This window comes from Dryobates pubescens, chromosome 12, assembly GCF_014839835.1.
Source record: "Dryobates pubescens isolate bDryPub1 chromosome 12, bDryPub1.pri, whole genome shotgun sequence".
NCBI lineage: Eukaryota > Metazoa > Chordata > Aves > Piciformes > Picidae > Dryobates > Dryobates pubescens.
This window is the reverse complement of record NC_071623.1, coordinates 16,516,844-16,630,785: the sequence shown is the minus strand read 5'-3', so window position 1 is coordinate 16,630,785 and position 113,942 is coordinate 16,516,844. Positions and strand designations below refer to the sequence as shown.

Here is a 113,942-nt window from a genome sequence, read left to right as displayed (position 1 = left end):
TGTAACTTAAATTGTAAGAGAACGTGTTAACAAATGTTTCTTTTCCTGATGAAAGCCCTTTTTTGTCTTGTTTTTGTAAAATGTTTATTAACATACTAAAATCAACTTTGTTTCCTTGTTTTCTGTGAATCACGGTGAGAATTGGTTAATAATGTCAGTGAGGTCCTGAATATATATCTCTGCTTGCAATACTTTGAAGCCACATGTTGAAAGCACTTTTAAAATGAAGATACTGTAAATATTAACAGTGAGTCTGGCCCTCCTTGGACCTGCCCCATCAGCAGTCCGTGTCCTTCTTACTTTGAGGGTTCCAGACCTGGACACAGTACTCCAGGTGAGGTCTGACCAGAGCAGAGCAAAGTGACAGAATCGCCTCTCTGGATCTGCTGGGCACGCATCTTTTGATGCAGCCCAGGATGCAATTTGCCTTCTGTGCTGCACGCTCACAGTGCCTGCTCATGTCCAGCTTCTCATCCGTCAGCAGCCCCAAGCCCTTTTCGGGAGGGCTGCTTCCTATCATCTCGTCTCCGAGTCTGTATTGAGAGCGAGGACTGTCTGGCCGAAGGACTTATTTCCGTTCTCGTTCTGCTTTTTCCCCCACTGCTCTTCCTACTACGGGACGAGGTTAGAGAGGGCCGGACCAAAAGCCAGCAGGCCCCAGCGGCGTTGTTGCCCCTCCTTGCCCGCAGGGGGCGCCCTCAAGGGCACGGCTGCCCCGCGGCGCTGCGCGGCACGCCCCCAGCGGCACTCCTCCCTGCGCTCCCGCCGCCATGCTGGCCTGCAGCGGTCCGGTCCTGCGCGCTGCGCTGCGCCAGGCAGCTCCCCGCGGCCTCGCCTCCTTCCACTGCTCCGCTCGGCGCTGCCGGCCCGCCCGTGTCGCTGTGGTGAGTAGCGGCCGCGTCGGGCCGCGCCGGTAAAGAGGCCTTGGCGGCCCGCGGGCTCGTGGGGGCGGGGAATCGCCGCTGCTCCAAGAAGAAAGGTTGGGTTTGCTGCCTGGCTGTTCCCGGTCACCCTTAGCCCCGAGCCTCCACAGCTGGCTCAGCTCCAGCCATGGGGTGGGTTCGGCGTGGCTTCGGGCCCAGGAAAGGCTCGCCTGTGGCGACGGCAGCTGGAGAACCTTGGAAGAAGCTGAAACTGGGAAGGTAAAGCTGTTTAGAATTGAGTAGCTTGGGAAGATGCCGGAGCAGGAAACACGTAAAAATTGGCCTCCGTGTAGCTGTCGGTGGCCCGGCGTTAAGGGGAGCTGAACTTGGAATGCTTTGCGGTGTGTCTGGGGGAGGTACTGGCAGCGTGGAGGTGTGGTTTAAGGCGGCAGGCAGCTAAACGCCGCACGGCCGCACGCGTACTCCCCCCACAGTGGGACGGGGTCAAAAAAAGAGTAACCTTTATGGTCTGAGATAAAGACAGCTTAATAAAAAGGGGGGGGGGGGGGGGGAGAGAAAAATAATATTAGCAACAACAATAATAGAATATAGAAAAGAAGTGATGCACAATGCAGTCGCTCACCACCTGCTGACTGATGCCAGGCCAGTCAAGCAGTGGCCCCCAGCCAGCTTTCCCCCTAGCTGGTATACTGAGTGTGATGTCATATGGTATGGAATATCCCTTTGGCCAGTTTATTTCAGCTGTCCTGGCTGTTCTGTCTCCCAGCTTGCTCACCGGTGAGGTGGTGTGAGAAGCTGAAAAGTTAGGGTAGACACCACTTAGCAACAACTACATGTCAGTGTGTTACCAAACATCCTAGATCCATTCTTATCCTAGATCCAAACCACAGCACTGTACCATCTATTAGGAGGAAAATTAACTCCATCCCAGCCAAAACCAGTTCAACAGGAAATTATTTAAACTGGATTACACCCTTCTGCATGAAGGAGGTAGAGCATGCTAACAATATAAAAGAAAGGAGATGAAGGAGTTATAGTTTGCCAAAGGAAAATTTAGGCTGTTGGTAGTCTTGCAAATGGATACACAGTTTTGGAGCTCAGTGGGCAGTGTTTGAATGTCAAGTTTTGTGTAGCCTTGACAACATAAAATGTAAAGAAATAAGGCCTAAACTGCATGAAGTAGTCTGGGGCAGAGCTGGTTTGGGAATGGGCAGAATGGCAGTTCAAATGTCTGAAAGATAACATACTAGGAATGCTGTCTTTTTAGCAAAGGAGAGCTTTTTGTATTGTGGTGGTGGTGAGGGTAGTGACGGAAGTTTCTGATAATGGTAAGCAGACACATCTGTCACCAAGCAGGTATTGAAATAACAGAAGAGGACTGTGGCTTAGTGCTTTGGTTTGACTGAGTTTCAATATTTTTGAAGTGTGGCTTCCAGAAGATAACTTTTAGCACATTTGCTTGCAGGTCTAGTCAGTCTTAATTAAATGAAAGACAAAACAGTTGGAAAGTAGAAGGCAGCTTGTATTTATCAGAGCAGCAAAACCGTAGTTGAGATTATCACAGAGGAACATTCCTGGATCTTACTCATTTGTTGAAGTGATGGTAGGATGTCGTGCCTGTTGTGGTGGCTTTAGGGCAGGCTGTTGTGATCTGAAAGCTGCTTCAAGTCCAACATTTCTGACGAGGTTCCAGTTGTGAACTTTCTGTTTGTGCTTCTGTGATGAAAAATTTTCCACCTTCTAAAAATGGAGATAAAATCAGGAGGGAAAAGGCTAAAGTTAATAAGTAGACTTTCTTTAACTTGATGTTTTCTTTTCAAACAAACAAGCAAAGAGACCCTGCATAAGTTCATGTATATAGTCCCAGGAACTAGATAATCCTTTCAATAGTTTTGTTTTGCTTCTGTAATTGCCCCTTTTTTTTGAGGGGGGGGGAAGGGGAAAGAGGGGGGAAGGGATTAAAATGTTTGGTTGGTTGGTTTCTCATCTACTTTGTGAAAGACCCTCCCCCCATATAAAGATAGCTAATTGCTTTGTGCTTTTTATTCTCCAGTGTGTATAAACAAACTGAAAGTATTATTATCCTGGTAATAGGGAAAAGTATGGCTAATATTGCATAATTGGATTAAAAGTGATTTAGCTGTTGATCTGTGATATGGGTCTTCAGACATACAGCAGCAGGTAAAATAGTTTATCCTCAGTGCTGCCTCAAAGCACACTTCTGTCCCACTTCTGATTGATGGGAAGGTACTTCCCATGAATATAGGCACTTCATAAACAGATGTATGACACTCAGAATAACCCATTCAGTGCACAGCAAAACCATACCTAAGGGTATCATGTCAGTTTATTAATTCTGAGGGCTAAAGGCACAAGCCAGTAAGTAAATATTAGTTATTTCATAGCACTGTCTGTGATGATGGGTAACTATAAATAGGAAATGTTGGTTCTGCAGTATGTCAGATGACACCACCAGTGCAAATAGAATGATATTGTCTGGCTTAGTAAAGAGTTTGTCGCCAAGTTGGTTTTATAGCAGGACTGGAGGGAGGTTTGTTGCTTGATTTATTTTTTTAATTAATATTTTATTTTAATCTTAAAAGGTTTGTGAAAGATCCTGTAGGAAGTTTTGTATCACCTGAGGTATTCTCTTGATTTCCCTACTACAGGTCCTGTCTGGTTGTGGTGTCTATGATGGCACAGAAATCCATGAGGCCTCAGCGTAAGTTGTTTTGTGAAACTGCAGGCTCAAGAAAAGAGTCTCCTTTACATTACAGCAGTCTGTTGAAATCAGTTCTGTTTTCTCTGGCCATCAATATTGCCCCAAAAGATGTATGTTGAAGCTTAACAGCTTTCACACTGTGTAATTGGAAGCTCAGGCCATGATCTTGGGTACTTGGTGGCTGTATTGCAGAACGCGGTGCAGTATGTCTGGTACCAGAGCAGCAAGTTTGAGAGAGGCTTTTTCTTCAGAAACAGAAATTCAGAGTTCCAGGATTGATCTCCAGAGAGTTAAGGAGAGACATGAGGAGGAACACGCAGTGAGGGTGACAAAGCACTGTAACAGGCTACCCGGGGTGGGTCTGGATGCGTTCCTGTGCAGACTACCCTAGGTGATCCTGCGTGCGAGGGGGCTTGGACTCCATGATCTCTGGAGGTCTCTTCCAGCCTCTAACATTCTGAGATTCTGTGAATTCATTTCATAATCACCAATCTAGCACTAGAATTGTTAATACTCAAGTTGAATTGTTAACTCTTGGTATTAATTGCAAAGGGATATTTTATTTACACCTGGATTAAAAGGATACATAGGTATGGTAATTGTGAGAATTCCTGCATAACACCTAGGGACTTGCAACAAGTTCCTAATTGCCTGCATAAGAGCACTGAACAAAGCAAGTCCTCTGTTTCTTCCCTAACCCTGCCTGTAAATTGACTTTCTGTTTTGCACCTTGGTGTTACATGCAGGGATTTTGCTGCTACGTGCTCACTATGTTTGGCAGCTTGTGTGTTTTTCTTTCAAAATCAAGTGGTGGAATACTTGTAGCAAGACTTAGGGACCAGATGAATCCTCTCTTCTAAGTTTTTCAGTACATTTAAACTCTCTGTTTGTAGCATACTGGTACACCTTAGTCGTGGGGGAGCTGAGGTTCAGATGTATGCTCCAGATGTTCCTCAGATGCATGTCATCGACCACAGTAAAGGACAACCAGCTGAAGCTGAGTCAAGGTAAAGTCTGTGTTTAATATGTTTTCTGTGACTGCTGACTCGTTCTCTTAGGTATTCTTCAGACACAGCAGCCTGTAACTGCACTTACAGCACTTTTCTGACTGTCTTTAGTGGCTTTGTGCTAGCTGGCATTTTGACTTGAGAAAAAATACTCAAATTTTCTGCATTTGATTCTGTACAGTCTCTTAGCTCCTGTTTTTCCCAGTGGTAGTGGTGTTACAGAACATCAGCAGCTTCTGTTCTTGGTTCCTCTTTTCCTTTCCTTTGCCAAAACTTTCTTGATGCTCTTCTGTGTGCAAACACTTTATGCATCTCATTGGTTTTTTTCTGATTCTTCAAGGAATGTATTAGTGGAATCTGCAAGGATTGCTCGTGGTAAAATTTCAAGCCTGGCTAAACTTACTACAACAGACCATGATGCTGTGATATTCCCTGGTGGATTTGGAGCTGCTAAAAATTTGTGAGTGCAAACTAAACCACTAAATTCACTAGCTACTATTCATCATTAACTGTATTTGATACAATAAAATCAGGAAGCACAAATGGCCTTATTGACTACGTATGTGAAAAACCTATTTAATAAGTAACGCTCTCTTCAAAGTGCTTTGAGTTAAGTTGTGCTATTCAGGATGGTTTCCAGCCACGTTGTCATGTTTTACATTTTCTGAACACTGCTGGTGAGAATTCTGGAGTTTAGATAATGCACCAGAAGTCCTTTTCCCCCCACCTTTATGGTGATTCTTTTTTTGGGCCTGACTGAGGGAAGTGAAGCTAAAACGTCAGTAGTTTTTCTGTTTCTGTGTCTTCGTGTCTGCCCATCAAAAAGCCCCCTCTTGCCTTAGGGGGGCTTTTTCCCTAGCTAAAAACAAATTTAAAACCCCCCGAAACCTTACATTTTTGTTGGCTTCGAGAAACCCAAATGTTACTTCCCTTTTCTTCTTAGGTATTTTTCTTTGTTGAAAACATTGTGCCTCTTCTCAGCAATCCTAGAAAGCTGATTTTATAATTCTTATTTCTAGATGTTTGTACCAAGTAAGGAACTTTCTGCCATACCTAAACCTTAAGAAGTGAGTTGTGGCTGAAAACATTGATGGTCAGCTGCAGGCTTTTTCACTCACCTTGCAGAAGCTATTAAGTTTGTGATGACCCTCGAGAGCCAGTCTCAGAGCAGATAGGCAGCTCTATTTGTGGGTTTATACTGAGGTGTGTATAAAGTTTCTTGTTGTGACAGATCCACCTTTGCTGTTGATGGGAAAGATTGCAAGGTGAACAAAGAAGTTGAACGTGTCTTGAAAGATTTCCACAAAGCAGGGAAACCTATTGGGTATGTATGGTAGTGGGAGGGGCATTGGGTGGATAGTGTGAGCATGGCGACAGTGTATGTTCTGTTGTAATGTGGGACCAGAAAAAGCATCTTCTCTTTTCTATCAGTTGTAGCTGAGGGGTTTTTTAATGTGTTTTTTGAGATGTATGTCTGGGTAGGTGTTTGTCAGGGAGGCTAAGAAGATGCTGAGTGTAGCTTGCCTTGTGATTTTGGCTTTGTAAGACCGTGTCCATTTGAATCCTCAAGGATGACCATGTTATGAAAGAATGCAATTGGAGAATCACTCTTATTGTTCCTTTTGTTGCAGTCTTTGCTGCATTTCACCAGTGTTGGCAGCAAAGGTTCTCTCTGGTGCTGAAGTAACTGTGGGCCATGAAGAAGAGGAAGGTGGCAAGTGGCCTTATGCTGGGACTGCTGGAGCCATTAAAGAGCTGGGAGGAAAGCACTGTGTGAAAGAAGTGACTATATCCTTTGCTGTTAATTTCCATCTTGAGAGGGAGTTTGGCAGTGTGTCATTGCAGTAATGAGTGCATGCAGGATCTGTGCTTGTCCACTTACAGTTAGTGGGAATATACAGTGTGGAGTTTAAAGTCCTTTTCAGCTGTTGCCATAGAACTACCTTGGACACCTGTTAATGCAGTAAATGTTGAGGGAATTTGCACATAAAACTGACATGAACTGACTTGTTGAGATTTTTTGTTTATTTCTTTCTTTCCTCATAGGCTAATATTGTAGTCAGAGAATGCTTAAAGACATTTTATCCCAGTCAGTAAATTTCATAGGTTTTCTGGTGTTTCTGAGCATTCCCACAGACTGCTCTTGCAGTCTGAGTTTGTTTCTGGTGAAAAAAACAGCTTCTGGTCTCTTGGGTTGTAGGTTCCAGCTGTCTGTGCAGTGCAATATATTTGGAGGTGCTTTTTTTACAGGCTAGTGGTCTTGTGAGGTTTTGTCAGTGATGGTTTATTGATCTTGAAGGTCTTTTCCAGCCTAAATGATTCTGTGATTGTGCAGACAGCCTCTGCAAGTTGAGACGTAGGCCATGTTTTCCTTGACTCCCTTTTACGAAGCTCATGTGGATACAAAAAACAAGGTGGTGACCACCCCTGCCTTTATGTGTGAAACAGAATTACACAAAATCTTTGATGGCATTGGAGCCATGGTGAAGAATGTGCTAAAATTAACTGGCAAATGAAGAAAACCAGATCATCTTTAAATGTAGGGTTTAGTATCAAATACAGTATGGACCAATGGAAACGTTTTCATCTGCTTGTCCTGTTCACACTCTAGTGAATGCTGAAACGAAGCTGACTGATTCCCAGCCATGGGGTTTTCTGAGAGGGGCCTGCAGAGAGAAGGCCTTACAAGTCGAGTGGCCTGAGACACAGAGCATTGTCTGGAGCTTTTTCAGCTGGAGAAGGCTGTGCTGACTCTGAAACCAGCCCTGCTGATGTACCAGTGTCAAACCACTTCTGTGGATGCAAAAAAAGAGACTAAAGGCCCTTCAAGAAGCTGATAGCAGAGTGTTACAGGGGTATAGTGGATGCAGTGGCAGTATCTTAAGTAGATGAAGAATGGAAGTTGAGAGGAATTAGCGTGTGGTTCATTTCTGTGCTCAGGCCTGTATTTGTGAACTAAAAACCAGGGTCAGCTGTCAAGGGAATCTTTGACGTACTAAATTAGCTTGCTATTAATATAAAGATTAATGTTTTGTTTTTTCCTGTTTTCACAAGGGAGCCATTCTCAATATTGATCAGCAGCAGGACACATCTCTACTGTCACAACACTAGCACTTGGAAAAATTTATCCATTGGCCTATTATAACTAAAGAAGTCTTTAAATGAGGGAGAAAATATCCGCTGCTGGGACGCACATTTCGTAAGGATAATATCCATGTCAAAGTAGTTGCATGACTGGCAGTGGGTGGAAAAAACAGTCTCAAGTTAGCCTTGCTTCCCCTGCTTTAGGATAATAAAGCTTTCTCCAAAGAAATGTTACTGAATGTCTGGAATAATGATGCATAAATAAATTAATTTCTGCCTTTATCTCGCCCTTGTCACTTCAGTTTTGTTTCACAGCTGAATCCGATAAATTAACACTGGTTGGTACATGCTGGCAGTTACTCAGCTTTTCAATTCTCTTAGCATCTGAGACATTTTTTCTAGATAGAATCTAGCAATGTCTCCTTCCCCTCTTCCAAGTTGTCAGCTTTCTGTTTAGCAGGAGGTAACATTTCTGGAATTAAAGCAAACAGACATCCCTTTCTTTGTATTAAAGTTCCTTTTATATGACAGACATGCTGAAGGGAACCTGTATTTTTAAGGGAGAATTGTGTGTTTCCTAAATGAAATCTACAAGCCTTAGGTTGAGTTGGAGTATGGTAAATACTGTCTGTGGCTGAAGACTTGCTAGGGATGTGGAATTACATTTCTTATATCAGGGGGAAAAAAACAAGGAATGAAGCTTGAATAGTGAGTGGTGGGCATTCTCATCTTGTTCAGTTGGTGTTCACAGAATAATGGGGTTTGCTTCAGGAGCCTTTTAGTACCTCACCTTTTTGTCACTAAAATCTTGTTAGGATTTAGAAGATCTGAATTTGTAGTTCAAAGATGGCACTGTTTTCTTGGAGCATTTCATAGCAATCTCCTGCAGATCACAAACTCCAGCATGGGTACAGAGATATCGGAGACCAGATCATGGTAGCAGGCCTGGTTTGCAAAGTGGATTTTGGACATACTCTGAAACTTTATTGCTTGTGGTGAAATTCTTTAGGAAATTGTCAGTATTAAGTTGGTAAGAAAGAGAATTTAAGATACTGACTCTAATTCATTGCAAATAAAGCCTTTCCTTCATAAGCTTTGCTTATACATAAGTGGATGTTTTTAATACCAGTTTTATACAGAGTATGGGAGGTACTTGTTCATATATTTTAAATTGTGTTTCTTTCCTACAGCTGCAGGAGTTTTAAAAGAAATATTGAAATCCCTGGAGGGGAGGAAGGAGAGCTGCTGCCTGTGTTAACAGTACCTTCCTCTCCTGTAAGAGTAATCTGAATTGAGCTCTGCTCTTCCTATCAGGGTCTGTGAATTAGGTCTCTCCTTTCACCACAGCAGGTTGTATCTGTATTTTTGCTTTCTCCTATCTGCAGTTCCTTGTAAGTGCAGCTGTAGTGGCATAAAGCTTTCTTAGATTCTAAACCTTCTGAACCTTAGATGCCCTGATGAAAACCATGACTTTTGGGGAGTGGAAATTGGTATTATCATGCAGTAAACAGGTGTTGCAAGTTGGTTTGGAATCATCCAGATGTTGCCTCTTTTGACATTCTTTGTTGAGTCCAAATACTCAAATAATGAAGGCTACTCATAATCTACTGTGTACCTTTCTAAGCAGATGCAGTGGTGCATCCCTGACCTGGAGGCTTCCAGGTTGGATTATCACAGTAGCACAGGCTTACAGTCAAGGACACAGATTCAGCAATATTCTGAAGTGATGGTCAGTCAAACAGTCACTGTTTGAGGGCTGTGAGTTGTTAGGAGAGGAATTAAGGAACCAGCTCCTCCTCAGTGCCTGAAATGGTTTTCAAGGGAGTACAAAAAACAAGCTGCCAGCATGGTGTTGTCAGTACTGGAAGCTTGGCCATTTAGTGAAGATGGCTCAAACAAGGGAAATCAAAGACATAATTTTATTCTCAGAAATAATCAGATTTTAGAGCATCTTCTTACCCTTCTTTTTTTCTGTCATTGGAAGATAACATTTTCAAGGGAGAAGTTTTCACGCACCAAAATGGCCTTTTTTTAATCCCCTTCATTCTCTTTAATTTCACAGTGATGTGCTGAGTACAAACCTTTGCTAGATACTTTGTTGGGTTTGGTTTTGTCTTTGTGGGGGAGGGTTTTGTTTTGTTTAATAGAGTACCTTTTCAATTTGGCAGCAGATGCAACACTGTCATTTTAGCCTTCAGCCAGTGTAAATTTGCAGGGAAATTCCGCGTGCATTTAGAGATTCATTTGTCTGCCAAGCTGGGTTTTTCCTTTCCTTCCATAGGGCTGTTTGGAGCTGCTGAGGGATTTGGTAGTTTCAGTCAAGTGGACAGAAATTTATGATTCATATGTTTTGTTAAATGCTATGAGAAATAAGAAGTGAAAGTTCTTCAAGCCTCCACAAGGAGGCATGCAGTATCCAGCCTATGGATCCTGTGGCTTTTCTTCAGAAAGCATCTAAGAACTTTGTCTTACTGAGAGGGAATGGTAAATAAATGCTCCTCCTGCACTCTGGTGGTTGTCTAGTGATGTGCTGGGGTTGACCTACGTGATGTGGGGAGGGGTTCTCACCCTGCCCGCCCCATTTTGCCCTCACTGATACTTGCACACACACACACACAAAATTCACAAAGTGTTTTTCTGCAGATTGTTGCAGTGTTCACAGATTGACAGTGGTGCTTTTTTCTTCTAAAGGCAGAAACGAGAGCTGGGGATGGAGGTGCAGTTTTAGTTGTAACCATTCTGTTTGTGGCTACAACAGGGACAGGTTTGGGGTAAATGAGATGTCAGCAGGGGGCATGGACGTGATGATCTTTGAGGTCTCTTCCAACCTTGGTGATTCTGTGTGACTAGAGGAAATGATTTCAAGCTGAACTAAGGGAGGTTGAAGCTGGATACTAGGAAATATTTATTCACAGAGATGGTTATCAAACACTGGAATGGTTTGCCCAGGGCAGTGGTAGAGCCACTGTCCCTGGAGGTGTTTAAGCAGCATCAGGACTTGGTGCTTAGGGGTGTGGTTTAGTGTTACCCTTCAGTGCTGGGTCGAGGGTTGGACTGGTTGATCTTTGAAGTCTCTTCCAACCACATGTTTTAAGTCTGTGACTTTTTGCTTTGTTCTGTTGTTGTTTTGTTAAAAATTAATCATAACAGCCAAGGTGACCTAAACCCAAGGTTTGTAGGGGGAAATACTACTGGAAGGAAGCATACTATTTCTTGAAGGGTCTGTGTGTTTGCACGCTAACGGTATCTTATGTGTGTGTATACATACCTTGATTTTATTTAGTATTTTTTTCTCTGAATAGGAGTTCAGCAAATTCCCCATATGCAAATAATTGATAGTTGCCTGCATTCCAGGGCTTGAGTCTTTTGTTTAAGATGTTTTTTAACTCTTTTGCATGGCTTGCTTATTGTACGGGTCAGCCTTAGCTCTCGGAAGAATTAAGGAACTGATATTTGGTTATCTTTTCCAAGGTGATTTCAGTGGTGGTCAGAATCTCTGTGGAAACAGATAGAGAGGGGAAGAGAAGAAAGTACACTTGGTCAACCCCAGGAGCTGAAATAGAAGTTGCAATGAGGATTGCATTACCCCAGCAACATTATTTCATGGTGCATATTTTGGAATAATCACCTTCCATGCTTATTTAGAGTATTTTTTGCTACCCTATGTTCAGCTGCTGAGCATCACACTATGTGAATGACTCCTTTAGGCTTAGCTGAAATAAAGGTGAAATTCTCCATCAGATATATTACATTCATTTCTTGCTGATGATCTATATGGACCATTTCTCACACAGCATATGGAATTGAAAGGAGCTCAGCAGAAAGCATTAACCTGTTAAACTGACCACACTGTAAACTTAGATAAGCTACAGGATGAGCTTGTGCTCTTGCACAAGAGAAAGAAGTAGAGATTCCTCCTTAAATATGTGAATTGTTACTGTGGTCCTCCGTTTTCAAAGTTACCCTACCAGTGTGCACTTGCAGCCCAGAAAGCCAATTGTATTCTGGGCTGCATCAAAAGAAGCGTGGCCAGCAGGTCAAGGGAGGTGATTCTCCCCCTCTACTCCACTCTGGTGAGACCCCACCTGGAGTACTGTGTCCAGTTCTGGAGCCTCTCTTACGAGAAGGATCTGTAGTGTGTCCAGAAAAGGGCCACGAGGATGACCAGAGGACTGGAGCACCTCTCCTATGGAGACAGACTGAGGAAGTTAGGGCTGTTCAGTCTGGAGAAAAGAAGGCTCTGAGGAGACCTTATTGTGGCTTTCCAGTATCTGAAGGCCTACAAGAAAGGCCTACAAGAAGGACATTTTAGGGTGTCAGGTAATGATTGGACTAGGGGGAAGGGAACAAAAATAGAAATGGGTAGATTCAGATTGGATGTTAGGAAGAAATTCTTCACCATGAGGGTGATGAGACCCTGAAACAGGTTGCCCAAGGAGGTGGTGGAAGCCTCATCCCTGGAGGTTTATAAGGCCAGGCTGGATGTGGCTCTGAGCAACCTGCTGTAGTGTGAGGTGTCCCTGCCTATGGCAGGGGATTTGGAACTGGATGATCTTTGAGGTCCCTTTCAACCCTAGCAATTCTATGATTCTAAAACACAGGAAGTATCTGCTGCTCATGTTCTGCACATTAAGTGAACTTTAAGATGTATGCTTGTGCTGGATTATCAACCAGGCCAAGGGAGTAAAAAATCAGTCTGCTAGTCATTCAAACCTTCCTTTGCAGTCTTCCAGGGAAATGGGATCATGGTTGTGTATTACCACTGGAAAATTCCATTAGCTACAAGTCTGGAAAATTATATATATATATATATATATTAAACAGGGATGTTTAGACATCCCAAGTGCTGCTGCAAATCTGAGGCAAAAAAAATAGGGTTGTAAGCAACATTCAGAAGTCTTCTTCACCTCACCCTTCATTCCTCCTACCTTCATCTGCTCATGTGCCTACTATGATTCGTGCCAGTTTACACAGGCAGGAGGAATGACTTCTGACGGGGAGAGAAGCAGGTGACTGAGGGAATTGGGTATTCCTCACAGGCACCAACCAGCACAGTGCCCACTCTTCATTGTACAGCTGTCCCCATTCCACAGCAGCTAGGCCTTGTTCTGTCCCTGCATGCTTCCATAAAGGTATTTAAATAATTCTTTACTTGCTTGCTCAGGACATTTTTGCAGCTGTATAGTCACACTTGCTGGTGGAGGTTCTCCTGTTGTTCATGTGCCTCAACATCTTTTGAAAAGTGGAAGACTGCTTAAGTGAATGTCACATGTTTTAGAAGTCCTTGAGATTGAGGGCAAGCTGCTCAGACTTTTGGGACTCACAGACCTGTACAACTTCCACCTTCTGGACTTTCTAATTGGGGGAGGGAGCCTAGGTAGCTGTAGGAGCAACTGGGATACAAATGAAGACCTCTTAGAGACCAAGCAACTGCTCTCATCATTTTGGGTTTTTTTTAGAAAGTTTTTATTTTTAATCCACTTTTGTTTTGAAAAATACATGGAATCTGAGACAAACATTTGGAGGGTAAGACACAAAAAGACAATAACAATTCTCATATTCAACACTTCCTGTGCAGTGGGAGCCCCGCTGTCACACTAAGCTGCTCTGTACTCAGGGCAGCGTAAGTACCAATGGAGCTTCATTGCAGCAGCAGTGCAGGCTGTACATGGGGTTTTGTCTCTCCTTCCTTCCCCTGGGAAAGGACCCTTTGCTAAGGAAGTCAAAGTTAACTATCTCCTTTACCTCAGTGGATACCACATGAAGCTCTTTTTTATTCCCTTCCCTTCCTTGCATAAAGCATCCTTTCTTTCCTTTGGAAAGAGTGGAATTGTTCCAAACCAAAATGTCTTTATGTGTGTCCTTGTGAGTCACTTCCCTTTGCTTGAGGGCTCAGCCAGGAGTGCTTTGCAGTCACCACTGTTCACCATCCTGGGTGATGTAGTTCTCCAGGCACTTCTCAGTTCTGTAACAGAGTGATTGCAGCAGCTCTGGCCTGAAGCAAAACTTCTGCACTTTCTTGATATTGTTGGTGTACAGGATCCTTTCCATCTTAGTTCTACACAAGACGTCTATGCTACATGGATGAACATTGCCAGAACTAAATTCATTTAATGTGCTTAGGTATCAGTTACAATTATTGTCACCAGTTACTAATTATTTATTCTTCCACAGGTACCATTTTAAAGACATGACCTTACCACAGTAGCAATTTCTTGTTGCACAGTTCTAGCTTCAGAGGCCAGCTTTTGCACAAGGATCACATTGACCTTGCTGTGTTTCTGACAAAACCAGAAAATGCTTAATTCAGCCTTCTGACACTTGTGGCTTGCTTAGAAGTGGATTTTGTAATAATACATCACTTCCTTCCTTTATACTGCTGTGTTATGAACTTCCATCATCTTTCCCAGTCAGCTTCACCCTTCCACTGAAGAAATACTACATTTCTTTTGGAAAAAAACAGTTGTTACTTGCAGCTTGTGACGCTGAAGTGCGAAAACGGAAACTAAAGTTCCGCAGAGCTCAGGTTTCACAAGGCTTCTGCCCTTACATTTCACAGAATGCAAGCATCTTCCTACTTTCAGTTTTCATCTGACACAGAGAGCAGTTACCCTTTCTTCTCCTTTCAGTTCTCTTGAAGGGCAGCAAATGAGACTGAAGGCAAAAGATCTCAGTAAGGTCAACTATAATGTGACCTTTTTAATGAGTCTTTTACCCTATCATTAAAGCTAACTCACAAAATCCAAAATAAGATGGGGGTACCAGCATTGCTAAAAGCTGGGCTCTAAGAAACAACTGAAAAGCAGACTTGCCTCCTCTGTGTTTTGCTGCCTTTAGTTTTGTGGAACACCAAAATGTGGGACATAAATACCTAGTGCCGGCTCTGCATTCAGTTAATGGTCTTTCACATGACTCCGGAGCAGTTGACACGCTCTACAGAGCTGTTTCTGCCTAGCAAGGTCCTCTGGCGAGGAGAACTTCCCAATGAAAAGTTTGACTTCCTCAGTTAAAAGTGCCAAACCCCCAGTGTGACAAGAAGGTGGAAAGAGAGAAGCATGGCCAGACATGGCACTTCTGCAGAGCTTCTGGAGGAAATCTTACTGTGTTCTGAAAAACATTAAAAGAGAAAGTCAACATGTAACTGGTGGCTTCACAACTGTATTTGAAGTCTGTGTGAAATACTTTACGTGGACACATTGATGGATGATTATAGAATCATGTGGACTGTGGCTCATTTCCAAAATTCTCCTTTGTTTTCCTTTGGGGGGTGTGTGCCAGTCTCAAGGTACTATTATAAATAATGTTTTCTCCTTCATAGAAAAGAGAGACACTGAGCAGCAGTGAATGCAATTTCCTTTTGTAATAACCCTTATAGAACATCTAAAAGAGTATTAAATACATTATCATTCTACCTGCTCAGGGCCTAAGGTAGGCATTGTGATTGATAGCCCATGAATAATGCACATGAGTAGTAAAATTTTAGGCCACAGATGCTTAGGTGGCCTTGTCTCAGAAGCTACTTGCAACCCATGCTGGATGTAGTATGCAGTTAAAAAAAGATTTTGGACCTCTGAATTAAACAGCAGAGAAATTTTTCCTCTGAGGTCCAACTTCTTCTCTGGGAAGAAGGACAGCACTGGGCAACCTGGTGTAGTGGAAGGTGTCCCTGCACATGGCAGGGGCGTCGGAACTAGATGAGCTTTAAGGTGCCGTCCAACCCAAACCATTCTAGGAATCTAGGAATGTCAGGGTGTATACTGTTGTCTATATCAATTCCTACACTGTTCCTCTTGCTATGTTAACATCTTCCAGTGTGTTGCTGTGGTTAATTTTTTGCTAGTAGGGGTGCTTCCTCCTCCTCTTTCTAGAAGGAGTACTAATGGGTAACGAGCAACATCAGATACTGCTTTGAAGTAATTATAGCAAGGCTCCTGACCTCTTGTGACCTCTTCCGTGCCTAAGCACTTTCATTTTCCTCAGAAAAAGCATAAAATGAGTTTTCATTGAGACAGATAAGAAGTCTCACATGAAAGCCAAAGTGACAGAAAATGTAGGCTCTTTGAAAAAATTAGGGAAAAAAAATCAATCCAGCAAGTAAACAGAAATGAAGCAGAAGTGAAACAGATCAAACCTGTTTCTGTTGATATAAAAATAACAGATATCTGCTGATGTGGTTATGATGACACCAAAGCATGATAACTTTCTGCTTACAGTGTCTTTGTTCTCAGCAGGCCATTTAAATATTTTAAGTCCCTTCCAAATACTGATTACAAAACTGATTTTCTTACTCCCTGTCTTCAGAAATTGATGAAAATAGATATAGAAAATTTAAAGATAAAGGAACTGTGTCTGATGATTTTCTTTAAAAGAAGCTGATGAGAATAGGAATTATTTTTCCTTCCCCCCCAGGGAATTTCTGTTTCAAACTCCATGTTTTTGTTTTTCCTTCCCAAAATCCAGGAATCCAATACATCAGTACCTTCAGGTGTCTAAAGTGTGTGATTCAGTTTGCTCTCCTATAGCAAAGCTGAAATGCTCCACTTTGTCCCGGTCATGTGGGGGTTTCTGTGGGTTTTGTTTGGTTGGTTTTGGCTTTGTTTGGTTGTTTGGGGTTTTTGTTTGGATTCTTTGGTGGTATTAGGTTTTGGTTTTTTTTTTCCCCAATGAAACTAAATTTTCATACTAAGTTTATATTAAGGAAAACTTGTCAGAAAATTGTCAGTAGTCATCTGAGTCAGGCATATACACAAGTGACTCCTTTAAACACAATCTACTTACCATTTGGTTTTGAGAAACTTCCACTGCTACTGCATTAAAAAGATTGACCCTTACTCATTTCTAATTTTTTTTTTCCCATGGAAGGAAGCTAGAGATATTCTGGCTCCTGTTCTACCTGGTTTTATAATGTGCTAATGTGGTGCTGTGTCACTGAACACACATGATTCCACCTTGAATTAAAGCCCAAGGTTTTTTTTTCACAATCCAACTAGAGCAGAAATGTTAGGTAGGTCTAAAACTGGTATTTCCTGCAATTTTTCCAGTTGTTTCTAACTCATGAAGTACAGAGCTGATTTTTTTTTTCCTCTGTGGTCATAAGGTAAGCCACTGGAACATTTCTCTTCCTTATTTTCTATTTGACTTTATTGCTGTAACGTTGTATTGTGGCTGAATTTATTATGTTACTTGAAATGCAATTAATGTAATGGGCTTGCAATTGCACTGACTAAAATACAGATTGCAGCTATGGATTTTTACCTGACAAAACATGACAGGTTTGACACCAGTTTAAGATTTTGTGGAGCTAATAAGAATAATTTAGCTTGGAAGCAGGATTTTTATGGAAGAATTCACTGATGATTACATGTCAGAGCTGGACAGCCTTTCTGTATTTCATTCACTCCATAAATGTTTATAAATTACCCTAATGCAGTTACTTCACTGTAATGATTAAACCTGGACAATACTTTAGCATTACCTTTTCCCAGAAGACCTTATGTGGAGTCATAAATCATGTATTTCTATAATACTTGTTATGTCATTTACCAAAAAAGACCCCCTCAAAGCTCTTCATCTGGTAGTTCATTTATACCAAGGTAATTTATAAAGGCCTTAGCTCCTAGAACCTAATTACTTCTGTGTTGCTTGGGTTCTGTTGGTTTATGTGATAATCATAAGGGTGAGTAGCTTTATGGTCTAGTGACTGCTGGCACCTCAGTACTGTTTCTGCAGTCTAGGTTTGTATTAGTGGTGGAGCTACTTTTCTCTTTCTGGGACAGCTGTATTTTGCTACACTTAGTAAGAAAGAACAAGAACCATTAAGCCTATTGGACTTTTCTCTATGCATTGTGTTTTATCAATCTTGCAAATTCAAATTAAAGCACTGGAATAGCACTTAGACACATTGAATAAGTTAAGTGGTATTGCCTTACCAGAAAGGAGAGGAGTCTTCTTGGCGCTAGATGGACCTGGAAAAAATACACCACAATAATTAAAGTTATTTGTTCGAGGCTAGAACAGGAAAATAGTATCCATAAGTCATCAGAGGGTTAGTACTTTGTTGGTTGGCTTTGCTAAGAAAGAATACACTAGTCAAATAACTTGGAAGTTTAAATGTGATCACGGAATTAAGTCAGGATAAAAGACACCCTACTGCTCTCAAAAATCAGGTTATGAAAACATTCTGGTTCTGCATTTTCAAAACACTTTCTCTTCATTTTTGAAAACTGCAAAACATTTCACTTTGAAATTTTCTGAACACACTACTTCACTTTACATTTAAAAGATGTTTTTCGCTTGAGAATGGTGTGCTTTACAACAAAGATATTAAAGGGTTTGTATTCCTCTAAAACAATTATCTATTTTAAGCCGAATTAGATGCGTGTGGTTAACCATAATGAAAATTTCCAGCTGCTTTATTCAAGTATGACACCTTAAACACCTATGTTTTGTTTTGAGGTGTATTCTCTCCTTTTAAATTGCTTTTCAAGTTAGTCAGCCTGTCAAAACCCAGTGCTGGCCATGCTTGTAGGCAGTTCAAATGTGTTAGCTCAGCTGTTTCTCATTACTCAAGCATACATTATGGTCTTGCTCATTTTCCTAAGGAAGAAAAATAGTAATTCTTATTGCATGTGTCCAGCCTTGCCATCATATCTATAGCTTCCATCTGCAAGGGAAAAAGTAAATAGCAGTTGTCTGTCTTTCATCTGAAAGGGTGTATGGCCCAGACTTTGGATCCAATTGCCAGAAATTAAACAGACCCAAGTGCAAACTAAAATAAGCTCTCATTCGTCTGAGACAAGGTAGATCGAGGACAATACAAACCCCCAAATAACCAAATGCTTGGAATTAGGGAGGCCTCATTATTCATTAATGTCTCATGTGAAGAGGAGGAAAAGTCAGGCAGCTTGCCTTCAGGAGTCCTGCTGCTGCTAAGAATATGCGGTGCTGAAGCTTAACTCAGATCAATCTCTTTTTTCCCCCTTCTCACGCTTCCAACAAAAGGAAGGAACATAGTGAAAATGAGTAAAGATTTGCTTAAAAACTGAGCTCATCCCAGTCAATGGCTGTATACAGCTTGTCAGCAAGAAATGCTATCCTCCAGTCCCTTCCTCTGAACTACAAAAAAATCTTACCTGATACAATTAGTTTAACTTTAGATTTCTGTGTTGTGTTGGGATGATCCCCAGTCTGTTTGTAGATGCAGGTATATGTAGCTGTGTCCAGTAACTGGACATTGGAAAGCTTCAAGGAAAAGTTGCCATGCTTAATCTGGTCCAAAAAAAGACTTGTTCTGCCATGGTAACGTTTGTTCTGGAACGCTGGCAAATCCTGCCCACTGTGAAAAAAGTGCACCACGAGAGAGTCTATCTGCCAGTAGAGCCTTGAGTTGGAAGGGTTCAGCTCCCCAGGAGAGGTGGTGGTGCAAGGCAAGATGACAGTGTCTCCAACAGATGCATTGCATGTTTTGTCTGGTTGACCTAGAATAAAGAACAAGTAACTCTCAGTGTGCAGCAGAGCTAGGGAGAAGACAGGTTTCCTATACTTTGGCTTTATCATGTCATTATTGACTCTTTTCCTCCTTCTTCTGCCTGTGCCCTCCTGTTCCCAGCCAGGCAGAAGGCATTATGTGCTATGCCAGTACCAAGGGCCATGTATAGTTGGTGCCCAGGTGCAGCTGGACAGATATTATTGTGTGCAAGCTGCCTTTGTTGGTATGGGTGCTTCTTGAACCTGTCTCCATAGCTGGTGATTTTACTCTGAGCTTCTGGGAATCCTAGTTTTTGAAAACAAATGACTGATTTGATTTTAATTGATTGGTCACTTCATAAGAGGAAAAGGGGATGCAGAGAAGTGAAGATGGGCAGACACAATTAAGCAAGTTTTGGTTTTGTTGAAGTCTGGCTGAAAGAAAGGAGAAGTGTGAAAAGGGTGTTATATCAGCACAGAAAAGTCCTGAATGAGTTTCCAAAATCAAATTGCTCACTTGTCAGATTGTGGCTCCCAATTTGTAAATAGTGTGCTAGAGTCCTCTATCTCCCATCCCCTATGGCATCTTGCAGAGGGTATGAGAGAACAGAGGGTGTTTTCTGCAGGTCAGGCTTGGTGCACTCTTGCTAATACCTGTCCTGTGGCCTCTCATATTTTTTAGTATCTTTATTCTTCCAGTACCCTAGAAAGAAGGTCTGTCATTCCTACTTTAGGTAAATAACTTTTCTAAAGCCTTGAGGAGACATATTTCATACAGGTGGCCTGGACATCAGGCAGAAATATTACCAACTTTACAAACCAGGGTGAGGGTAGCCTGCTGGTGAGCAGACAGGGTAGGAAGCCGAATCATAGAATTGTTAGGGTTGGGAGGGACCTCAAGGATCATCCAGTTCCAAGCCCCCTGCCATGGGCAGGGACACCTCACACTAGAACAGGTTGCTCACAGCCACATCCAGCCTGGCCTTAAAAATCTCCAGGGATGGGGATTCTACCACCTCCCTGGGCCACCTGTTCTAGTGTCTCACCACCCTCATGGTGGAGGACTTCTTCTTAACATCCAATCTGAATCTACCCATTTCTATTTTTTTTTCCATTCCCCCCTATTCCTATCATTACCTGACACCCTAAAAAGTCCCTCACTTATGCACCCTGTTTATTTAGTAACTTTGTTAATAATTATTTTTATAAATTCTTCCAGGTTAGTTGGAATTATACTAAAATTTGCACAAATAAGGGAGTCTGCCACTATTGTGTAGGACAACTCCTGTGGCATTGGGGAAGGCTGGGTTGCATGCAGCTATAACGCAGAGACAACTAGGTATTTCCAGCACAGAATGTGGGCTTAAATTAACACTTTGACCAAACCTGTTTTATAAAATGGTTTTATAAATTAAAATGCAAATTAATTAATTTGGATGGAAAACTCATTCCCAGCAGGAAGCACAATAAAAGCAGCACAATTCTGCAATTGTGCCAAGAAGAAAAGCTAAGATTCACTGTGAAACAGCTCAAAATTCTTTGAAGCATAAGGAGTAAGCAAGCGGATTCAGTATCAAAGTAAATGTTCTTGGTCAGAGTGTGGTCATTCCTGTGTTCTAACCCTGCATATACTGGGGTGAAGACCAGAATGACTCCCAGGTGCCCCTTGATTTCACTGACATCAGCCAGAGCTCAGCTTGTTACATGCTTGGGCCTCTGTTTCCATGTTGATCCCTGTCTGTTTTGAGGCTTGCTTGTGTCATGTTCTGTCTGTCCAGACAGACATAAAAGCAGAAGGAAAAGTATAATTCAGAAAGCTAGATCACCGAGCCAAGTGTGTGTCTTTGATTATAGCTCTTACCACCAAACATCTGCTTTCCTTAGATTTTCAGATTTTTTTCAGCTGAAAATCTAAGTTCATTTTTGTCCAACAATGTAAACATTTAGCTGGAAAAATGTCCCACATATCCCCAGTGTTATCTCTGGTTGTCAGTGCTTCCCTTACTGCATGGAGAGCTCAACCATTTTCAGACCATATCAGTCACTGACCAAAGTTTTGCTTCTCAAGGGGAATCTGAATTAAACCAGTATTCAAATAGGGCTCATATTTTCTTTACAGCAAAGCTTAGCCTCCACTGCACCATACCCTTACTGAAAAACAGTTTTGTGCTTCTCCAAGGCATATCGCATAAGAGGGCAGTAAAACATAATTAAAGACCCTTTCAAAACGATTTGCACTTCAATTTCCTGACTTCATTGAAATCCTTGAGAAGTCTACAATTAACTCAGTTCTGGAACTGCATTTAAATTCCCCAAGGAGACTGCCTCAGCCCTGCAATTAATGATGTACCCAGGCCTTGAAGGGCTGCCCACAGGCTGAGGAAGGCCTGGAGGGGAGGGAAGAGCCTGAGGCCCAGCCCTGAGCTGTTCGGGCCTAGGGAGACGAGCAAGGCTGCGCTCAGAGGAGTCTCTCTGAGGCAAGGCCATGTCTGAAAGCAGACTGTGGTTATGGCTGACTGTGGTTAGCAAACCACAACAGGGAGATGAGTGTGCCTGAGGCTGCTGCAGGTGTTTTACAAGCCCTGGAAAGAAAAAATGAGCTTCCAGAAAAGCTTTCTGGTGGGAGGGCCCTGTCCCCAGGATGCCATTAAGAGTGGGAGTGCTCACGACGTGCAGTGTGGCACATGGATGAAGGAAAGATGATCCTGAAATCAAGAGAATTTGTAACTCTCTTCAGAAAAACAGACAATAAGTATTTGCTTATTGAGCAAAAGAGGGAGAAAGGGTATTGGTCTTATATCCTTATAACCTCCAAATTGGTTTTAGAAGTTCATCTTTTGCCTTTCTGGTACTTTATTCTTTTTCTGAAGACCCAGCATAACTGAGCCTATCATAAACATTCCTTTCCTGCATGTTACAAATGCAGGTTACAAAGAATGACTCTATAAGCACCCATGGGGTCCAACCCACTCTGCCCACACTGCTTTCAGCTGGTAAAACTGTGGCATCAGGAAGCAAAAAGGAGGCATTCCTGAAGTTGCCTGGGACAAGAACAGGTGACTGAAATCTGGCTGTAATGAGTTATTTAACAAAGCCTACAGGTGCATGAGCTCTTTTGTGGATGGGAAGAACTGACTTTTGGGGACAAGCCAAACAGGTGTCCTTATAGAAGCCAGTTTGAGAACACAAAAGTTACAATGAAGTAGTGGTGATGCTCTCTTAAGCGTCTTACTGAGGCTGTTGATGCACCAGGAGGTGTGGAGGCAGATTTCTGGCCAGAAAACTGGAGCGGTCATGCAGTGAGCAGTGGGGATGGTGGCAGCTGTTCCTGGGGCATACAAAACAAGGCAAGTAGTGCTTTTCAGATCTTCCTAGTAAGCTTTGTATTTGGAAGGTGCAATTCTCTACCTTGGAAAAGTGTGTGGTGACACATAGCTTTAACTTGTGGTTTTAAGACTGAAATGTAAAATGAAATTATTTTATTTTGTGAAATTTACTTTTTAATTGTGTGGTTTAAATATTATCCAAATGCTTAAGGCTATTAAGGTGCAATTGAGCATGCTAACTTAACCATCTCTAAGAGTCCTATAATGAGAAAACTGCTGCTTCAGTACCCAAAGTGTAGTGAAAGGAAGTCATGAAGACTGGGCTTTTTTGTTTCTTCCTCCATTCCTGCCTTGATGATGATCTAGGGTAATCATCTTTGTTTATTAATTGTGTGTTGCTTGTACTGGAGGAATCTGAGATGCCAGTAGGTGATTTAGAGTTTATGACTTGTGGAAAAGGGCCTGGAAGTGGAAAGCTTTTGAATGTGTTTCTTAAGTTCAGTCTGGTGATATTAGCACAGTTCTCATGCTAGATAAAGTAGTCTAATAGTAGAGGTTAAGTAGAAAAATTATTGTGTTAAAAACAAGGCAACAAGGAATTTCTCGTGTTTCTGGGTACTTATGATCTCAAACTGAAATGTATTACCATGACAAGGTACAGCTGCGTGATTCTTCAGAGGTTTGTGTCTCCCCTACATGCAAAAGTATTCTGGGGGGGTTAGAGGGGCTATTTGAAATCCCATCTCCTTGCTCAGAAGCACCAAACTTGAATTCCCTTATTTCAGTGAGGAGGAAAAGGGACTATCCTTTGATAGTCACTTAGATGGCTCCACATGCTTGCAGGTGCACTTATATTGACAATAGGCTTTTCACGCTGTTGTGTGAAGGTATGTGAGAATTTTCCCTAAAAACATCAGTTGTGCTTCCAGAAGAGAGATGGAGACTAGTTCAAAATGAAGTGTAACCTCCTGAACCACCACACCTGGTAAATGCAAGGCACTTCTAGGAAAGCAGAGGAGTCTTGACCAAACACAGAGGTCTTAATATTGCTGGATGGGGTAAGAAAATTGCAAGGAGTTGCCTCTTACAGCTTGTAGAACACTCCCTCACCAACAGGTACTAGTGTATCTCTTTCACAGGGAAGATTATATCTAATCCATATAATGCCAGAAAAGCAACTTTGCTAGAAGTTGGCTGAGCATTTGCAAAGATTCGGGGAGAGAAGTCTCTGCTGGGCTCAAGTCCTTTCACTTAACTGCGAGCCCAGCACCGCAATGAGTTTAGATAAAAAAGCAGATGCAAGGTAGTTGGGAGTTGTAAAAGACGAGATTCCAAATCATCCTTAACATTATGGAGACATTAAAGATATTTTATCCTGCCCACGTCCTTAAAATGTAGATCAAGAATTATGGGCATGAAACATCGCAACCTCGAAACCACATCTGTTGGATATAGAGGTTTATCTGAAGGTCGTCATCTGTTACTGCAAACCTTCGACTATGATGAAATATATTCAAAGCACAGCATGTAATTGTTTTGTTTTGCACCAAGATTCGTAGTTTGCAGTTTGTGTATTCACATACAAGTATTTCCACAAACTCCTAGGTGTGTATTATAGCATATTTACCTCTGGGTAGAGATGAAAACAGTGAGCAGGCAACCATCCAGAGAGCAGACTCCCTAATAAAGTGAGAGAGAAATACCAAATACTTTGTTAGAATGCTAGAGCAGAGATCAAAGACCTTTTCTCTGGCACAATTTAGGTTCTGTTACATAATTCTTTCATGAAGCTGGATGGGTTGGAAGCCCTGTCTTGTTTTGTCATTAAAGTCTTGGTGTGGTTTGCATCTTCTGCCTGTAGATAGGAGGTTTCTCAATGGTGGTAATAGCATGGGGCTTCAGTCATAATCACCAGACCCATACTTCCTGCTTGCATTGTCACATGGACAAAGTAAGTTAATTGTGTATGTGTAGTCATAGTTTGTTCTTAAGGTTTTCTATTAGTAAGTAAATGAAATTCCCTCCAAAATTCATCACAGGAAGAACATAGCTCACCATTTCATTTTTGTGCCTTCCTAGCCTTTAGAAATCCCTCCCTGTTGCAAGCTTCATCAGGTGCTCCAGCTGCTACTTCTGCCTCTGCAAAAGGAAAAGAGTGAGAGGCTCTTAATTTTTATTGCCATAGGCACTTCTCCAGAAGGGGATAGTTTATTTACAAGTACTTAATTTTGCTCTGGTTCAGTCTGTTTTCTTTTACTCTGTGTATCACTGTATTCACTCTGTGTATGTAATACAGGGAGTGTATACAAGTGTGTATTTACACTCTGAATGCACTCTTACAGTACACAGAGTGTGTTTATTTTCATGTGTAGGGTGGATATGTGTCACCAGCCATGCACCGACTAGTCTTGAGCTTTCAAGCATGTGAAGGGATTCTTCTCCTATAGACAACTGGGGATCAAAGGTGGTGGTGAAATGTAATGGGTATTGTATTTATTAAGGGGTGTAAACGCTACCTGTCAGAATACCAAATACCACCCAAGCTGCATATCTACCCACAACATGCAAGCACACCTAAGAAGCCTATAAGTAAAACTGTGTAAAAGAGGTTCTTGTTTGAAGAGGCTGTTAAATCTGGTACTTGGGGTGGGGAAGAGCCAGAGTTGGAAGAAGAATGCAGATGTGGGGCTTCCTCTCCCTGTCCTCATACTATCTCATAGCTTAAGGAATACAAATATCTGACTGACTGTTCCTCCCTGATGGGTTCCAGAGATAATGCTGATGGTGAAAGTAGTGGTTTATTCAAAGTACACTTTCTGCTGAGGCAGCTGTGTCTTGGGAAGGTACTGGAGTTGTTCTCCTGCCTGTTGCTCCTGGTGCTTTCTGAGGTGAGCATGAGCCAAAAGTTGGATTTCCTTTTCTCCCTCTTTCCTCATGGCCAAGTCTTGGTTACGCTTCAGTGACATGGTGCAATTTAACTTCCATCTTTGTCATCTTTGACATTAAAACCAGTGCATCCTGCATCTTTTTCATGAACTTCTGTTGTTGCCTCCTTCACTGTTGCAAAAGTTACTGTTTCAAGAAAGGATGTAAATTTATGCAAAATGAACTTATTTTCCAGACATTTCTTTCCTACCTGCCTTTGTAAAAGAAACAGGCCACCTTTGAGGCCAGATGCCTAGCTAGTTCTCTGTGGTGTCCCATGGAGTCCCATGGAGCTTATCTTCCCTCTCAGTTTTGTACTTATGTTTTACTACACTTAAGGCTGTTGTGCAAAAAGGCCAGAAGCTTATCCTGTGCTCTGGCCTGGTACTGGGGCAAGAATGAAATGGATCTAGAGAAACGAGGACTCCATGCTGTTAGGCAGCAGCAAGGTCATTTACCAGGCTGAAGAAGGGCAGCCTAGCAGCTGTGCCCACTCTCTCTGTAGGTAAAGGGGATCCTTACAACATCTCCTATGCAGAAAGAACTAAAAATTTGGTAGGTGTGGCCAAGTGTGTAAAGGTGCAATAGCAGCAGACAGGAATAACCCAAAAGTCAGAGCTCCTAGAAGTTCGTTTTTCTCAAGACTCACTCGTGTTCTAACAGTTTTGATTCTGACTCAAGAACTACATGAAGGCGGTTGTTCCAGCTCAGCCAGCTTGTCTGTGATTCCAGCTTTGGTTGGTTTACTCCCACAGTCCCTGCAGGGCTTCTGGCTCTCAAAAACGCCTCTGCAAAAATCTTGGATCAGGGTGGAAGTGGGATCAGATACACCAAATTGCATCTGAATTTGAATGCATCTGAATTTGAATGTTCAGCTCTCTTGTCATCAGCCTGCTTTTATTACTTTCCTGCCCAAGCTTCAGCTTGTTCATAAAGCAGGAGGCAAGGCAGGCCTTGTTTCAAGAAGCACTGTCTTAACTGCAGGAGTGCTTCAGACAGGTTTAGCTGGAGCAGCTGACCCTTAATTTCATTTAATCCCATGCTGTTTAGTTGAAATAACATTTCTTTCTGGATTGAGCTGATTCTGGAACAAAATGTTTACAAGGAGCCTCCAAAAGAATTGTTCTAGTTATGCTGAAGATGAGATTGATTCCTATCTGTGTAATTCATCGGGTGCAAGATGTTTCAGTCACCACATGGATCAGCATTAAAAAATAATTAGTTTCTATTTGATGTCTCACATATGGACTCAATAATCTCTGGAGGTCCCTTCCAACTTCTAACATTCTGTGGTTATTTATACTTTCTTTTTTTTTTTTTTCTCATTTTAAAGCAGTGGTTTGAATAAAATGGAAGTTTAGGAAATGAACAATGTGGGTTTATTTATTTCTTATTTTTTTATTTAAAAGTTGATCCCTCTTAATCTGGCAGCAGAGTTGAGGACTTTTCTTCAAAGGCTAAAACAACAAACTGAATAAGGCTTTGCAAAGAGGAATCGCTTCCTGAGTAATTAATACTAACAAATTAACAAAGTAACCTACTTGAAATAACTAAAATGTGATGTAATAAAAGTTCATGATTAAGTTACAAAACTTTGAACCTCTTGGCAGTGTCTGTCATCCAGCTGTTGTCTCACGTGAACCTGTTTATTGGACACCTTAACTCAGACTTCAATAAAATTAATCAAGCAGGGAAGTAACCAGATTTTCCCAGTGCCTGTAGAATAGCAGGTCTGTGTCCCAAAGTAAGTTGAGTCAAATTGTCTCTTTCCAGCCCAAGGTGGGCTGAGATGAAAGAGGGTCTAAATGCTACTGTTGAAGGCTTTATTCTCTTGGATCACTAGAACTCTCTGGTTATGTTCTGAAAATGATATTTTTTTTCCATAAATGCTCTGTTAACCCTGGAAAATAGTGTGGTTGCAGTATACTAAAGGCATTCTCCTGTGAACAGCTCTGCTAGTCAGGACAGCTGGGGTGGCAGGAAGAGAAAATGCCATGGGTGGAGATGCTGTGCATGAGCCAGGGGCCCGTGTTGTGCGCTGATTTGGTGTGTGGTTAAGGTTTTTTGCAGAGGGGGGTGGTTTTTGTTTGCTTGCTTGTTTGTGGATTATTTTGTGGATGGGTTTTGTGGGGGTGGTTGTTTGCTTGGTCACGGGTTTTGTTGTTGGGGTTGGTTTGTTTGTTTTTTCCTTTTTTTGCTCTATTGCCATAAACCTCTCTCATAACTTCTGTGGCAACTGTTTGGCTATCAGGAGTGGCACAGCTGGAGTGCGACCCAGCTGTTCATACAGTGGGCGGCAGTTTTGGTGGCTGAGTGGACCAGGTTATGGTACCAGAAAAACCAGCTAGTTCCGGTCATCAGGCAGCAATGTCTTGTGGCCAGTGTGCACCTGTACAGTTTCACTGCAAAGAATGATCAGTTTGGGATCTAGTCCAGAAAAGACTTGGGAACTGAAAATCTAGAGAAAGATCGTGAGAGGCTGTTATGGGACAATGGACAAAAGTTAGATGTGGGCCAGGGTAGGGAGAGAGATGCTGAGGCTGGCCCTGATGAGATTAAAGCTTTTACAGGGAGGAGGTACCCCTGTGGTGACCACCAAGCTTGACACTGTTTTAAAGGTTATTGTGAACTAAGTGGATATGACAGTTTGGATGTTATAATGAAGGGATTGATTTCCTTAGCTCTTCCACTTGATTTGCCAACCTCCAGTACTGTCTAAGGCAAGTTAATGAAGCTGAGCACCGCATAAATGGTGATACAAGCTGGAACAGGCTCCAGCTGGAGAAGACACCAGTAATTCTGATATGAGTAGATGAATGAAGGCCATTGTCAAGAAGGAAACTGCTCATGCACCTGGCAAAGCTTTGTGCCTTAGTCATCAGTAGCTTCTTCAAGAGCTTCTTCAAGTGTGTGTGGAGTTTTGTGCGTTTTGCTTGTTTGGTTTTTGAGGGTGATTTTTACTTCTTGGAGCTGTGGTTTGGATTTGTTTGGGGTTTTTTTTGGTAGGGGTGATTTTGTGGAGGTTTTGGGTTTGTTGGTTGGTTGGTTGGTTGGGTTTTGATTTTTTTTTTAGGGGGGTTGTGTTTTGGGGTTTTGGTTGCTTTGGGTTTTGTGTCTTTTTTCCCCCCCCTCCTCCTTCCCTTAATTGTATGTCTTTGGCTTTTGAGAACAGATTTATGCAAGCAAAGTTTTGTTACTGATGCTTGTAGGAGTATGGGGGTACCTTTATCCCTGACTTAATCAAATCCTGTGAGTGCCCTGAGCAGAGGAATGTGGCCTTACTATTCCTTACCCACATTTTTTGTTATTCCTTTAAATGCTCTCCACTCAGGTTACCACAAAGTCCTTCTAGCTTTAGTTAAAAGCTAATAGGTCTTAGGAAGCTAATGACTGAAGCAAGTAGAAATGACTCTCTGGCTTCTTAGAGAAAGTTATGATGTCACTGTTTGCATTGAAACTGGGTGATCACTTCTGATCTTATCTGAAAGCAACCTGCGAACAAAACAAGGCATCATTTAGAGAGCTGTCCTGTATTAGTTCAAGGAAAGGTATTTGAGAGATGTGAACGAGGGACATGCTGGCACGCATTGAAAAATGACATTGGATTTGTATTTTAGGGGTTTAGATTTTGAAGTAACACTAATTTAAAGGCACTTTTCTAGGGATTTGTGGGCAGTGGCAGGTAGCATTTCTGTAGCTAGCTGCTGTGTGATTTTTTCCATCTCCGCTCAAGGCAGTGGGAAGATGTGTCCTTTACCTCCCTGGGGACTATCTAGATCTTCAGTGCTGTGGTGGCAGATTAGTCTTAGACTGAGATCTTTATCTTCAGGTTATCAAGCTTCATGCACTTGTAAGGGCAGCTGGTCTGTTTTTCATGTTTGTTTTAGCTGTTTGAAACTCTCTGAACTTGTTCTTATCTGCTGTGCACTGGAGTGTTGTGTACTCTGTGCTCCTTCTCTTCCCTCCCTCTGCTCTGTTCACTCTACCTGTGAAGGTAGTGTATGGTGGGTGGAGTGCTGCCTTTGGACTGGCTTGTGTTTCACAGTGCTGCAGTAATTCTCCATTGCCCATTTAAGGCTTACTGTGGACTGCAGTCGGGTTCTGAGGATTGAAAGTGTGTCATCAAATTCATATCTAACCTGAAAAGTTATCCCTGCTCAGGGATAAAGAATGAATGAGTGATGGTGTATGGCTTGCTTCCGGTGAAAAGCTGTACCCCATGCCTAGTACTGCAGCAGGAAGTTATGAACCCTTCCCTGGTTTTGAAAAAGTAGTTTTGGTAAGAAGGATTTTATCCATGTGTATAGAAATCAGATGTGTGTGGTAAATAAACTACAGTTTATATCTGATCAGATTTTCCCGGATTCAAATACACAAACATCTTCCTCAAAGGTCTGGAGGAAAACATCAAACCTCTGAATGTGTTTAGACAAGAAGAGAGTTTGTGTGTGTTAGCAGCTTCTGAGGAAATTAGACTTTATACTTGGCTTCAGAATAACCTTTCTAAATAGCTCTTAGACTAAACTAAAGTTGTTTCTGGCTTTGTGAAGGGTTTAGGTGGATCAGGGGACTGATGTTAAATGTAGCATGTTTCATTTCAGCTTTTGGGAGGAAGGAAGCAAAGGATGCTGCAGACTTGTGGGTCTTTAGTGGTTTCATGTTATTTTTGGTCTGATTCATTTCTCACAGTCAAGGTCCATGCCATCTGCATTTCCAGCTACCATTTTTGAGGAATTTCATATCTGTCATCTCCTTGATTCCCTTGGATGAGGGTCAATCCAGGTACTAGAAGGATGTCTGTATAACAGATTCTAGAGGGACATTGTGTCATAGCTGCCTGTGAGGTCTCTGTTGGACTGTTCAGCATGGCAACAGTCTGTAATACATTTTCTGTAGGTGGGCTGTTATCCTATTATCTTAAAATGTGTGTTATCTTCTCTGCAACAGCACTTTTGTGCTAGATTTAGCAAGTTTTCAGGAAACTGCCACTGCTCTATTGAATGGCAGGGCGATGCCTTTCACTTCTTTGCTTTCAGTCAGGAAACCTCTTGAACTAGAAATTTCTGCCCTCCATGTTCCCAGCCCCACTTATCCCTGACTTGTTTATCATAAGGCCTGGATTTCTGAGTGCTGCAGTGTGGATGCTGTCAGAGTGGAAGTTCAGGAACCACAACCTAAGAAACATATGATGTAACCCACACACTTCCAGTCCTTGTGCTTACTGGGAGAGACTTGCTCCCTGTGATTAGTGCTGTTGTGTGGTCTCATGCTCTTTTGTGACACTTCTGAAGAGAGCCCAAAAAGTTGTTGTTCCTTTTTGTATTGTCTTTCTGACAACTTCCCCCACAGTTCCTCTTTCTCTCAATTCCCTTTTGCTTTTCTGAGAGTTTCCACTGCTCTTTATCTGCCAGTTCCAACAAAATGTTTTTTCCTCTTTTGATGAATAACTTCTTAAGAACAAAGAGATGGTCTTTCAAGACATTGGAGTTATATGAAAAAAAAACAAACCCATAGGTGTGGGGGGTTTGTTTGTTTGTTTTAAACTGTAAAGAAGTATCTCATGAGTAACAATGCAGAAGGAAGGAAAACTTCCTTCAACTGAATCAATACAATTTACTTTTCCCCCCTGACTTTTGAATCAATATAATGTATTTTTTTTCTGACTTTGGAGGTAGTAGTAGTCTCTGGGTGATGTTTTGTTTAACCTGTGAAGACAGAGGTACTGTAAAGCAAAATGTTAACATAGAAACAAGAACTTTAATTTTTCATTCTTCACCTTTGGAATTGGTTTTCTCCCCTCTGCTCAAACTGAGCCTTAAATCAGTGGTATTACCTGATTCTGGGACACTCTATTAAACAACCAAACAGCTAAACTGATGCTTAGATTTGCATGTATGAGGAGTCCTGGAGACTTACGTTAACTGTTGTCAGCAAAAATGTGTTCGATTAATACAACATTGACCGTTACTGGTATTTCTAAAGTGGATGATCTGAAGCTAGTTGTCTAAATGAGACCTGGGTTTGAAGAGAGAGGTGATCCAGTTTAGGCTACTAGTATTGCTTTGGAGTAGAGAGCTCATCTTATTCCATGAAGATGGCTTTCAGTTGGTGTTAACTTTTTAGAAGCTATGGCAATAAGTCTTGTTAGCCTTGAGTTTCATGCTGGTCATAAGCTGAAGAGAAATTTTCTAGGCTGTATTGGAGTATGAGGCAAGATGAGTGAAGTTATTTTGCTGCCCTTCCCCTGACCCTCCTAACTACCTAAACATCCTGGGTTTTTTTATTTTTAGTTCCTTTATCTAATATATCAAGTGCTATGAATCCCTGTATATAGCTCCTCATAAACCAGATAGAGGCAAAAGAACAATCAATTGGAATACATTGACGTACTTGCGTACAGTGGGTGTGGTTGATGGGCATTTCTCCTTGCCCTTCTATGTCTGTATTTCCCTCCCACTGTAGTTGTAATTTGCTTTACAGGGTTTTGTGCTTCCTGGTTTAGAGAGTCACCATGCAAAGCAATTCTTTCTCATCTAATGCTGCTGTTAATATGTTACCTGTGAAAGCATCTCTACACTGAAATGTCTACACCAAGATGAAATTTTTGCAAAGAGTTTGCAGCTCCAGCATTCAATAGGCTAAGCTCCTCAACTTGTATCTACATTGGAAACTACATGATGACTTGAACCCTTCCTTTGTAAGTAAGCTCTGACAGAAGGATAAGGACTCCTTGGTACATGCACAGCTACAGCTGTGCAGAGCTGGTTCAAGCTTCTTGAAAAAGCAGGCTAAAGAGGCTACTGCTGCTGGCAACTGTGAGAAGTACAGAGCAGGCCTAGTGGCTGACAGAGACAGATGGCATGGGTGCTGCCTTCTGCTATGGAGGGATGGGTGTTGCAGGAGCAGCAGCTGCTTTGTGCTTCCCAGCTCAAGTCAACTACTGGCCCTTTGGTTCAGCAGAGCTCTTGGTGATTTAAGCCAGAGCATGTTTTGCCTGCATTTCAAGCTGGGTGTGCTGTCCTGCAAATGGTGAAGCAGGCATATGGTCTGACCTTGGCTCTCTGCATAGTACCTAGGTTATCTCAACACTCTTTGATTTGTTGCACTGCCTACAAAGGAAACATATTCATGAGATTTTATCTTTGTTCTTCATCCTATCTGTGCGGAGTCTTGAAAGAGTTGAAGTGCCATGAAACTTAGGGAGGGGTTCCTGAACACACAATAAGAACAGTATTGAGCTATTTATATTGTAACACTCTCCATTTTTACAAATGTGTGTTTTCTAATCAGCCAGCAGTTATCTTTCACACCAAGCCAGGTTTATAAAACCCCCTTGGAAAAGGTCATCAGTTCAAAAAAGGAAAGAGGAAAATTCCCTCCCTCTTGAAACTTCAGATTTTTATAGTGGATAAAGGCTGGTCATAAGGAAGAGGGAGAAAGGGAAATTCTGGAGGACTTTCCTAGGAAGCAGAAGGGAAACTGTTTCAGGCTCAAGAAACTGCTTTGAGCTGATGGAATTGTCAATAAAACGACTTTCATTTAATGCCTTGTCTAGAAGGAAGTATAACACACCAATGCCAGAGAATTTCCATTCCCCAAAATTACTTTTCAGCTCAATTCTGTGAGAACAGGGAAAATCCTGGCTTACAGACGTTTATTTTTGCTGGCAACTGTTGCCACCAACAGGCTCAAGGATGACCAGTTGTTTTTCTGCATTGTGAGCCCTCTTCTCTTAGCTATTTTTAATTTCTATATTGCAGAAAGCACCTTTTTGCAAGACAAGACAATCTTAGTAGAGTTGTGTATATGTAACACTAAGATTCAGTATTTCATTAGTTTCTGTCTCAGACCTATTGCTATTCAATACACCCTCTCTGACTTGTGACCCTGCAATCACTTGGACCCTTATTTTTCTAACAGGTGAGAAATGGAAGATGGATGCAGGCCAAAAACTAGTTATTATTGTCCATTAGGAGCAGGTATTAAGTATTCATTTATGAAGTGGTGAGCTTCACAGGTAAATGAGACTAATTAGTAGCCAGTACTGTTGCAGTTGCTGCATTGGTACAAGAAACACTGGAAAGAGTGGGTCTGAAAATGCAAGCTCAGGATGCCAGGGTGAGAGGAGAAGAACAAACAGGTTAATTAAGGTTGGTATAAGTTGCCTTGGCTCTTCCCCAGAAAATGATGTTAACTGATGACTGACCAAGCCCCTGCCAGACACCTTGCTGAGGGTTTGTATATCTAGAAGACAAACTCCATGGCAATGGCTTCCCTGAGTGAAACCACCTAAGTTGCATCCTCTATTTTCCTAAGCTACAAAATGCAATTATGTTAATCATAAAGATTTTATAGCCCTTGAACAAATCCTGGGACCAATCAAAGGTTAACTTGCTGATATTTGAGCTACTGAATCAAAAGGAGCATGAGATTGGCCTTTCTAGAAACATTGCTCTGTTAAAGCAAAAGTGAAGGTGCCTGGGTTTTATTTGTGGTTTTTCTTTTAATTGTTGCAAACAGATGTGCAGCTGCAGTTTGTGAGAACTTTTTGAGGAGGCAAGATCTGTTCATAGAACAGCATTCCTTTGCAGCACATACTCGGTATCATCTGTCTTCTAGCAAAGTAACTCTGATACTCCTGCATGTATTTGGTAGCACCTTCTGTTATGCAAGAAAAAAATATAGTCAGATAATTGTAATTAATGTGAACAGCTAAGAAATGGAAGAGCTATCCCCTTCTCCAGGAGTTCACTGTGGCCTTCTCCATAGCTACCCAGCACGAAGTACTCATGCAATACTTTGTACTAGTAAAAAGATGAAAGTTCTGGTGATTCAAGAACTCTTGGACCAATGACAAAACCAAGGCTGACAGCTGCCAAATATTGCAGGCTTAAACCTCCCCCTATCCCCCAATGGAACTGCTTTCCCAACTCCTGCCTTTTGAAAATATTGACAAAGCTAAAGCCTACACAGTTGCTGGCTTCTCTTCAAAGTAGTGAGCTTGGGGTTTGAAAGCAAAGCAAGCAACTACTTTCTTGAAAGCTGTCATCTTCATAGGGTACAACTGATCTCTTCTTTCCCCCTTTTTCTTCATAGAAGATGTGGCTACAGTGCAATGTAAGCCTGGCCAGTATCTGAGATACCTGTTGTATCACTCAATACAGTTTCCTGTTGTTATTGCTGTAGATAAACTCAAATAGACTTGTATGATCCTGTGGGAGACTTCCGATGTGGGCAAGAGCTGCAGAGGGCAAATCTCATATTTGTCTTAAACACACACACACAAAAAAAAAAAGGACAAAGAGACTAGGAAGTCCAACTAATGTTACTACAACAACAGTACAGGTTGCTTGAAGAACAGAGTTACCAGCACTCAAGTTGGAAATACTTTGCATTCGATGTTGCATTCCCTAGTAGAATGCCTGTGCAAAGGGGAAGACAAACTGTTCTGAAACTGCTGTAAGAAAAGTACACAGAAGTGCATGGGATAGGCAAATGGATTCTGACACGGAGTTTCTGATGTCTCCTGCTGTTAATCATTTTGCTCTCTAACAAAAATTCTCTGGACTCTTGCAAGAGATGACTTTCCAGGGCTCTCTTGGTGTTTTGTCTTTTCTTTTGCTTTGAGAAGAGTGCAAACAGAATCTCCTCCTCTCACACACCCCCACCCCACCCCTTCTTATTTTGGACAGACCTGTAAAAGACCTACAGGTAATGTTGGGGAGCAGAGGGAGGAAATTGGCAGATGCTTTTCTTGACCACTTAAGGTTTACTTTTCTCAAGAAACCAGGCTGTGAGCTGTTAACTGCAGTTTCATACTGATCTTTCTGGACCAAGAATAGAAAGGATAGGCTGGTCTTTGGATCAAAAGTTGCTATTTTTTTCCAAGTGGTCTTTATTTTGGTTTTCTAAGGCTGTACATTTTGGTGATCAATGGAGCTCTGGTAGGAGACTCTCATTTCCTTAAAGGAAGCTTACTTCAACTGTAGCCATATAACCCCTTCACCAGTTACTGTGTTTAACAACAAAGAGCATAACACTTGTCATCTGAAAGTAGGACTCAGCTGGAAGGAAGCTGGAGATCTAGTATCTGAAAGCAATTAGGTGGTGCCAAGTTTATTAATGCCACCAGATGTCTTGTGTTGTAATAGCATCTCATGGTCGCTTGGTAATGGACAGTAGTATCATGAGGAGGTTTGTCTGGAACATCACTTTAGATATGACTCTAGGCCTGAAGTAGTTTAGCAAGGAGCCACTGGATCAACTTTGTACACCTCTACCATAAAGGCAACTTACTTGCTAGGAAGACTACACCCAGACGAGGAGAGCAACGTGTGGGAAACTGTTGTCACCTCTTTTCTGTAATCAAGAGCTCATCAGACTTAACCTTTCTTAGTGTCAGATGTGCTGAACAGGATTTTTATACATCTATGCTGTGGTAAGTAACAACTTGAAAAGAAAGAGGACCACCTTGTGCAAATCCACAAGTGTTCATGCTGTGAAAGATCAGCCTGACCTCTCTGTAGTTCCACACTGTCAGTGTAGGAAACCCCCTGTGAAAGTTTGGGTGAACTTAGTTGAAAATACATTGTAAAACTAGCCCAAAACTGGAAGTTGAGAGTGAAATGCACACCCCAAATAAGGCTTGCAGATTCAGCAGTGCATTACATTAACCTGTAGCCTTGTGTCTAGGTCTCACTTTTCTCTGTTGAGGACATAAACTTTGTGAATGGATTACATGATCAGCCTCACAGATGATAGGTAGAGTCAAACGTGTTTGCAATCAGTGAAGTGGTGTAGAGTGAAATCATCTCAGATTTTGTAGGGATTTAGTCCTGAGTGATGAGTCTCTGAACTGAGACGCTGGTTCTGCAAATAATGAACAAGCACAGGAAGCAGCTGCCTGGGGCACTGGTCTGCAAAGAGCAGTTAGAATCTGAGGAAGCAGCAGCCTCCAAGGTGGAAGAATTAGCAGCTGTGCTTTGAGGATACAGTGGCAGAAGATGGAGATGACAGCTCTACAATCTTTATCCCTTCCCATCTCTTACTCTTTCCCTTTGCTGTAGTGTAGTTCCCTTTCCCCTTTCTGTAGTGGCAGAAGGGACTGAATCCTTTCTTTTCTATAACAGCAACAATTAGCTTCACTTGTGCTGTTGAGAAATCTGAACAGCTGAAGCACTCTTGTGACACTTCTGCTCCCCTCACGCACACTTATCTCCCTTGTATACATGTTCTTTCCCTTTCACTGACTAACACGTGTGAAATACTGCGTCTCACACCAGGGCCTTTTCCCTAGGCTGATCCAGGCCCAACAGAATAGAATAAACCAGGTTGGAAGAGACCTTCGAGATCATCATGTCCAACCTATCATCCAACACCATCTAATCAACTAAATCAACTAAACCATCACCAAGCACCCCATCAAGTCTCTTTTTAAACACCTCCAGTGATGGTGACTCTACCACCTCCCCAGGCAGCTTCTTCTGCTGGTTGTGATCTAGTAGCTCTGGACAGCTGGGGCTACTGTTTTGTTTTTTACTGCTCTTCTATACAACAGCAGGTGTCAGTGGCACATCTGGTTTGGCATCCTTCAAGCTCTTGGCTGGAGTTGTGTGGAAGTGATGCAGTATAAAATGGGTGAGTGTGCCATGTTGTTCCAAAAAATATTACAAATCAAGATGCGAGTGGAAATCTCTGAGAATATCACCTCACAACTCTGCATCTTTGGATATCTTATTCAAGAATAACATAATTTGAGAGGCCACCCCTAACTGAGCACATTGGTATGACTGTGTGGCTGCAGGCCAGCCTTCTCAAATATTTCTCTGTCCACATATCCTAGAGAAAACTCTCTGATTGTCACTGCTTTAATGATCTCTTAAGGTGCATACCCAAATCTGAGGCAGAGACAAGATCTTAGCTTTCTGTCATATCATATGCATTCTGAGGAGACCCAGACTCTACAACTACCTGAAGGGGCAGATTCTTACCCCATCTTGTCATCTTGTGACAAGATGAGAGGGCATGACCTGAAGCTGTCCCAGGGGAGTTTTAGGTTGGATGTTAGGAAGCACTTCCTCACGGAAAGGGAATTAGACACTGCAATGTACTGCCTAGGGAGGTGGTGGAGTTGCCATCCTTGGAGGTGTTTAAGGAAAGACTGGATGTGGCACTTAGTGATGTGGTCTGGTCAGTGTGGTGGTGTTAGGTCATAGGCTGGACTTGATCTCAGAGGACTATTCCAGCCTCAATAATTCTGTGATTGTATACACCAGTGAAACAGCTCTGCTTTCATAAGTGAGAGCATGACATGTAAAATACCAGCTGAAGCAATTGTGTTTCTATGTATGTGGGAGGTCATTGTTTGTCTTTGGGTTTCTCTAACTGAAACCTCCTGTTATACTTGTTTAAAACCTACTTTATTTATTTCTTGCAGCAGATCCATTTATAAGCATAGGCCAAACTCTTAAAGTAGTACTCTTAAAGGAGTATTTACCCATGTGTAAAGTGTAGAGATAGGACCAACCATGTCTTGGTAGGTTCTTTGGCACCTTGTGGATATCTTGTTAGGATTAAAGAATTGCCCAGTCTTTCATGTCTCAAAGTACTTAAGAGTGTTTTTCTGATACAGACAAGCTTTCTTAAAACAGTAGTATTCAATGCACAGCTGTTACTGCTAGAGTAGAGAATTTTCTGCGTTGCCATTAGCTTCTAGGGAAGTAGACGCTTCTAGGGAGATAACTAACAAAGTTGTAGTCAGGAGGATTTTTGCCCTGCAGTGTTGTTGGCTTTTATTCTTGATAGAGGTAGCAACTGTGAGTCTTCCTACTGTTGCTGGCAAGAAATGTGCTCCCTTGGCCACAACTGGGCTACTTGAATCCACACCCTCTTGCCATTAGCACTTCATGAAAACATTTCTTGTGGAGATGGCCCAAGCCTGAGTTCTGAGTATTTGTGGTAATGTATGACAAGACTTGAGGCCTCAGAAATGACTAAGCTTGGCATCAAAACTATACAGAAACTTCCCTCCCCCATTTGTATTTGCTTACTAGTAAAAAGAGCTGGTGCATTCAATGAGAATGTAAACTGATTGATGTTTGTTAACAGGAATATGGAGATCACCTACTGCTTACCCAGCCTGCATCTTCTAATTTCCACTGGGGTTGGGACCTGCTGTGTAATCTACTGCATACGTAACTCTCATAGGAAAAGGGATATGCTGTCCTCAGCTAGAGAAGTGCAAAGTGCTAATTAATTAGATATGTCATTGTGCTTTACTTGCAGCTGCCAAACATCCTGAGGATTCATTATAATGCAAGCAAACAAAATATTTAGTTTTGCCCTATTAAGTGACATTAAACATTTTGGCTGCCCTTTGTGTGCACATGAGAATGTGTAATGGAGCATGCCTTTCTTTTCCTCCCCTTGTTGACACGTTAGTGGAGAGTTAACTAACAATTATTAGGTGTGATTGGTACTGCGCTTTAGCTGGTAACTGTTAAAATAGAGGCTTATGAGTTGAACACAACAGAGAAATCACTCATGGAAAACACTCAAGCTATGTAAACTATAAATGACCTATTTTTCAAGTACTTCCTCTGAAGCATAATCTGTGACAGAAGTTTTCTATGAAGAAATTCAAAGATCTTCTAGCCAGACCTGCTGTACAACTCTGATAGCTCTTTAGTTTGGTATTTTGCTTTTGGTGTGAGAATATTAAGGTTCTATCCAGACAGTAGTGCAGCCACATCCTGGTACTATAAAGGGATTTTATGTTCAGCAAGACGCTGCTGCATTCCTTGATTTTAATGGACCCTAATTGTGGCCTCAAGAGCTCTGGTTTCCTCAGACTATACATACTGGGTGGAAGATGATGCTCTAGGACAAATGAATACACTCTCTTCTGCTTCGTTGATCTGGAAGGAGCAAAGAAATGAGGGTGGAGGTAGCAAAATGAGTGTTATCTGAAAGGGATTTACATCTTTGTCACGGATGAAATGCTGACCCCTGACTCTCTAGCTTTGCAGTTTTTTCCCAGCCCATCTTTCAGAAGAGACTTTTCCCAGGGGAACCTCAAAGTTGTTGTTTATTTGTTTTGGTCGTTGTTATGGAGTTGTTTTTGTTGTTGTTGGGGGGGGGGAGGAGGGGGGCTGTGTTTTGGTTTTGTTGTTGTTTTTTTGTAATTATTTTCTTTTTTTCCCCTCCCTCGCTCCCAGCAGAGGCCTTGGAAAACACAAGAGATGCAGCACAACATGGGCACTTAAGAGCTGTCATTCCTGTTGATCTCAAAGGTCTTTTCCAACCTGGTCTGGTCTATTCTATTCTATTCTATTCTATTCTATTCTATCCTATCCTCTGAAATGCATGTTGCCATCTTTCTTGTTAGGCAAGATTCCTTTCTCTAAATGAGTAAATAAATGAAATCACACTGTAAAAAGAAATACAAATTTTACTGTAGGCGACACTGGAAGCTCTAAAAGCTTCTACTCTACATATCCTAACACAAAAGGGCCTCAAATTCCGCAAGTCATGCTCTGCTTTCAAAAATAATTTGGAGATAAAATCTGCAGTGCAGTGGCTGCAGGATGTGCAGGTGTCTGAGCTGGTTTTCAAGCTGCTGCTGTGCATTCTGGCAGCAGACAAGCAGTGCATGGCAGCGCAGGAGTCAGAGTGGGCAGCAGTTGGTGGTGCTGCAGCTGGCTGTGCAGTGTTTGGTGCAGGCTAGCCACACTCTAGCTGTAATTCTACCAGCTGCAAGGACAATTTAGTGTGCAGCCTGAATAGCCAGAAGCATTGCTGTGGGTGACTGAGTGAAGAGTGCTTGGGAGTGAATTAACCATGGAACGGTCCTTGCTGGATATGCAGTACAGCTGGAGAAGTGGTGACACTCCCTGTTGTCATCTCCTCTTTCTTCTTGGGTTTCACAAATGTTTCTGGGCATTCCCTTCCCTCCTCCCCCCCCTCCCCCCAGTGGATTTGGAAGTCCTAAATATGTATTTCTGATGGGTGGAGCGGAGGAATGTAACCGTAAGGCAGATTACTTCATCATCATAGCAGTTTAAGAGATATGTCCTTCTCTGGGTAGTACACTTGGGTAAGACAAAATGGTCATCTTCCGGGAGGAAGAGTTTATGGTAACTGCAAGGTAAGTGTGTTCTGGGTGCAGCTGAGTGTTGTTTGCACTGCTTGTTTATGGCAGTGGGGGTGGGTGGGAAATAATGCCAGCTCCTCCAAAGCTGGGTAGCTGGCACATGCTCAGTCTGCAAACAGACCAAATAGTCCGTTTGCATGCATGCAAGGGTGCAGAAGTCAAAATGCTTCGAATCCCTATAGGCCCTGTGCATCTATTCTTTATAAAGAACAACCAAGGTAAAGCTGGGCTGCCTCAGCAAAGAAAATGTAGGGAGTACTGGATGCTTTTTGTATTCCTGATATCAGAAGAATATGATCCTTTTCAGAAATTATGGCAAGAATCTTCTTGGCTTTAGCTCAGATAGCTCTAGCTGTGGTGACAGGTGATGTCACTCTGGCAAGATCACTGAGGAAGGAGCTGAACCAAGTTTACTTTTGCAATAAACTTCTGGTTTGGAACTTAAGCACATGGTAATGTAGAACATGGGGAAACTTGGATGTTAGGAAATGACATCTGTGAAGCCAGAGGGGAAGAGGTTATACTTCAAACACATTGAGTTGAGAAATACACTTGGACTCTACAACTAGCTAACTTTATTTGTAAATTAAAGTGGGGGGAGGGGAAAAAAGCCACAAACCCAAGCAAACAGCAGTCCTCTTCATCTCATTGTACCTAGTCTTTCCAGCAGACTTGCAAGGAAATTAAGTGAAATAAAATAATATAGACAAGTGTGCAAATAATAAGGAGGTGTGAGAAGAAAATACCTGTATGCAAACCCAAGTTATAGAAATAGTTTTTAGAAATGAAAAAAATCTTTAATGTTCTCTGGATGAATAATTTGCCTATTTTCTCTATCTCCCCCACTCCTATTAAAGCTGCACTTTTCAGCTACACCAAACAAAAGCTAAATTACACCAGTCACCAGCACTCCTTGTTTACAGAAGAATAGTGAATTTGGAGGGAATCTTTGGTAAACTACTGAAACTAAAATAGTTGAATCCTTGCAAATGACACTGAGTCCTGTGGTTTCATTCCCTGCAGGTGCTCTCTCCCAGGATGCTACTGTGTGCTCTTTACTGTTACACTCCCTTAATGCTGGCTGCTCAGTAGGTGGGCTTGGTGTCTGAGTATGTAGAACAATTCTGCTTTCTGGGCTAGATTGCTATATGGACCCTATAGTCATAGGTTTTGGTGTTGGTTCTTGATGCTTTTGCAGATCTGTGAAAATGACATTTTACTCCTCTTGAAATCTTGCTTGCTCATTGTCTTTCAAGTCCCCTGCTTGGAAGAGCACAGTTGAGCCACTTCCACTAAGAGCAAAGGGTCCAGAGGGTGTGATAAAACAAATCATATGTGAGCAGCATTTGCCAGTGTTTAAGCACAAGGCTGACAATGTGGTTTCAAGGCCTTCCCTCTTACACAAACCTGTTAGGAGATAGACAGTGAGACAGTAGCTGAATTGAAGTGGTATCTATGGCCAAAGCAACTGTTATGTTGTAACTAGTAAAGCTGGGATGGGTTAAGTTTTTCTCCTGTGCCCATGGGAATTTCTTTTCCTGTGGTTGTTTTAAAAGCAAAAATGAAAATCAAGTGGTAACCCACTGATGGGGCATTAAAAAAAGTAAACAAAAAAAAAAGTGCAGCTTTAACACAGTTGACTCTGGGATGTTAGCAAATCTTAGGTTAGAGTATGGTCACATCCCTTGTAAGAAGTTGCATAATTCAACACACACAAACTGACCATAATTTAACACGCACAAACTCAGGTCAAGTTTTCCATGCCTGAAAATTGTCTATCTTGGAGTTCTTGAGCTAGCTATATGTTTATTGTTCATAAACTCTTTGTGCTGGAGAGGCAAAGCTGTTCTGAGCAATCTGCATTCTTGGGGGCTAATAAGCAAAGGGAAACTGCTGTGGTTTAGTACTTGTATATATTCTAGTCCTTCAAGAACAGATTATATTTTCTCCAGTCTGTGCTTTCCTTTCTTAACTTTCTTTACTGCTCCTCTCTTACTCAGCAGACATCTTGAAACATAATGACTAAAGGATAGAAATTTTCTTCCTTCCTTATTGGGCACCTCCTTGAAGATGATGTCCTAGTACCAGAAATTCACTTTAATCTATTACAGATTAATTCAGCAACCAGCAGAGGGAAGGACTAGTAGAAAAGCCTGGTAGTTGAAATAGGGATTTAGAAAATACAGAGACAATGAGAAGGCAAGGTAAGAGAACAAATAAATCTGTAACTAGCTACAGCCATAAAATGGAGATTGCTTTTAGTCATGCTGAAGTGGCTGCCATTTTATTTGTTCAGTACTCTGTGAGAAGGAAGGAAAATGTAGGGAAAAATACCCTAATAATAATAAAAAAATATCCCACCCCCAAAAACCCTACTGTGAAAACCAACCTCTCTTTTCTTCCTGTCCCCAGCAATAAACCCAGCTGAGAAACTCAGTCCAGTGTGAGTTCTGGTATGCCTTTGCTATACATCATAGGTGATAAGATTGCCTTGGGCCAGGGCTGAGCAGCTGCGAATGCCCACACAGCTCTTTGCGATAGTTGTTGGAGCTCCTCTCCCAGACCAGGAGTGGCAGAGCCCATGAAGCCTGGTGGGAAGTTACAACTAGTATCTCTGCATCACCACAGGGAATTCATGCCAGTGCAAGACTGGACCAAGACAGCAGTAGTTCTCCAGACTCTGTTAACACAGGTACTTCTGCACCACGCCTCACTATGTGGTTAAGATGTGCCCAAAGGTGCTGAGATGCCATTTTAAAGACTTATGTGGAGACATGAACTAGAAATTAATGACTGGAAGCCTCTGAGTGCAGGTATATCTGCAGGGTATATGCATCCCTACATACTTCTGAAAACTCAGTGTTCAATGAGAGATTTCATAGAATCATAGAATTGTTAGGATTGGAAGGGACCTCAAGGATCATCTAGTTCCAATTCCCTTGCCATGGGCAGGGGCACCTTACACTAGATCAGGTTGCTCAGAGCCACATCCAGCCTGGCCTTCTACCACTTCCTTGGGCAACCTGTTCCAGTGTCTCACCACCCTCATGGTGAAGAACTTCCTAACATCCAATCTGAATCTACTCTCTACCCTCTATAGCTATGAGGTTTCACTGCTCACTCAGGATTCAGTTTTAGTCAACTGGTAAACTAATTCTGTCAAATTTAATCTACAGAAAGGTGAAATTATTCATCCTGAGTTGGCTCTTGAGGGGCTTGAGTTTCAAGCTCACACAGAAGTATGAGAAATTTGCCTTCATGCCATCAGTTGCTTTGTCCTTTTCCAGGATGATTCTCCTCCACTCTCCTAAGACCCCACATGGAGTATCATGTTCAGCTCTGAGGACCCCAGCATAGGAAGGACATGGACCTGTAGGAGCAAGTCCAGAGGACAGCCATGAAGATGATCATAGGGCTGAAGCACCTTCCCTATGAGGAGAGGCTGAGATTTGGGATTGTTTGGCCTGGAAAAAAAAGTCTCTGAGGAGACCTTATAGCAACCTTCCAGTATATAAAAGGGGCCTACAGAAAAGCTGGAGAATGACTTTTTACAAGGGCTTGTAGTGACAGGACAAGGGATAACCACTTTAAACTGAAAGACGGTAGATTTAGATTAGATGCAAAGAAGAAGCTCCTTACTGTGAGGGTGGTGAGACGCTGAAACAGGCTGCCCAGAGAGGATATGGATGCCCTATCCCTGGAGGTGTCCAAGGTCATTTGGAATGGGACTTTGAACAGCTTATTCTAATGGAAGGTGTCCGTGTCCATGAGAGGGGTGTTGAAATTGGATGATCTTTAAGACCTTTCCAACCCAAACCATTCTATGAAATACCCTGCTGTAGGGACTGGTATGTACATTGTGGCTGTGTGTGGGGTTTTTTTTATCTGACATAACCCTTCCATCAAAACTCAAAGGCAACAACTTAATCTGAAACCTATATCATAGACTCAAGAAGGTTGGAAAAGACCTCAAAGATCATCAAGTCCAACCTGTCACCCAAGACCTCATGACTACTAAACCATGGCACCAAGTGCCACATCCAATCCCCTGTTGAACACCTCCAGGGACGGTGACTCTATCACCTCCCTGGGCAGCCATTGTATGGGCAAGTGTATCTTGTTATCTTGTTTTCCAAAGTCCACATTCATTTGTAACAGAAAACATAGTGACTCATTACTTGGTCATATCCTTCTATGCAATTGCTTGCCTTACCTTCTCACTCATACTTGATTCCTTTGCTAGCTGCAAATGGTGACCTGGGGTTTAGTATAGAACTGACTTTGTGATTAAGTGTGTGTGCTGCTTAGTACAATGCAGCTCCTTTGTATAAGGAGCTGCTGATACAGGCTGTCAGTTTGTAAACAGTGACCATTCAGAACCTGAGAAGTTAAGCAAGGTTTCATTTTTTGGTGTGACTAGTAAGCTGAATGTTTTGTCTAAGCCTTTTCTCTTACTCAGTTGGCATGTGGAGGCACCGAGTGCATGTGTTTATTTTCAGCCTAGCGCCCGTTCTCAGCACTGCAACTCACCATTTGGTCATTTCTGTCAGCGTGTCAGTTTAAGGACAAAAGAAAAGCAAAAGGTTAAAGAGTAGAAATAAAGGCAAAACTGTACCTGGTGAGAAAATTAGTTGGAGGCGCCTTTTTGGGGCGTCGGGTGAAAGCTGCCTTTTGTTATACCGACAGCCTGAGCCTCACTTCTCGTTTTGCAGCCGAAGCGCTCCCCACCTGGCTGTGAGGGGTTACAGAGGAGTTACAGAGCTGAAACGTTCTAACCAGGAAACGCTTCAGCCGGTATTTTTTTTTCTCTCCAGCAAGCTGCCACTTACAATGAAGAAAACCGGCCAAACCAAACCCAGCTTTCTTTTTCATTTTCCCCATGTCCACATCTGAAGCAATTCTAAAAGACTTTAGGCAACAACTCGTAGCCCAGATACTGCAGTTTTAGCACTTTTTAGTATGAGATAGAAAACTTGGATCTCTCACTTACCTATGTGCAATCTCTGTTTCTTGTCTGAATGTGCTGAGATTCAAACACACTGCTGAGGAACTGCTGCCTTGAATGAGGAAATGCCGGTGCAGGGCAGGATGTGCAGCAATGACTCAGACAGCAAGGGCTGTGCTTCTTGGCTAGCTGAGGACTTGCTGGTGGTTCTCACTATACTGTGCTTGGTTGACTGAAGGACTTGCTGTCTACCACTTTACCAGTAGAAAAAAAGCTCAGGAACGTTTAATATTTCATCTCTTAACTTTTCCCAAACTTGAGCCATTTGTGATGATGCAATGTTCTGGTATTGCAGTCCTTTCCAGGAGAATAAAACATGTGCCTGTCAAGAAGCATTTCTTTGCATGAATGTGCCACTCACAGATGTTCAGAGCAAAGATTTTGGTAATGCTTCTGAAGTAACTCTTGTCTCTCAGCTTAAGCAGGCACTTGAAATTTTGCTTGGTTCTTTCCTTTAGGAAAAGTATAAAAGCAAAACCAAACAAAACCAAACAAACCCCACCCCACCTCCCCCCCCCCCCAACAAACCAAACCCAAACCAACCAATCAAAAACCCAAAACCCAAAATGCAAAAAAACCCCAAACTGAACCAATAACCACCACCACCAAAACCACAGAACAAAACCCCACAACTCCAACACATCTTTTTTCACAATTATTTGTAACTAACTTAGTTCATGTCCTATACACCTAAACACAGAAGCCACCACCATGCCTTTTCAAACTCTGCATTGTCAAAAACACCGTATCTTGCTTGCTGTGCAACCAAGAGCTGTTCTTTCCCTGGCTCTCTGCTTTTCATACACAGGTACTGAGCAATGTTTAGCTCTCAAGTTTTCAGCCAGTTGTGGCAGAAACCATTCTCCTTGAGAGACAATTCTCCTCGAGAATGGTTTCTCCTCCTCGTTTGCATCTTGCTGAGCCATTGCCTTGGTACTTGGCATGCTCTGCTATGTCATCTCACACAGGAATTTAACTTTTCTTTCTGTGGGCATTTGCTGCTATGGCTTTTGCTTCCCTGGGGTTTTGTTGCGTAATTGCACACATGTATCAGAAATGGAAAAATGTACTGGGTGGATTCTGTTTGGTTCCTGTCTTTACTAGCTTCTGGGTAGGCTCTCTTGCATCGAGTTGAATCCTCCCTTTGTCTATTTTATGAAGTGTGTGTGAATATGCTTATATAAATGTGCTGTTAGTGTTGAACTTCTCCTTACATACACATGCTATAAAAAGCATACCCATTGATTTAAAAGAGTTAGTATCCCAAACATTTTTCTTGCTCATCTCAACTTCTCTGCTTGTTCCTCCTCTGCTTGGATTAAGCAGGCAACATCCCTTTTCTCACCTAATTGCTGTCCTCCTATCTTGCAGGAGAAGATGGTAGATCTGGATTACTACTAATGCATTCTTCTGAAGACCTTTATGTGGCTGGAGGACATGGCCACAGCGCTATTACCCAGTTTGATTTTTCTATGATTAAAACCAAACAAATCCTGCTGGGCTGTGATGGCCAGAACAAACCACAATAACATGTACAGGGAGTGTAGTTATGGTTTTGGTTTGACTTTGTTGTTTTTGGCTTTTTGTCCATGCTTACTAATTGCTCGTGAGACAGAAGGGAGGTACAGTGGCTCCTTGATGTTCCCCTATACTGAGTGTAGCTAAATATGAAATAAAAAGAGAGCTTGGCAGTAGCGTTGCAATGGTTTGTCACAGAATCACAGAATGTTAGGGGTTGAAAAGGACCTCCAGAGATATCTAGTCTCTTGCCAAAGGAGGTTCACCTAGGACAGATCTCACAGGAACACAGCCAGGTGGGTTTTGAAAGCCTCTAGAGAAGGAGACTGCACCACCTCTCTGGTCAACCTGTTCCAGTGCTCTGTCACTCTCACTGTAAAGAAGCATCTCCTTGTATTTAGGTGGAATATCCTGTGTTCTAGCTTGTACCCATTGTTCCTTGTCCTATCACTGAGCACCTTATAAGCAACACAAGAACCCCTCTGGACAAAACCAAGGGCTTCCCCCTCCTTGCTCCCTTCCCTCCCCCTGTACACAGTAAAAGAGAAGAGCAGAGAGTAGCTGTTGGTACTTAGCCACAATAAAGAAACCCAGCCAAGGTCAGCAAGCCAGCAGAAGCACCAGCTAGTATCTGCTAGAGTGAAGGAACTGAAAAGAACAGAATTTAGTTTACACAAGTAACTTTATATTAGTGTTCAGACCAATGGGATTATTTACACCTTATCATTATTTTCCCTTTTACATTCAGTGGCAATTTATTTACATTCTACCACTTTTATTCAGGATCTGTGGAAAATTTCCCTAGGCATAGCCTAAAACTACCACAGATCAGTAGATTTTTTCATGCTGCTTTTCTCTCTCTCTTTTTTTTTCTTTGTTTCTTTTCCCCCTGTTTGCTGTATGCTTTGTATTTGCTAAAAATCTTCCAACAGTAGCAAAATACAGTCTACCTTTCCATAGAATACAGCAGTCCATTTTAGATAACTTCCTATTTTTGTCACACAACAGCTGCCTACACATCTGCTGATTCACATACCGTTAACTGAATGCTTTCCTAAGCTAGAGCTAGACTATTTTTGCCACATATAGGTGAGCAGATAGAGGAAGGGAGGCTTTATATAGTTTACTTTCCAGTGTCTGCAACTAGATGATCTTTAAGGTCCCTTCCAACCTATACTGTTCTATGAATCTGGAATATCAACTTGGATTCAAGTAAATACTGCTGCAGACAAGACAAGGGACCTGTGTAATCTTCACTGCTATGTAAGCAGATTGTAACCTTGCGAGGTTCCTTTTTTAGTAGTATTTTCCCTCTGTTTGTGTTCATAATGAGAATGGCTTTTGACCCTGCTGGCAGAAGACTCCAAAAACCTGAGTCACTTTGTTTTCCCTTTTTTTTTCTTTTTTACTGTTGTGCCTCACTGTCATTGCTGCCCTTACCTGGCATTATCAACACATTCAAAGTTTTTCACTTCCTTCAACTCATCTTCTGTTATCAGGTGAACCAGATAATGCAGCCTTAATCAGGATCAGTTTAGAAGGAAAATGCAAACTCCAGTAGTCATTATGAGCAGAAGATAAAAAGGTCTTTTGTGGGTAAGGCAGTACAGACCAGCTGTAGCTTATCTTCTTTATCGACTTGATTTTGCAAAATCTTATTTCTTTTTCAGCCCAGGTGGAAACTAGAAAGCTATTTATATCAGGCTGGTGAACACTTGAGATCTGTGCACTTTAATTGTCATTCTGGGGTTGGCTGTAGACTGAAGCTTTCCAATCTGGGAGAAGCATTCCCCTGGTTGTGACTGTCACTTTCTTCTGCTCATTTGAGGTTATCTCTCTCCATGTTATATGACTAGGACTCTTAGCCCAGAATGAGGGCAGATGCAGAGATACAAAGAAATAATGAGTGTTCATTCTGGCTTTTGAACTATTTGAGCAACAGTTGAGTTCCCCTCATGGCACAACTAGAGTAGTAAAAATTGAGGAAGCATGTTCATTTGCAAATGAATAGCGACATCCGTCCGTGCTGCCCTCCAAGATGAGAAATGTTCTTTCAAATTCTGGCAATAGGACATACTTGGCAAGAAATGTGCATACATGGCTGAGCCTAATGACCTGAATGTACAAGCAGAAATGGGAACAAACAATTCAGCTGAACTGTGAGAAAGGAATGAGAGTGGAGCTGATGTTTTGCTGGTTTTGTCAGCCTGATCCCTTAAGCGACAAAGCATCCTGGCTGACTGATAAGGTTCTTGCCCCTGACCACATCAGGGCTGATCAAAAGTCAAAGCATGTTAATGGCATTGTTCAAATGGCTCTTAAACACTGACAGGCTTAGGGCATCGACCCCCTCTTCTAGGAAGCTTGTTTCAGTGTTTGACCACCCTCTTGGTAAGGAAATAGTTCCTTGTGTCATCTGAGCCTCTCCTAGGATCATAGAATACTTTGAGTGGAAAGGACTGAGTCCTATTTTTCACAGGACTACCTAAAACTGAACTATATGATTTAGAGTGCCACCCACATGCTTTTTGAACTCTGACAGGCATAGTGCCATGACTGCTTCCCTGGAGAGCCTGTTCTCTGGTACAGTTTTGAGCCATTCCCACATGTCCTGTCACATGATGCCAGGGAGATCAGCATCTCCCCCTCCACTTCACATTCTAACAAAGATGTAGGGAGCAAGGAGGTCAGGCCTCAGCCTCCTTTTCTCCAAACCAGACAAAATGATGTGGGCTGGCCTGCCTGGTTAGCTGAGCAGGGCAGGGGCTGTGTAGGCTGGGCAAGGATACCTGTTTTGGTACAGCAAGGGAAGTCTGATTTGTGCTTGGCAGATCCTTGTGGTGAGCAAACTGTCATCACAGGCTTGACTCACCCCTCTCTCCCCACCACCCCAGTTGTATATTGACCTTCCCAGCTTTCATGGTGCTGTCCCATCTCTCCAGCCCACTGGGTGATTCACTGAAAAGGCATTTTGTTGTCTTTCAACCTTTCTGCATTGGACTCTGGCACATCTCAAAGGGTATAAATGTCTCTTATCTGTCTCTTACAGACACTTTATTTTCTGCATTCCTACATTACAGCCATTGTTACACTGTCCTACCCTGTGCTGGCCAAAACAGGGCTAATGAGACTGCCCAAAGTGGAAAGCTGAATGATGGTGTGGAGTCTGGTCTTGTTCATGGGGCTGGCTCAGTAATGGCAGGGAGAGGTCTCTCACCTGTCTAGATATGCATAGGTGAGCACACCATCTTCTGATAGGTATTTCACATTCCAAACAGCTATCCATTTATACTTTGGAGGTTCAGCATAGTCACAGCAATGCTGTTTGCAGTCCTTCAGAGATGCAACTGCTTAGACTGTTGCTGTTTATAGGAGTGGTCCTTTCATTCAGGCATGACAGGGAAACCATAAAATCTAAAACCAAAAAGCCTGGCAACTTGATTTATGCAACACTATATATGCTGTGTTGTGTCTTGTGCAAGTTTTGCCAAACCTAATACATACATTTCTAAATGTGAATAATGAAATGCTTTCACCCAAGAGCACAACTCTCCATGGGTGAGAGAGTTCCTCTAGATCTCATTTTTGAGTTCCTAAAGTGCCATTCTCTACCATGGAAGAGGAGCTGCCTAGGGCATTCCTATGGTTCATGTATTAGGCTGCTTTCCAGGAAAGCTTTCAGCTCTGCTTTCTTCTGAATCTGTTTTCTTGCTTGCCTGATGATCTGTCTGAATGCCAACCTTAAGACATCTTTACCACCTGTGTCTAAAGCAACTGCTGCCAGCCACAGCATCTTGAGTATTCTTGAGCCTTGCTTCCTTAGTGCAAGGCATGGCTATATAAATCATCATGCTTTTCTTAAGGCATGCAAGTATTTTTTCCTTTGATGCCTGTGACACCTTGACTCACATCCTCTCTGAAGGAGAGATGCCTTCCAGGGTTGACTGAAGCATGTGTTGAGACAAATTGTCTTGCTTTATCTCTTTACACATGTGCAACTCCTGCTCTTGCAGTGGTCGTGGCCATGCTGGAAGCATTTCCCTCCTCTGCAGGATGCTCCAGTTCTGGGGGCAAAGGAACTCACATTTTCCATCTCAATGAAATCTGAATATGCTGAATATGGTGCTGCAGCTCCAGCCACTGCTGATGTGTTGAGGTTTTTTTCACAGAGGCTTCTTGTTTCTGGAAGGCTATGCTCTGGGAATGCTAGCAGCAATAAAGTGCCTATTTTCCAGGTGCTCTCTGCAGTTCTTTAGATCAATTTCTGATAGTTCAGGGATAATGGTTGAACAATTAATTTTGGCAACTGCTGCTGTGCTGTGAGTGTCCTAAGGCCCTTATAGCCCAACACGCTCTATGGCTGTGGCTCACATAGAGACTGAAGAGGCAAAGACCTTGTGACTGGGGAAGCATTTGGCAGTACCTCTCCAGATCTCTCCGTGGCCTTCACCTAGAAACACACGATTGGTGTTTAGCTGGGTTTTATGAGAAGCAGCACACTTTTTTCAAGTGTGAAAGTTCAGATAGATTTTAACAACTGCCAGTATCATTAAGTTGTTCCAGCCTGCAGGATGCAGCATCTCAAGAAAGTGAATTGTTGCTATAGCAGTGAACAGTGACACTAGCTTTGGTATACAGGAGTTGGAGGGGAGATAGGATTCCAGTCTTTCCTCCCTGAAGAGTAAATAGTCTCAATGAAAGCATTGAGGTTGGGATTGTTTGCATTCAGACTGGGGCAGTCTTGCTACTCAGATAAGGATGGGTGTGTTTGTGGCTACAGCCATATGGTTTCTCATTCATCTCCTTGCAAAACCTGACCTGCCTTCGGTGTGCTGCTCCACTGCACTTTGTCTGTTCAAATACGCTTTGGTGCACTCCTCTGTGCAGCTACACTGCTTGCATGGAGCTTCAAGTCAGCAGAGGTATATTGCACAGTTATTTGTATACAGACTGAGTGTTCTAAGCCAGCACCTAAAGTGTGCAATGATTAAAATTGTAATATGCTTTGTAAAATGCATAGTGAATGATGTATGAGAATGCTGGGTTGTAAAGCCAGACTTCCACAGGATGGGATTAGGATCCACTTTCAGCTTCAAAGCATACTTTTAAATCTGGCTTTTGATTAGGTCCATAAATTATGTGGTTTTCTCTTAGCTTCTCTAGAACAGCATTGCCTAGAGGCTAAACCAAAACAACTCCTTTCCTCATCTTTCTTCAAACCCCACCCCAAAGGCTTCTGAAAAGTACGCAGGCGAGGGGCACACCCTTATGCCTGGAATGCCACAGGTGTGTGGGGTGCTCAAGCCTGAGTACCTGTGACCTGGGGACAGTTTTAATGGAACAAACGGTTCATGCCACCATATTTGATGTAGAATTCCTATTACCCTTTCCAAGACTTGAAGGCCCAGCAATGCAATAAATGCACCTACAGATACTGGTGGATTACTTTGACCAAGCTTTTTGAGGAACCAATTTATCTGACTTTGTTTGTTTAGAAATAATTTTGCATCCAGATACGTTGTGATGCAACAGGAATTGCTCAAAAGTGAAGCTAAAACACATTGCAGGAAGCCTGTCAGCAGTTGCCGCACTGCCAAAAGCACTAAGGAAAGACACTGGCTCACTGTGTACAGCTTGGTAGGTTTTGTGGTTGGTAATTCTAGCCAGAGCATATGCTTCTTAAGAGGAGCTCATATGAAGGGCCAGGGTGGGTTTTCATTATTATTATTTAAAAAAAAAACCTAAAAAAATGAACATTTCCCACACAGAGCTTCATCTCCAGAGGGATGGTGAAGTGTCACTGGGCTGGAGCAGATTAAAAGCCCATTTTTCCCCCCCATCTCTGTTCTTTCTTCTTCCTTCTCTCATCTGGATAAGATTGTTCCATGAGAAATATCTTGACAGGCAGCCATCTGCCTCATGTGGGAATGTAAAATTCAACTTTAAGCAAAATCTGAAGTAAACAGATGCGGTAGACTTTGTGTTTTGTTTAATTCTTTTGCTTTTTGCCACTTGAAGGCACTCCTCAGATCTGAACTATGCCCTGGCACACCAGGACTCCTGACAGAGCATCTCCTGAGCAAAGACCTGGCATAGTGGCTCACCCTGGCTGAGAATCCCTGAAGACCCATCTGTCTCCACAGTCACTTTTTCTTCTTCTCCAGCCCTTCAGTTTCTGGGCATGGTTTTTGTGTGAGCTGGTGCTAGAGGCCTAGGTGACCTTCTTAGGATGCAGACTCCCTGCCTTGCCCTGTGCAGAAACAGTCAATAAATTTTCCTGGAAAGGACTGTCATTATCTGGCCTGCCCTGCTGCCTGGTTCAGTAGGTCAGGAACCAACCACAGGGCTGGACTTTTCTGGTGATTCTGATACAAGAATTCAATAATGTATCTCAGTTGAGAGAGTAACCCTCTATGGTGCAGGCAGTGCTAGATAGATATGGAAATAGGTTTGTGCATGTGGAAAAAGAAAGAAGAGGATTTAAAAGACAAGTTTTATGATGGTACTGTGCTGATACAGAGTTTAATGTCATTGGCAGCTTATCAAACTGATTGGAGCTGGCTAACAAGGTTTCCAGTAAGGTGCTAGAGATACCTTGAGTTTGCCTTTTGGTGAAAAAAAAAAGGCAGTTGCATTGGTTTGGCAATGGTTCAAATATTTTATACCTTTATCCCTTGACCTCATTTTAGTTACCTCAATGTAACTAATGTATTTCATAAGTAAGGTAAAAAAATAATGGTAAACCTGACTGCAAAAAAGAGGGGAATCAAGGAACAGAATTACCACTAGCCCAGCATGATGTTGTGGAAAAGAAGTTTTTGGAAGCAAACTTGGTTTTGTTTTTAAACTACAAATTGAGCCTCTTAAAATACGTGACAGCAGAGATCTCCTGGTGGAAGAAACGAAGAAGGAAATGTTGGCACTCACCTTCTGTCCAGCTGATGGCTCTATTCATGTTGCTTTTTATGGACACATTTAAAAAAGTTTCCCCAGTCTGAGCTGAAAGACATTTTGTCAGCTTTTTCCTCTTTCAGTATTTTTAAGGGCAGACTTCTTTTTGTTACGCAACAGATATGAAAGTGTAATCTGACAGCTTGTATGCAATCCTATTCAAAAATAGCAAACAGCTTCCGTTGGCTTATGACATCTACTGGAGCCAGTGTTGCAAAGTAGGCTTTCCACTCTGGCAAGTGAAAGGAGAGTAGGTCTCTGCATGTGGGAGGTGTGAGTTCAAGCACCAAATCAGTTATGGCCTTGTGTGATGGTGAGCGTGAGACTTGCGTGTCCAAGTTTCCCTAAGCAGCCCTCCTTGGAATCACAGGAAAACAATCAGGAGTTTCATTACTAAACTCTTTGGGACCTATGTGGAGCCTGTTGGAAGGCCAGCCTAAGTCTCTGTTGATATGAGAGCATCTGTCTCTACATAACAATTTTCTGTGACAGACTAAAGCAGGAGACAGGCTTTTTCCTAATAAAATACTTGAGCTTGTGATTAATGGTGAGGTCATGAGAAGTTCCTCCTGGGCTTGCTTTTGCAGCATGGGGCATTGGTTTGGATAAACTACCCATACTTATTAGTGGTGCTGATAACACGTGAAGCGTTGGAAGCATTTTGTTGTTGTTATTGTTTTGGAAAGTAGTTGCACAAATTAACATGTCATGTAAATGTCTTGAGTGATGAATGAGACAGGCTACTGGTCTGTGGCATGTAATAACCTGGGCTGAGAAGATCACCTCAAGGAACATGTGGGGTACCTTTTATAATCCTCAGATGGGAACCAATTTACAATTATTTCATCTTGTACCCTCCAATGAATATGGTGAAGGTCCTAATTCCACACCACACATTGAGAGGAAAAGTCCAAAGAGCCTAACCAACTTCTGTAGGGAGGGAATGGGCTCTCTACAGAGCTGGGCTGAACTTCATCATTCTTTAGAGCAGTTTCTCTTGCTCTGGAAAAGAGAGAGGTTAGAGAGGTTACCCTCACGAGGCAATGTCAACTTTTGTGCATATTTACTACAATTAAGAGAAGAATTCACTTTGCAGTTTGGAAAAGCGGCTAATATTCCTGTGACACAGTACAAGGGGCTATTGAGAAAAGTGTTTGGAGTCAGGGTTGTCGAAGTGGAAAAAGGGAAATGCATTTTTGAGCAAAGGAGGTGTTTCAGATCTCACAGGTGAAAAGATTTGAATAATGAATTTGACTATAGGAGGGAGCGATTCAGACCACTAAGTAGCAATACATGTGTTCTCTCGGGGCTTTCCATCTGTGGTTTACCAGCCATGCCACAATGAAGCCTTTCACTTTTCTGTGAAAGTGAGTCTGTTTCTGAGTCTTCCCACAAAGCTGCATCAAGTGGTGCTTTCCTCTGCATATGTTCACGTTGCCTGGGACATGCAGTTCATCTGAATTCATCTTTAATGAAGGAAGATGAAGTGATGCTGGTGCTGAAGTCCAGCAATGACCTAGGACCATGCAATGAGCGTGTCTGTTCTGGAAGCAGAAGGGTGTGTTGTACCTTTGCTCTGTTAGGGGTTGTTAAGTTGGGGGAGAAAAGGATGTATTCGCCTACGTTAAGCGCTCCTTCAGTCTGCTATGTGGCTTTTGTTGACTTTGCTCAAGGTATTTTGTTTTGTGAGCCAAAATGGTGCAAAGATTGTCAAGTCTCTGAGCTGTGTCAGTTTCTCTTCATCGGAGAGCTTTGGGGAAAAGCTCTTATGCCCTGAGTGATGTGGCTGAAAGTAAAACTGCTGCTTTGGGGTTAACAGTTTGGAGTGGTTTGTCTTTATGTGATGATAGAGATTCAGTCAGAAGTCCAGAGGAGCAAATGGATTTTATTCAAAATATAAACAGGGTACATGATAAGCTGCTACTACAAAATTCTCTAGTAGCTTGAATGGCAACAAACAACTGTCATCTAGGATTTATTTGCCTGCAAAAGTAGCTGGAAACCTAAACCAGTTGAAAGTATGGATTTTGCAAGAGCAGGCTGTTGCATTTAGATCTATTCACCACCTACCATGAAGTAGCCCAGCAGTAAGAAGTTCCAACCAGTCTAAACTATTTTAACAACATATTGCAAAGCAACTGCTAGGCCACTTCTTGCATCTCTAAATGATTACAGCTTCTTGCAGTTGCAGAGTGTATTTTCAACCAGTTTCTCTTGGGTGCCTTCATCCTGAAATGGCAAGGCACACACTGGCACAAGGAAAGAGCAGTTTTTGGCTTTCTGGACATTTGTGGCAGTTTATGCTGGGTGCCTCCTCTCACTGCCACATCAGTTACACCTTCAGTGTCCTAAGTGTCCAACCCAGTAAGGTGGACACAGGAAACAAAGTATTTGATACCCATTATATCCTGCGCCCTATAACTCCATCTGCAAAGTCTTTCTCTTCCTCTTTCTTCCCTCTCTGCTCCCGTGGGAGATGTTCCCTGTCGGGTAACGGTGGGGGACTATCTCAAGGCTTCTTAGGCCTAATCCCAAAAGGAGAAGAGGTGGGGCAATCTCAGACCTGGCCAGCCTGAAACTAGCCTAGCAGTTGGGGGGGAAGAGCAAGCCCTGGGGGTGTTGGGTATACCCTCAGGTGGGGAGAAGGGAAGTGTTGGGGGGCTTTTGGGGTAAGGAACTCTGTATGCTTTGAGGTATCCTTTTCGCTATGCTTTGTAGTTTCTGTAAAACACCAATTGCTTTTCCATTTAAACTTCCCATCGCTTCACAATCCATTTGTGTGAGTGTCATCCTTTTGACCCTTTCACGGGCAATAAGAGGATCTGTCCAGCCTCAAACCAGGACAACATTCAAGGACAAAACAGTAATACAGCCTGCCCCCCCCCCCTCTTTTTTTTCTTTTCTTGAATGTGCTGAGGTGAAGGGAAAAGTTCACTTAAAAAATATCAGTTCAAAATCCCTCCCAAGATGCTACAGGGGAGTGCTTATATAAAGACTAGCTTTGAGCAGAGGTGGTCCACAGTTTTTGTTCCCTCCTGAAAAGGTAAGTCCAGGTAACATAGCAGAGACCACTACTCTTAAATGGGAAGATTTCCACAGCCTGTTCCTATTCACACAGTATACACTGGCTTCTGTCAAAAGTGGAAGTTCCCTCTTTAGTGGAATATTCAGCCAAATCAATGTCAATGTCAAGCACATTTAAAGAATGCACATTCCTTTATGTTAACATGTCCAGTGCTTAACCCCATCAGAACAACTCCTATTTTTGGAGGACTAGGTCAAAATGTTCTACCTTGTACAGTACACAATAACACACAGCTGGCAAAATCAGACAATGAAAGGATGTGCTGTAGAGAGGGGAAGGTGGAAAAGGTCACAAATCTCACTCTGCAGTGAGTCCTTCAGTTTTCTTTCTTCCTTTTTTTTTAGCTGCCTTTCTTCACATTCAGTAGTCATTGTCAGGGTAAGGAGCTAGAAACTCCCATGCTTCTGAAATGCAGTTGCTTCTGCTGCTAGGAAAGTCCCAGGAGGCACTCACCAGCTTTCACTGGTCTGGCACAGAGTAGCTAAGTCCCAGGCTCACTGCTTTCCTCAGTGCAGCAGCTCAAAACACTGACAGACTGTTACAGAGGCCTGTCCAAAGTGGTTAGCTGGTGTGGTGACACAACTTGTGTGGATACTGCCAGTGCCTGGAACAGAAATCCATCAGATTTTGCTGTCTCTTGTATCGGAGAAGCTTTTTCTTGCCACTGCTCTTGGTATGCTCTGCGGAAATTTGTCGCTTGTATTGCAAGCAATGCTGCCGCTGAGACAGGGAGTGATGCTTCTCTTGACACATCTCCAGCTGCCCAAATTGTTGGCAGACTTTCCATTTAGACAGATGCTGTAAAAACAAACAAACTTTTCAGAAAACAAACAGACAAAACAGAAAAAATCACCCAGAAATAATCACGTCCTAGAGCTGGTTTTCCTATACAACCAGTGGAGCAAGCTGCAAATCTATGGAGAAAATGATGCTGAGAGAGAATCAGGTGGAGTGAAGCCCTGTCTCTGCCTGGATACCTGGGACACTGGTAGCCCTCTGCCCTCCTGCCACAGATTAGAAGTGCCTTCCTTTGTGCAAAAGCTAGCAGTGCTCTCCTGCCTGCTAACATCCCCTGCCCAGTGAAGGGATGTGAGCATCACCTTTGATACATTTGAAACTAGTTCAGGGAATGAGATGCACAAAGTCTATCTGTAGTCAAGGGAAATCAGCTCCCTGAGGCTTCTCTATGTGCAGTGAAGATCCTTCCACAAAGCAATTCAGAATTGCTCCAGCTCTGAATTTCTCCTCACCAGAGTATTCTGCCCCAGTGATTGTAATGGGTGTCTGGAGAGACTAACCCCTCCAGGATGAAGTTTATCTTCTTTGCAACCTGTCTTCCTCAGTTTCCAACACTTTTTTTTTTTTTTAACACCTATGTTAGTCTCAGGAGGTTCTTTTCCTTTTGCTGTATTTAGGATTCCCATCCCTTGTGAAACAGTATGACTTTCTTCATAAATGGCAACGACTAGAAACAGACATGTAATTACTGTATTGAAAAGCAAAATGCTGTGGCAGTGTCCCCATGGGTGAACCTCTGCAGTGAATTACTCCCCATGTACCACACACAACTTGCTTGAAAATATCAAACCATGTTTGAACTAGGCTAGAATTCCTCCAAGTGCCCATCTGTTGCCCCAAAGTAGTACCAGCTATTAATAAAAAATATGTTAAAATCTGTGACAGATACTGGTTTCCTCTTTCATCAAGAAATAAACCAGAACAACAAACCTGGACTTATGGAGACATGACAGTCTGCACAAACTTAGGTGCAGTGCTCAACTACCATTACCCTTAGGCATTATTTTCTAACATCCATCTAGCTTAAATATAGTTTGTTTAAGCCTGCTGTGCTGTTGAGTGCTGTGTCAGCTGGGTTACGACAATAATTAACTTGTCCAATCTTCTTTAAGGGCTTTCTGAAGAGGGTTGTTGTTGTGACCTTAATCAGCCTTGCCTTCTCCAGCCTAAACAAACATAACCAGTCTTTCATCAGAGATCACATTCCCTGGATCATTCTCATTTCTCTGGTATTGGTCTAAGTGGCTCTCAAATTGGGAAGACCAAAACACACTGCCTTAAGTGGCTCTGTTGGCAGAAAACAGAGGTGGTGTCCCACCCTCACAGGTAGGATGGTTTCTGACAGCAGTGAACCACCAAAGCTGCTCCTCTTCCACAAATGGTGTGGAGACAAGCCAAGGAAAAGATAGTGTCTGGAAGGCAAGTATCTTTGTTTGTCATTAATGAACAAATTGTGCTACAGCAACCTTCACTATAAGATAAATATTTATTCCTACTTATGTCACAGACATTTTTCTACTTATAAACTAAGTCCAGGGATCTCATCAAATAGAGCCCAGTGTAAGTCCATCCATCTGGAGAAGACAATGATGACATTAGATGAACTGCTTGTGTCATGTTAATGCAGCATGCAGGGATGGAAAGACTAAACGTCTTCTCATTTTAAGGAGAAAGTCCATCTTCCTTTCTATATTATGCTCTACAGGAAATGGTGCAATGTCTCTTGCTGTTTAGGAAATGGTGGATGAAGCTGGGGTTGCGTGATGGGTCTGGAAAACAACTGACCCTTAACCCAGTTATTAATTTGGTACATTTGCAGCATCTGCTATGACAAACTGTGCTTTAACTATTACAGTTTGGATGAAACCACAATATATTCTGCCTGTTCTGCAGAGGCACATATGCAAGTCATTTGCTTCAGCAGAACCTACCAAACATGACATAAAATAGGCAGATACTTTCCCATCTCTGTACTCTTGCAAGTTCCTGTGCTGAGCTTGTTTTTTCAAATTTTTATTAGATCTTTATTTTGGCCCTGTTTTTATCCCCCCCTCCCCAAATTATACATGATAAATGAGTTTGTAAACCACCTAGCCTGTAATACTGCATTCTTGCTTATAAAAAATATGACCATCTTGAAGGTCTGAACTGCAGAAGCATCAGCAGGTTCAGTCTGGTTCACAATACATCTCTTCTGTCATGTTGAGCATTGAGGGGTCCCACACATGGGCAAATGCAGCAATACAAAGATACACATGTATAACATAGACTGACAGTGAGACATGGTTTATTTCTAACTTGTAGAAAGTTGCTTGATTTCAGTGTGATCTTGAACTCTTAATTGTCCAGCTAGGGACTCTAAGAACCAATCACCCTCTGATTTCTGCTCTGGACTGTGCTAAGCTACTGGCCTCAGCCCTGTTCCACGGAGGACCATCCCCTTCATCTGTCCAGAAACAGACTGCAGGGGTCACAGCTGAGAAACTATGGCCTGAATGGGTATGAAGTGAGGGTCAGGGTGCAATAGCAGAAAACCATAAAGCATGCAATGTCCTGGGGTGCTACATGTTGTCTCTGAGGCACTCCATGTTTTTGATAACAGCAGGGTTTCCTGCTGTTGTGTGCAGGCAGCTTACTCATAGCTTTTAGCTATGTGCTGGATGCCATGAAATATTTTGGAAAATGGAGAAGAGTTGTTCAGATTTGGTCATGCAAATGCTGTGTCTCATTACCTGTGTAGGACACTAGCTTAGAGGACCTCCGTCTCCGCAGCCAGCAGGTTAAAGCAACCAGAACGCCCATCAGAATGACAATGGAAATGATGCCAACTGCTTGAGCACCTCGTCCTTTCTTTCCCGGGCTTTCAGGACTTTCTGTGCTAGAATCACTGCTTTGCTTCTGCTGTGTGTCTAGAATAAAATAGAAAAAGGGTGTAGTAAAATGTAAATGTTCACATTTCATACATAAAAGTTTCAAGTGAAATTTTCACATTTCATTTGCCACATGGGCAACTATTTGACTGTGTTTTTACACACAGACACACAAAGGTTCTGAACACTAAATATTTGTGCTATTCATATCACTGTGATTTGGTGGCATATCTGCAGCTTGCACTGTCTAATAATACAATGGCAGTTTATTCCTTCCTGTCATCATACTGTGTGCAATCCTCTGTTCCTTTTTGTTCTTTTTTCCCACCAGCTTTGGGAGACTGTCTGTTTGAGCTCATAGCCAGACTCTATTGAAAATAAACCTGTTGAAAATAAACCAGTTCTGGGCTCCCCAGTTCAAGAGGAACAGGGAACTACTGAGTGTTCAATGGAGAGTTATGAGGATGATTAAGGGATTGGAGTGTCTCTCTTACGAGGAAAGACTCAGAGATCTAGGACTGTTTGGCGTGGAGAAGAAGAGGCTGAGAGGGGACTTTATCAATGTCTACAAATATCTGAAGGAGGATGGAGCAAGTCTTTTTTCAGTGATATCCAGTGACAAGACAAGAGTCAATGGATGTGAACTCAATCACATGATTTTGCATCTCAACATGAGAAAAAACTTTTTTACTTGTGAGGGTGATGGAGCACTAGCACAGGCTGCCCAGAGAGGTAGTGGGGTCTCCTTGTCTAGCAATGTTCAAAACCCTACTGGATGCATTCCTGTGTAACCTGCCCTAAGTGATTCTGCTTTGCATGAGGGTTGGACTTCATGATCTCTTCCAACCCCTAGCATTCTATGATTCTACATGGAATCTATAATGCAGATCTGATGGTATTCAGAAAAGTGGGTGAAAACCTTTTACCCTGAAGTCAGTGGTGAATTGCCACCAATTGCTGCACAATGAAGGTTTCAAACCACATCTTTTACTATCTCAAGTGTGGTAGTGCTTTTAGAAACCAACAAAAATTAGTAAGGTGGAGGCCTTTCTCTCTAGAATACAATGTGACAGAATGCTGTTGGGAAACTAATAACAAGTTTGCTTAGTTGTCATTTAATTTGGGTATGCTAACATATATATAAACACTGTACTGTGCAACTTTTGTTCATACACAGTTTGTGTTCCTGGAAATAGTTAATATCATTTGGCTGTGTTTGTGGGATCAGTGTCCTTAGCCCAGAGTGTGTGACTTCTTGGTGTGTTCAGGTAAACTAACTGTGGGTATCCAGCTGCAGTTATGCAAATAATCAAACCTCCTTGCACTAAAGTGCAGAAACCTGTACATAAAAGCTGTGGTGTGAGGCAGGAACATCAATGAGACTGAACAGCCACCTCCAAAAAGCTCTCCCACTCCAGGTGGTGTCTCTACAGAGCTGTTTGGAAGCCATGAGATGCACTGATGGTGCCACAGCTAGAACTTATTTTAAAAGATTTTAAAAATAGTTTTCTGGTTTTGTGAAGAGTTGAGTGTCTACATTCTTGTTTATACAATTGATCACTCATATCAGCAATAAATAGTTTATTATACTTGTGGGTTAATATGACTTTGTTTGCCACAGATCTACTTTACAGTCATAAAATCATAGAATGGTAGGGGTTGGTAGGGATCTCTGGAGATCATTGAGTGCAACCTCTCTGCACAGCAGTGTTTTGTATTAAACTGAGTTTTGGAGGCTAAAATCAAAACCTTGAAACTAGGCAAAGTAAAGAGCAAACTTGAGTGCTACAAAGCAGTCAGGTAGAGGTTCAGGAATTTGGATCTGCTGTGTGATGCCCTTTGACAAATAACAAATCTCCCCAAGTTTTCATGTTAGAATAGAATAGAATAAAATAGAATAGAATAGAATAGAATAGAATAGACCAGACCAGACCAGGTTGGAAGAGACCTTCGAGATCATCATGTCCAACCCATCATTCAATACTATCTAATCAACTAAACCATGGCACTAAGCACCCCATCAAGTCTCCTCCTAAACACCTCCAGTGATGGTGACTCTACCACCTCCCCAGGCAGCCCATTCCAATGGGCAATCACTCTCTCTATGAAGAATTTCTTCCTAACATCCACTCTAAACCTCCCCTGGTTCCTGAGGAACCAAAGGGTTACTGTCTTGGATGCAAGAGCTTCTCAGTTACATTGTCATAACATGCTAGACTTGAGTATTCACCCAGTGTGGAAGAAGTAAATGAAATCTATAGCTAAGCATAACTAGCTTGAAACAAAACTTGAGCTCTTCTCAGCATTTCTTGGAACTACTGAATTAGTGTGTACCCATCATTAGTGTCTGAGACACACTGGTTGATGTTCCTGCTACCTAGAAAACATGATGTAGCATGAAGGGACTTACAGTTGGCTGATAGATTTTCCTGCAGAATTTTATTTTCTATGGAGCACTCTATTTGCATGTTAGGAGAGGCTTTAACCTTCAGTGTGCTAAAAACACTGTAAGTGCCATCGTTATGGAGGGTGATCTGTGGTTCTGATGAAGGCAGACGGCTGTTGTCAGTTTTATTTATCCAATAAACATTGGGCTTTGGGTATCCATTGCCTGACCTGCAGCTGAAAGTCACCTCTTCAGTGCTGTCAGTGTTTCTTATTGGTCCTCTGAGTATTGGTTGGCTATAACTAGCTGGAGAGCAAAAGAAAAAGAAATAGTCATTGACAGGTTGAAAAGCATTGAGAAAACAAAATTGTGACAGTGGGGTCTGAGGCAAAAGTTCTGGGCTTTACAAGACCCTCACAACTTTAAAGGGAAACACCTGCAGGTTTGGTATGTAAGCCAGAAAGCTGAAATAATTACTGGAAGGGTAGAAAGCTGAAGCTAAACCCAAAGGAAAAAGCAACTTCTTAAGGGCAACAGACCTCATGTTAATAAAAGCCAAGATGAAAATAACCTACACTGGATAAACAGCTGTTACAGGTATTTCCCTGCTTTTAGATTCCTTGCCTGTAACATTTAAATTAAGGAGACTTCATTTCAGCAAAGGGCTGAAGTATGTTTCAAAGTTAAGGGTATGCTTAAATATCACATTGAAATAGCACAGATCTGAAAAGCTATAAGGAGAATTTGGGTAAGTGCAAGTGATAGGAGATCGTACCTGCTAAACTGAGAACCACGTTTGCCTGGTGAATGACGTCAGTATATTCTTTTTTCTGCATCACTATACATTTGTAGGTATGCTCATCACTGTGGCTGACGTTTAGCAGTAGCAGTGAAAAATTGCCTTCTTCCAATCTATCCCAGAATAAGTGAGTCCTGTTTTTGAAGTGAGGACACTGTTTACTCTCGTCGTTTTGACCGAAGATCAGCGCATGTACGACGGAGCACGCTTCCTGATTAGCTATTTGCCAGTACACACGGAGGCTTTGCAAGTCCAGTCCTCCTCTGTGATAGATGCAGCTCAGCATAGTGTTGTCTCCGGGTCTACTGACGATCTCCTCTAGTGCAGTAACTGTAAGATAAAAGGGGAGAGAGAGAATAAAAGGGAGGTTAAGTTGAGAAAACGTCATTCTTTTCAAGTGTATTATACCACACCATTTATAAGAAGCAGCTCACTTCATAGCCATTCCTAACTCTTGACTTGCTAGTGGCTAATTCTCTCTGTGTCTATTTGTTTCATGTTTTCCAAAGGGATCTTTCACAATCTAAAGCCTTCTGCTTATTTCTGACTCCAAGGACCAACCAGTCCAAGAGTTCTTAGCCCCACAAGTACCTGCATGTTTCACTTTGCCTGCAGACTAGGACTGACTGTATTGCTGTCTACAACTACCGGCAGGGTGGTTGTAGCCAGGTGGGGGGTGGTCCCTTCTCCCAGGCAACCAACAAAAGAACAAGAGGACACAGTCTCAAGCTGTGCAGGAGGAAGTTTAGGCTTGATCTTAGAAAGAAGTTCTTCATGGAAAGAGTGATTGCCCATTGGAATGGGCTGCCCAGGGAGGTGGTGGGATCCCTGGAGGTGTTTAAGAAAAGCCTGGATGAGGCACTTAGTCTAGTTGATTAGTTAGGGTTGGGTGATCAGTTGGACTTGATGATCTTGGAGGATTCTTCCAACCTGGTTGATTCTGTGATTCTTTTACTGTAGACACACATTCAGGTAGTAAAGCTTTAATATTTTAAAATTATTATTATTAAAGAAGAATTCCAAACACCACCAGGTAAATCACAGTAAGTGGAAACAATAAAAAAAGAGTGCTACTATTATTTTGAGACCTAAAAAGAAAAAATAAACAGGAGAAAACCCAGTGTTTCTCAAAGTAGATATGTTACAGCAATCATATTTTGTCACTGCCATTGGTGTCACACTCCCAATAAACAGACTCAGCTGGCAAACCAGCATGTCCAGTTACCTCCACTGACACATCCCTTAGATGCTTACAACCTCTCACGGTCACTTGAGGTAGGCTAGCACAGTATCTGGCTTTCAGTGCACTTTTCCTGGCCTCTCCTCCTTCTGGCTGATTAGAAGGCATGAGCTAGCTGACAAGTCATGCAGAAAGCACAGGTCAGCAACCTTGAAAGGGTCAGGGTGGTTCTGACCACAGCCTCCCTTCTCAGGGGTGCACATTACCCCTCCTCCACACCAGCAGCTAAAACCTCTCTGGTGCAATTCTGTTTTGAGACCAAAGCATTGTGCAAGTTCTAAATGTTGGACTAGGCTAGAATAGAATAGAATAAACCAGGTTGGAAGAGACCTTCGAGATCATCATGTCCAACCTATCATCCAACACCACCCAACCAACTAAACCCTGCAACCAAGCATCCTGTCAAGCCTCACCCTGAACATCCCCAGCGACGGCGACCCCACCACCTCCTCAGGCAGCCCATTCCAGTGGGCAATCACTCTCTCTGTGTAAAACTTCCTCCTAACCTCCAGCCTAAACCTCCCCTGATGCAGCCTGAGACTGTGTCTTCTTGTTCTGGTACTGGTTGCCTGGGAGAAGAGACCAACCTCTGCCTCACTACAACCCCCCTTCAGGTAGTTGTAGAGAGCAATAAGGTCACCCCTGAGTCTCCTCCTCTCCAGGCTAAGCAACCCCAGCTCCCTCAGTCTCTCCTTATAGGGCTTGTGCTTGTGCTCCAACCCACTAGGGGGTGAGGGAGTCAGGTATGGGGTTGGATGGCAGAGATTACAACTGGGGGAAGGGATTATCTGGGTGGGTGAATTAGGGGAAAAAAAAAAGATGACAGGAGGAAGGGATCTGACGTGAAAAGAGTGCACAGTGGAGGGGGAGGGAGACAGCAGTGTTAAAAGGGGACATATCTTTGTGTTGGTGCACTGGACTCAGAAATAGTTCGTCTACATGTCTGAGTTGGGCACCCTGCCTTAATACCACTGAAGGAAATATAGTACTCATAGGGAGGAAGGCAGTATGTTCTCCAGGCCCTTACACACTGCTAGGTGATACAAGAACAGGCTTGAACTGTAACAAGGGCGCTGCAGCTCCGACACTGGGAAACTTCTCGTAATGGAAAAGTGAAACTCTGGGAAGCATTGCAGGGAAGAAGGAGGCACTTCCATCACTGGTGTTCTTCAGGAACATGCCAGCTGACATCTATTGAGCTTGTACCTGGCACAGTTTGTCCTGATTGTGGGGTCAAGGAGTTTCCTTGACTACGTTGAGGTCCTTGGTGATTAAGCAGGAACAAAGGAGACACAAGCCTACATCTAAAAACATTTAAACATCACCAGGTGATGCTATTTAACCAGACCTTCATTTTGAAAGGGGTTTTTTTGAACTTTAGTGAAAGACTTAGTAATATTGGGTATTTGATACCCTGATTATAATTCTAGTATTTACTTTATCTATACATGCTAGAGCTGCTTGGCAACAGCCCTAATTACCCCACTGCCTTTTTTTTTTTCCCTTTGGCAGAGATAAATATGCAGAGCTATTTGAACAAGGGCATACATAAGGCCCCTTGTTATTCTGTGTACACAAACTGATAGAAATCAGTTTTTAATTCTTTCCCTAATGTATGTCAGAGAATATTTCACACTGAGGAATTCTTAAGAGTCTTGCTGAAAATATGCAGATGTTTATATTGTACATATTACAACTACTTTGTTTATTTGGCCAAACATCTTAAAGGGAGGGCAGCTTAATTTTAAACTGAAGTGTTCTGAACTTACCAGCTCTGATGGTATGCAGGAGCAGTAACAGAAAGCTGTACCTAAAACAGAAAGCAAACAAGCGTTACACGATTGATTTTTAGCATCTCTGTTGTTTAAATAGGCAATGAACTTAGTATTGATTGTTTTAGTATAGTAGAGGAAATAGGTAAAATAGTGCTGGTATGTAATGTCCCACTAAGTATTTGCATTTTTGACAACTGCAAAGCTTCTGTCCTAACTCTGTGGGTGGGTGGCCATGGCTACAAATAGCAGTAAAATGCACTAATACTGTAATCAGAGCAGAAGGCATGAAGCTAGTGTTGTGCCTGTCTTTCTCATGGAAAAATGAACCATATTGGCTTACTGGACAAATAGGGTCTGGAGGCTATGCTGGATGGCTGCACAGGCCCAAATCCACATCCAAGCACTGCTGAAACTCAATGAGTTTTAGCTTTATCAGGTTAAAGGACAACACACAGCTGACTATGCTGCCCACCAGTTTGTGCACTCAGAAAAACTGTGTAAACAGGAAACATGCTGATACTATAGAGAGCTGTGCAAAGGTTTTGCTGGAAAGAATTCAGAGTGTTTGATGACTCTGCAGAGGCAAATCTATGCAGGAGTTTCCGAAGAGAATTACCTATGCTGAATGCTGTAGGAAAACCCAGTTTAGCCTGTCTGTAAAGTCAAGGTGATTTAACTTTCATCCCTCAGGGGCTTTAAAAAAGGTAAATGTACAGGCCTTTTCTAAGAGTTATTTTAAAACAGCTTCTCACCACCATGCTAGCTATACATTTTGCACTCTTTCCTCCAGACCACTGTGGGAAGGAAGAGGAAAGGAACATGCTGGAAAGGTTTTGGAATGAGAGTTGAGTGGCTGCAGTTGTCCACCTTGGCACTGCCATGGGTGCAGTAAGTTTGCAAAGCTGAGCTGATGAGGCTGAAGGATACAACTATCTGCTTGTTTTGTTTCCCCAGTTCACTTTCACAAGCAAGCAGGACTGTGAGGCCACTCTACCTGGATGCAACTGCTTCCCTTCCTTTGTGGCTCTCAACCCTCAGCCAGGTCCAGCAATTGAGTCATACAATGGGAAACAGGGAGGGCTACTACCAGCAGCCGCCTCCAGCCTATGTCAGGGGTGAACTCCAGGGTCTCCTGTTCTGGCTGTTTACCACCTTCCCTCCAAACCAACACTGCCCTGCCTGATGCTCCTTTCTGCAAGCCCTAACATAAGTTCACTCTCCCAGCAGCCATTTCTCATCTCACTTCCCCCCACCCCCATCAGCTGTGCTTTACAACATTCCCGCTCTCTTTCAGGATTCATGCCCTTTCCCCACAGCTCCTGACTCTTTGTTCAGTCAAGTGGCTTTGTCCATCACGTCCCAGACACAGCATTGCTTCTGCCCATCTTTAGTCCTACCAGCTGTGTGGGCACAGGTTAGGCCTCCTCTGTTCTGGTGGAAGGTCTCTGATTCCCACATGTTCCCAAGAAAATTACAATTTTCCCCAAACCATTTGTCTTCTCATGGAGAAAGCAGAGGACATTTCTGACACAAAATCTACTGCCACTTGAAGCCCCTGTCTCCAGAGAATGAAATGGAGAAAGCTCAGGGAATAACCAGTCCAAGTTGTATTACTTTTATATGAAGAAAACATTTTATTTTCCTTTTCTCTATCCTTCGAAATGGTTGTATAGATAAGGTTTCAGAGCTTTAAGTGGATGCTCAGCATGAAATGTTTCTGCTCTAGGGCTAATTACAAGGCTTAGTTAAATAAGTATTAAAGTCTCCTAAGTATGTGTACCTAAACACTCCAGGGCAACCATTCTGCTCTGTTCTGTCTCTGGCAGTGACTTCTGCTGGCTTTTGCATGGGGTCTTCTATTATATTTCTGTGGAGGTTTTATACTGTGCAGGAGCCACTGGTTTTGTGTAAGGCTTGTAGAGGTTTGCCTTGACAAGATCACCTTATTGTAGTTCTTCATCCTATGGCTATGCTTGTTTTACTCCTCCCTGCCCAAGTTAGAAACTATGAATATAGCAAGTAATTGAATTAAATGGCAAACAACAACTGACTAATCTTTATGGGGCTCTTTAGGGAATTTCCCATGGTAGGCATTTGTTAATGCCAATAAACGTTTAGACTGGCAGGCAGAACTGATTCTCTAATGCATATATACAAAGCAGGTTTTGTTTTCTTAGTTTAATAAAGAATGTCATAGCCAAGGCTGGATGGATCTGGAGATATTTATCCTCTTACTTGGAGGAGGTGGCAGCTGTGGTAGTGTGGGGTGCAGTGTCATGCCACCATGGTCCCCCAGAAAAGCTTTAATGCCAAGGTCCTCTTGGTAAAATGGAGAAATGCTCTTGCCTGCACAGAACCTCCCCTTTTGCCCCACATGTACACTCAGCCTCTGTGTCCGTCACACAGGCATTAAGCTCCACTAAGTTCAGGTGTAGCTGCATTAGTTTCTTAGGTTCTCTCTCTTGCCTCCATTATCTTTATTTATTGATTTCTTTTAAAAAGTATTTTAATTTTTAAAAAACATTGTTTTTTTTCTTTTTCAGTTCTTTCACAGAGCTTCCCCGTCTGTACGGTTCTTACACTGTCATGTGAAACGGGAGAAAGTTCCACTTCCTCTTTCAATACATTCTCGCTCTTCCTACCAGCACCTCACCTCTTTCATACACAGCTTTAGAGTCACGGCGTGTTGCTGTTCTTCCACAAACCATCAGGACAAAAGATGTCCTGATGCTTGCAATAACAACTTCGGCGCTTTTGCTCCACTGCCAAGATTTGCTTCACTCCTACCCTAATTTTGTAGCTACATCACTCCTGCTCGCCTCCTTCCATCGTTCCCATTCGGGCCAAAAGGCTTCTTAAAATGCCAAGTAATGGCCTGCAGCCCTCCATAGCGGAGCACAGACAGACCTCCGAGGGGGCTGCCCCGCTGGGCCGGGTCCCTCCCCGATCGCGAGGGGTACCTTGCACACCCGGCTCCGGCTCTCAGAGCCGCTCGCCCCGGCCGGCAGAGGGAAACAGCAGCCAGGCACCTTTAACGCCGCCAAACCTCTATCCTGGGTCCGGCGGTCGGGGAGGGGACTAACCCTAACCCGAACCCGACACTATTTCAGAAGCCTACACCCTCCAGAACTTTTCCTGCCCGCTGCACTCCAACGAAACCCAGGTTTTAGTAAGAGGGGTGTGTACCTTTCTGCCACCGAACAAGAAGCCGGCTTGTCCCCGTCGTGCCCCATTGACACACAGGAGGGGCGGCAGCTTCCTCCTCCCCAGGTGTCGATACTCACCTTTGCGGCTCCATCGCGGCGGCGCTGGAGGAGGGTTACTGTCCGAGCCCAGCCGTGCTCTGTCTGCCTCGGTTTAGGCCATTCCCCTTTTTTCCTCTCCTGCGCCTCCTCCCGGCGGGGATTTCCACCTTCATTGAGCGGCCGACCACGCTACCGTGCGAGCCGCCCCGGTCCCGCACGCCGCTGGCCGAGGGCGCGGGGAGTCTTCTAGTGTTCTTTCATCCGTGCTGACCCCTTGCCAAAGCCTGGCGGGGAATCTCTCACCGCCGGCTCTTGGCGCTGCTGAGCACGTCCCGGGATGTCGGGGCTGGGCAGCAGCTTTAGTCTTAGCCGGGAGACAGCAGCGTCATGTTGGCCCTTCGAGGCGACAGAGACCGGTCCCACTGCCCGGCTCGACTTGTGCAGGGATGGTGAGCTGGGTACTGCAATCCAGCTGTGGGCAGGGCTCTTTGGGGAGCCTGCCAGGGACCCGGGGTTCTGCTGATGAGCTGTGTTTCAAAATACCCTTCAAAAGATAGTAGGTTTGCAATTGCATAATTAGTAAATAACCCTAAACGTGATGTGCCACTGCGTGTGACTGCACCTGGAGACGTAAAGGGTAAAAGGTCTGACAGCCGTGTTGATAAGGGGTGTTGGAACAGGACCCAGCTACATAAAAGCTGCAGTTTGCATTCAGCGGCTGTTCTCTTTCTGCCTCCACGTTGGTGGCTTTGTTTGGCTTGCTCGCTGCCAGGCATCCCAGCTCAGCTGGGGCTCCTTCACCAACCTGAAAGTTTGTGTCACACACCACAAAGCTGTCACTGCCATGCTGCAAACCAACGCCACAGTGACAGTCGTTAAACAAGAAGGTTGCCACATTAGTGTTTTATTTAATCTCCTTTGTGAGTCACCCTGGGATTACCAATTGATTTGTCCATGACGAGTGAAAAACTCCAGGGTTGTGCAAGACTTGCAGGTCTCGATGCTGTTTCTGCTGCCAGCCAGCAGTTTTGAGTCTAAAAGCCAATGTTACTCCAGCCTCTCTGTGTGTCACTGAGAACACTGAAAATTAGTCATCGGTTTGGGAGGATAGACTTGAATTTACATTAAATTTAAAGGGTGGCAAAAGGAGGTAGAGTAGAGTCAGAACATATTGGTAGCAGCCAATTCACTGCTCTCACTGAAATATTTCCTGATGGAATATCCTAGTTTGGGCACTACTCTTTTGATATTTTGGGTGCTGTTTTAATAATAGACCGTGAAGAGGGATGCACATGGAATCAGTTCTTTGTAGCTAAAAGCTTTCTGACTTCAAATGCTTGTGACTTAACTGTACAGATGAATTTTCACAATTCTGAGTATAAATTTGTTCTTTCTCCAATGCATAGCTTGAATGCCACAGTTTCTATCATTGTCTTTTCATACATGATGACCAAGAACTGTGTATAACTATACATGTGTACTGGTTTGGGTGGACAGGAATTTCAAAGTAAGTAAGAAACTGTACATGTCTCCATAGCCAGGAGACTCTGGGATTTGGAAAGGTCAGGGGTAGACCTCTGCCTGCAGCAGGCTTTTGGCTCTGCACTCTTGGAAATCCCTGGTGAATTTTTAATTTACAAGATAACTTCTTCTTTTATTTGTTTTCCAAATGGTGTTTCATTAAGACCCAGCCTTAGGCAGGTTCTGAGTTGCCCCTACCTGCAGGATTCCCCGGAGGACTTGAAATATAAAGCATATTCTCCTACCAGTGATTCCATTCCTATCGTGCAAATGCTGAACATCCTTGTGGTTAATCAAAACAGGCTCTTGCTGCCAAATCGTGTGCCTTGGGGAGTTCTTATAGAATCATAGAATGCATTGGGTTGGAAGGGACCCTCAAAGGTCTTCTCATCCAAGGTTGTCTTGCAGTAAGCAGGAACATATTTAACTAGATCAGGTTGCTCAGGGCCCCATGAAGTTTGACTTTGAGTGTCTCCAGGGATGGGACCTCACCTACATGTCCAGGGAACCTGTCCAGTATTTCGCGACCCTCATTGTGAAGAACATCCTCCTGATGGCCAACCTAAATCCACCCTTCTCTAGTTTAAAACCATTGCCCCTTGTCCTATTGCTAAATGCCCTTGTGAACAGGTCCCTTCTCAGCCTTCCTGAAGGTCCCCTTCAGATACTGAAATGCCACTGTAAGGTATCACTGGAGCCTTCTCTTCTCCAGACTGAACAACCCCAACTCTCTCAGACTATCTTCATAGGAGAGGTGCTCCAGCTCTCTCATCACCTTCATGGCCCTCCCCTGGCCCAGTCCAGCAGATCCGTGTCCTTTCAGCATTGAGGCTTCCAGAGCTGGGCACAGTACTCCAGGTGAGATCTCACAAGAGCAGAGTAGAGCGGCAGAATCATCTTCCTGTTTCTGCTGGTGACACTTCTTTTGATGCAGCCCAGGACATAGGACTTGATGATCTTTGAGGTCTTTTCCAACCTTGGTGATTCTGTGATTCCAGGCTCCTTCCCTATTTTTTTCCATGCAGCCAAAAAAAGGAGAAGCAGCTGCAGTGGTGGATTATTGCAGCTGACGTAGTTCTTTCTATTTACACTGAATAGCAGTAAAATTTTATATATTTAGATACAAATTTGTTAATGTGTCACTTACAAGCAATAAACCAGTGCATTTGGCTTCAGGTCAAAATGCAGACCTGTTATGTGATCTTTCTCCTACAATTAACACATAAAGGCAAGATGAGTGATAAAAGGAGAGAATGTTTGAAAAGCCCATGTGAAGAGTTTTCATCAAAGATGGGGCTCCTCATCTCCACTACTATATGCCTATAGAAAATTTCAGTCAGGCAAACACCTCCTAGTTACCTGATGCAACCTTAACCTCAAAGAAGATCCAACTTCAGAGTTATTTAGCAAAACTGCTACTAATGTATGGTTGAAAGTTACTATTGATGCTCCTGCATGACTCTGAAAGCTATGACAAAACTTCCCTTTTACCAGTGAATACTGTGAATTTTTATCAGCAGTTGTCTTCATTTCCAAAGCTACAAAGCTGTGTACTCTTTGTTGCTTTTTGTTAAAAAAGCTACAATACAGGATAGTCATAAAGCAAATCACATGTAAGGGTGTCTGATCAGGCCTCTAAAATGACAATGCTTATGACAGGAAAGGTGAATCTTGCCTTCAGAAAATCAAAATGTTTGATGTTGTTAAAGTGCAAAACTCATTCCAATTGTAGTACATAGGCGCATTATTGGGAAACTGCAGCACTCTGAGGCATACAAGTGGCTCAAAAATGATGCATTTGGTTATTCTTCTTGTATGTGGATGTGTCTCAGCATAAGAGAGAGACAGCTGAGCTCCTGAAGTAGATTATTTGTGAAAAAGCCTAATTGTTGACAGTTAATGTGTCCTTTGTAATGTGTCTGCACCACTTGATGCAAATAAATTAAGGTGTTTAAGGCTGTCAGAAGAAGAAACTAACTCCTGTGGCTTCTGTGTGGCAAATGGACTTTGAAATGAAACATTTTGAAGAACTGGGCAGTGTGTGTGTGTGTAAACCAGGGTTCTCTCTATCTCCCCCCCCCCCCCCCCCCCCCCCCCCCGGCTTTGAGAGAGAGAAATGATCTACATACCAGAGGGCTAGGGAGCTGGTTGTTTTCAAATGAGCATCAGGCAAAGAGGGCAGGTGTATCTGCAGTGGCAAGCTCATCAATGCAATTGTAGAGGATCCAGAGAGACTGACTAGACTTTGTGAAGCAGACTCATACATCTCTCTGCATATAGAGAACTAACAAAAATTTCAGACCAAACCAAGCACCATTGTGATCAACTGAAAAATGGATGACATGGCTGTATGTGATGTGGACAACTTGGACTGGTTTTAGAGTAGGACAGCTGTGAAACAAATGTGCATAAAATTGGTAGCAGAAGATAACTGAATACTGGAATGTTTTTAGGGTGGCTAAAGGATGTCACTTGTTTGAAATGCAGATGCCTGTGTCATTAGTGGTAGGCACGATGACATGGTGATGAAACCAAAAGAGAGGTGTGAACACCAGCTGGTCGCCTGCACTCAACCTCTCCCCATTGTGCACAAACATGCCAAGACAAAACAGAAAGCAATAAGATAATGTCCAAACTTAAGAGACAAGTATGTGATAAAGGCATAGCAAGTTTTCAGTTGACAGTGGAGAAACAGTTAAAGGAAGAACATTTAAAAGGAGTACCTAGAGTAAGGACTATTTCATTTGCCATGTTCAAAATTGGTACATTGTCTAGATAAGCAAAGCCCTCCAGCTCACTGACTGCATGCACCTGGTGAATAACTTTAACTAGAAAAACCTTGACATGATATTATGTACACACAGAAAAAATAAGATCTGTATTTATTTTCACAGGACTGGATAACTGTAGAGGAGTGGGCAGATAACCAACAAGAACTTGAGCCTAATTGCTCTTTATCTTCAGTCAGAAATGATAAGTAGTATCCTGCTATTAACACTTGTGGCCTTACTGGCATTAATTAGACAGTGTTCATTCCCTATAAGGAGAGAAATTAGTGATAAATTCAGGTACAATAAAAACATCAGAGTTTGCAGAACCATGGAACATATGTTTTCATCAAATAATTTTTAGATAGAAACCTTTAAAATCATCCTGATAAAAGTTAGAGTGATGGAAGCAAAATCATACTCAAAATGAAATAGAGGTGTGTGGCCATCTTTGTTCTTCCATCAATAAATGTGTGGCTGTGCTCTGACACTGAAATACGCCAAATCCTTACGGAATGGTCTCCACAAATCTCTGGCTTTTGCATTGTGGAGGTTTCAGCACATGACGTCAAGGTTGTAAAGTAGGACTTGCAACTGAGACCAAAAAAAGGTCAAGAAGGAAATCACAGTAGCTCTGCCTGATTGTGCAATCTTTTGTATGGGTAAAGGGCAAAAGGGGGTATGAGCCATAAACGATTTTACAGCAGTTTTCCAACACACTTTCTCTGTCAAAAGAGATGTTAGGAGAAGTAGCAAGTGGAAGACAAATGCTACATCTTAAAAGTAAAGGATGATGGGAGGACAACTGGTACAAAAGCAAATAGTATCCCTGACATGTGGAGACATCTGGAGTAAACCAGCAAAGCCAGCTGCTGAGAACAGACTAATGATGAAGCAAGGGAAATGATGGATTCCAAATAAAATCTTACATTATTCTGAGAAGAGCCTTTGAGATAGTGAGTTTGGCCTGATGCTATGGGAAAGAACTGCCAAGAAATACACTTGATAGAAGTGAACAGGCTAGGAGAAAACAAGTCTGTCTGTTTGCTCTCTATGCTCTGTCTCACATTTTGTTGTCATACTAGGCACTCAGGGCCAAAAAAGATCACTTTCAACAACCACATTTCAAGACTGTCCTATGCAAAAGAGGACCCTCGTAGCACTGTAAAATGCCAGTTTTGAGCAAGACATGCTCCATGTGCATGGCAGCAATGGCTACCAATTTATTTAAACCCAGAAAATGAAAGAACTGTTAGAAAGGAGTGCTGGAACACACACAGTTCTTTATTTGTGCATTATGAGATTGCTGATTTCCTGCTGGTTTAGGAAAAGCAAAGGAATAACTTGGCAGTACTTTTCACCTGCTTGCTCTTCATGTGGGTGTGTTGAGAACAGTCTTTAATTGCCAAAGATGTCTCTTGAGCCTCTCCTAATTAGCGTACACTGTCCTTTGTGGATCTTTTGTGCTGTGAGTGAGTGATCCCCAGAAAAGGAGTGCTCTTGCTGTCTGAATTACCCTCTGCTTCTTTACTCATCTTCATTTCTGCCAGATGTCACAGAATGACAGAATGTTAGGGGTTGGAAGGGACCTCAGGAGATTATCCAGTCCAGCAGGTTCATGTAGAATCAGGCTGCACAGGAATGTGTTGAGGCAGGTTTTGAAAGTCTCCAGAGAAGGAGACTCCACAACCTCTCTGGGCAGCCTTTCCAGTGCTCAAAGTAGAGAAGTTTTCCTAGGCACCTACTGTGTTCTAGTTTGTGCCCATTGCTCCTTATCCTATCACTGGGCATCAGCACAAATAATCTGGCCCTATCCTCTTGACAGCCACCCTTTAGACATGTATAAGCACTGAGAAGATCCCCTCTCAGTCTTCTCTTTCCCAGACTAAGGTACCCCAGGTCTCTTGGCCTCTGCTAGTAAGAGAGATGCTCCAGTCTCCTTATCAATCTTTGTAGCCCTCCATTGGACTCTCTACAGTAGTTCCCTGTTTCTCTTGAACTGGGGATCCCAGAACTGGACACAGTACTCCAGATGTGGCCTCACTAGTGCAGAATAGAGGAGGAGGAAAACCTCCTTCAACCTGCTGGTCACATTCTTCTTAATTCACCCCAGGATACTATTTGCCTTCTTGGCCACAAGAGCACATTGCTGGCTCATATTTAACTTCTTGTCCAACAGGTGTCCCAAGTCCTTCTCCACAGAACTGCTTTCCAGCAGTCCCTGACATGTACTGGTGCATGGGGCTATTCCTTCCTAAGAGCAGGACTCTACACTTGCCTCTGGTGAACTTCATTAGGTTCTCCTCCAATGAACTCCCCAGCCTGTTCAGGTCTCACTGAATGGGAGCACAGCCTTCTGGTGTGTCAAGCACTCCTCCCAGTTTTGTATCATTAGCAAACTTGCTTAGAGTACTCACCATCCCTTCCTCCAGGTCATTTATAAAGTTTTCAAACAATACTGGACCCACTGTTGACCCCTGGGGAATGCTGCTTGCTACAGGCCTCCAACTAGACTCTGCACTGCTGATCAAAATCCTCTGAGCTCTGTTTTTTAGCCAGTTCTCAGTCCACCTCACTTTGCTCTGCTTACAAGTGGCAAGAGGTCATTTGCTAGATAAGATAGATAGGTTGCTAGATAAGACATGAAAGAAACAGGTGCAGAAATAAAGTTCACAGTTTTGGAGTGTGAAATGCTGTCTGGATAAAGATTTTTTTTTCTTTTGCCTAGACCATAAGAATGACAGGAGAGTAAGCAAAAGTGAAGAACAAACTCAGATGCAGGTGCTTTTAGCTAAGGAAGAGAAGGATCACATTTGTCTGAGACCACCCATCTGAAGATTTCCTTCTCCAGAAGACAGATGTTTCTTTCCAGGACAACTTCTTCAGTATGCTATTTCTATCCCACATATCACACAGTGCACTGGAAATCCTCCAAACGGTTGAAAAAGATTCATCACAGTTAAGCCTAGATCCCAATCACTACTAAACTGTCTACAGGAGCATGAATTCACAATGCATAAAGTGACAAGTATCTTGTTAGAACTAAAACACTAAAGTATATTGGACCTGCAAAAGCTAATTTTAAACCTTGGCATTCCCAAACTAGAGTAAGATTGGAGTCATACAATGTCATACAGTGAAGATCTCTCTGCTTGTGATCACTATGTTCTTCTGGGAAGAGAGCTAATGAAATGTCCAGAGAAAATACTTAAGAGCCATCTTGGCAAAGGCAGAACAAGTGAAGTGTTTTCAAATGCAAATATCATTATGTAAAGACTCAGGAGTGAAATATGCTCTGAGGACATAAATATGAAATGCAGCACAGGTATTTGTTATACCAATTAAGAATTTGGGGGTTATGTTTCACTGGACATCAGGAATTTTAAGAAGAAGCTTAAAAGAAAAAAATATTGTTAGTCATTTTAATAGATCTAGTTGTAACTTGCTTAAGTTTTTGATTATGCCAATGTTATGTTGTTCACAGTATCACAGTATCACTAAGGTTGGAAGAGACCTCGAGGATCATCGAGTCCAACCTGAAAATTGTTAAAATGAACGGGCTCCAATGTGAGATAAGGAAACACAGTCAAAGGACCATATAGAAAGTTATTTTAAGAACTTGTCTAGTAAATAATATTCTTGGTTCTACAGTAGGAATCAAACATGCTTGTGTTCTGATCTAAGTCATTGCCATGAACTAAGGAATCTAGCACATTTTTGGAACATAATCTATGATATAAGAACATTTCTCCTTGAAGAAAAGCATAACTCTAGTCCTGGTTGTGCTAGTTTCCAGACCAAAACAATGCCCATCACATACCTAATTTTATTTTTTTTTTAAAATGTTGTCTTTAGAATTATAAATTAGAAAATTTAGAAGAAGATTTACTTCTCCTCATAGCACAGTACGATAGGAAACTGTGTAGCACAACAGGATGTGATATGGGTGCCAAGTAGTGAAGAACGGGAACCGAAATCTCTGCGTCTTATGTTGTTTATTAAATTATTTGATCAAAAATATTGCTACTACTAGGAGTGGGTTTGATGAGAACTGTCATTTTGTTTTGTTCTAAAAAGCTGTTCTGACTCTTAAATGAGTAAAAAAATTCCCTCTGGTACTGCTTGCCATACAAAGTGCAGATACAGCATGGTGTGGCATATGGGCTTCTGAAAATGTGATTGTAAGACAGATGAGCATTTTGGCTGAATTCCCCTAAAAGCCCCATCTTCCAGGGGATGTGGTGGTCATTTTTAAAGACTGATTCTGTAATTGGTATAACAAATAATGTTACAATTAAGTACATGTCATTAGCTGTCAGTCCTCCAATGAGTACAGGTGGAGATCTACCTCTGAGTACTGTCTGCTTTCATGTGTGTGTGTATACTGTCATGCTATAAAATACAGCCATGGTTGTACAGCCTTTCTTCTGTTCACACCAGGGCAGGGCTTTCCCCAGAAAGCAAACAAGATGCCATACTGCATGGCTCATCAATTCTCAGCTCTCCAGTATCTTCCTTTGGCTCCCAGTGCTGAACTTACTGTATATTGCACCACTTATTGCATACATGCAATATAACATTTTAATTTTAGCTCTCTTGACCTCTTCTTTTTTCTTGCACTTGTCTAGCTAATATTGCAATATGGTCTCTTTGTCCTTTTCTCATCACTGATGCTGGTATGATGTAATGCAGGCAAACTTTGGTGTAACAACGTAGACTGCTATAGCAGTTACAGCTCAGATTGAGTGAAGTGACTTTTTATTTCTCAATTTTGGTGGTGTTTTTTTTTTTTTGTCTCATCGGTTACAACTTTAATTTCCCCTTTGAGGTCATCTAATGTATTTCTTAATAGTGAAGGCTTAGTAGAAAATAATGAAAGAGAAAGAATAAAAAGAAAAGATTTGGGAAAGGAAATTTGCATAATAGAGAGCTGGTAAGTGCTTCCATGACAGGTCAAGACAATAAAGTGATCTTTGTCTAGACAAATCTCAGAGATAAATCACTCTGACTTTTGTTTCCGAATGAGAAATTTTGAAGGCTCTGCTCTTTTCTATTAAATGAAGTCATTACCTGCCATAATTTGATCACATTTAAGATGAAGTTTTGTCTTTAATAACACAGAAGTCATATTTCCTGGGCTAATGCAGGATGTGAACTGGCACAGTGTCAGCTGCTCTGTGGACACTACCCTTTTCCGTGAAACTTCCCCAATATCCCCTGGAAAGCAGTGAAAAGGAGAGGAGCTTTGCCACATGACAACGTCCTCACAGGTGATTCTTGCCAAGCAGCTGGTGTACCAGAAGTTCACACATCAGCTTTCCCCAGAGTAACTTTCTCATTTTCTCAAACCATAGTGAGGCAGCTCCTCTGGTACCAAGGGCCATGCATTGAGCAGGGACAGGCAAGGGAAAAATGGTGTGGACTTCTGCAGGGGTTTGTGGTCCCCTGAAGCTTTTGGAGCCAGCCTGAGCCCTCAGTGAGGCACTACAGCCACCTTCAGATATGAGCAGCTCTGAGCCCAGGGGCTCTGTTCAAACCTGGTCACAATCTGTACTAGAGCTTGATTCCAGAGGAGGTTGGGACTCTGCTGTGTTGGACAACATAGGAACATGAGATAAAAGCTCACCTGTTAATAAGAGGCAAAGAGTGAATATACTAACGTTGGGTAGTCATGCTGAATAGCTAGCATAATAAAGCAAATACTGAGACACTGTGGCAGTGAAGGAACCCTTGAGCAGAGTGCTGGCTACCGTTCCCCCTGCTTTGCCACCTGGCTTCAGCTTTTTTGCTTCCCCAGCCATCAGCACCTTTGGGACCTGACATAACCACAGCTCTTGGAGCACCGGTTTCAACCACAAAATTCCCTTTGCTGCAAAGAACAATGAAAACCTCCTGAAATGGCTTTTGATTATGCTGCACCACAGTGATAAGACAGCAGGCTGGCTCCCATGCCGGACATACTTCCCTGCCAACTCCACCCAAGTTTCCTTTGGACACCATTATTCTGATCCCAAAGGCAGTAGCAAAGGCAACAGCAGCTGGGAGACTCTGGCATATTTGCCTTCATGGGTACCCCACTCATTCCCTGTCTTGGTAGGGATCTGTATTTGACATGGTGACTTTGCAGAAGCCAAAAGGACCATTAAATCTGCTATTTTGACTATGAGCCACCAGAGTTAAAGGGCACTGATCTCTCCAGCAAATGTTTGGCTAGGGCATTACCCCCAGAAAGATCTTTGGGTTTAACCCTGAGAAGATGATGACAAAACAGGATGTTTTATGCTAGTGTGTGATTAATTCCCAGAGTTCATCATTCTTACTCTTAATAACTTCTTCCTCACTCTCCCTTGGCAGTGATGTGGATTTGCTTCCAATCATGGGCTTCCATTCTCTTTTCTCTACTGGAGTGAAAGGCTTTGTTACACAGGTAGCCTTCTCTGTACTCTCCCTTAGTCAGCCACTTGATAGGTTTTGTGCTAGAGCACTTCTCTGAAGTACATTTCTGTTGCTTGTGAGCACTGACCTTTAATCACATTTCTTTTCCTTCTGCAGTTTGATGAATTACTGATGTAACTTACTGTTCTTCACCTGTACAGAACTGCATCTGATGGTGGAATAGAAAACAAATTCGAGGCCAATACAATGAATAAAAGGACTGAAGGGCTTTAAAGATCCAGAATCAGGTTTACCTCTGCTCCTTCAAAGGAGCTACATACCAGATGAGTTTTAAACCTATGAGCACTTCTATCACTTCTTAGCAAGGCACTGAAAATGCTGTGTTCATTGCACTGATATTAACAGACTGCATCTTCCCAAAATGTTAAGTGGAAAACATATAAAGAATAGCAGAAAATCAGGCAGGCAGCTATGCAAAACCCTGGTAAACTCATTTTTAAGACCAGATGACTTGCATAAATGAAACCAAATTAAGCTCCAAGTTAAACTTTGTAGGAGCTCATCTTGTGAGCAGAAAGCTGGGCTAGAGTTCATGCCTTCCTCCATAATTTTTACATTTGTACTTTGCCTCAGGAAAAAAATCCTGCTATGGTTGTACTTGTGGAGGTTCCTAGTTTTCTTATTAAAAAAATGCAAATTGATCTCTTGACTAGCAGATTGGGTTTTTTTAGAGTCTTAAGTACATACATTTGAAGTGTTCTTAGCTGTACAGGAAGGGTTTTTATAAGTGTGCTAGTTCATGGTACTTAGCTTGAAGTGGACACAAGGAAATTGCCTTTGTAAAGACAAATATTTATTTAATTATCGAGATTGCTATGCAATCATTCAGCCTTTAAGGTCTGGGATTGCTAAGAGACAACAGACACCAGATGATTTAAGATCCTATTCTGAATATTTAAGAGATTGCAGGCTTAGTTTTCTACAGAACTTGAAAACGGTTATTTCTCCCTAGTGTGAGTGAGGACTTGTGAGCCCTTTGATTCTCCTTTATGTTTACAGTAACAGGATGTGTCTTGTCTGGCCTTCTGCAACAAATAGGGTCAACATGCCAACTGCTCCTGCTATACCTCAGTGAAAGCACAGAAATGTGCTTTCCTCTTTCCCTAAGTGCATGTTTTGAACGTGTGTGTGTTTGACATGCAGTAAGACTGCAAGAACTGCTGATGTGTGTGCAGCTGTATCCCATGTTTATCCTCCCTCTCAAAAGCTTGGGAGTTGTAGTAGGAGGAAAAAGCTGCTATGCAATGTTTAGACCTTCGTTGACTGACTGTTTTGGGACTGACACATCTCCGCTCAGCAGTGGTCATTTTCTTTCTTTTAGTCAGTTCTACTTCATTTCCAAAAGTAGGAGAACTAAGGGTTTGTGCTCTTCATCTCCCTTAGGAGTCCTTGTGTTTGTTTAGTCTTTTGCTGGAATTTAGTTTGGCTGTGGGAGGGAGGACAACAGATGGTTGAAGAATTCCTGGGAGACGGGCAACTTGTCTATAAACTAAGGTTGAGGTTAATTTTCTTGCCACAGTGTTCTTCACCCACGCTTGGGATATAATATATCATTCTTGGTTAAAAGGAGTATTGCCTTTTAGACCACTCTAGAGAAAGTGGTTTGGGTTTTTTAAAGTTCTATTTATTTTTGCTTTTCAAATGGACCAGGTTCTGCATTTCAAGGGAGGTGATAGAATCCCAGGTCTCCTGCATGTTTCTCATATTATCTGTGCAGCAGATGCAGTCCGCATTGTGCTCTGCTTTCAGAATATCAGGACTATGGCAAGGGAGTCATGCATAGGTAGGCATGTGTGCATGAGGCCAGGGTAGATCCACCAAAAAGAAAAGATGGCTTTTTGTTAAAATGCTGTATCTTTCCTTTGACCGCTCCCTTTATGAGATCTTCCACATGTGAACATAGGAGCTTGGGAAAGAAAGCAGTGGGAGTAAAAACCACAGGAATGTGTTGGCAACACAACACACATCACTGAGGCAACCTGAACTTCAGTAGACGCTTATCTTTTGCTTGGGTCTCTGCATGCAACACTGACATTTTCAGGCAGATTTTAATTTGCTGAAATAAAAAGTGTGAGAGGATATGCAGCAGCAGTGTCCACTTTCCCTGTTCTCACTGATGTTGCTGTCTAAACACCTGTTTCTCCACCCGGGGCCATGCAAAGTTCTCCTGGAATCACAGTTGGAAGGGTCTCAGTCGAGCATGCATGCAGAGCTACTTCCTCTGCCTGTGCTCACACACATACGAGGCCCTTCATGCAGCTCACATGTACTGCCCATGCCTGTCCACCCACACAACCACAAAAGCAGAAGAGGCTGAGAAAACACAGACGAAAGTGGTGTAGTAGCTACACTGTGACACAAGGGAAAATGTTGTGCGGAACGTTGCACACTTCTAAATAAGTACAACCGCTATCCGCGAGGAGCTGTGGAAGCCGCCAAGCACCCACATCATTCATTGTAGGGCTGATGGGCAGCATCTGCTTCCAGTGGGAATTTTGCTAATTTCCTCAGCAGAGGAAATCACTGAAGAGTGAAAGTTCTGCTATTTATACTAGAGTATAAGGTATACATCTGACAAGTATTGCACATGCTTGCAACTGTACTACCTCCTTGGTGTTAATCAAGACATTACTCTCTTCATTTCTAAATAACACTCTGTACCAGTAGCATTTTTTTTCCAGCCAGCCACAAGCCTTGGTGAGTGCTCTGGGCTGTTTATATCCCTGTGGCTCCTAGATGTGTTTGTTTCTGTATTATCCCCTAACAGATTGTTTTAATTTTTACTGAGAATCTCTGACAGCTGTTTGGTGTGGAGCCAGTCCAGTATGGTCTTGCCCAGGCAGAAGATACCCATTTGACATTCCTCTTGTTCTCACCAGAGGAAGAAGCTTTTTGGATAGTCATTAAATGGAAAGTGAGTTCTGTAGGGTAGGATATCTACTGCTTTAGTATCATGGCCCTGAGTGTTTTCTGTCTAAGTCATATTTTATAGAAAAGATTTAACTTTCTGCTGATCACTGGTAAACTGAAAAAGTGTTAAAAAAGCTTTTTTTGAGGGTGCTATAGAAACTGGTGGTGTTTCTCTAGGTTTGTGCAGTATGATGATGTCCAGCTGCTGAATAGATGGTTGGCTATATGGCTAGGCTCTCTTCAAAACCGCATTCAGAGACAGGCAGAGTTATTACTCTGCTGAAGGGATGCAGCATGCTCGGAAGAGTGAGATCTGGTGACACTCATCACTGTGCTTATCCCTTAGCAAAAAGATTTGCCAAAAAGGTGAGGGATTATGAACCAGGGCCAAGACTACAAGGTGAGGCCATCATCTAGATGGTGCCAGCAGCAATGGTACATGCTTTGAGAAAGATCAGTATGGCCTGTCCTCAAGTAATGGATGCACTATCTCTTATCCAATAAAATAAGAATGTGGTTATCATTTAGTGTGGTTGTTTTGGTCCTGCATCCTGCTGTCAGAGGGGATGTGAACTGTGGTTTCCAGAATAGGAGAGTAGTGTACAGATGGGATTGTACTGCTTACATTGACTGACTTTCTGCTTTCCTGTCAGTTCTCTGGAGATTTTGTTCTCTGATTATTACCTGATTTCTATTCAGATGTGAAAAACCTTTCAGATACACCTTTATGAACAAGGTAAAATGCTTTCAGTAAATTTACAGCAGAATTTTCCCCTTAATTTGCCAAGACTCAAAACTTGCAGACTGAGAAATCCTGCTCCTCTCTCACATTCAGAGTCCTGTCCTTTACATTTCTTTCAAAATAAGAAACATTGAGTCATTCTGAGTTGTACATAAACATTGTTTAGGTAAGTGGTTTAAAATACCAAAAAGAAAAATAAGTTTATATGTTAGTGTTCGTGTAAATGACCTGATGGGTACTGCTGGAGGTTTCCATTCTCTGCACAAGTGGATCTTACAACTGAGTACATACAGGGTTCAGAGGGGCTACCCCAACAAGATACTTACAGAATCAAGACCTTGGTAGTCTACTGAATCACTACAAGTAGCAGCATACACATTATTTCTCTGTAGCTAATGAAATAGCATAAAAGCAATCTCAGCCTCACAGCACAAATAGACAAAGATGTGGTTATGGAAGGAAGAAAAGGTGGATTTTTATACAGCACCATGGAAGAAAAATGAATAAACAAAGCTGCAGGCTAGACCTGAGTCAAGGCTATCAAGTCAACAAGAAAATCTTATTTACTTCAGTGAGCTCTGAACCAGAACTCAACACTGAAATGCCTCAGAAATCTCATGAATTTTGTATAGCCTCTGATGTGAGGAGTCTTTTAACCAGTGATGGCTACAGTCTTTGTGTATCTACCATACAACTGACAACTTATGTATACTACATGTATCTAATATATATGTGTGTGTGTGTGTATGTACACACACATATATCTTATGTAGAACTTCCAGTTAATTGAGCAGTTCCCATAGTGCTGGGAGGATTAGTAGTCCAAGCAAGGAAGGCTTGCTAAGATCTGTAATTCAAGCATGCCAGAAGACAATGTTATCAAATGCAACTCTATTGTATTTGGAATGTTTACAGTGTTCTTAAATGTGCAAAGTTGTTTTTATAGTGACTGTGGTAGAAACAGATACAGAAGCTTAATCATGATTGTGCCCAAACAGGCACTATCTGTTTGTGACTTACCTAAACAAAAAATGTGACCTTATTGTCTTTTGTCAGCTTTGAACAACGAAGTAAGCACATTTTATTTGTTTATTTTCACTGTGGACCAAGCTAAAGAAAGTGATAAAGATCCTCTTTTGCAGTTTATGTGTTAATTTAATTCACGAGAAAATGTGGTTCTGGGAAGAGACTTGTTGTCAAGGAAAAAAAATCTGGGAATTCAGGAAGTCTGAGGCAATCCTGTCTGGTGGCTTTGTTTATCCTAGAGGCATTATGTGTAATTGGAAAGTACATATGCTCAAAATAGCTGGTATCTTATTATTGAATGGAGATGGCAGAGATATCTTTGGCTCTTTTAACCTGAGGACAACACTATGAAGTTTCAGCTCAGGTGGGAAAAATTTTAAAAGCCTTAAATCAAGTTAAAGGACCTGGTCTAGCTGAGAATCAGATCCTAGTATGGTGCTGAGGGACATACATGTAACAGGGTAAACATTGTTCTTCAATAGTAACACTAAGAGGATTATAATAGCTGGATGTTTAACCACAAAAACTAGGGTCAGAAGTGTGACATAGTCATATCTTTTGGCTCTAAACCCTTAGCCCATATGGCTGAGCAGCTGCCTAATTGCTGTCACACAAGGGAAACTTTGAACTAAACCACTGAAGTGAAGGCAAAGCATTTTATCCACATCTAAACTGCTCCTTAGAAATGCCAAACTCTAAATCCAAGTTTGTCCTCAAATATGTGACAGCTATCTATACAATAATAGGTGAATTGGTGTCTGAAGGACTCTTAAACACACATAAAGCCCCTGGCTGGTCAACTCTGAGGAGATGATGTGACTATCATGTTCTGGATGCTATCTGCATGACCTCTTTGGATGGCCAAGGCCTTTCTCTTTTACAAGAGAAAAATACACATTTGGCTACAATTATTAGTCTACAATGTCAGCCAGATTTTACTGCCATGTGAGGCAGTGAAGTCTTCTTATTGTGGACTAAATAGGACAGCCACCTTCTCTCAATTTGGGAAATGAGGGAGGGTCAACATTCTTTTGCAATTCGGCATTTCTGGAACATTTATCATTTGAAACAAATTATAACTCAGAATCATGTGAAAACCTGAAAACCCTGTGTGATAAAGAAGAGAGTGGTTTTGACATGACTGAGTTGACGGATATCTTTTAAACAAATGGCTTTAAAAGATGGCTTTTTCTTTCTCCTTTCCCCCCTAAATCTAGCAGGTATCTGCTGCATCACTGGGCCATTTGCCTTCTCTTCTGTCCCTTTCACTCCCTGATTCTTTGTAAGGAAAGCAAGACTTTGCAATCTTATCCTCCAAGCACATCCTAACATGAAAAGAAGCACTGGCTTTTCATATGAAAATCTTTACCAATACTTTACAGGAAAAAGCAAGCACACATAAATGGTGTTTTTCACTCCAGAGTCAGGGAGGCAAAAGGAATGTGGCTGTGGTTCTTCACTAACACATGCTTAAGTATCTAACGACATGAGAATTGTATCATAGTAATTGAAAAAATATTTGATGCTGTTTTTCAAAATTAGCCTTCAGACATGTCTTCTTTCCAGTTACTAACCTCTCTTACTGTCATTTTGAGCCCAGCTGTCCCAGGCTACTCCTGAAATAGTGTTTATCTGTGTCTCAATCCAATGACCAAGCATCAGTAAGTTCTGCTGAAGTCAGTGGTGCTCATGCTAAGGATCACCCTCCCAGCTCGGTGGGGATAGGCTTCTCCAGCAAAAAATACTGCAATGGCATTAAAAAATTATAGTGCTTTTATGTGCATGGATGATTTATAGTCCTTTAAACATCAGATACAGAGCTGTTTCTAGTTTTGAGGAACTGTTGTTAGGATCACCTATTACTCAGAAATTCTTGAAGAAATAGCTACTGTAAATGGTAAAGACAAGGCATACTAAAGGCTGAATGTTTTCACTGCATTGGTTCATATGTAATGATTAGTGTGCCAACGTTAGAAATACTGTCAGATGCCTGTGGCATGCACAAACTCTGTGGTTGCCATTTTAAAGTCAGTTGGCATTGATCCTTGAGAGAGTTAGGCTAAGCACTTTGTCTAGGATTTCCCACAGCTACAAGGAAGTTCAGATCTGGATCCTAGTGCAGTATTTTGGACTTAATTTGTGCAAGGTGGATTCCAACCTTCTAACTTTAGTCTTTTACTCTCTCTCATCTTCATAGGTCCTCTGCTTCAGACTTTGAGTTGAGCTCAGACCCACACTTCGACCTTAATCTAATGAGTGGTTGCTGTTGTGGCTGGACAGAGGCATTGCGGAGGCTGCTGCCCTTACCTAGGTCAGGAGCTGAGAGGCTTAAAGTAAAGGGAAATAAATTTCGTCTGCCTTTTGAAAGGCAGAAATTTAAATTCATTGTTGTTCCTAAAGGGCAAAATGGGCTTCAGCTGGGAAGGACCTTCCCATCAAACTCTTGAGTGTGAGTAATACAGGGAAGCAGTAGATTTTCTGAGTACTTTGAACAGGCAAGAAACTTCTTGTTGTTGTCCATGAAAACAGGACTATCCACAAACACCCAGAGGAGTGGCCTCCCTCCAGCACTGCCAGGACACTGGTAGCACTGGTGGACATGTCAGATCATGGGGCAGTGTGGGAAGGAGACTGGACCTCTCTGGTCAAGGGCCAGTGGGTACGAACTGGAACCCAAGAAGTTCCACCTCAACATGAGGAAAAGTTTCTTTCCTGTAAGGGTGAAGGAACCCTGGAACAGGCTGCCCAGAGAAGTTGTGGAGTCTCCTTTTCTGCAGACTTTCAAGACCCACTGGGTGCTTTTGTGTGTGGCCTGCCCGCTTCTTTGGCAGGGGGGTTGGGCTCAATGATCTGCAGAGGTCCCTTCTAACCCCTAACATTCTGTGATTCTATGAGATGGGAAGGGCACAGGGTGCACAAGGGCTCTCTGGCTCCAGGGTCATGGAAAAAGGCTCTCAAATCCTCTCTTCTGAGTACAGAAAGATACTGCAATGGAAGTTTGAGGTCAAATATGCCACTTCTAACATGTATTTTTGCAACTTTGGCTTAGGGAGCAGCCACTTCCACTAGGTGTCTTTCAGGTCCTGGGTCTGAGTGAGATCAGGGGACAAGCTGAGATTAATACACAGATGTACTTGGTATTTGTAAGTGATTCAGGGTCCCTGGTATGAAGCAGTATGGGCAGATGCCACACTGTTTCTTGAAACCTAGTGGTGTCTGCAGTGTTCACTGGTGTTCACAAGTCAATCAAAATGCATGTAAAAAAGAATGTACAAGGTAAAAATGGCATAGGACTAATCAAGTTCATACATAAATCACTCCAGAGAGACCCTGCAAAGTAAAGAAAGGGAAAGGGAGGACTGTATGTTGTAGCTCTGGTGCCATTCTAACACATGCCAGCCTCAAACCAGGTTTTGCTGTGTGCAGGAGTTTAAGACCCCAATGTTGAGAAATATGTGTATTTGAAGGGTTGATGTGTTTGGCATCACAAATCTAGTCTTTCCATCCTTTTGTTGATGTGGCCAGGAAAGGGATAGGCTTTTTATGCCAGTAGAAGGACTGGCATAAAAAAATTCTATTACCTAAAGGCTCAGATTTTTAATTACCCTGTCCCAGAACGAAATGTACAACATTTACACCACAGGGCTGGTACTGGCATTGTCACTGGTGCTGACAGGGAAATGAGCATGCACGCAATCAGACACTAAATGGCGCAATGCTTACATAGTTTCCATATAGGCAAGGATTTTTCAAACAGGAATAATTAAAAAGTAGTCTAACAGAATATTTTTTGTTCATTGAATTGTGCTAATGTGAAAGTAAATATTCAGCAGTTCCTGGTGGGAAACAATGGAACGGGGTCAGTTGCAGTAGTCTTGTCTGTCATTAGATCATGGTTACACTTAGAAACTCTGCTATTCAGGCAACTATTTGGAAATATGCCAGATTTTATTTCATTTTCTACAAAAATTGCCATGCCCAGAATCAGTTTTCTACTCCCTAATGATGCATACTCAATAAGGAGATGTTTTTCCAGTAGGAATCTCAAGAAATTCTGGGCCAACAATACTATACACTGCTTGCATCCTGGCACTGCCCACAAGAACTAAAAAGCTGAGCACTGTAAGAATATGGAAAAAGGCACAGCAGACAACTAGAATGCAAAAAATCTTTGGGTTTTTATAGAACCCTTCTTTTGCTTTGTTTGCTTTTAGAGGAAGGCTGGAAAGTATGTTGAATAAAAAACCACCAGAGTTAATATGCCAGGGAGAATTAGAGATACTGTATCGTGGGAGAACCTTGACATATTTTGCTACATAGTTGTTTATTAGAAGATCTTTTATTTTTAGGCTAGCTGTAGTGCCCTAGAAGGGGGGCAGCTTTTTGTGTATGTCACGCTGTGGCAAGAGTAAGGTGTGTGCTTCCACTGTGTGCTGTCTCCTTATTAAACCCAGAGAGGAAGAATTCGCTCAGTCAATAATTTCATACCATGTTTGCTTGCTGACCCTAAGGCTCATCAGGTGTGCTCAACTTTTGCATTATCATCAAACAGGAAAGTGCTGTGGTTTTTGCCCTCATTCTGATGAAGGCACATCTTCCTCAGGATGATTCTGCTCTGAATTAAAAAAATTGCTTTGCATAATTGTTTAAATGCTTCAAGATGTCTGTTGAGGATAACAAGATGTACTTGATCAGATTTATTTGGCATGGGCTTTTGATTTAGATTCCACAAGAGGACAGTCTGAAGTGGTGCTTGCTGTGTAGATTGTGTTAGTGCTTGGCAGAGGGGCTGGATCCTCTGCATAGAGGAATTGCTCCCCATGTACAGGCAGCCTGCTCTTCCTTAATTAAATGATCCACACAACAGATATTGCTGTGTGTTTCTCAGAGCTCCTCATGGTCTGAGAAGCTCATAAAACTGTTACAAAGGGGTTGTATTCTTGGAGCAGATGATATGCTCCAATGTATTCAGAAACACTGTTTTTACTTGCTGGAGATAAACACATCACCACCACTTCATTGTGGAATGAAGCATGTCCAGGTGGAGGATTTGGCTACCCAAAGGTGGGCAGTAGTACCAGGGTGGATGCTCTTGGGTGTCTGAGACAGATCTAGGGGTATGATGTGGGCCTATGGGAAGTCTGTTCCTGCTTAGAGACCCAGATGTCTCTGATGAAAATATTTGGGCAAACAGAATCATTCTTTTTTGTTTCCAGTAATTAAAATGGCTTTATCTGAAATAGCTTGATTCTCCTGGGTATGAAGAAGAGTCAGTCCAGACAAGCTGTTGGTCCTGTATAACAGGGACAACAATTTCTCGTTGATTTAAAATGTCACTTGGGCTCAGGACTCCTCATGAAGGCTCTGAGAAGCATTTGTGTGGGTGAGAAGATGGCCAGAAAGACAGTGTGATTCATATCGGCTGGATCCTCTTATTGCTCAAGAGGAAAATTGCTTAGGAAAAAGAAATCCTCTCAGACCCAAAATTTAGAGCATTAGTAGTGGGCTTAGAAAGATGCTTGACCTCAGTGGAAGTCCCTGGTAAAAGCCACTAGGAGCGTTTTAACTCCATGACTGGGAGCAAGCATAAGAATAACTGCTGTTACAGAAAAAAGTTCCCCCCCGACAGTTCACTTTAAACACTGCACCTTCAATTCTGCAACTGACAGTGCTCGGCTTCCCCCTCCTGGAACAGGGTGAATAGACAGGAGCAGGCAGATGCATCCACTCTTTTTGCTCCACTGAGAAACTGTTTTTTAACTGCTGGCACTTCTGGCTTTGTACTCCTAAGCTGCTTGTGAAGAGCAAGATGACTTGAAAAAGCAAGCCTGTTCCAGCAGGATGAAATCTACTGTAGTAATGTTTTGGGTTTTTTTAATCTGTGTTAAAAAAAATAAAATCAGGATGTAGTTATCAAAACACACATTTTCTGTTTTATAAGAGTCACTGGGGATCATTTGCACTGTTTTACTCCTATATATGGAAGCCTTGTATACACCTAAGACAGAGCCTATGTTCTGGGTCACAGGAAAATACCATTGCTTCCTCTAACTTACGAATCTCACAAAAGATATGATTGAAAGTTCAAGGCTAATCTATCTTGGTTCTCTTTATGGAAGAATCACGGAACATATTTGGTTGGAAGAGACCTTCAAGGTCATCTTGTGCAACCTTCAACCCAGCACTCCAAGGTCAACACTAAATTATACCCCTAAGTGCCAGATTCACGTGTGGTTTAAACATGTCCAGGGTTGGTGACTCCACCACTGCTCAAGGCAGACTATTCCAATGCTTGATAACCCTTTCAGTGAAGAAATATTTCTAAAGAGTTCAAGATCTGTTTTGAAAATGAAAACACACCTTATTACAAAGGTACAGAAAAAGGAAGATGGCACAGAATTGATCTGGCTCAGCATTAACATTTGCCCCTTTCAGTTAATGTACCAAAACACAACGGAGCTTTCTTGCAGACCCCTGAGCACAACAGCACTTCACCTGTGCATGGTGTTTTGTATTTCTCTTTAGTGCCTGGTGGGTGCTCATCACAGATACATAAAGATAGCCAGTCACTCATAGCTTCCACTCTCACAGAAGTGTCAAGGACATGCAACACTTGAAGCAGGAGCACCTGTTATATAAAACAATGTCATTTCGGTGTTGTGCAGGTTCATTTCCACAAATACCTCAATTTTTTGCTCTCCCTTTCCCTTTAGAATCACACCCAAGAGAATGACCTTTTTCCCTCAGTCTGGTGGTTTTTTGTTTGTTTGGTGGGTTTTTTTGCTTGTTTGTTTGTTTTCTTTGCCTGCAGATGATGGTTAATTTCTTGCCTTTGATAAGGTGCGTAACTTTAAACAAACACAAGATTGAGAAGATCAAGAAAGAAAATAGCATTTGTTTATGCAAAACTCAGTGTGTGGTAGGCCTGAGGTACAACGAACTTTGTACTTTCATTATAGGCAGCAATGCCACATATGTCCATAAACCTACTTGCATGCTTCATCGTATTTCCTAAGGCAGCTTCTGGAAACATAAGGCAAAGAGCTCTAACTGACTCAGATCAGCCCTGGGCTAAAGCCTAAATGTATTGAGAAAAAAAAGCCAACACCACCTCTTTGGGGTTTAGGAAGCAAGAAACTTTTTTTTTTTAAAAAACAAATAATGTGATTTAATCAAGATAGTAAAGGCTGCATCCTATACAGGGCATCCAACTCAAATCATTCTATGAATCTGTGTGTCTAAAACTGTGGACTTTGCTGGAATGGTAGAAAAGATTAAGCATGAGAAATGCTCAGCCTTACACAAAAATACCTGGTGAAAATTACTTATTATTAAGCAGTGCAAATTATTATCTAATACAAACCATCCTGAACAGTTGGTTAAGGAAATCTCTACTTCTAAATGTGTCATCTTTAGCACTGCTCCCAGGTTATTTAATTTATAACATTACCTGCTGTTGTGCAGCCCAACGTCCAAATCTGCATGATTTCTTTGTAGAAGCAGGATCTTCAACTCTCAGTTTTGATTTGAAAAAAACACCACCACAAATATGTCTTTAGCCAGACAGATTTCTCCTTGACTTCAGATCTTTTCTGTATCCCAGCGCTACATAATTTGAGGACCAGGCATACTATGCTCAGGGATACTCCTGAAATGAGCCACAAACCGTAGTGACAGATCACCTTGATCTTCATCTTTCCCCAGAGTGCCTATTCTGAAGATGCCACCTAACACCTATGTTGCTTGTTTCACAAAACATCTAAACAATGGCATCTAATTATTGTCAGCAATAAATTTCCATATTGTAAAACCTTTGAGGAACTGACAGCATGGATTAGGTATAAAACTTATGAATCAAGTGTGAAAGTATAATGGAGCCTAACTGTTGTTGTAGCTACTTTTTTAATTGCAATTATTTTTCTCTTTAATAATCCTACTTTCAGTTCATTTTTCAAATGATGGAACTGAAATAAAGAATAACACTAGTGGGAGCCCTCGACTGACTCAACAGCAGTAACACAGCTCTGTGTGCTCCCTTCAGGGTGGGACCATCCATGACATTTAACTTTCCCTCTCTTATTACCCCAGTTTTTAACCCCCACTGTAGCATTCTGAGATTCATGGGTCTGTTTTCCAGAGCAAACAGGAAACTATTTCATTCACCATGTGACCTTAGTTAAATTAGTTTCTATCTGTTTGCAGGGCATCTCACTGGACCCGTGCTTCCACTTTAAGAGGTTGTGGCATGAATCTCCCAGGACTGTTCAGGCTTCCAAAACATACCTCAGGCAGACCTACTCTGCCTACACCATGCAATAGGACCATAACTTCACTTGTTTCCAGTCTCCCAAGGACTTTCCACTTTCCAAGAGGCTTTGGAAAGCCTCAATTTCTTTCTTCAAGAAGAGATATTTAAGAAAGAGTAGAGAGAGATTTGCCATTATTTACAAGTTAAGTTTTTTCCCTCTTGGAGATGTTCCCTTGTTACACAGGGTGTATCCTAGCAGAGACACCACGTAGTGTGAGTATTAGATGAAGATTACACACCTTATCCTTACATGAAATGGTCAAAAATGTTTTCAAATCTCTCTAAACATTTTTTTTTTAAAATAAGCTGATATTCATTTCTCTGTCTTATGCTTATAAGCATGAAAAACAACATACATTTTATAGTCATCTAGTAATATTCTATGGAACAGAGCTATTGGAATTCATTAATTGCCTGAGGTATGCAGTGCTGAAGTTTTTAGTGGCAAATGTTTTAGCTCTTAAAAGAGCTAAAGATTGTGGATGATCTGCAGAAAACTATGCATTTCTTTAAGCTCCTTGAGCTAGTGAGAAATACCTATACTAATTGTATTGTGAATTTTTGCCTTATGAGAAGGTCTATATTAATTTTAAGATTTAATACAAAAGATTTTTTTTTAATGTGTTTTACTGAGGATAGCAAACATTTTCACTAGGCTTTCTAGGCTGTATTTGATGAAAACATCTGTGAGCTTCAGTGTGTTAATTGACTGGTTTCCTAGCTTAAGGATTTTTGGGGGCATATGTTTTCTGCCTGAATGGCAACTCATCATCCCATGTAGTATCAGATAAAATTGGTACAAATATTCTGTCACTAATTTTCCACACAATTACTCTTTTTTTTTTTTTTTTTTTTTTGGCCTTTGTGGTGTATTTTATTCTTCAGTCCTTTTGTAGAGATTTGTGCCACCACTAGTCAATGTGAAATCAGTTATGGATTGACATGATGTGGTTGCAGGTTTTATGGAGTTGTCTGGTTTGGAATAGCTTATCCACGGGTGTCTCCACAGCTTATTATAAAATTCTGCTTCAGAAACATCACAAAATACTCATAATTAGTGAGAAATACAGTTGTTTGTCACTCTTATGCTTTCCTTTCCAAATCCCCAACATTGTTCTCATTAATCAGCAGAACTTTAATTAAGTAAAACCTCACATAACTATTTCATCAAGGGTCTTATGAAACTTGTTTTGTGGTTTGAGACCCTTAGCTGAAATGTGCTCTGCAGCTGCAAAATGCTTCCCTTGTTTATTGAGTGGACTTTCTAAATCCACAGCCTGCTGCTTGCCCTTGAGGGTTTTGGGGTTTGTGGTTACAAAAAAAAAAAATAAAAAAAGGAATGAAACCTATCATATTTCATACAATGTCCCAGGAAAAGTGTTAATTTTTGTTCTAAAGGGACACAACAAACTAGCAGAAGCTGTTATCAGTAGTGTCACAGAGGAACAAGAAACTAAGACTAAAGGTAAAATGTTCCAGTGGAATGAGAGAATACTTTTCTGATCTAGATGAAAATTCATTCCTGAGGGGGGAATGTGCATATTGAGACCCTGAGGCAAACAAATGCCCACATTGAAGAAATGGAGGTAGAAAGTAAACGTCAATTTATCGCATCAGTTCCAGCTGATACTGAGGGGTGACCTTATTACTCTCTACAACTACCTGAAGGGAGGTTGTAGACAGATGGATGTTGGTCTCTTCTCCCAGGCAGCCAGTACCAGAACAAGAGGACACAGTCTCAGGCTGCACCAGGGGAGGTTCAGGCTAGATGTTAGGAAAAAGTTCTATACAGAAAGAGTGATTGCCCATTGGAATGGGCTGCCTGGGGAGGTGGTGGAGTCGCCATCACTGGAGGTTTTCAGGAGGAGACTTGATGGGGTGCTTGGTGCCGTGGGTTAGTTGTTTGGGTGGTGTTTGATTGGTTGATGGGTTGGACGCGGTGATCTTGAAGGTCTCTTCCAACCTGGTTTATTCTATGTATTCTATGTATTCTAAATATCCAACGTAACAGCATGACCTCTTGTCTCTAGCCACTCTTGTAAGAGGAAAAAAAGTAGATATTTAGCTGCAGTGAAGATGACGGAAATATTGATCCAAGAAGACTGTCAAATGACATATCACATATTTTCTTCATCAAGGTAGTCTAAGGTTTGGACTTGCCAAAGACATTTAGCAAGGTGAATTGTAAGATTGCATGCAAATCTTAACAACAATTGGTAGGAAACTAATGCTTTACTAGGAGGAAATAAGGTCATTAAGATTTTGGACCTTTCACTTTGAAACAGACAGAAATAGGCAAGACAGGCAAGAGTGAAAAAAAAAACTTAGTGAAAAGTGTCCTGACCTAGAGTTCATGGGCCTTTAATGATTTAGGCTCCTACTGATTTAAGCAGGGAAACAGAAAAAAGTTTACTGATGAAGGAGAGATCAGAGGAACTGATGGGTGCTAAACCAACAAATGGAATCTTCTCTTTATACAGCCAATAAATGTGTGCTGCTGGAATGAGTGAGGGGTGTGGTTTTTATTTTAAACCTGCTTGCCTTTGGGGCACTGTCTACTACTTCATCATGCAGCTGAGGACCTGTGTTCCTCTGCATTTTCCAGAGCAGTCTAGAGATCTGGAGGTAATCATTGCAACTTGGTTGTGTTGTGGAGCAATAATGGCATTTCTTTAGCAAAACCTTCATTTGATCCTGAAGAAGTCTGTTTTCTGAAAGTAATTCTTATTCACATTATGAAAACCATTAAAGGAACATGAATGTTTACATTATGGAGACTAATTCTTGAGTAATGATTTGTGCTCTTGGCCACCAAAGTTTCTAATAAGCTCATCCATGGTTTTGCAGCTCTGCAAAAAAAAAGTGTCTGAGCTTTACCAAATCTGAGCATACTATGTTCAATAGGTTTTGTGTTGGACTGTCAGATTTTCAATTATGAGTTTTGTTTAATGTTTTATTACATCTCTTCCCTTCTCAAATATGATTTATTTCTTTCTGAAGCATCAATGAATTGGCTACAGTTGAGGGGAATCAGTCATAACTAATGAAATTCAAAATGTATATGTAGGAGATAATTTTTTAAATTCTGAACTGTTGAGGGTGTCCAAGAATATTTTTAAGCAGATTCTAGCTTTGTACCTGTAGATGGGTTGTGAAGATCTAGTGTCCTTTCTGCAGCAAAGGTTATTTTTAGCTTTTAATCATTGCACAATTTTGGATATTCCATGTCTCCAAAAACCCAAACAACTCTCCTATTCCTATCCAAGAAGTTATCCAAATGTTTTAAAGGATTTAATACTCATATTTTCATCTTGTTGGCAACTTAGTTGTTTTTAGAAAAAGAAGTCTATCTGAGCTCTAAGGTGCAATGACATCCAAATATGTACAAAGCAATTAATGTTCTTTCCAGCTTTTAAATGTGCCAAAGACTTAGCACTGCATTAAGAAAGTGAAGCACAATTAGAGTGTAGGCTTATATGGAGCTAGAAGATAAAGGCATTTCTGAAATAACTATTACTGTAAGCAAAATGTTAATTCTCTGCAAAAGAAGGTGATGGAGAAAATCTTGGTGTCTGAACTAGCCGAGTTTCCTAGCCAGCAGTGTGTTGGATCCCCATGCCATGGTATGCTTACTTCTCTGACTCCCTGGCCAAACAGCCCCATGTGGGTCTAGTAAATCTGAGGGGTTGTGTTTCCCGTGACACTCCTTTACTACTCAACCTTGCAGTTGTGTGATTGCATTATATTGCACTGAGCTGCAAGAATGAATGTAACATGTTCATATGGATGCTTGAGTCAGGCTGGTCTGGGCTTCCAGGGATATCCCGGGGGACAGGATTGTTCTCACAGTTCAGGTGTCCTAAGAGACTTTGTTAAGTCTGCTTAGCAAGATGTGAGATCTTGTACCTCAAGGAAGCTTTATCAGCTGCACACGTAAAAGGCAAGAAAAAAGAAGAGGGCAATTGTAGGCTGAAGAAGAGAATCTTAGAAGGATGACTATGTAAGGTCAGCTTGTGAGTCTGTACAAAATACTTTTATTGACTTGTTTGCCATAGTGTTGTCAGCTGCATGTTAGATTGTGTATGTTTATTTTAACATTGCTGTGAGGTGATGTTATTATTTTAAGAATGGAATCTATGTTTCAAGGATAAAGGTCATGGTCAGGTAAGAGATCTACAGTGTAGAAGAGAATTGAACTGGCATAATTTTCGTCTCAGTTGCACACTGAATCCTCTGCTGTAACTTCTTTTTCATAATGCAGAAAGTTCGGGGTGCCACTGTGTGAAGTACAGCTGAGCTTCTTCACTGTGTCAATGTATGGCATTTTTGTGAAAGAAATTAGCTCCAAGTTAGGCACCAGAATAACTGGCTTTTTGAAAATCTGTTCCCAAATGTTAGTCCAAACAGTGAAATTGGAGGGTTTGAGGTTAAACAAAAGTACATTACTTGGCTTTCCTTTGCTGTCAGTTTTTTTGTGTGTAGGTGGCAAGCTCAAAACAGTACCTGTTGACTACTTAGTGGTTATTGGCTTAGGATAGAGCTGTTAGTCTTGTCCTTCACTTGCATTTAGTTCTGAGGCATCCACTTCATGTATAATGTTCTATCTGCTTTCAGAATTGTATGAAAAAATGATTAAATTTAAGGTTCAACAAAGCACACAGAATCAAAGCAGAAGTTCTACTTTGCAATGACTTTGTAATCAACAAAAAAAAATGGTGTCAGAAATCACCTTGCATGAGAAATCAGATGCAGTGAATCAGCTGTTGAATGTACAGGAGATATCAAGGCATCATATTAATGTTTCTCAGACTGTCTTTTAAAGCAAGAGTATCTGGAATGTACACACAAGTGTGTATTTATTGAGACCTGCTCTTTGTGTCCTGAGCTCTCATCAGAACACATGCTTCAAGCAGAGAAGGCACACAAGTGTATTATTATGATATGATTTTTGTGGTCTTGCTCAATATCATGTCCTAGCCAATAACTCTTCAAAGGGCTCTGTTATCTGGTAAATCCTTGCTCTTGCAACTTTTGATAACACATGCAAAGTTACTCTATAATCCCTCTCTATCTTTATTAACATGAGTTCTGACCAATGGATCTCTTTCCCCAGCCTCTTTTAGTAACCTGTATTTTGCCAGCACCTACTGCAAGGTCATTGTTGTCCCCAGCTTTGTTTTGAACATCATGTTTCATCTCTGCTGGTCGCTGACAATGATCCATCTTCTTTCTTCTTATCGATGTGTTTCTATAAAGCAGTGATATAGCAGATCTCTTTTGTGTGGTTGCTTTCAATGTATGTTCTACAAGTGATGTAACTCTTCCTTATCTACCTTTCCTGCTAGAAAAGGCATTTGTTTATGGTCAAGATGGTGGCAAGCTTGGTTGAGTGTTCTCTGTGTGAATTTGCATTTTAAAAACATCTTTACACAATAGCAACTAAAAATGTCACAGATTCTTTTCTGCCAGGGACATTTTAAGGTGTTTTTCCTCTTTAAATCAAGTGTCAGATTTGAGATTTATTGGAAAAATCCATTTAAAGTAAGAATGGAGAACTGAAGGAAGTCCTTTATGCCACATTAAAGAATCTTCTCTGGAAAGCATCTTTCAGAATAGATTTGCCACTCAAATTGGTTCCCAGCTCTGGGACTTCATGAATTTTTCTGAGGCTTAGTTTGACTTGAGGTAGCTGAGTGGAAAACAAAAATCAAATTGGGGCTAAACTAGGGTGATAGGTAGCTGTGAGGCAGGCCAACCATCACTTAATTTCTCTGTAATCACCTTCAATTGTAATTCACTCCTTATACTTTCTATATTCTTCTATTTAAGACAACAGCTGATTTTTCAACTGCCACCTTCACAAAGGACTGATAAAATTACTAGGGAAGTGTATGGGATCATATAGTGCCAAGTGGCAAACTTGAGATGGAAGGGTTGCCAAGACCCTGCAGTGTGCTTCTGACCTGAGCTGCACAGGCTTATTTGCAGGGTGAAAGCAACGGAGGAGAAGAGTTCCCCCATCAGCACACTTCAGCCAAGATCTCTCTGGTGAGGGACAGTGCAGACACAAAGAGGTTTGAGATGAGAATTTCTTCTGGAGTCAGGTAGATGCCATATGCTCTTCATAATTGTGTTGCTTTCATAAACTGTGCTGGAATAGTTGGTTTATCAAAGTGAAGGGTTCAGGTTCTACAGGAGTAGCACTGAACTGGGAAGGGAAAGTTAGTAGTTTTATCTCCTCACATCTCTCTCTGCTGCATAGTAACCCATCTTCTAGCAGCTCTCTCCTACACTGTCAGATATCTTCTTTTGGCAGAAGTCTTTTGATTTGTAATCCTGTATGGAAAACAGCCTCATCTGTGGTAGTTTTGAAGGAGAATTGTCGTGTTGTAAGATGCAGTTCTGGTTTGTAAACCAAAGCCTGATGTCTGAGTACATGCACACATGCACACACACACGCGTTATTTTACACGTGTGAACAGCGTTGTGCTTGTGAAATGTGAATATTTCCAGGACTGTTGCCCAGTTCTGCAGATACAGGATTCTAAGATTATCCAGTTGCTGTCTTTCCATCAAATGTATTCATTGCAGGGGAGAAAAAAAAAGATGTCTTTTTACTAACTGCCAATCATGGAAACTCTGGAAGTTGAGCTGCATTCTTTCTTTCTGGCTTATGAATCATCACTCCTAACCTTGACTCAGCAGTCACAGGGGCACCCTTAGACCATGGTTAACTTATATGCATCTAATAAAAAATATTTGGTTGTATGGTGTTGCATTAGTCATTATTTCTTTAATAATGCCTAAATAGAATCCCACTCATGATCTTTCAGCTATGTTAGTTCACTGGAGCTCAGGGAATAAAAAAGTGGAAATATATTTTTAGTCTTTTGAGACAGATAGAACTAACATTAAATATGTTATGAATGCAGAAGAGATGACTTTGTTGTCTGTAGTTAACTGAAAAGCAAAATAATACATTGCTTCAAGGTGGCAGCTTTTAGTCGCTCTCAGATATGATGCTCTGGCTGGAGGAGAAAATGTATGTGTGTGTGTTGGATGTGAGAAATGTGATATTCTTCATTATTAATATAGCTTTTGGATATGCTGTGATTATTTTTAACTATAAGAAGAAAAGTGCTTTGCATGAAAGGCAATTATGCCAGTTAACAGCATGTTCAGGCTAAGATAATTGACTGAACAATCTTTCAGTATCTTGCCCCTTTCAAACCTGTTGCTTGGATACCACTTTCTCTGAACTATTATGTACCTTGCTGAAAATTAAATAGTAAAAAAAGGAGGGTTTAGAAGCTCTTTCCTTTGTCTTTTCCGTAAACTCTATATTAAATAAAAAAAAATTAATTTGGAAGTGGAGTCAAATAATTATGGATTTCTGGAAGCAAAATACGGACAGGAACAGCTGGAAAATTCAATTCATGCCCAATCTTTGTTTCCTATCTATATACTTTTGCTTGCATGCAAGCTTTTCCCTCCTTTTCCAAGGGAATTTGACTTTGAGATGCAACAAACAGATTTTGAAATTGTAAACATCCTGAAGTAACTAGATAATGTGTCCAGGTAAGTCTCTTACTGGTGAGAATGATTTCTTCCCTGGTCAGTTCTACTCATTCACTAAAACATGTAATCTGAATGTTTGAGATAGTGTTTGTGATCTGAGGATTCTATATAATGAAATGTTTTTTTTTGGTCTCCATCTAAATGCCAAGTATTCTATTGAATTATATTGTGCCATGAACTGCTGGGATTTCTTTAAGCTATGAGCTACTACTTTATCAAGACACCAAATATGTCTTGATGCAAGGATTTAGATTTTCCTATAGGACTCACTTCACATTTTGGCATTGCAGCAGGTTTATCTGCCCTGCTTCACTTCAAGCTGCGCCAGGGGAAGTTTAGGCTCGAGGTGAGGAGAAAGTTCTTCACCGAGAGAGTCATTCGTCATTGGAATGGGCTGCCCGGGGAGGTAGTAGAGTCTCCATCTCTGGAGGTGTTCAAGAGGGGATCGAACGTGGCACTTGGTGCCATGGTCTAGTCATGAGGTCTGTGGTGACAGGTTGGACTCGATCTTTGAGGTCTCTTCCAACCTTAGTGATACTGTGATACTGTGATACTTTACCCTGATCCAAGTGAGTGAAGTGCTGGGGATGAATGGTCTTCATGACCCAGCAAGAGTGTCTTCAGGATCATGCTTTTCCAGGCTCACCATACCAGTAAAGCCTGGAGCTTTACTTATATGACATTTCTAGCAACCTGAAAACTCCAGGCTTTCCGGTGAAGGTGCAGCCTCTGGTCAGCTGTCACCTGTTTACAGGGAAGACAGCGACTCCAATCCAGGCACAATGTTTTGACCAAGATTAGGAAAAGGGATCTTTATTAGAGATTTAGCCCAATAAGGATGACTTATACTGCCTGGGGGAAGAAAACCTTCTGCCTGTTCCCTATGACCCTTGTACTTGGGGAGAGTTATTCTGCTCCAGACCACAGATGTGGTGCTCTTCCCTGTACATCATAGGGATGACTGCCAAGGGCTTTGCTAGAGATTATGTTTATGAGAACATAGCCAATGGGAGGAAGAAGGCCTCACTCAAGTAGATATCCATTCTCTTTGCAAGAGCAAGAGTGAAATCTCTTGTGCCAGGCTTGGTGGCCATGGAAGGTATTAGCAGTGGGATTATATCTGCAAAGTTTGGAGGGGGAAAGCACTGCCCTTTTCAGCACCCTAACCACATGGCCATACTCCAGTGGTGCAAGTTTCATCTCTCCACTTCTACACCTGACTGCACATAGGGCCTGTGCCAAGTAGATAGACAACTTTTGCTAAGTGAAAATGCAGAAAACAGATTTCACAGCATGATACTGAATCAGGCAGACTCTTCATAAACTACAGGCTGTACCTTGGGAAGAAATATGTACTACAGGAAGAGAACAGTCAGACTTTGGTGTAGCTCATTACTTCAGTGGGTGATGGGACAGAGCTGCAAAGACAGCTGTGGTCCAGTAGTCTCAACATTCAGCTCCTCTCTGCTTCCTATCATCATGAAAATGAGCACGAGCAGAAGGGAGGTTCTTATCTGGATTCAGAGTTGGACCACAGACATATTCCAACCTGGATTGGGATATTTGCCCATGATCTCTAATGCAAAGGGAATGTTTTGTCATTTCGTGTTTGTAGCCAAGCCAGTCAGCAGCACTGTCAAAGTGACTCAGAGCAGTGCTGAGACTGTGAGTCACTGCTATGTCCTTTCAGGAAAGACACTAATCCTCCTTTCCTGCTGCTTGGGCTGTTTTGGGAACCACAACGTTAAGCCCTGAAAGGCACGTTCATGAAATGACACATGCTATGACTGGATTTTGTTTGTAACAGTGAGAAAGTGCTTTGTGGCCTCTCCGCTGCTGACTAAATGCTGACACATCTGGCACCCAGGCACTAGAGGATGGAGAGATCTGGGCATTCATTTCCCTGGTTTGATCTGAGGGTAAGGCCTATTTCAGTCAGTGGATCTTTGGGCATGAATCAAGAGTTTTTCTTAACCACCACCACCATCTGTCAGAGGGCAGCTCCCTGAATCCACCCTTCCTGGTCATGCTATTTTAAGGCACTTTCATTTTAAATAATAATAATAACAACAAAAAGCTGTATGATTTTTCTCTGAGTAATTTCTCTACAAGGAACTTGGAAGTCCTCAGGTTTCTTCCTTCCCAGTTACAGGATGTGGTGTGTCCAACAGGAATCATCCAACTTACTGCCACACAGACATTCTGGTCAAAAGCCTTTGAGATTACTTGTGGGGCAGGAAGAGCTGTGGGCTGTGAATGCACTAAAAAGTCTGGTAACTCTACCTTAGTTGATTATTGGTGTAGATCCTCCCTTAAAGTGTGTTATTTCTGTTTCAAAGTGGCAGTTGGTTTGTTGTGGTCTCTTGCAGCCTTTAGCTAGGGCAGGTTCTTCATGTGTTCAGACTTTTGCAGGGGATGTCTTTATTTTAGTGAATCTCACTGGGCTCAAATTAGCCAGTGGTGAGAAACAGGCATTGCAGGGTGTGATATATCTGATGTGATTTAGCTCTCTGCCTTTGGAAGAGAGAAGTCATACCCTAGAGGTGCTTACTTCTCTCTGTGCATTGTAAAGTAGTTCATGGGTGATAGTTTAGGCAGAATGGTCTGAGCTGAGACAAGTGAACGACACTCTCAACATTTATCTAATGAATATACACTCATGATCAAATTTATTCATGCCAATGCCAGTTAACTCAGTTTCTGCAACTCTTTGCTGGGGACTGGCCTTTGCATATGCTTTTGAACTAATTGAGAGTATGGTGTTTTTCTTTTTGTAAGCAGTACAGTTATTCACTTGTGGTTTCTTCTTTGCTGAGTGGGGTAGGCACAGTTGTACAGCAGTCCAGCACTGGTGTGGCTGCACTGATTCACTCAGACTGTGTCTGTGTTTCCCACTCTACCTTAAAAAACTCATGACAGGTTTTTAAACAACACATCTGTGAAACTTTTAATTCATTTTCCAATGCTAATAGCATACAGTAAAGCCTTCAGGCTGCATGGCAGTTGTGAAGAGGCATGCAGCTGCACACATTCAGCAAAAGGAGCCCTTCTTCCTGACTCTCTGCAGGAAACAGTGTGTCTATCATTATCCTCAGGGCACCTCTGACTCAGTGCTTTCACTTAGGTGTTACATATCCTCCCTTGCCTTCCTTTCCGTGTCTATCTTTTCTCCCTTTAATTCTACATCCTGTCCCTTCTACCAGTGCTGAAAAGTGCCACCAGACCTTCTGAAACTTCTGTCTCCAACTAGACCTATGCTTGGAAACATGGCTGTGTATTTCACGTCCTTTTACCATAGGTATCTACACACCCTGACCAATAGAGCCACCTTAGCTGGAGGAATGACGCCTGTCTTAAGTCTTACCAGGGCATGCAAGTTTCCTGGAATTGTTAGGATTGGAAGAGACCTCAAGGATCATCCAATTCCAACCCCCCTGCTGTAGGTAGGGATACCTCACACTAGATCAGGTTGCTCAGAGCCACATCCAGGATGGCCTTAAAAACTTCCAGGGATGAGGCTTCTACCACCTCCCTGGGCAACCTATTTCAGTGTCTCACCACCCTCATGGTGAAGAACTTCTTCCTAACATCCAATAGGAATCTACCCATTTCTGTTTTTCCCCCAAACAATTTCTGTTCCTAAACCATAAAGGCATGCTAATCAGAGTCCTTTCTAATGAGGAAAAAGAGTTTGTCATGTTTGGGGATTTTTTTGTATGTTGAAAAGTGTATCCAGAAAAATTCAAGTCTGGTAACTCTTATGCTTGTATTTGACGTTTTAGAGCTATGTTGTTGCTCTTTTATCTTTTCTTACTAGGATCTGGTTTGTGAGGGTTAATAGAGGTCTTGGAAGAAAAATTATTTCAAATCTGGTATAACTTTTCCAGCAGGGTAAGAGAGATCTTCTGCTTGCTGTTAGAGTTTTTGAGTGTTGTTATCACACTGAACAGTGGAGGAAATTCAGAACAGGTCATTGTTTTCTCAACAAATATCTGACTTTTATAAAATAGAAGTGGTGTTAGCTAACAAAACTCTTACTGAGACTTATTTTGCTCTAAGTTTTCTACTGTTAAAGGAAATGTGGTAAAATAGAAATCTGATAGTGATAAGTGAAATTGGAAGCTGGGCATGGTGCCAGGTAGAGATGAACAGGGTGTCCCGTCAGCCTCAGCAGAGCTTATGAAGCCATGCTTCCTATCTGGGTCTTGAATGGAGTACATTTTCACATGAAAGTGTGTAGAGGTGGTGTAGCAGGTGTTGGACTTCTGGTCACTAATAATTTTCCTCTTTGATGGCATGAGACTGTTCTATCCCATAGAAACATGAGTGTGCATGAATTCCCATGCTGTCCATATGTCTTCACTTCAAAGTTTCTTAACTTATTAACTGGTGGAGTATGCTCCCTGTAATAGTAGCATCGGGAAGTATTTAACAGCACCTTATGCAATCAATGCCCAAAGTTTGAGATGTGTTCTTAACTCAGGAGCTCTCATAAAATATGAAGGCTCAAAGGATTTTTATGGTATGTTTTACAAGCACTCACTTTTTTCATTGGGGAAACTGGATTCATTGGAAATTGCATGACAAATTGTTTTGCTGCCTACTTCTTACATTTTTTTGGTGCTCAATTTGATCAGGCATTCCAAGGAGCTAGAATTTCAGGTTCAGTTCCTTTCTCTGTCTGAGAATCATTGTTATTGCCTGTCTAATCTGCAAATCCATTTGGTGAGAAAGATGTCCATGTTGAGTCTTTGAAGCGAAGAAATCAGACCTGAGACAAAGCTGGGGATGTTTCCTTGCAAATGAAAATAATATATCACTCAAAGCTTGGCTGTTAATTATTTGGTCAATTTTCTCTTTCTCAGATATGTGTAGGAATTACAGTTTAGAAAGTAATATCTTTTATGCCTCTAACTGATACTTCTTGTGCAAGAAGGTGCTGTGATCTGACAGGTCAGGTATTGGCTTGGGACTCAGAAAACCTGAGTTCTCTTCCCATAGTTTTCTTAGCATCAAAGAAATGGCAGCAACAAACCTCAAAAGTAATGAACCATAATGCAGGGAGAAAAAAATTCAGCATATAAATTAATTTGCTAATTTTTGATACCGAGCTTCCCTTCAATGCCTACCTTAACACCTTTGTTACAAGGATTGGTGTATTCAAGGCTTTGGTCTTGAAGAGCAGTTCTAATCTGATTTGGAGGTATGTTTCTCGGCATGCAGAAGTTAGTCATGTTCTCTGCAGAAGTAGTTTAGTTAATTCCTCTGTATCTTTTCACAAGGGAATACTTCATAGACTCAGAATTGTTTTGGTTGGAAAAGACCTTTAAGATCATCGCATCCAACCATTATCTAACTCTGCCAAGTTTGGTGCTAAACTGTGTCCATCAGCACCATATCTCTTTCTCTTTTAAACTCCTTCAGAGATGGGGATTCAACCACCTCTCTGGGGAGCCTCATCCAATGTTTGAGAACCGTTTCAGGGAAGAAGTTTCTTCTAATCCCCAGCCTAAATGTCCATTGATGCAACTTGAGACCATTTACTCTTGTCCTATCACTTGTTCCTAGGGAGAAGAGACCAACCTCTACCTGGCTCAAGATTCCTTTCAGGGAGTTGTAGAGACCCATAAAGTCTCCCCTCAGTCTCTTTTTCTCCAGATTAAACAACCCCAGGTCCCTCAGCTGTTCCTCACAAGACTTGTTCTCCAGGCCCTTCACCATCTTTGCTGCCTTTCTCTGGACATGCTCCAGTATCTCAATGTCTGTCTTGCAGTGAGAGCTCCAAAACTGAACCCAGGACTCAAGGTGTTGGTCCCCTCAGTGGTGCTGAATACAGGGGGAAAATCCCCTCCCTGGTCCTGCTGGTCACACTATTCCTGATACAGGCCAGGATGCTGTTGACCTTCTTGGCCATCTGGGCACACACTGGGTCATCTTCAGGCAGCTGTTGATCCACATCCCCAGGTCTTTCTCTGCTGGGCAGTTTCCAGCCACTTTTCCCTAAGCCTGGAGGTTGTTGTGCCCCAAATGCAGGACCCAGCACTTGGCCTTGTTCATTCTCCTACAGTTGGCCTCAGCCCATCAATCCAGCCTATCCAGGTCCTTCTGTAGAGCCTTTCTTTCTACCCTCCAGCAGACCAGTGCTCCCTCCCAGCTTAATCTGAAAACTTAATGAGGGTGCCTCAATCCTCTTGTCCAGATCCAGTCACATACTCCTAGCAGGATTGAAAATGTAGCAAGAGGAGCAGCCTCCTCTTACCTGCCATCCATGCCTCCTAAACTGCATTATTTAAAGCTTGGGTTTAGTGGTTTGTAGATGCTTTCTTTACTTCCCACATAAATTCCAGTAGCATGACCAGATGTGCAGTTCATTTCTCTAGACACACTTTACAACCCTAATCTGAAATGTTAACACTTGCCACAAATGAATCATACATTCGTTGTGTGAATTACTACAATCAGATTATCTTATGCTGACCTAGATGTTATAATTGCAGCTAAAATGCTCTCTCAGGATCCAGGAGAGTGGTCTCTGGGCTTTCTGGCTGTGCTTTGAGATGGGCAAAGACAAACCTCTCTGTGTAAGGGTGTGTGTGTGCTCAGGTTTACATAGATGTCACATCCTGAACCAGTTACTGTGGGCCCATGCATTCTAGTTCCTTCAATAGAAAAGGCAAGAAACCAAGCAAATCTGCTGAATTTGTGGCAGTTCAAACCACTGCCATTTCCCCATCTAGGAAATCTCTGTTTGGATCATAGACTAGTGTAGGATAAGAGTGTATGTCTTGATTGCATCATCACTCAGAGGGACGAAGAGATCAGCAGTACTAGGTGTTCCTGAAAAGGAAAAGTCCAAGGCTTTTAGTAGGAAGAAGATGATCATGTTAGTATTGTCCTGGCTGAACAAACTTGCTCTATTTGAAAATCCTGCTAGCTTCAGTGGCAGTTCTACCTGTTAGCATTTTGAGCAGAACAGTTGAGGGGTAAAAGGTAGCAACTGACTATGAAGACAAGCAAAAGGTTTATGCCCTGAGAATCTGAATCTGAAATTCCCCTTGATAAACTCTTGGTTGGATACTGGGCTGTGGATGGGAAACTTGGATTACATACCTGTCACTGGCCTGATAGTCTGTCTTATTTTTTTTGGTGTTTTTCTCTTTGTAAAAGGGCACTTCCATTATTAAACTTTCTAAGATTCACAGATGGAAAGTACTGTGTAAAAATGAATTGTTCTTTTCACTACTTGATTCTGGTTTTTTTTCCAAGGCCTGGGTGAGAATAGAAGTTTGAGTTTGTGTGCAGAAGTTGTAGTTTAGTTTAGTTTTGTTTTCCTAACCACTTCCACATGCAACCGAGTTCTTTTGCCGGCTGCTCTCCATGGTTGGTATCCTGGGAACCTAGGCTCCCGTTTGTTGTTAAACTCGTAACAGTTGGTTAGTTTAATTTCTTGCAAATGTTAGTTTTTCAGGTTTGGATTTCCACCAGTTCTCTTTACCCAGTGGGCAACAGAGTAAGCACTGATCCGTAAGAAGGGCTTGTCAGAGCCTCAGATTCCTCTGTTGGGAGAAATGGTTGTGTTTAGAGCCACTCTTGCATTCTTTCTCCATTGAAATGAAATTTCCTGAATTTTTTTCACTTCCCAAAGAGCAGGCATATGAAATTTCATTTAATTAACTAAGGAAGGATTTTATTTCAAGGATTTAAATATGAAAGGACAGGGCTCCCCATGATGATCACAGCAGGGATCCCACAAGCCCAGATATACTGCTCACCAGGGAAGCTTCCAAGGAGGCCAGCAAGCTAGCAGGAAACCAGTCAGGTTTCCTTAGGAAGTGTGTCTGGTTGCTTTTAGAAGACTTGATTCAACCAGTCTATTCCTGCAGAATATATGCGTGCACTTTTCAGGAACTAGCATTTTCTTATGGAAAAACATTTGACTGAGTTAAAGTTGGAGATTAGTAAGCATGCTTTCCAGCCAATTCTAGTTGCACTGGTGAGAAAGCCACATGTACTTTGTGAATATATGTAAATACATCAGGGCATATTTGCAATGAGAAAAAAAAAAAAGCCCAATTTTCATAGACTTGCTTTTTTGTACAGGATGTAGAGGGAGGGAGGATAGAGGGCACTCATAGTTGGAGCTCTCTGGATGCTTCTATTAGAATCTTCTAGAAATGAGAGTACACAGATATATTTTTGGGTCTTGTAACTGAACTGCTAGTATTCTGTCTGACTGATTCTGGTGTTTTTCCTTCACAAGTTTCCCTTGCAATGGCAATTTCTATTTTTTATGGACTTGTTTGTTTTTTAAAGTTACCACAATATCAGCTGCAGTGCTCGACAGAGGGAGTAGTGGAAGGTACTGAAGTGGTTTCATGATTGTGTTAAATACCTCAGACCACATCAGGTTGCCCAGAGCCACATCCAGCCTGGGTGGATCCCAACTTCCAGGAATGAGGCTTCTACCACCTCCCTGGGCAACCTGTTCCAGTGTCTCACCACCCTCATGGTGAAGAACTTCTTCTTAACATCTAATCTGAATCTACCCATTTCTAGTTTTGTTCCATTCCCCCTAGTCCTATCATTACCTGACACCCTAAAGTCCCTCCCCAGCTTTTTTGTAGGCCCCCTTCAGATACTGGGAGGCCACAACAAGGTCTCCTCAGAGTCTTCTCTTCTTCGAACTGAACAGCCCCAACTCTTAGTCTGTCTCCACAGGAGAGGTGTTCCAGTCCTCTGATCATCCTCATGGCCATTCTCTGGACATGTTCCAGCATGTCCATATCAATGCACAAGATGGAAATATCACATTAAAAGAAAGGGATGATGTGGAGAAAAGTAATTTAAAGTTGAATTTCACACAGCAATTTTGTTATTCTGAAAGGTGGTTGAGAGACAACCTTAACACAGCATTTGCAGCTGTGTGGAGTGTGCTCCTTCAGTAACAGTGCAAATAGTCATGTCTCTCTCACTGGTGGCACCTGTGATCACAGCAAAAAGAGCTGAATATTTGCTCCCTGAGTATTAATACTGTAATAAATTTGCACAGGGGCACTGCTGATCCCATCTGTCATCCATCTGTTTTTGGTACTGGGCTGCCACATAGTGGTCTCCTTCATAAGCCTGAAGAATGGGAGAAGGGAGAGAGAATATCCACTTGGTAATAAGAATAAGTAGAACCAAGTCTAATGACTCAGTTTATGGTATCTAGTAATTCCTTACTGTCCAAGGAAACAGAATTTGATTTTGTACAACCCAAATCACAAGAACAAACATGAGAGCACAGTAAAAAAACCAAAAAGGTAGGAAATCCATCAGTTAACCAAAGTGTTCTTTCAAGAAATTTATACATAGAATACATACATAGAATAAACCAGGTTGGAAGAGACCTTCAAGATCATCGTGTCCAACCCATCAACCAATCCAACACCGCCCAAGCAACTAACCCACGGCACCAAGCACCCCGTCAAGTCTTCTCCTAAAAACCTCCAGTGATGGCGACTCCACCACCTCCCCAGGCAGCCCATTCCAATGGGCAATCACTCTTTCTGTATAGAACTTTTTTCTAACATCCAGCCTGAACCTCCCCTGGTGCAGCCTGAGACTGTGTCCTCTTGTTCTGGTACTGCTTGCCTGGGAGAAGAGACCAACATCCGTCTGTCTACAACCTCCCTTCAGGTAGTTTATGAAGGACTTTGTATGATAACAGAAGGGTTTGTTTTGTTTTGTTTTTTCTGACAATGAATATATGCTTTCTTTTCTTTGTTACCTTCTTTCCCCCCCCTCTAGATACAGACAAGTAGGGTTTGAACTTTATTCCTTTTACACAAGCTCATGTTAGGTGGGAAAGTCACAAATGGGTGTATGTGATGGGAATGAATGCTTTCCTATCTCTGGGTCAAGCCCTGTGTTAAGGGAGGTTGTGTGGTGATGTAACTGTGATTAATCATAGAATCATTAAGGTTAGAAGAGAACTTTAAGATCATCAAGTCAACCCGTAACTCAGCTACCATGGCCAGTAAGCGATATCCTGAAATGCCACGTCTACAGCGTCTTGAACACCTCCAGGGATGGTGATTCCACCACCTCCCTGGGCAGCCTATTCCAATGCCTCACCACTCTCTCAGTAAAGTAGTTTTTCTTAATATCCAATCTAAACCTCCCCTGACACAACTCAAATCCATTTCCTCTAGTCCTATTGCTAGTTACTTGGGAGAAAAGACCAACACCAGCCTCCCTTCAACCTCTTTTCAGGTAGTTATAGAGAGCAGACTTCTCCAGACTAAACAACCACAGTTCCCTTGGATGCTCCTTGTATGACATGTCTTCCAAACTCCTCACCAGCCTCATTGCTCTTCTCTGGACACCCACCAGGACCTCACTGCCTTTCTTATACTGTGGTGCCCAGAACTGAACACAGTACTCAATCTGGAAGTTCAGCCCCTTTGCTGTGCTGACCCATGTGTCCAGCTGCACTATGTGCTTGTGCGTGGCCCAACTCTCTGCTCGGCAATGCAAAGCACGGCTCCTGACCCACACCAGAACAGCTGCTGAGGCATTTTCCCAATTTACCTGGGGACATGGCCCCTTCTTATCTAGCTGCCCCATGCTCTGCAGCCTGCTACTCAGAGCAGCTTGCCTGAATAGCCTTCCCTTTCTTTCTGGATCTGTCAGGGAAGATGGGCTTTTCCCTTTGTATTCAAGAAAGCTCATTTTCCAGCTAAGGAACCATCTTGTGCAGAATAATATTTGACCTTTTCTGGGGCAGTGGAAAAAGTCCTGGTTTGATCCAGACTTGCAATCTGTGTGATTTTAAATTTCAGCTAAAATAGTTTTTCACACAGATTCTGTGTTGGTAAAATATCCAGGGGGGAATTGGGAATATAGCCTATTTCATGCCTTAGGACTCTGCCTCTATCAGAACTTTGTAACTATGATAAAATACATATTTTTTTGCTGCCCTATAGATTGAGAGTCCAATGCCCTTCACTCCTCTATGCCTGCCTTGCTCATGTAAGCACATAATCCACTGCAGGTGGTCAGCCTTTCTAGGTCCAGCCTTACTGGAGACTGCAGCATTAGCTGCCCATGCTAACCTTCTGTGAGAAATTATCAGAGAGGATAGAAAATCTTTAAGGTCTTCAACCTGACAATGTGTAACAGCCCAAGTTTCTTAAGTACCAAGCAGGCACCATCAGGGCCCCTTAAGTGAAAGATAGCATTTAGTAAGTGTTTTTATTCCATGGGAAAATTTTATTTCCCATTCCCTTTCTGAAGAAAACTTTGGGAAAAAAAAAAGATGGAATTGCCATGAACTAAATGCCAAATTTTGAGAAATTTCACCTTTGAAGAAGAGCCACCAAAGAGTTTAGTTTCCTGCTGGAAAAAAGAAGTCGAGTTCTGAAGTCCCTAGGCACTAACAAGAGGATTCTTGTCTGTCTGAAAAAGAAACAAGACAAGTCCCACCACTGAGAGCTGGAACATCCCTGGAGGTATCTCTCAAAGTACCTTCTGAAATGCTTATCTCATCATTCAGAACTTTTGGCTGGTTATTTGGGGAAAATGCAGGCTGTAATGTCTGTGTCAGAGTCCTACTGGCTTAAGAGCATGCTTGCGTAGGAACACCTCTGTCTCAATGGATTTAGATCCCTCTAAGCTTCTCCTGCCATGGCATCTCCTTCACAGAAGGCTCAAAGGAAGAGTTGGCAAATGTCTGCCAGATGTGGTCTGAGTGTTTGGGATTGTTCCTCGGTGGAGGGAAGGGATGCCAGATGTCCTGTGGATGTCTTCTCCTTTGGGAGTTTTCCCCAGGTACACCCTCCCCAGATGCAGAGGTTTCTCGTGTGTACCTGCTTTCTGGCAGCATCTGCCATTAGTGGTTTCCATTCTTTTAACAAGTGCCTCCTAGAGAAGGGGTATGAGACTGACTAAAAAGAAACCACAAAACAACCTGTGGGTGAATCTAAACACAAAGCTAAAGCAACAGCAGCTGTGAGTGGGTTAGAACAACAGCGAGAGCAATGCCATTTAAAATAGCATTAGTCTGCTTGATATGGTAGAAGGTTGATTGCTACTGGCATGCTCCTGGGGAAAGAGTGGAGTTGCACAGAATCTCATGCAATTTAGGTAAACTCTAGCTAAAACTATTTTATGATCAGATGAGCATTTGTATTCTTGACTGAAAAGACAAAGAGGCTGGAGCACCTGCCCTGTGGAGACACGCTGTGGGAGCTGGGGCTGTTCAGCCTGGGGAAAGGTAGGCTCTAGGGTGACCTTCCAGTACCTGAAAGAGGCCTGCAGGAAAGCTGGGGAGAGACTTTTTACAAGAGGAGAGGATTAGGTGTAATGGCTTTAAGCTGGAAGAGGGTAGATTTAGACTGGATATTAGGAAGAGAT

The 113,942-nt window shown here is 42.1% G+C and overlaps 3 protein-coding genes across 3 annotated transcripts; 1 reads left to right on the top strand and 2 right to left on the bottom strand.

The window, feature by feature from the left end:
* Positions 1–765: 765 nt before the first annotated feature.
* On the top strand, positions 766–7,996 carry GATD3 (glutamine amidotransferase class 1 domain containing 3). Its single transcript, XM_054166030.1, has 7 exons — positions 766–884; positions 3,554–3,606; positions 4,500–4,613; positions 4,954–5,073; positions 5,845–5,937; positions 6,245–6,401; positions 7,001–7,996. The coding sequence occupies exons 1-7, from the start codon at positions 771–773 to the stop codon at positions 7,127–7,129; spliced, it is 780 nt and encodes a 259-aa protein (XP_054022005.1). The 5' UTR covers positions 766–770; the 3' UTR covers positions 7,130–7,996.
* A 3,123-nt stretch (positions 7,997–11,119) lies between these two features.
* Positions 11,120–24,610, bottom strand: LOC128897613 (myelin-oligodendrocyte glycoprotein-like). Its single transcript, XM_054165743.1, has 4 exons — positions 24,545–24,610; positions 24,117–24,169; positions 18,830–19,174; positions 11,120–11,193 (listed from the first exon to the last, which is right to left on the bottom strand). Exons 1-4 carry the CDS (start codon positions 24,550–24,552, stop codon positions 11,120–11,122), a joined length of 480 nt encoding a protein of 159 aa, XP_054021718.1. The 5' UTR covers positions 24,553–24,610.
* An 853-nt stretch (positions 24,611–25,463) lies between these two features.
* ICOSLG (inducible T cell costimulator ligand) lies at positions 25,464–70,290 on the bottom strand. Its single transcript, XM_054165742.1, has 7 exons — positions 70,277–70,290; positions 69,900–70,076; positions 66,987–67,027; positions 63,954–64,307; positions 63,203–63,484; positions 60,655–60,831; positions 25,464–25,561 (listed from the first exon to the last, which is right to left on the bottom strand). Exons 1-7 carry the CDS (start codon positions 70,288–70,290, stop codon positions 25,464–25,466), a joined length of 1,143 nt encoding a protein of 380 aa, XP_054021717.1.
* Between the last annotated feature and the right edge of the window lie 43,652 nt (positions 70,291–113,942).

Coding starts and splice junctions, on each gene's coding strand:
- ICOSLG (XM_054165742.1), bottom strand. Junction 67,028..69,899: donor GCGGGGCAGCCCCCTCGGAG/GTCTGTCTGTGC, acceptor TTTCTGTTTTAG/GTACAGCTTTCTGTTACTGC. Junction 63,485..63,953: donor CGTGGTTCTCAGTTTAGCAG/GTACGATCTCCT, acceptor TTTGCTCTCCAG/CTAGTTATAGCCAACCAATA.
- LOC128897613 (XM_054165743.1), bottom strand. Junction 19,175..24,116: donor GTTTTCATCTCTACCCAGAG/GTAAATATGCTA, acceptor TCTTTATTCTAG/GTCAACCAGACAAAACATGC. Junction 11,194..18,829: donor AGTTAAACTAATTGTATCAG/GTAAGATTTTTT, acceptor CTGTTTCCACAG/AGATTCTGACCACCACTGAA.
- GATD3 (XM_054166030.1), top strand. CDS start 771: ATGCTGGCCTGCAGCGGTCCGGTCCTGCGCGCTGCGCTGCGCCAGGCA. Junction 3,607..4,499: donor GAAATCCATGAGGCCTCAGC/GTAAGTTGTTTT, acceptor CTCTGTTTGTAG/CATACTGGTACACCTTAGTC. Junction 4,614..4,953: donor CCAGCTGAAGCTGAGTCAAG/GTAAAGTCTGTG, acceptor TGATTCTTCAAG/GAATGTATTAGTGGAATCTG.